The following is a 144,179-nucleotide window of genomic DNA, read 5'->3' as shown; positions in this document are numbered from 1 at the left end:
TTTTTAAATCTAGCCTACAGTCACAGACTACACACAGCAGCTCTATCTAGACTGAATCTAACCTTTGGATGAGTCCCTCGATTATATATATATAAAAAAAAGAAATCCACATTATTTCTTTATGCTTGTGTAATGGGCATTATTGTATCAATCAGTCTCTTCATCTTATACCATGAATATTTATGATAACTTAAATACTGTGTACTACTGTGGCTAATGAGGCATACTACTCAGTCTGTAATTGTTTGCAAGCAGCATTAGTTCAGCCATGCCGGTCTGTCCCTGTGCTGCCCAGTGGGCAGGGTGTAGTGTGAGTGGAGCGGCTGGATGTGCACATGCCCATGTGGGTCAGGGAGGGTGTCCCCACAGGCCTCCAGAGTGTCAGCAGCACTAGGCCCACCTGCCAGGGGCACTCAAGAGACAATCCACTGACCTTTACCACTGAGTTCCTGCTCTCACCACCAATACTGCACTGGCTCCTCTATTACATACCTGCTCACACAACAAGGTAGGTAGGCTTGTACTAGCTTTCAACCTCTGATTCATTAATGAGTAGCCCAGAGCCTTATCTTTGTTTGACAACAAAGTGGCAGGGTGAAATCAGTGCTCTTCTCAAAGCCATACGCAGAGTGGCTTCTGGCATTAGGGCACGTAAGGTTTCGCACTGAGCGTGTGTTTCAATATGGGCCATGCCACGTGAATTAAGTAGGACAGACAGACAGTCAGGAGTGGCACCACAAAGTCACTGACTCCATTACCTCTTACAGTAGATTAGTGTCAACAGGTCCATTCATCTGTTTACAGACACAGATCAAATGACTGAAACGAGAGCACTGTTCTCCTGGACATCCTCCACAGAGTAAGACACACACAGAGTTGGGGTGGATTACATGACATTACTGGTTGTAGAATGAGACTGAACAGCCCCAGGACAAAGAGAGCTCTTTCTGTTTGGTTAGCTTACATAGGATGTCAAAGGGTGCAATGACACTAAAACATACGTGAGGTGCCTGTTGATCTGTTGACAGATCGTCAGTAGGACTCGGCAGCTGTCTCACCTTGCATTAGGAGAGACAGCAGCCCCAAGTGCAAACAGCCACTCTCATCGCTGGACAGAGGAGAAAAAGTGATGACGGTAGCATTAACAAAAACAGACCAATAAAGTGTGAGGACCTTTGAGTAGTGAGGGAGCAGGGGCCTATAAATGGACAAACAGACAGGAGAAGAGCCAGTTTACAGGCCAACGCTCCTCCCTTTTCACTATTATTCTCTTGCCTTACTCCACTAATCCAAACACCTGGAGGGTAGGGAGGAGGGAGGAGGGGGAAGAGACGGCCCCACGTGACTGGGAGCTCACATGCAGCGTTACGCAACGTGTTACTGTAACACCTTGACTGGAGCCAGGGAGGTTAAGTAAAGCAGGACCTGCTCGGCACAATCTGCCAAGGGCACGGGAGGGGGCGGCGGGCCAGCTGGTGGGGTGACATCAAGTCTAAGAAGTCATGTATCAGCTGGTGTGTGCCACCATATGGGTTGTAAGAATCAAACAACTTGCTTTGTGTTCTCAAAAATAGAAGTACTGTACATTAGCTGAACTTTTTAATAATTTTGTTAGGGACATTGCTGACAGATTTTGGAACTAGGAGTAGAAATGAGTTATACAGATCACTATCATAAGTTGCATCAATCATTAACTTGTAATATTCACAAATCATATTTACACAAATGAAATACAAGACTATGAAAACATTACATTACTTAGGGGGATTCCATGGTAACAGAGTGATGGTGAGTCTCAAATTTTCACTTTAAAATGCATGTCAAACAAAAAACAGTAATTGTAAACTTTTTCTGCGTAAATTGTTAAAAGTAGTCCTTGTGCATAGAGTTGTATGGTTTGTTTAACTTTTGTATCATTGTTTTTTGTTTGGCATACATTTCAAAGTGAAAAATAATCTGTTTTAGCATGTCACATCTGCTCCTGCTACACCCCCTAGTGGACATCCGGTGTCTCCTTGACCTGCAGCCATTCCCCCAGTTATCTCCCTCTTCTCTCTCTGTGTGTGTGTGATTGTGTTGTTGGAGACAGGTGTGCTGGAGTCAGAGCAGTTCCCCAGCAGCTGCAACCCACTCCATAATCAAGACCTCTACAAATACTCAGTCCTGCCACTTCCACTCTACCAGATCGTAATCTCTGTTCAGTCAGTATACGGGTCTAGCTAGTTGTTGTTATTTAAGATCCTGTATCCTGCTGTGCCTATTACCTTGCCTGACGCTGTTTCTACTCTCACTGCAGTTTTGCCTCTCTGACTCTGGTTCCTGTCTCCTGTTCCACATCTCACCACCCTGCTACCCTGTTCTGGACTCACCACACCACCACTCCCTTGGATTCCCCTCCGGACCTGTTTACCCTGTCCCAACCCAGCTCACTCCAACCTCAGCCTCCACATCTGGTTTCCTACAACTCTTCAGAGCTTCCCTGGATCTGCACTTCATCTCTCCCTGTGTTACAATAAATATCTTGGTTCATTCATCCCTGTTTCCTGGTCTGAGTCTGCTCTTGGGTTCCCTTGTGCTGCTCTGCATAACACAGCATCACTCTGTTACTGTGGAATTGTCTGTAAGAAAGAGTACAAGGTAACTACACTGCTCAAAAAATAAAGGGAATACTTAAACAACACATACTAGATCTGAATGAAAGAAATAATCTTATTAAATACTTTTTTCTTTACATAGTTGAATGTGCTGACAACAAAATCACAAAAATAATCAATGGAAATCTAATTTATCAACCCATGGAGGTCTGGATTTGGAGTCACACTCAAAATTAAAGTGGAAAGCCACACTACAGGCTGATCCAACTTTGATGTTATGTCCTTAAAACAAGTCAAAATGAGGCTCAGTAGTGTGTGTGGCCTCCACGTGCCTGTATGACCTCCCTACAACGCCTGGGCATGCTCCTGATGAGGTGGCGGATGTTCTCCTGAGGGATCTCCTCCCAGACCTGGACTAAAGCATCCGCCAACTCCTGGACAGTCTGTGGTGCAATGTGGCGTTGGTGGATGGAGCGAGGCATGATGTCCCAGATGTGCTCAATTGGATTCAGGTCTGGGGAACGGGCGGGCCAGTCCATAGCATCAATGCCTTCCTCTTGCAGGAACTGCTGACACACTCCAGCCACATGAGGTCTAGCATTGTCTTGCATTAGGAGGAACCCAGGGCCAACCGCACCAGCATATGGTCTCACAAGGGGTCTGAGGATCTCATCTCGGTACCTAATGCCAGTCAGGCTACCTCTGGCGAGCACATGGAGGGCTGTGCGGCCCCCCAAAGAAATGCCACCCCACACCATGACTGACCTACCGCCAAACCGGTCATGCTGGAGGATGTTGCAGGCAGCAGAACGTTCTCCACGGCGTCTCCAGACTCTGTCACGTCTGTCACATGTGCTCAGTGTGAACCTGCTTTCATCTGTGAAGAGCACAGGGCGCCAGTGGCGAATTTGCCAATCTTGGTGTTCTCTGGCAAATGCCAAACCTCCTGCACGGTGTTGGGCTGTAAGCACAACCCTCACCTGTGGACGTCGGGCCCTTATACCACCCTCATGGAGTCTGTTTCTGACCGTTTGAGCAGACACATGCACATTTGTGGCCTGCTGGAGGTCATTTTGCAGGGCTCTGGCAGTGCTCCTCCTGCTCCTCCTTGCACAAAGGCGGAGGTAGCGGTCCTGCTGCTGGGTTGTTGCCCTCCTACGGCCTCCTCCACGTCTCCTGATGTACTGGCCTGTCTCCTGGTAGCGCCTCCATGCTCTGGACACTACACTGACAGACACAGCAAACCTTCTTGCCACAGCTCGCATTGATGTGCCATCCTGAATAAGCTGCACTACCTGAGCCACTTGTGTGGGTTGAAGACTCCGTCTCATGCTACCACTAGAGTGAAAGCACCGCCAGCATTCAAAAGTGACCAAAACATCAGCCAGGAAGCATAGGAACTGAGAAGTGGTCTGTGGTCTCCACCTGCAGAACCACTCCTTTATTGGGGGTGTCTTGCTTATTGCCTATAATTTCCACCTGTTGTCTATTCCATTTGCACAACAGCATGTGAAATTTATTGTTAATCAGTGTTGCTTCCTTGGTGGACAGTTTGATTTCACAGAAGTGTGATTGACTTGGAGTTACATTGTGTTGTTTAAGTGTTCCCTTTATTTTTTGGAGCAGTATATATAGGAATGACTTATGTAACATTCCTAAACAATGTTTGGCAAGAAAATACTATGGTTTAGGCTTAAGTAGGAAGTACTGCATAACTGCCGGTCCTTACTATAGGTTAATAATTACATAGGGATATTTCACTGGTTGTTACAACATAAGGCCAAGATATTGTGTGACTTCACAAGCCAATAAATAACCATAACAGATAAGGCAAAATAAGTCCTTTGAAACCATTCAACTTCACTGTCACGTCCTGACCAGTAATAGGGGTTATTTGTTATTGTAGTTTGGTCAGGACATGGCAGGGGGTGTTTGTTTTATGTGGTTCGGGCTATGTATTTAGGTAGAGGGGTGTTTGGTTTATGTGGTCCGGGGTTTGTTAGTCTATGTTCTATGTTAGTGTCTAGTCTATTGTAGTTCTTTGTTTAGTTAATTGGGGTTGGACCTTCAATTGGAGGCAGCTGGTTATCGTTGCCTCTGATTGAAGGTCCTATAATTAGGAGTTTGTTTGTCATGGGATTTTGTTGCTGTGTATAGCTTTGTGCCTTACCGGCCTGTTCTTTGTCGGCGTGTTTTTTTTTGTATACGTGTTTGTTTTGGTTTTCCTTCTTTGTCCTTAAATAAAAGAAGATGAGTATACATTTTCCCGCTGCGTTTTGGTCTAAACCCTACGACGCCTGTGACATTCACAGGTTTCCAGAGTGTGAACATTTCTATTTTTAGAAAAGACTCTGTCCTCCAGCTCCAGAGGCATGTGTTCAGTGAGGACAAGGGGGGGGTATCTGCGCTGGGTAAAGTTCACAACGGTGCACAGAAGGGCAGACAGTCAACAGTACTGGGAAACACACAACACATTTCTGGAGGGCTTTAAGCAGGAGTTAAGGCAGAGAGTATTGAGGTCCACTAAACCTGTAAACCCAGGTTCTCCAGATGATAATCTCAGTTCTTGTCAAGACACACTGCTTTTACTTGACCTTGTGGAGGTTCAGCCATGGGCAAATAAACACCAAGTAAGCAAAACTAGAGATTATTTTGTAAAAGCTTGGGAGCATATCAGGCCCATCTCTGTGGTAAGAGGATGTGTCCTCACCATTAGAGTGAAAGAGAAAAGTGAGCATGGCTTCTGAGGTTCAGGTTGACAACTAGGCTTTAACATGCTCTGTAGTAAACAGATCTGTGCTATGTAGCTGTGCTGCCGAGTTGCTATTGGATTGAGTTGAGTACACTCACTGCACTGTAGATGTATTTTAGCCTCCAAGCCCGTCCTCATACACATTCATTTCCAACGATAACTTCATATTCATCTTTCCACTAATAGGCCTCTCACCTAGCTTATTCCTCTGGAACGTAATTAATGCATCCTAATCCACACCATCATACTATCTTTTTAGTTCCGTTATATTTACTATTTCATTTAAATTGATTTAATCTTTGATATCTAAGCATTTGTACTGAAAATCTTGATGCAAAAAAAGTAAGGAATTCCAAGGGAAAGTATCTCAACCACAATGCAAACTATTAAACATTTCCTCTGTACTGTAAATACTTCTAAAGTTTGTGTGTGAGAGAGAAACAGAAACAATATGTGACAGAAAGAAGACAGAAGGGAACTTTAAAGTAATCCTGCTCTTTGTTCACTGTTTCAGCAAATATGGGTTATGAACTAATAACTTCCAGGAAAAAAAGACTGCTAATGTCCTCAAACCAACAGAGAGAAAGAAAAAGGGACATATGGGTGGGTTGCTAGGGAGAAAATAAAGAGAGAGAGAAAGAGCTAGAGAGAGAGAGTGAGTAGGAGAGAAGGCCAGCACATGAAGTCAGATTGTGTGTTGTCTGGGAGCCATCTGCTTAGCCAAGCCTTTAAGTGGAGCTGTGAACATCAGAGCATGAGTCATACTGGACGAGCCACTGCACCTCCATTCACACACACACGAGAAGTCAGAGAATGGAAAACATTAACACACCGGGCCAAATGACAGAATAATGATAGGAAACATTTCCATGTAACTCTTCAATGACAAAAACTGAGGAACAGGAACATGCTCTATACTGGATTAGAGAAGAGAAATAGCCTGATTTGAAACATTGTCATGGCAACAGCGAGACCTCCTTTAGGCCACTGGGGTAAAATTCACCACAGTGCACAGAAGGGCAAAATGTAGCAGCGGGGTTGTACAACCAGTGGCAGCAGCAAAGGCTTGAATGGCAAAAGCTGCATTGGCTAAGAATGGAACAGTGGGTGAGTTAACAGTCTGCAGTTACACCGTGGTAAAGGAGGCACAGTCCCAATGGCAGCAAAACTGCTTTGGAAATATGGATGAGAATTCCCAACACTTATGACAACTTGAGTGCCTCTCTTTCTTACCTTCTTCACACCACTGAGGTGTAAAAGTGGATGTAAAAGGTACAGGTAACTGCCAAAATAAAGGAAACACTTGAGTAAATGAAAGATAAAGTGTATTGAAAGCAGGTGGTTCCACACAGGTGTGGTTCCTGAGTTAATTAAGCAATTAACATCCCATCATGCTTAGGGTCATGTTTAAAAATGCCCAGTTGCCCATTATCATGGATGCTAAGGCTAGAAGGAGAGATCTGGGACTTTGAAAGAGGCGTGTCAAAGGAGCATAGGGGGTTTAAAGGGTGTGTGTGTGCCAATGAGGGGATTCTATTCATGCCCAAGGCATGAACCGGGTTAGCGTTAATTGCATTCAATTTGGAACCGGCGTGAGCCAGGTGCCCCGTTCTGGCCTACGGCGAAGTCGGCTCAAAACAAAAGGGACGTAGGTTAGTCAGTTGGAGTAATGAGTAGGATTATGTGTTTTTTTTGTGTGTGTGTCTCAGTCACCAGATCTCAAACTAATTGAACACTTATGGGAGATTCTGAAGCAGCACCTGAGAGAGCATTTTCCACCCCCATCAACAAAACACCAAATGATCGAATTTCTCATGGAAGAATGGTGTCGCTCCAATAGAGTTCCAGACACTTGTAGAATCTTTGTCAAGGTGCATTGAAGCTGTTCTGGCTCGTGGTGGCCCAATGCCCTATTAAGACACGTTATGTTGGTGGTGTTTCCTTTATTTTGCCAGTTATCTGTATGTACACAACAAAAGGGTGAGGTTTTATGGCATTTACATTTACTGATGTGTGTGCAGTGCCATTGACAGTTCCCCTGTGTCTTCTCAAATGTGGCTCCTCCATCAAAGCCCCCATACCTGCATCACTACAGAACTATTTATATTCTCCTCACTACTGTCAGTCTGAGCTCCATCACTGCCCCTACACCGGAGAGGCAGAGATAGAAAAGGAGAAGCTCAATGGAGAAACATCATCATCGCTGTGTTGCTAAGGTGTTGCTAACATTTACGATAGCAAATTTTCGTCTTTTGAGCTTCTAGTCATGAAATCTATGCAGCCTACTCAATCCCTTTTTATAGCTACTGTTTACAGGCCTCCTGGGCCATATACAGCGTTCCTCACTGAGTTCCCTGAATTCCTATCGGACATTGTAGTCATAGCAGATAATATTCAAATTTTTGGTGACTTTAATATTCACATGGAAAAGTCCACAGACCCACTCCAAAAGGCTTTCGGAGCCATCATTGACTCAGTGGGTTTTGTCCAACATGTCTCTGGACCTACTCACTGCCACAGTCATACTCTGGACCTAGTTTTGTCCCGTGAAATAAATGTTGTGGATCTTAATGTTTTTCCCCATAATCCTGGACTATCGGACCACCATTTTATTACGTTTGCAATCGCAACAAATAATCTGCTCAGACCCCAACCAAGGAGCATCAATAGTCGTGCTATAAATTCTCAGACAACCCAAAGATTCCTTGATGCCCTTCCATACTCCCTCTGCCTACCCAAGGACGTCAGAGGACAAAAATCAGTTAACCACCTGAGGAACTCAATTTAACCTTGCGCAATACCCTAGATCCAGTAGCACCCCTAAAAACTAAAAACATTTGTCATAAGAAACTAGCTCCCTGAAATAGAGAAAATACCCGAGCTCTGAAGCAAGCTTCCAGAAAATTGGAACGGAAATGGCACCACACCAAACTGGAAGTCTTCCGACTAGCTTGGAAAGACAGTACCGTGCAGTATCGAAGAGCCCTCACTGCTGCTCGATCATCCTATTTTTCCAACTTAATTGAGGAAAATAAGAACAATCTGAAATGTATTTTTGATACTGTCGCAAAGCTGTCGCAAAGCTGTCGCAAAGCCTTCCCCAAGAGAGGAAGGCTTTCACTTCAGCAGTAATAAATTCATTAATTTCTTTGAGGAAAAGATCATGATCATTAGAAAGCAAATTACAGACTCCTCTTTAAATCTGCGTATTCCTCCAAAGCTCCGTTGTCCTGAGTCTGCACAACTCTGCCAGGACCTAGGATCAAGGGAGACACTAAAGTGTTTTAGTACTATATCTCTTGACACAATGATGAAAATAATCATGGCCTCTAAACCTTCAAGCTGCATACTGGACCCTATTCCAATTAAACTACTGAAAGAGTTGTTCCTGTGCTTGGCCCTCCTATGTTGAACATAATAAACGGCTCTCTATCCACCAGATGTGTACCAAACTCACAAAAGTGGCAGTAATAAAGCCTCTCTTGAAAAAGCCAAATCTTGACCCAGAAAATATAAAAAACTATCGGCCTATATCGAATCTGCCATTCCTCTCAAAAATGTTTGAAAAAGCTGTTGCGCAGCTACTCACTGCCTTCCTAAAGACAAACAATGTATACGAAACGCTTCAGTCTGGTTTTAGACCCCATCATAGCACTGAGTGAAGGTGGTAAATGACCTTTTAATGGCATCAGACTGAGGCTCTGCATCTGTCCTCGTGCTCCTAGATCTTAGTGCTGCTTTTGATACCATCGATCACCACATTCTTTTGGAGAGATTGGAAACCCAAATTGGTCTACACAGACATGTTCTGGCTTGGTTTAGATCTTATCTGTTGGAAAGATATCAGTTTGTCTTTGTGAATGGGTTGTCCTCTGACAAATCAACTGTAAATGTCAGTGTTCCTCAAGGTTCCGTTTTAGGACCACAATTGTTTTCACTATATATTTTACCTCTTGGGGATGTCATTCAGAAAACATAATGTTAAATTGCACTGCTATGCGGATGACACACAGCTGTACATTTCAATGAAACATGGTGAAGCCCCGAAATTGCCCTCGCTAGAAGCCTGTGTTTCAGACATAAGGAAGTGGATGGCTGCAAACTTTCTACTTTTAAACTCGGACAAAACAGAGATGCTTGTTCTAGGTCCCAAGAAACAAAGAGATCTTCTGTTGAATCTGACAATTAATCTTGATGGTTGTACAGTCGTCTCAAATAAAACTGTGAAGGACCTCGGCGTTACTCTGGACCCTGATCTCTCTTTTGAAGAACACATCAAGACTGTTTCAAGGACAGCTTTTTTCCATCTATGTAACATTGCAAAAATCTGAAACTTTCTGCCCAAAAATGATGCAGAAATATTAATCCATGCTTTTGTTACTTCTAGGTTGGACTACTGCAATGCTCTACTTTCCGGCTACCCGGATAAAGCACTAAATAAACTTCAGTTAGTGCTAAATACGGCTGCTAGAATCCTGACTAGAACCCAAAAATTGTATCATATTACTCCAGTGCTAGCCTCCCTACACTGGCTTCCTGTTAAGGCAAGGGCTGATTTCAAGGTTTTACTGCTAACCTACAAAGCATTACATGGGCTTGCTCCTACCTATCTTTCCAATTTGGTCCTGCCGTACATACCTACACGTACACTACGGTCACAAGACGCAAGCCTCCTAATTGTCCCTAGAATTTCTAAGCAAACAGCTGGAGGCAGGGCTTTCTCCTATAGAGCTCCATTTTTATGGAATGGTCTGCCCACCCATGTGAGAGACGCAGACTCTGTCTCAACCTTTAAGTCTTTACTGAAGACTCATCTCTTCAGTGGGTACTATGATTGAGTGTAGTCTGGCCCAGGAGTGTGAAGGTGAACGGAAAGGCTCTGGAGCAAGGAACCGCCCTTGCTGTCTCTGCCTGGCCGGTTCCCCTCTCTCCACTGGGATTATTTGCCTCTAACCCTATTACAGGGTCTGAGTCACTGGCTTACTGGTGTTCTTCCATGCCGTCCCTAGGAGGGGTGCGTCACTTGAGTGGGTTGAGTCAATGATGTGGTCTTCCTGTCTGGGTTGGCACCCCCCCCTTGGGTTATGCCGTGGCGGAGATCTTTGTGGGCTATACTTGGCCTTGTCTCAGGATGGTAAGTTGGTGGTTGAAGATATCCCTCTAGTGGTGTGGGGGCTGTGCTTTGGCAAAGTGGGTGGGGGTATATCCTGCCTGTTTGGCCCTGTCAGGGGGTATCATCGGATGGGGCCACGGTGTCTCCTGACCCCTCCTGTCGCAGCCCCCAGTATTTATGCTGCAGTAGTTTATGTGTCGGGGGGCTAGGGTCAGTCTGTTATATCTGGAGTATTTCTCATGTCTTATCGGGTGTCCTGTGTGAATTTAAGTATGCTCTCTCTAATTCTCTCTTTCTTTCTCTCTCTCGGAGGACCTGAGCCCTAGGACCATGCCTCAGGACTACCTGGCATGATGACTCCTTGCTGTCCCCAGTCCACCTGGCCGTGCTGCTGCTCCAGTTTCAACTGTTCTGCCTGCGTCTATGGAACCCTGACCTGTTCACCGGACGTGCTACCTGTCCCAGACCTGTTGTTTTCAACTCTCTAGAGACAGCAGGAGCAGTAGAGATACTCTCAATGATCGGCTATGAAAAGCCAACTGACATTTACTCTTGAGGTGCTGACTTGTTGCACCCTCGACAACTACTGTGATTATTATTATTTGACCATGCTGGTCATTTATGAACAGTTGAACATCTTGGCCATGTTCTGTTATAATCTCCACCCGGCCCAGCCAGAAGAGGACTGGCCACCCCTCATAGCCTGGTTCCTCTCTAGGTTTCTTCCTAGGTTTTGGCCTTTCTAGGGAGTTTTTCCTAGCCACCGTGCTTCTACACCTGCATTGCTTGCTGTTTGGGGTTTTAGGCTGGGTTTCTGTACAACACTTTGACATCTCAGCTGATGTAAGAAGGCCTATATAAATACATTTGATTTGATGATCGGTCACCTGGTAGTGGAGAAACAAGGAATAACTTAGTTGAAAGTGTGGAAGGCTGAACATTTGGCTGGTGTGTAACTATGTACACTATATGAATAGTATGTATTAATGGATTCTAAATGTATCCATATGCAAAGCTTTATATGAGGGTTGCCAGAAGATACCGACCCTACCGTTACGTTTGTTTAGACTGAGCTGCACTGAAGTCGGAACACAATCATGGTTACATTAAGACACCGTGGCACGAGATATGGGTCGGAAAACATACCTCAATGCAGGGATAGAATATGCCAATGTACTCCAAATTTGACCTTTATCCACACTGCTCCATCGAGAAGATTAAAGTACTGCTTTAGTTTTCCCAGAAAAGCAGTAGCCACCTCAGCCATTTTGGAATAGCACTTCATGTTGAACAACAAAGGAGATGATTGGCTGACACTGCCATTCCAAAATGGCTGCGGTGGCTACTGATAGCTAGCATGAGGACGAAAAGGGCAGTTTTCCAGGAAAACTAGCAATATTTAAATATTCAATGGAACAGTGTTTTAAGGTAACCGTGATTGCGTTCCGACCTCAGTGCAGCTCAGTGTAAACAAGCGTAACGGTAGGGTCGGTATCTTCTGGCAATATATGAGGGGTGCATCTCAAAGTGGGAATGCATGCACAGGGTAGTGCATATTAGAAAAAAGGAAAACCTTTTGGGTTCCATGTAGAACCCTCTGTGGAAAGGATTCTACATGGAACCCAAAAAGGTTCTCCCTGGAACCAAAATGGGTTCTTCCAAGGGTTCTCCTATGTAGATAGCCGAAGAACCCTTTTAGGTTCTAGATAATGTATTTTTTTCTAAGAGTGTAGCCTTATGTGGGCATGCTTGCATGTGCGCATCCTTGGGTCAGTTCATGTCTGGCTATTCTCTAAAACCCCAAGCTTCCTCTTCTCAGAATAGGGAACCAGCCTCTGTTTATCGGAAGCATACAGAGCAGACACAAACACAGCTCTGGACTGGCTTTACTACAGGTTGCAAGGGCACTTGTACATCTATTTATGATGTTGAAAACAGTGACCCCAACACACACACAGACTGTCCAGTGCGGCAGATAGCCAAGCAGTTAAGAGCGTTGGGCCAGTAACTAAAAGATTGCTGGTTCAAATCCCCGAGCCGGCAAGGTGGAAAAATCTGCTCCTGGGTGATGTGAATATTTTATTTTTATAACTTTTTTTAAATTTCACCTTTATTTAACCAGGTAGGCAAGTTGAGAACAAGTTCTCATTTACAATTGCGACCTGGCCAAGATAAAGCAAAGCAGTTCGACACATACAACAACACAGAGTTACACATGGAGTAAAACAAACTTACAGTCAATAATACAGTAGAAAAATAAGTCTATATACAATGTGAGCAAATGAGGTGAGATAAGGGAGGTAAAGGCAAAAAAGGCCATGGTGGCAAAGTAAATACAATATAGCAAGTAAAACACTGGAATGGTAGATTTATAGTGGAAGAAAGTGCAAAGTAGAAATAGAAATAATGGGGTGCAAAGGAGCAAAATAAATAAATAAATACAGTAGGGGAAGAGGTAGTTGTTTGGGCTAAATTATAGATGGACTATGTACAGGTGCAGTGATCTGTGAGCTGCTCTGACAGCTGGTGCTTAAAGCTAGTGAGGGAGATAAGTGTTTCGAGTTTCAGAGATTTTTGGAGTTCGTTCCAGTCATTGGCAGCAGAGAACTGGAAGGAGAGACGGCCAAAGGAGGAATTGGCTTTGGGGGTGACCAGAGAGATATACCTGCTGGAGCGCGTGCTACAGGTGGGTTCTGCTATGGTGACCAGTGAGCTGAGATAAGGGGGGACTTTACCTAGCAGGGTCTTGTAGATGACCTGGAGCCAGTGGGTTTGGCGACGAGTATGAAGCGAGGGCCAGCCAACGAGAGCATACAGGTCGCAGTGGTGGGTAGTATATGGGGCTTTGGTGACAAAACGGATGGCACTGTGATAGACTGCATCCAGTTTATTGAGTAGGGTATTGGAGGCTATTTTGTAAATTACATCGCCGAAGTCGAGGATCGGTAGGATGGTCAGTTTTACGAATGTATGTTTGGCAGCATGAGTGAAGGATGCTTTGTGGCGAAATAGGAAGCCGATTCTAGATTTAACTTTGAATTGGAGATGTTTGATGTGAGTCTGGAAGGAGAGCTTACAGTCTAACCAGACACCTAGGTATTTGTAGTTGTCCACATATTCTAAGTCAGAACCGTCCAGAGTAGTGATGCTGGACGGGCGGGCAGGTGCGGGCAGCGATCGGTTGAAGAGCATGCATTTAGTTTTACTTGTATTTAACAGCAGTTGGAGGCCACGGAAGGAGAGTTGAGGCTGACTAGGTATCCCCCTTTCCTTTCCCAGTCTCCACACATGCCAACATTCCTCTGGTTCTATGCAGTAAACATTCTCTTCCATATAGAGAACCAGCCACACTATTCTGAGAAGAGAAAGCTTGGGGTTTTAGAGAATAGCCAGACATGCACTGACCCAGGCATGCATACATAAGCCTAACAGTTGGCTGTAAACAAGTCAATGCTATGTAAGTCACAAAGGAATTTTTTTTCAGGGGCCAAGAGAAAAGTATTGGCACACTGCCACCCTCTCTGACAACTTCATGTCATGCTTGATTCTTGAAACGTAATCATCCATGATTGTTTTGGATTGATTTTGAGTTGGGCGTGTCTAATTTGGACTACAGTTGTCTGCCTATCAAATAATCAGCCCTCTGTGGCTTCTCAAAAACCCAGATAAGGCCCATGACTTAAGTCTACAGTGCCTGATTTTGGGCACAAAAATTACTGACAATATGTTTACATTACTTATGTTATTAATTTCACACCGTTTTATAAGTCAGAACACAAAAAAAGTAGACAGTTCTAGGACACTCTGGATTCTCTGTCGAATGAATGTGTCTCTGGCTCCATCCAGTGGTCAGCTAAATCATTGCAATGCATTTTGTCAGCTATTTTCTACGTCACGTCAAAGGGGCGGACCTGAGAAAAGCTGCTCTCCTGGTCGACACGCTCACAAACTCGTGGCTGGTCATCACTCGCGTACATAGTACATCGAAGTGTATGAGCTGCATCGTGTTTCTCCTCCAGATCTGCAGTTCATTTACCCGCTGCTTCCTTCCTCTGCTCAACACCCCATAGTATAAAATAGAGCCTTGAAGCGCTGTTACACCTTAACAAATTAATCTACCCAATATCACTCTGCTGAGTTTGGGCGAGCACTAGATAACCATGGATTTTCCTTTTTTGTTTCACTCAAGAGAAATCCTTCACTAGACAGTCACCTGACAAAGTTCACCAACTACATACATACAGTATCAATGTAGTGTGTGTGCCAATGAGGGGATTATATTAATGCCCCAGGTAAACCCCAGGTGAACAGGATTAGCATTGATTGCATTCGATTTTGGAACCGGGCTGGCTCCTGGGCGTGAGCTGAATCAAATCCAATGTTATTTGTCACATGCCCCGAATACAACTGGTGTAGACTTTACCGTGAAATGCATGTGTACGAGCCCTTCCCAACTATGCTGAGTTTAAAAAAAAATAATAATAAAAAGAAAAATAGTTACACAAGAGGAATAAAATACACAATAATGGAGCTATATACAGGGAGTGAGCAGGGCACGCCTCCCTCACAGGCTTTTCCCAGTCACGTGATGGGCCATAGCCCGGTTCAACCCAGGGCACCTTAATCGAATCCTCTCATTGACATGGTGAGCACTCACACATCCTATACAACAGAGAATGAGTCTCAGCACTCAGTGGCATCCTACTGCTTCCATGTAGTATATGGTTGTAAATGCACTTTTCCATTTGAATCAACAAGCTCCGGAACATGCAATGAAGCACAACCGTGTCTATTGCCATCTACTGGCCCCATTTAGCAATGGTTTGCCTATGCATGAACAAATAGAAAGAATCAAGTCTAGATTCACCATGGCTCAAACTACATGTTCAAAGGACTAATAAACACTTTTCTATCTTGTCAAGTTGTATTGTTTTTTCTAAAATAATAGTATTTATTATCCCCTGGGGCATTCATTAATGATAGGCCACCTTCTCTCATACTAAAACTAACTGAAGTGAAGAGACAGAATTCAGCAACTCTTGGAGGACAGTGGAAGTTGATAAAGTGATTATTTATTAACAGTAAAACCAATGGGTTTATGCCCTTCGTCAGGGTTTACAGAAAGATACTGTAAATTAAGGAGGGTTTTATATATTTCATACTGGCCCCCTATGGGTTCAGTGACCAATCACAATGGGATTATAAAACAAAACATGACGTGATTGGTAAATGAGTTGCAGAAAGCTAACAAATTGTATTTCGGCATAGACTAACCAATAGATTGCGCAATAATTTTTTGTAATTGGACCAACGTGATTATAAATGAGGATGACTAATGATCTAAAGCCGGGAATTTGATACAGTGTAGCCAGGATAAAAATTAAAGAGTGAACATAATGCTCTACGACAATAGATTTATTTAAAGTTCTACAGACAAATGTTTGAACCGGTCAATACTGTAGCCTATTCCTTTTTACAGAGAAGAGTTTGCCCTTTTGTCAGTAGGGTTCAATCAGGGGCGGAAATCCCGGGGGGGACCCCCCCATCCTGGGAAGAATATGATTTGTCCCCCCCAATATATCACTGAAACATAACTATGTAATTTAAATAATATTAATAATATGCAATGAAAGCAATTGTGCTGATTATAGACACTTAATAGCGCGTTTTTAAGTTTCAAAAGATTGCGACCCCCCCGCCCTTTGCCTCACAATGGTTTGATCCACTGCCAGTTCCTTAGCTTGCTACGTAACTGCCGTGAGGTTCATCCAGTCAATCGCGCACACACACACTAGCTGAATATGCAGAGCTAGCGTGCAAATATTAACTATTAAAACCTGTTAGGGCTAGGGGGCAGTATTGACACGGCTGGATAAAAAACGTACCCGATTTAATCTGGTTACTACTCCTGCCCAGTAACTAGAATATGCATATAATTATTGGCTTTGGATAGAAAACACCCTAAAGTTTCTAAAACTGTTTGAATGGTGTCTGTGAGTATAACAGAACTCCTATGGCAGGCCAAAACCTGAGAAGATTTCAAGCAGGAAGTGGCCTGTCTGAGAAGTAGTGTTTCATCTTGGCTCTTTTTATTGAAGACTCAGGATCTGTGCAATAACGTGACACTTCCTACATCTTCCATAGGGTCTCAGAGCCCGGGAAAACGTTGAACGATATCGAGGCAGCCTCTGGCTGAAACACTTTATCGCTTTTGGCAAGTGGCCACTCAAAGTACTATGGGCTTAGGCGTGTGCCCGCTTCGACCGAATGCTTTGTTTTCGTTTGTCTGTTTATCTAAACGCAGATTCCCAGACGGAATATTATCGCTTTTTTATGAGAAAAATGGCATAAAAATTGATTTTAAACAGCGGTTGACATGCTTCGAAGTACGGTAATGGAATATTTAGAATTCTTTTGTCACGAATTGCGCCATGCTCGTCACCCTTATTTAGCCTTTAGGATAGTGTCTAGAACGCACGAACAAAACGGCGCTGTTTGGATATAACGATGGATTATTTTGGACCAAACCAACATTTGTTATTGAAGTAGAAGTCCTGGGAGTGCATTCTGACGAAGACAACAAAGGTAAGAACATTTTTCTTATAGTAAATCTGACTTTGATGAGTGCTAAACCTGCTGGGTGTCTAAATAGCTAGCCCTGTGATGCCGGGCTATCTACTGAGAATATTGCAAAATGTGCTTTCACCGAAAAGCTATTTTAAAATCGGACATATCGAGTGCATAGAGGAGTTCTGTATCTATAATTCTTAAAATAATTGTTATGCTTTTTGTGAACGTTTATCGTGAGTAATTTAGTAAATTCACCGGCAGTGTTCGGTGGGAATGCTAGTCACATGCTAGTCACATGCTAATGTAAAAAGCAGGTTTTTGATATAAATATGAACTTGATTGAACAAAACATGCATGTATTGTATAACATAATGTCCTAGGGTTGTCATCTGATGAAGATCATCAAAGGTTAGTGCTACATTTAGCTGTGGTTTGGGTTTATGTGACATTATATGCTAGCTTGAAAAATGGGTGTCTGATTATTTCTGGCTGGGTACTCTGCTGACATAATCTAATGTTTTGCTTTCGTTGTAAAGCCTTTTTGAAATCGGACAGTGTGGTTAGATTAACGAGAGTCTTATCTTTAAAATGGTGTAAAATAGTCATATTTTTAAAAAATTGAAGTAATAGCATATCTAAGGATTTGAATAACGCGCCACAGGATTCAACTGGCTGTTGAGTAGGAAGCGTCCCACCTAGCCCATAGAGGTTAAGCTAGCTAGTACCTATTCCATTTATGTGGTGTCGTCAAAGATGGAATCAGCATGCAGATGATGTAAGTTAGTGCTTCAAAGTCCCTGTGATAAGGTTAGCGATAAACTGAAGTCCAAACTGAACAGAACTACACTCTCTTCTACCATTGTCTTAAATATATTTAATGGTCTCGTTGCAAAAGCTAAATTGTCGCAAGGGAACTTTTATTTATTTATTTAATTTCAACTTTATTTAACCCGGGTAGCAAAGATTATAGCAAACACCACTGAAACTGAATTGGTGCTCGCTAGCTTTGCAAATTCAGCTATTGTTGGAAGCCAGCCAATATGAAACAAACTATTAAAGTTACAAAAGGTTGCAGCATATGTTGTGTAAATGGTGAACTCATACAGCTGTCAACTCTTGTCATTTTAATCTGTTTCACATTTGCTAGCTACCTTTTAGATCGAAGCCCATATAGAATGATTGAAGATGATAGAAGCCCATCTCCTACTGTGAATAACCTACACACGGTGTGTGTAGCCAGCCAGCCAGCCAGGTAGAAAAATGGCAGAAAAATAAAAGACGGACATCAGAGTATTTTTCAATACACCAAAACGCATAGTAAGAACCCTAGTAGCCTAATATCTCAAAGACTAGTTGATAAAATGTTCATAAGAAAGAAATGAAATTCTAATGGAAATGTTTCACAATGATGTCATTAGGCAGAGCAGGCAACAGATGGCACACAGACAGCAGAGTTGGGGACAGATATGCAGGGACAGACTGGCAGAGACAGGGAGTCTCAGGTAAGTTTGTTGAGTCTTTGTTTGGCAACATTATGAAAGGTTCTCAATTTTTTTGACTTGTAAAATAGGAACATAATTGGAAAATGCCATGGATACCCCCACTCTCAACTTAAACTGGTGACTGAACTAAGATTTGTTAAAGGCAATGGTATTGCTGTTGTGATTAGTTGTGTAGTTTTGGGTAGCGGTAGTTAGGAGTACGACAAACACCTTATTTCTTTGGTTCCTCAAGATACATTTACCATATTACAATGTAGGCTATGTGTTACAGCACTACTTTTGGTGTCCCCCTCAGGAATTGCTCTTGAGAAAATTTCATGTAATTGTCCCCTCCAAAGTGGATATCAGATTTTCGCCCCTGGGTTCAATCCAATTGCACATGTACTGTAGTCCTACATACCTCACCCATAGAGCTCAAATAAACTTCATGCTTTGATGTACTGAATTGAAGTAGGCCTGTGGAGGGGGGGATCTGAAAATAAAGTATTCCTGCTTTGTGGCATACATTTTTGTGCTGTCGATATGGTTGTCCTTGTTCGATGGGAACATGGCTCAAAGATGTACAATCTGACACATTTTTTTCAGTCTCTGAAAGACAACTCATTTGGGGCGGTGCTTCGTGCCCTGGCCCCGTCCCTTCCCAAAGGCAGGCTTATTGGGAAGGGAGGCGGACACTAACAAACATAACAATTCTTTGGGCAAAACTGAAAGAACTGACTCGACCACAATGGCTTCAAGTAATTCCTCTCATCAACTTGAATTCGAAGATGTAGCAATTTGTTTGCTACATGGTGACATTCAACCATACGTTTCAACCGGAATATAGCAAAGACGATTTGAAGCAAAGAGTTAGCTAAACAACTACAGGTAGCCATATCTATGAGTAAAAGTAGAAGAGGTTTTACAATCAGAGATCTATTGTAAAACTTCTTCTCTTTTCAGTTGTAGATATGGTTACTAAACAGCAAGCTTTAACGTTACAACCAGCCACCTAAAGCTAGGTTTTACAAGCCAACGTTAGCATGACTGGAGTTGGCTAGCTAGTTAGCCTGGCATCGGCTAACTTGTCACTATGCACCAGGCCTCCCATTTGTAACTTTTTAGCAACTGTGTAACCAGGGGCGAAAATCTGGCTTCGATCTAAAAGGTAGCTACCAAATGTGAAACAGATTAAAATGACAAGAGTTGACAGCTGTATGAGTTCACCATTTACACAACATATGCTGCAACCTTTTGTAATTTTAATAGTTTGTTTCATATTGGCTGGCTTCCAACAATAGCTGAATTTGCAAAGCTAGCGAGCACCAATTCAGTTTCAGTGGTGTTTGCTATAATCTTTGCTACCCGGGTTAAATAAAGGTGAAATAAAATAAATAAATAAAAGTTCCCTTGCGACAATTTAGCTTTTGCAACGAGACCATTAAATATATTTAAGACAATGGTAGAAGAGAGTGTAGTTCTGTTCAGTTTGGACTTCAGTTTATCGCTAACCTTATCACAGGGACTTTGAAGCACTAACTTACATCATCTGCATGCTGATTCCATCTTTGACGACGCCACATAAATGGAATAGGTACTAGCTAGCTTAATAGTTAATATTTGCGCACTAGCTCTGCATATTCAGCTAGTGTGTGTGTGCGTGATTGACTGGATTAACCTCACGGCAGTTACGTAGCAAGCTAAGGAACTGGCAGTGGATCAAACCATTGTGAGGCAAAGGGCGGGGGGGGGGTCGCAATCTTTTTAAACTTAAAAAAGCGCTATTAAGTGTCTATAATCAGCACAATTGCTTTCATTGCGTATTATTAATATTATTTAAATTACATAGTTATGTTTCAGTGATATATTGGGGGGGGACAAATCGTATTTTTTCCAGGATGGGGGGGGTCCCCCCGGGATTTCCACCCCTGTGTGTAACATCAGCAACTGTACATAGTTTTACGAGCTAGCTATGTAACATAATTGACAAGAGTTGACATTGGTTATGATTATGACCGTGGATACATTTCAAAATCATTGGCATTTATTTTAAAAAATGAAGATTTCACCTTTATTTAACCAGGTAGGCCAGTTGAGATCAAGTTCTCATTTACAACTGCGACCTAGCCAAGATAAAGCAAAGCAGTGCGAAAAACAACAACACAGAGTTACACATAAACAAACATAGTCAATAACACAATAGAAAACTATGTACAATGTGTGCGAATGTAGAAGAGCAGGGAGGTAGGCAATAAGTAGGCCATAGAGGTATAATTTAGCATTAACACTGGAGTAATAGATGTGCAGATGATGATGTGCAAGTAGAGATATTGGGGTGCAAGAGGGTAGGTAATAATATGGGGATGAGGTAGTTGGGTGTGCTATTTACAGATTGGCTGTGTACAGGTACAGTGATCGGTAAGCTGCTCTGACAGCTGATGCCTAAAGTTAGTGAGGGAGATATAGGACTCCAGCTTCTGTGATTTTTGCAATTCATTCCAGTCATTGGCACCAGAGAACTGGAAGGAAAGGCGACCAAAGGAAGTGTTGGCTTTGGGGATGACCAGTGAAATATACCTGCTGGAGCGCGTGCTACAGTGAGTTGAGATAAGGTGGGGCTTTACCAAGCAAAGACTTATAGATGACCTGGAGCCGGTGGGTTTGGCAACAAATATATAGTGAGGGCCAGCCAACGAGAGCATACAGGTTGCAGTGGTGGGTAGTATATAGGGCTTTGGTGACAAAACGGATGGCACTGTGATAGACTACATCCAATTTGCTGAGTAGAGTGTTGGAGGCTATTTTGTAAATGACATCGCCGAAGTCAAGGATTGGTAGGATAGTCAGTTTTACGAGGGTATGTTTGGCAGCATGAGTGAAGGAGGCGTTGTTGAGAAATAGGAAGCCAATTCTAGATTAATTTTGGATTGGAGATGCTTAATGTGAGTCTGGAAGGAGAGTTTACAGTCTAACCAGACACCCAGGTTTTTGTAGTTGTCCACATATTCTAAGTCAGAACCGTCCGGAGTAGTGATGCTAGTCGGGCGGGAGGGTGCAGGCAGCAATCGGTTGAAGAGCATGCACTTAGTTTTACTAGCATTTAAGAGCAGTTGGAGGCCACGGAAAGAGTGTTGTATGGCATTGAAGCTCGTTTGGAGGTTTGTTAGCACAGTGTCCAAAGAAGGGCCAGATGTATACAGAATGGTGTGGTCTGTGTAGAGGTGGATCAGAGAATCACCAGCAGCAAGAGCGACATCATTGATATACAGTTGAAGTCGGAAGTTTACGTACACCTTAGCCAAATACATTTAAACTCAGTTTTTCACAATTCCTGACATTTAATCCTAGTAAAAATGCCCCTGTTTTAGGTCAGTTAGGATCACCACTTTATTTTAAGAATGTGAAATGTCAGAATAACAGTAGAGAGAATGATTCATTTCAGCTTTTATTTCTTTCATCACATTCCCAGTGGGTCAGACGTTTACATACACTCAATTAGTATTTGGTAATGTTGCCTTTAAATTGTTTAACTTGGGTCAAACGTTTCAGGTAGCCTTCCACAAGCTTACCACAATAAGGTGGGTGAATTTTGGACCATTCCTCCTGACAGAGCTGGTGTAACTGAGTCAGGTTTGTAGGCCTCCTTGCTCGCACATGCTTTTTCCGTTCTGCCCACACATTCTCTATAGGATTGAGGTCAGGGCTTTGTGATGGCCTCTCCAATACCTTGACTTTGTTGTCCTTAATTAAGCCATTTTGCCACAACTTTGGAAGTATGCTTGGGGTCATTGTCCATTTGGAAGACCCATTTGCAACCAAGCTTTAACTTCCTGACTGATGTCTTGAGATGTTGCTTCAATATATCCACATCATTTTCCTTCTCATGATGCCATCCATTTTGTGAAGTGCACCAGTCCCTCCTGCAGCAAAGCACCCCCACAACATGATGCTGCCACCCCCGTGCTTCACGGTTGGGATGGTGTTCTTCGGCTTGCAAGCCTCCCCCTTTTTCTTTTTCCTCCAAACATAATGATGGTCATTATGGCCAAACAGTTGTATTTTTGTTTTATCAGACCAGAGGACATTTCTCCAAAAAGTATGATCTTTGTCCCTGTGTGCAGTTGCAAACCGTAGTCTGGCTTTTTTTAATGGTGGTTTTAGAGCAGTGGCTTCTTCCTTGCTGAGCGGCCTTTTAGGTTATGTCGATATAGGACTCGTTTTACTGTGGATATAGTTACTTTTGTACCTGTTTCTACCAGCATCTTCACAAGGTCCTTTGCTGTTGTTCTGGGATTGATTTGCACTTTTCGCACCAAAGTACATTCATCTCTAGGAGACAGAACGCGTCTCCTTTCTGAGCGGTATGATGGCTGCGTGGTGCCATGGTGTTTATACTTGCGTGCTATTGTTTGTACAGATGAACGTGGTACGTTCAGGCATTTGAAAATTGCCCCCAAGGATGAACCAGACTTGTGGAGGTCTACAATTGTTTTTCTGAGGTCTTGGCTGATTTCTTTTGATTTTCCCATGATGTCAAGCAAAGAGGCACTGAGTTTGAAGGTAGGCCTGAAATGCATCCACAGATACACCTCCAATTGACTCAAATGATGTCAATTAGCCTATCAGAAGCTTCTAAAGCCATGACATCATTTTCTGGAATTTTCCAAGCTGTTTAAAGGCACAGTCAACTTAGTGTATGTCAACTTCTGACCCACTGGAATTGCGATACAGTGAATTATAAGTGAAATAATCTGTCTGTAAACAATTGTTGGATAAATGACTTGCCAAAACTATAGTTTGTTAACAAGAAATTTGTGGGGTGGTTGAAACAACTTTTAATGACTCCAACCTAAGTGTATGTAAAATTCTGACTTCAACTGTAAAAGGCATTTTGCTCGTCTGGTAGGCTCGCGTCACTGGTCAGTTCGCGTCTGGGTTTCCCTGTAGCTCAGTTGGTAGAGCATGGTGTTTGCAACGCCAGGGTTGTGGGTTCGATTCCCACGGGGGGTCAGCACAGAAAAAAATGTATGAAATGTATGTATTCACTACTGTAAGTTGCTCTGGATAAGAGCGTCTGCTAAATGACTAAAATGTAAATGTAGTCTGTAATAGTTTTCAAGCCCTGCCACATCCGACGAGCGTCAGAGCCGTTGTAGTAGGATTCAATCTTAATCCTGTATTGACGCTTTGCTTGTTTGATGGTTCGTCTGAGGGCATAGCGGGATTTCTTATAAGCGTCCGGATTAGTCTCCCGCTCCTTGAAAGCAGCAGCTCTAGTCTTTAGCTCGATGCGGATGTTGCCTGTAATCCATGGCTTCTGGTTGAGATATGTACGTACAGTCACTGTGGGGACGACATCATCGATGTACTTATTGATGAAGCTGATGACTGAGGTAGTGTATTCCTCAATGCCATTGGATGTATCCCGGAACATATTCCAGTCTACGCTAGCAAAACAGTCCTGTAATGTAGCATCCGCGTCGTCTGACCACTTCCATATTGAGCGAGTCACTGGTACTTCCTGCTTTAGTTTTTGCTTGTAAGCAGGAATAAGAAGGATAGAATTATGGTCAGATTTGCCAGAAAGAGGGCGGGGGAGAGCTTTGTATGCATCTCTGTGTGTGGAGTAAAGGTGGTCTAAGATTTCTTTTCCCTGGTTGCACGTGACATGCTGGTAAAAATTTGGTGAAACTGATTTAAGTTTGCCTGCATTAAAGTCCCCGGCCACTAGGAGCGCCGCTTCTGGGTGAGCATTTTCTTCTTTGCTTATGGCCTTATAGAGTTGGTTGAGAGCGGTCTTCGTGCCAGCTTCGCTTTGTGGTGGTAAATAGATGGCTATGAATAATACAGATGAGAACTCTCTTAGTAGATAGTGTTGTCTACAGCTTATCATAAGGTACTCTACCTCAGGCGAGCAATACCTTCGAGACTTCTTTAATATTAGACATCGCTCACCAGCTGTTATTGACAAAAAGACACACACCCCTACCCCTCGTCTTACCAGAGGTAGCGTCTCTGTTCTGCCGGTGCATGGAAAATCCCGCTAGCTCTATATTGTCCGTATCTTCGTTCAGCCACGTCTCGGTGAAACATAAGATGTTACCATTTTATATGTCCCGTTGTTAGGACGGTCATTTATCAGTGATACAGTTGTAAAAGTGTATTATTATTATTATTATTATTAACTATATTTTTTCTCATTCACTTATTTTTTTTACCTGCTTTCCTGGATTCCGGAGCATAACTTTTTCGCTGTAGTCTGCAATTACATCTGCTTCCCTGTACTTGTGACTAAACACAATCTAATCAAGAAGCTTCGTTTCCCTATCACTATGAAAAACCCAGCAGCGTTGCAGTTCTTGACACACTCAAACCGGTGCGCCTGGCACCTACCCCGTTCAAAGGCACTTAAATATTTTGTCTTGCCAATTCGCCATCTGAACGGCACACATACAGGATCCATGTCTCAATTGTCTCAAGGCTTAAAAATCCTTCTTTAACCCATCTCCTCCCCTTCATCTACACTAACAGGTGACATCAATAAGGAATCATAGCTTTCACCTGGATTCACCTGGTCAGTCTATGTAATGGAAAGAGCAGGTATTCCTAATGTTTTGTACAATCAGTGTCTGTCACTCTAATATGTGTGGGAATACTTTAGAACAGATTTCCAAAATTAAAATCACTTGGACCTGATTTGCTGGTGTTTTTAGTCTTTTATGTCCAACAACTAAAACAAATAAAAGTTGATTCTTTTTTTTGTTCAGAAAACTTCCGGGGCCAAATAAAATCACCCGCAGGCCAAATTCATGCCACCAGTTTGGGAACCCTGAATTACATCATGAATATAAGTGCCAGTCTTACAGAATGGCGTGCTTTAGCCTATATATTCAGATATATGGAAACCAATAATCTTAGAATCATAAAGTGAAATACAGTATAAGAAATGTTGACATAAACACAGAAAAAGATGTTGAGAAACTTTATTTGGAGCACAGAGACAATGAAAATGGACAGCTCAGTAAAAGTGAGATGTCCTGTTGCTTGAATCATTCACCTTTTTCATGTTTGCAGGATTTTCAAATAGCACTGTACAAGCCATATATTTAACACTTCCTCTTTAGTTTACAATTACTTTTAACGCTATTCATCTCAAAGAGACAACTAAGCAACCTCTGAGAATTCAGTTTTGGCAGATTTGTAATATACATTAGATTTAAATCTGGGTTCAAATTACCCATCTGCAAGCCCTGGATGAAAGGGGTACGTCAATGCTCTGGCAGATGAAAGCAACTCGAGTTATTTACAGCACCTAAGTGTTTGAATTTCTTTTCACCTTCTTTCAGAATGTTGCATAACCAATTTGGTACAATCATAGTGGAAAGTTTTAATATATCAAACACTTATTTGCATGATAGTCCTTCTAAACATCTAAATTAAGCTACTGTAGTGTCATACACTGATTTTTAAAAAGCATTTTGGAGATGCCTATCAATCGGTGATTCATCTGGCATGGTTTAGAATGTACACTAAACATAAATATAAATACAACATGTAAAGTGTTGGTCCCATGATTTCATGAGCTATAATAAAAGATCGCAGACATTTTTCCATATGCACAAAAAGCTTATTTCCCTCAAACTTTGTGCACAAATTTGTTTACATCCCCGTTAGTGAGCATTTTCTCCTTTGCCAAGATAATCCATCCACCTGACAGGTGTGGCAAGAAGCTGATTAAACAGCTTGATCATTACACAGGTGCAGCTTGTGCTGCGGACAATAAAAGGCCAGTCTAAAATGTGCAGTTGTCACACAACACAATGCCACAGATGTTTTGAAGGAATTGGCATGCTGACAGCAGGAATGTCCACCAGAGCTGTTGCCAGAGAACTACATGTTAATTTCTCTACCATAAGCCGTCTCCAACGTTGTTTTAGAGAATTTGACAGACGTCCAACCATCCTCAGAATCACAGACCACGTGTAACCACGCCAGTCCAGGACCTACATATCCAGCTTCTTCACCTGTGGGATCAGCTGATACCAGCCACCTGGACAGCTGATGAAACCGAGGAGTATTTGTCTGTAATAAAACCCTTTTGTGGGGAAAAACTCATTCTGATTGGCTGGGCCTTGCTCCCCAGTGTGTGTGCCAGTCTCCCAAGTGGGTGGGCCTATGCCCTCCCAGGCCCACCAATAGCGGCGCCCCTGCCCAGTCATGTGAAATCCATAGATTAGGGCCTAATGAATTTATTTCATTTGACTGATTTCCTTATATGAATTGTAACTCAGTAAAATGTGTTTAAATTGTTGCGCTTATATTTTTGTTCAGTATATTTGTATATTCAATTGACAAGTGCACACAGCCTTGCCTGACGACTCAAACTGAATTCTTCCGCTGCTCTATCATTGGTAACAGACTTCAGTCAGAGTGCAATCATTGAAGTCGTTTGTGGCGACGTCAAAATGAGGGGTGTTGTTCAAAACAAGGCATTAGCGGTTGGATCATCTCTAACCCATCAGCATATCAAAGCCAATGACGAATTTTCAAAACACCGATTTACCCACATGTGTTCTGGCTCAACCCATCAGTTTCTGGGACCAATCAGACGGTCTAGAATGGATTTCCATTCTAGAAATCATCTGGGAGGTACTCAGATCCAGACTCATTGCGGAGGAGAAACTAACGTCCGTGGGCGTGGCGTTTGGCCGGAGCAAGGAGTTTGGGTAGCTAGGCAACACAGCCATGGTGGCCCACTTAATCATCAAGAGCATTATAGGAGACAAATAGAAAACAACGTAAAATGAACAGAAAAAAACAAAGTATTAACACTGAAATGCAACACAGAACCATTTACAACACACACATTATTATCACCATCATTTAAACTTTGACAGTCTGAGTCCTTAAATGTTTGTCAGTTTCCCCTCTACAGCAACTGACTGTAGTGTATGTGGAATGCTATCCAGCCAGTCAGGGCAGCCCCTCCTTTCGCACGCACAGCCCCAATCAGTATCGCCATGACGGCGGGCTGATACCCTGGGGAACATAGTGATCCGGGTGAGAACATTCCCATCCACTTCTCAGGTGGCAGTGGCAGGCCATCTCCTGTGACCTAATTCCATTTTAAGGCTCATGGGTTGTCTCTCCCTGTTGGGAAACGTCAGTCATCTGTCTCATTAAAACAAATAGATGACTGGTTTTGCTCAAGGGAGAGGAGACAATAGGAAACAACTATAAGTGTCTGTATATTGGTGTGTGACTGAGGGAGAGAGCATCACAGTCACTGCTGATGCTGATCCAATGTGACTCCTTTCCACAAAGTAAAGCACCTCAGGGAAGTCTTTGAGGAATGTTGAGTGTTCAATGGTGGAATTCATGTAGAGTTCGCTCCACCAATAAATAAAGGACATTCTGTTCAATGGGTTTCAAAATGTAGCCCCAAATCTGTTGTCTTCAGACGTATATACACAACACGTGTATTTTACATGAAGTGCCATCAGACTATCATCTTCCACCTGTTCCTCTCATGGCACCCACTTGACAACAAACCAAACAGGGGTCTGTCCATCATGGAACATTTAAACATGATTTTTGTCATAAAAGAAAGTTATTAAAAACAAAACTACAACCAGCTAAATGTCTGTACAAAATCCTTTGAACTCAGTCCTGGTTTGCAGTTACTCATCATTGCCATAGTACGCTGTCTACTTTGAATAACGTCCAAGGCTGGAAGTAGCGCACAGAGGTTTCTTTTGACCCTTTGGACACTGGTGAAGAACAAAGTCAAAGTTTGCCGACGTGCACATGGCGTAGAAGACGTTAGCTTTGTCCGGAATGAGTAACTCTGAAAAACAGAAGATGTGGGGGTTGGTATGAGAAAGGAGAATATTACATACAGTATGCCTACACTATTAAAAAGTCCCCTTCAATCATTCCAGGACAATATCTTCAGTAATATTTCTACTGTAGTTCAGTACAGTTAATGCCAAACTATAACAACTATCTTTGCTTGACCAACACTGATCTGCACAGTGATGTGGCATCTTTGAGTGGGCATATGTAGTGGGCATATGTAGTGGGCATATGTAGTGTGTAAGAGCATTGACTGTTTTAGCTCACCTCTTTCCTGGGAGATCAATTGTGTGAGGGTGAAGTCTTGACAGGTCAGGTGCTCCAGGTTGTGTTTTTCCAGGGCCCTCTGGATCACCTGGGCAGTTTTGTCCTGACTAGTCAGCTGAGAAGGACGCAAGTCAAACAAGCAGTTAATATGCTACAATGAGGAAGTGAAGGGTTTGGCTGCAAAACCTCCCTTCAACCAACCAGTGTATCTTAAATAACACAACCCCCCTGACTTTGCTGATAACTTCTTTATTGAGGAAAAATGTACTTACTACGACTGTGATATGTGGTTGTCTCACCTAGCTATCTTAAGATGAACGCAATAACTAAGTCGCTCTGGATGAGAGCGTCTGCCAAATAACTAAAATGTAACCAATACAGCAGTTCTTATCTTAGTTTTCATCATAACCAAATGTACAGAGCTAGAGTACTATACACATGATCCCTTTTACGTTTCCATAACAGGATCCCGAGATAATCCCTACCACCAGATCCCAACCCAAGCTCACCAGGATGCTCTTGTACATGTTGCCGTTGCCAGCCTCCACACTGACCCTCACTATACAGGAGTCAGCCACCTGTCTGTTGTAGAGGGGGAGGGAGGTCATGGACACAGAGCGCTTGTGATGAGAGGCCAGCAAGGGTTTAGGGTGGGCAGCCACTGGAGCAGAGAGGTCAGGCTGAGAACTGGAGGAACAACTGGAGGGAGTGGAGCCATCCGGGGAGGAGGGTAAGGCCTCTGCCACATTTTGACAGGAGCTGGACATAGACTGGGACAAGGTAGAGAGACAGAACATGCGTGACTGCCATTGGAAATAATGAATTAGTCTTCCAGTTTGTCTGTCTGAGATATTGACCTCAGCACATTTGTGGACAACTGAAGTATTGAGCCATGCTTCACCAGAGAGGCATGTGCTAAGCAAACACCACTCCTGCTTGGCTTCAAGGACCTGGTCAATTGACATTCCAGTTCTCAAGGACATCAGTTTCAATGAGATGTCAATGGGGATCCCTGTTATGAATGGGAGGTTATATAAAAAGCCACATAATGGCAATTACTTTTGAATTGCTTCATGGTGTAACTACTGGTATTAGTAAAGTATAACTAGAGGATGTTTTGTAGTACAGTGTGTTCTATTAAAACATTTGAAACAGCTTTAACCAGGGTGAGCAATGACAGAGAGAAAGAAAGAGACAGTCAGAAGCATGTCTAAAGTGGAAAGGAGAGAGCTGTACCTGCAGTCTGAGTGTGGAGGGAGGGGTGGAGAGATCCTCCATCTCAGAGCCACTGGACCCTGAAGACGACACACTGATCTGGTCTGCATGGTTTTTCCTGCTGGATCCCTCACTCACTTTCAGGAGTCTGCAAATACACACAGTTAGAACTTTGCACTAAATTAACAAATGTGGTCAACGTAAAACCTTAAATAAAACCTTAAATACTGCATTTTGTCATTGTTCTTTTACAGTTCTTGTTTATTTACAACAATGTTAAAATAGTTGTATACAGTTGATGTCGGAAGTTTACATACACTTAGGTTGTTTTTCAACCACTCCACAAATTTCTTGTTAACAAACTATAGTTTTGGCAAGTCGGTTAGGACATCTACTTTGTGCATGACACAAGTCATTTTTCCAACAATTGTTTACAGACAGATTATTTCCCTTATAATTCACTATATCACAATTCCAGTGGGTCAGAAGTTTACATATACTCAGTTGACTGTGCCTTTAAGCAGCTTGGAAAATTCCAGAAAATGATGTCATCGCTTTCGAAGCTTCTGATTGACTAAAAAAATGTCAATTAGCCTATTGGAGGTGTACCTGTGGATGTATTTCAAGGCCTACTTTCAAACTCAGTGCCTCTTTGCTTGACATCATGGGAAAAATCAAAAGAAATCAACCGAGACCTCAGAAAAACAATTGTAGACCTCCACAAGTCTGGTTCATCCTTGGGAGCAATTTCCAAACACCTGAAGGTACCACATCCATCTGTACAGACAATAGTACGCAAGTATAAACACCATGGGACCACGCAGCCATCATACCGCTCAGGAAGGAGACGCGTTCTGTCTCCTAGAGATGAACGTACTTTGATGCGAAAAGTGCAAATCAATCCCAGAACAGCAGCAAAAGACCTTGTGAAGATGCTGGAGGAAACATGTACAAAAGTATCTATATCCACAGTAAAACGAGTCCTATATCGACATAACCCGAAAAGGCCGCTCAGCAAAGAAGAAGCCACTGCTCCAAAACCAACATAAAAAAGCCAGACTACGGTTTGCAACTACACATGGGGACAAAGATCGTACTTTTGGAGAAATGTCCTCTGGTCTGATGAAACAAAAATACAACTGTTTGGCCATAATGACCATCATTATGTTTGGAGGAAAAAGGGGGATGCTTGCAAGCCGAAGAACACCATCCCAAACGTGAAGCACGGGGGTGGCAGCATCATGTTGTGGGGGTGCTTTGCTGCAGGAGGGACTGGAGTACTTCACAAAATAGATGGCCTCATGAGGAAGGAAATTTATGTGGAATTATTGAAACAACATCTCAGTCCGTAAGTTATAGCTTGGTCGCAAATGGGTCTACAAAATGGTCAATGACCCCAAGCATACTTTCAAAGTTGTGGAAAAATGGCTTAAGGACAACAAATTCAATGTATTGGAGTGGCCATCACATAGCCCTGACCTCAATCCCATAGAACATTTGTGGGCAGAACTGAAAAAGCATGTGCGAGCAATGTGGCCTACAAACCTGACTCAGTTACACCAGCTCTGTCAGGAGGAATGGGCCAAAATTCACCCAACTTATTGTGGTAAGCTTGTGAAAGGCTACCTGAAACATTTGACCCAAGTTAAACAATTTAAAGGCAACATTACCAAATACTAATTGAGTGTATGTAAACTTCTGACCCACTGGGAATGTGATGAAAGAAATAAAAGCTGAAAAAAAAAAAATTCTCTCTACTATTATTCTGACATTTCACATTCTTAAAAATAAAGTGGTGATCCTAACTGACCTAAAACAGGGAAATTGAATTCGGATTAAATGTCAGGAATTGTGAAAAACTGAGGTAAATGTATTTGGCTAAGGTGTATGTAAACCTCTGACTTCAACTGTATATTAGAGATGGGGTGAATACTATTGTCTTGATTAGAATTAACAAGATGGCAACTGCTGTTAAGAGGAGTGTTCAGTACTCACGAGGACAGTTTCTTGCTGAGCAAACGGTGGCTCCAGGCGCCTGGGGAGCAGAGGTCTATTGGAGGCTCCAGGTTTCTGGACAGTTCATAGCTGTGGCAGAACACAGAGAAAACACTTATGAGGCCTGAAGTCAGGGTGGACTTGTCTAAATGTATACAGCCTTTTGTTCCAGCCCTGCACTAACACATCTGATTCTAAAAGCCTAAACACACTGCAGCCCTGTGTCAACCCCAGCTCTAGATGCGTTTTCTATTAATTTCCTTAACAGGCAAAACCAGGGTAGGGATTATAGGAATTGTGTTTTACATGTCATTTGAGTAGTACATTTGGGTATACAGTATACAGTATATTAGAAAGAGACAATTCAGGTTCTATAAAGGGTTTATTGGCCTATAAGGGGCATCATTTTAAGACATGATTAGGCCCCATTAATCCTTACAAAGCTCACCAGCTCTTTATCTCCTCATTGATCTACCATAAAACCAGTGGGGGACAGGTTCTCACCTCTCCTGGTCAGTGAGCAGCTTCTGGCCCTGCAACCAGGCAGTGATCCTGGTGTGATGGGGCAGGTTGTACTGAGAGCAGGAGGCTTGGAGCTGCCGGATCTGAGAGAGAATCTCAAACTCCTGCAGAGAGAGAGGGAGATCATGAGCCCATGTCAGCTGTGTGGTTGTTATGTAACTTGTCCTGAACTAGTAACACCTGACAACACTTTTAACAGTCATGGGGCTCCAATAAAGGCTGAGAGATAGTCATTTAGAGCAGTAAGCAAACATCCTTAATTAAGCATAAAGGTGTGCACTTTTTGCTTCGGCATGTGAAAGTACCACTAAAATGTGGTGGTGAGTGTACCACCAATTCAATGCATGTCATGTCCTATAACAAGGGTGAAATATTTAGACACGTTTGTACTGCATCTTTTGTTTTCTTTACGTAAAATCCTATTCCCTACAGGCTTAGAGATCGAAGACAAAAACAGCAACAACTTACCCTCCTCCTCTTTTCAAAGTTTATGAGTTCCCCCTGTCAAAAATAGCACAACATGCTATTATACTTGACAATATGGAAGATTTATTATCAATATTAAACATTAAGATAGCAATCCGCTATAAGGTAAATATAGAATTAACTTAAAGTAGCTGCCATAACTGAGCCGTCTGTTTCAATGGCTGATTGCTTACCTCCACAGCATCTGGTAGAGCAGTGTCCAGCATTGTGAGGATAGTCAGGTACGTGCCCAGGTAAGGAACCACCCCACTGGAGGTGCTCTGAGGAGACGACAGTACAGAGACAGCATGTCAGCAGAGGATTCTAGTAACACAGCTTTAGAGAATGTACATATGAAGCTAGAAAAGGTCTTGGTCTATGATTACTGTCCTTTCATAGCCTAGTAATCTGTGGCCATTTGAAACATCAGTGGCTAAGGATAGGATGGCTTCCTCTTGCCACACATGACTCTCTCGGTCATTGAATAGATTTTTCCTCTAGGGGAATCACTGTAACCTCTTGTGGGTTAAGAGCTGATGGGGTTAGGGGGCTACATGTGCAGAAACTGCCCCCGCAAAATACTGAGTAGACAATATTAGGATCCTTCCTCCCCCCCCCCCCGTAACAGCTTATAATAAACTTGTTTTTTTAACTTTCAGATACACAGAATTCTGCTATCATTTCTATTTTATACCCCCCTTTTTCTTGATATTCAATTGCGATCTTGTCTCATCGCTGCAACTCCCCAATGGACTCGGGAGAGGCGAAGGTCGACTCATGCGTCCTCCGAAACATGACCCCCCCAAGCCGCGCTTCTTAACACCCGCTCAACCCGGAAGCCAGCTGCACCAATGTGTCGGAGGAAACACCGTTCAACTGACGACCAAAGTCAGCTTGCAGTTGCCCGGCCCACCACAACAAGTCGCTAGAGTGCGATGAGCCAAGTAAAGCCCCCTCCAGCCAAACTCTCCCCTAACCGGACGACGCTGGGCCAATTGTGCGGCGCCCTATGGGACTCCCAGTCATGGCCGAGTGTGACACAGCCTGGGATCAAACCCCAGGCTGTAGTGAAGCTGCAATACTGCGATGTAGTGCCTTAGACCGCTACGCCACTCGGGAGACCTCTGCTATCATTTCTGTCCATTTAATGTTGCATGGAAAGAAGAGAAAGCTAAACTCAAACTTAATGACCCCCACTATATATAGATATCTCTCATGTCTACATATCATGTCTGCAATGTCTCTTACTCAATCTCTCTCTGAAGTATTGCTTACCATCTGTCTGGCAACAGGACATCGCTTGGATATCTTGGGAGAAATGTTATCCATGGCTGTTTGGCTTCCATCCTGAAAAGGAGTCACATAGAAGCTAAATTCAGTCTGCATTTATGGCCTTCCATTGTCAACCTGTCCACTCATCTGCAATGACCTACAGCATATGCAAAGAGTCAGTCAAATATGCTCTAGGTCAAAACTTCCTTTACCAGCTTATGGGGTCAACACCACATTGGTTGTTCTTAGACACACACACACACATATCTCATTATGTAAAGAACATATTGAGCTTTTAAAATCCACGCAAACATGTGAACAAAAGCAATTTTGTGCTAAGGAATATTTTGATAAGAACATCTGTCAAAAGCACAAATACTGTGAGCCTGTTAATACAGACACAGGAAGCACGTTAAAATATTTTTCTGGAACAGTCCGGTTGAACAAGGGGTGGACCAATACAGTAAAATGAAATAAAGATGTGAGGCAAATGAAGGTGTTTCTCAAGAACTGCTGGGGAAATTATCATTAGTGTAGTGTTTGTTGACAATGCTGTTAATATCAGCTTATTTGGAAATTCTGAGCAATATGTAGAATATTACTTTAGAGCCCTCTCACTGTAACCAGACCGAATGAAGATTTGACACAAACACCCAGAGCCGACAGAAAAATAGAACACCCTCTCTTTTGCTTTGGGACAATGGCTTACTATTAACACACTGTTACGCAATTTCACTAAACATTAACTGAACAGAAAGATGGGTTTTAATAAGTTGTAAAAGTAGAATATCAAGGTGCTTGAAGATGTAAGTAAAGGTCAACTGCTCTCAAAACAAAACACTCCATATTGTAAGTATTTCAACAGTGTCATGTCGTCTGCATTATGGTTGTAGAAAGAAAGCATACATTTTTGCAGAGATGCAAGTAAAAAAAAATGAAGTTAAATCATTTTCCTTAATGTACTTGATTCATACCTCCACACTGATCTCTCTGTTGCTCAACACACAGTTCTCATCAGGGAAGGTTTCACAGAGGTTGTCAAAGATCTCCACGCTGTCCCTGAAGAACAACAAACCACTTAAATCAATCCAAAAATAACACTCAGACAAGACACCACTAGCAACTTTATTACAAAAGATATCCTTTAAGCTTCAAAGGGATTTAGAGTTGGTAAGGCATGACATGTTGACCTAAAATTATTGTTCAACTATTCTTGACTGACACAATTAAAATTGTTTATTACATAGTTATGGCATGAAGTACAAACTAAGGTTAGTTGAATAATGTAGGTCAATTACTAGTAAATAATTTCCTTATTAAGCCTTACATTCTCAGAGGATAAGGACACCCTTGTTCATATTTTTTGCCATATTCAATCAATGTAATTGGCCCTCTAGCTTCATGACTCAGCTAACCCTTGCAGTGTGACCCGACAGTCCGTACCTACACACAGCAGCCCACGTCTTCCTCAGCCTGTAGACAGCATTGGACTGAAGGGCAGACAGGATGGCCCTCAAAGAGGAGAAATTCTTCAGCTGCCGACACTCCTGTTTCAGAAAACAGTCACAAGTTAGAGACTGACTAGGGACTTACATCTGAATGCACTGAGAACCAGGTTAACGTTTAGATGTGTAAGAAGGCTGCACTTGGATTTGAAAATGTATCCCTCAAATGGTCCAAGTTACTAGATGTGTCTGACCTGTCCTACTCTGATCCACTTCTCAATGACGCAGGCCCTCTGAGCTGGGCTGGAGGCCCTGTGGACGGAAGTGGGGCTGGAGGTGGGCCGGCAGAGCAGGGAGGTGATGACTCGGTTGGTGACTGCATTAAACTGGGCAATGGTGGCGCTGACGGTAGCAGACAGGTTCTCCTTCTTGTCTCTCTGGGACCACACACAGCCCAGACACTGGTACGGAACCACCTTCCCAAACAGCCCCTGAGAGACGCACAGATAAGGAAGGTAAAATGGAAAAAGAGTGTTAGCGATCCACTCCTGAGGACACATATTAAGAGCCAGAAGTTATCTTCCATAATTGCCACTTACAGCGTCCAGTCGGGTGAGCTGTTCTGCGATGCCTGTGACTGAGAAGTCCATGATGTCACCCTGATCCAGTGGGCTGTCCCATTCTAGGCCTTCCTCCCCTGAGCCCTCATCTTCCTGATTAACCTCAGCCTGGGAAGAATGGCCACCAGTATCCATTTCTATTAAAGGGAGAGAGGAATGACAGAAGGGGATCAACAATGGTATCATAATCAAAGGCAATTCACAGAAAAGGTTAGGAAAAACAAGTGAATCCTGTACCTTCTCTCTGGAACTTCTTAAGCAGAGTTTCAGAGCGCTGGGCCAGTGAACAGAAGGAGGACAGGCTATGCAGATGGTCCATCAGCAGCCTTAGGGAGGGGTGCTGAGGAGGATCCCGGAAGTCCTCACTGTACTCCTCCAACCAAGTCTGGATCAGGGGCAACAGACGCCTGAGGAGACAACGTGATGAAACAATGTCTTCCCTGTTTCAGAGTCAAGGAAGTAAATGTGATCAAGGGAAAAGCAGCCAGCTCACCTCCTGTGACATTCACTGTTGTACGCGTCTGAAGCCCCATTGTCCCTGTGAGAACAATTAGGAAGAGTGTCAGACTCATCTAAACCGTGATTGTGACCAACAGGGCCGTGGTCCATTCTTCTTCAGACTGTTTTTCTTTGGTCTGTCTCTATGCTCCGTTGTTATCCTGACACTGACCTCACTCCAAACTCAGCGAATAATTGTTGTTGTTGTAAAACCTGTAATGGCTAACTACCTGCTGGGTGCTTATTATCATTACATCAAAGATGCTGAGATAGTCATTTTGTGAGGGAAGCAAGAAAGAAAAAACAATCTGACGAAACTAAGTGACTTTGCATACACAGCGAGAGGTGTTGTTCTCTCGACGTACCCTCTCATCTGTGTCCAACATAACATTCTGAATCCAATTTGGCTAATCTTATTTGTTACTGTGATAACTCGGAATGTGTCAAAAGAGTTGTGTTTGCAAAACGGTGGGTGAAGACAAGAAGGCAAAAGAAGAGGGAGATCGACATTTTTAGGCCATTTCACCCAAAAAGTATTTTATAGAAAATAGGTTTTAATAAGCAGTAAAACTAGAACGTCAAGGTGTTTTCAAACTATAGAGGTCAAACAACCTGCTCACCTCATTTCATACTGTATAATTTTAACAGTGAAATAGCTTCTGCATTATGGTCTGAGACAATGGTCAGGTGAAACATGACAGCAGTTATGAGTACTGTAAACTTAATGACATGGCCCACCTCTGGAAGAGCAGCTCAATGAGTGCACTGGTAGTGGTGAAGGTCTGGTAGGTGGACAGAAAGATCTGTCTGTAGTCGGGCTCCTGGCAGCAGGGGTCCAGGAGGTGGCTCACCAGCCGGTTCAGGGTGGCTGCCTTCAGCCTGCGCACCTTGCAGGTCCGGTACTGGACGAAGGCCATGCATGGCCGGGCATCGGTGGGGCTGGCTGGTATCTGGACGGGCTCCCGACGCAGGGTGATCCCATACAACGCCCCCTCCTCAAACTCCTCCCCCCACTCCTGCACTGGGTTCTGGGTGGGAAGGAAGGAAGGAAGAACTCACACGGTGAGATGGGGAGACTGGAGCTCCTTTCAATTCCTTCAAATTACCCTTGTATTGACGCATACTAGACGAGACACCTAATTTTTGTTTTTGGAAACACAGAGGTCAAAAGGTCGATCATTAGCAGGTAAAAATAGCCATAGTTGACCACTAACAAACAAGCAGAGGTGTTGACATGCAAACCACCTAAACCCCCCTGGTCCACAGTGATGAGGCGGCTATGAGGCTCACACAACAACAAACTGGACCTCACATGCAACACAGACATTTCAGCTCATGTGTATAATAGCTGTCTAGGGGCAGTAGACCACTGACAGGACAGAGCCTACAGACCATAATGACCAGCTTTAAGACCAGATTGATGTTTATGGTCCATTACAGTAAGCCTATACAGAGGCATGCCCGCCTTGTGAGCAAAATGTAGACACTTCACCTGGAAGGTCTGTGATACAGGGAGTGCTTTGGGTTTATCAGTTAATCAGCTGACTGGTGAAAAGACAAACTCATGTTTGCATCTGTACACACACACACACACACACACTATCACAGATTTGTCTCAGGATATTCACACGTTGGTTTACCAAAGCTAGATTTGGATGAGGTTTCTTCGCTTTAAAGGTTTAATTCAAATCTCTCTTAAACACTGTACTGTTTACATTAGAGAAAACACTGAGCAGAAATGGAGATATGAATTCAATACTTTGACAGCATCCCTTTTTCCCCCCATACATGTTTGCCGATGGAAGAAGTACTCAGCAAGTTACTTTTTGGACATGAATGGCAAAACATTCAGGAGAGAGGTGCCCCATTTTGCATACCCCACCATACCATCAGACATCCATGTCTTAATCATTGGAAAAGATACATGGTTAAACAGGGTTGCCAAACTAATTTATTGAATACAAATTATGATATATATATATATATATATATATATATATATTTTTTTTTACCTTTAATGTAAATGATTACCCAGCCTGTATTCAAGAGCATGTTGTGTCTCAACTGATGGCAGGCACAACAACCTCAGATAAGGTCTAAGCTACAACATGTGCCAATTTGAACAAATATATAATTTATGTTTAAGGTTAAAAATATATATAGATATTTTCCAGTGATGAAGACATGGATGTCTCATGGTATGCAAAATAGGTCAACTTTAAGCACCTTTCTCTGTTTTGGCATTCAGATCCAAAAAGTCACTGTCTGAGCACTTCTACAATGGGCAAATATGTATGGAAAGTTTTCTTCAAATCAAAAGGGGTGCTGTCAAAAAGTGACTGACTTCAAATGGATTTACCCAATTACAACATTTCATACAATAGTCTGCATATTTAGCAGGACAAGGAACTTGACTCTAATGTATTCCAAAGAACATTGGTACAGAACAACATGAAAAGGAACACAGCTTGCCTATTGAGGACAAGAGCAGTGTGGTACAAAGAGACGGCACCTGGGTCAAATAATTGAAACGACATGATCAAAGAAATCGTAAATAAATCAGCATAACCCCCTTTAAAATATGTAACCTATTAAATCTACAGTGGCAAGAAAAAGTATGTGAACACTTTGGAATTACCTGGATTACCTAAATTGGTTAACCAGACTGTTTGTCTATTGTTGTGACATAGATGAAGATCAGATCAAATTTTATCACCAATTTATGCAGAAATCCAGGTATTTCAAAAGAGTTCACATACTTTTTCTTGCCACAGTATCCCTCCACCCACTCCCCCAACTCAGTCCTACATGCAAGTCTGTCACTAGCCCCCAATCAATCTCTCTGTTCTAATACACACCCCTCATATCTATCCACCTCTTTCTGATATAATTTAGGCTTTCCCCCCTATGTCCCTGTCAGAACTAAACAGTCTGGTTTTAACATTGGCACTGATATTATCCCTGTATGCTCAAAGCAAATCAGAACATTTTAAGACATATGCCATCTGACAGACGTGCAGATGTGTATGGTGGGCAGAGCACTCAAGGCACATTATAATCATTAACCAGCTCCTAAATTACAGAGGGTTACTGAGGTACAAGGCAGGCAGACGTGCGTCACAACCTAATTATACACACCTGACAAAAGACCAGGCCAAGAAAGAGAGGCACTATTATCGGTGTCGTGAGGGGACCAATATCACACCATTGTCCTTTATGGAATACTGCATTACATTATCTGTAGGCCTACATGAGGCCAAGGCACAGAGATCGTATTTCTATGGGCAAGGATACAATACAGTAACATCTTTATCTTAGGTGCACCAAACTAAATTCAAAACAGACAAGATTTGTCCAATATTGAGACTGAACATAATGATACAAATTATATCAGGATAGCTCTCGAAAACCCTTCTTCCCCGTATGTGAACTACAATTTCGATGCTTTGTTTTAATGTTTAGAAACATAAATCATAGTTTTCAAACCGGTATACGAAACACATTCCGATATGCACCTTATCTTTCATATCAGTGAGAACATTTTTTAAATAAGTTAACTTACTGTAGTAGCTTTGCACAGATCCACAAACTGTGTGTGCCTCCAGTGAGGAACTACAATTCCTCCCCAGTTATGCTTACACACAGGTTAATGGAGAACGCTAGATAGCAATTTAGCACAGGTGGCAGCCTATGTCTTCCGTTAACAAGCGATGTAACATGGAGATATGGCCATGTAGGAACACTAACCCTTAAAGGTCGGTAGTAAATTTAATTCTCGCCGATATGAAACATGATCCTTGTTTCCAATACCATGCCGCAAGCGATGCGTTTTAACGTTTAGAACGAGTGTCTGGGATCTTAACAAAACGGCCACGACCATAAAATACTATTGTCAATCGTTGCTAAAGCAGTTAGCGTCTATTAATCTGTTAGCATTATGATATCACCATGTATTGTTGGAAACCAGCTATAGGCCTAATACTTGTTTTACCATTCAAGCAGTTTTATCTAATGAATACATAGACCATGGAGACTAAAAGAGGCACCATAGGTAGTCACAGGACAATGATGCAAATAATAGTCTCACTGAGAGATATGCATACACTAAATGCAAGGATATACTGTACATCCATGCAAGATCCATGCATTGGCAATATGTTGCAGTGTTGCTGCCTTATTCATTAGCTGCACATTAGCCCATTCATAGACGCCTTCTGGCCAGGGAAGTTTTGTTAAGAACCCAGACGTTTGCTCTAAGTTTTAACACGAAGGAAACATAAGGACAAGCAGAGGCTGGTGGGAAGAGCTATAAGGTGACAGGCTCATTGTAATGGATGGAATGGAGTAAATGGAACGGATTCAATCGTGTGGTTTCCATATGTTTGATCCAATTCAATGAACTCCATTCCACCCTTTACAATGAGCCAGTCGTCTTATTGCTCCAGCCTCCTCTGATGAGGACCGTTGTCTTCTCAGGTATCTGTTTCATATCAGCAAGAAATAATATATATATATTTTATATTACACTACTACCCACCTGTATAGGGTTCCCACACAGCCATATTTCCATGTTACAGCGCTTGTTTACAGAAAACAGCCAGAAGACAGAGTCCACTGCCTATGCTAATTAACTGCTTCTCCAAACACCTGTGTGTAAACAGAAGACTGACGCCACAAAGTATTGCCACTGAAAAATACTGTCTGCTGCGACTGTGTTAAAACCGGTTTAAACCGTGTACAGTAAGTGTATATTAAGCCTATATTTTGATGTGACATGAAAGTAGAGGGCTTTATGTTCCTAAAAATCATACCGCAATTGTGAATCGATTCACGTTTAGATGGTGTATTTGGCTGCCATAACCAATTCACCTCGAAACAGAACATCCAAGGTCCTTAGATTATACGGAGAAACGTTAGGCTCATTTAGTCCATTATTGGGCTATAGCTACACATGACTATAACGCTCTGACAAGACAGCACTGTCTGATTTATGACCAACAGGTGTAAGAAGATAAATTAGGCTATTAACCGCATATGACTCTGTTCAAACAGTGCATAACCTATGATTCAAATAGCTTACATTACATTATAGTTCTTAAAATACAGTAAAACTAATAAGATAATAACTTTATCATTTCTAAATGAAACGCATGTCGTACAACCACAAAATTCTTATGCATATCATTGGAAATTACCATTGATATCTCCCATTTTCCCATCTCGTCAGTCACCGCAGAACGTTTATGGTGTAATAACTTCCATCTTGTTCAAACTAAGTGTTGAAGCTGAAAATACACATCCACTTCGAAGGAGTTGAAGTTTACGGCTGCATGGTGATATGAATAAATATTTTACAGAAACGTCTTTCTTTAAACTACATATTTAAAAAAAATATATATCATGTTTTTTTTTTATCTGCGTACTATTCGTCACATTTTGCGGCCGCATACAAGTTACACGCTATCCGTTGTCAAGAGCTTCCCATGGCTGATTGTCAGGCAGATCAATGATCTACACTAGCTCCGCACCTAATGCCACTATCGGTCAATTCTTCAAAGCGAAGCTTGGCGTTCTTGCCTGTAACTCCCAGCTTTTATGCAGTGGGTGGCGGCTATGGGAAGAATAGGCTACTCATTTGAGTGCGGTCTTGATGAAAGGGGTGTGCTCTCTGGTCTACTCTTCTGTACTGGTTTGCATATTTCCTACAAAAAACTACATAGGGGATAATCATCTGATCAAAACTCGATCTCATTGCTTCTGCAAGTTCATCTTCTGGTGAGTTTTGGATGCTGAAAGTAAAATCTGTTGTTGGCGTGTTGGCAGCTCCACAACCTATATATTCTATGGAAAAGAAGGGTGGCAGAATGAGCACAATGATAATTAGGGGTGAGTGGGGTAAGTTGAGCCTCCCTTGTTTCTAGGAAACCATACACACAATTGATCATTTGACCAAATGTTTAGGAAGAGGTCATTTCATGGAGTCTGTGAAGGAAGAAACCACATGGAAAAAGTGGTAAGCAAGTTAGGTCCAAAAGATTTTCAGCAAGTCAAATCCATTTGTGTTAGAGGTTTCATGACGCTTGTATCTAAACCAAAGTAGATCATTTTAAGTGTTCTATACATCAGTTGGGGTCTCTATAAGCTTCAATATGAGGTCCTAAACCTAGCATGAACGTGCATCCTTGTAGCTGTGTGGGCTAATATAGTCAAAATGTTTGCGTTGGGGTAAGTTGAGCCAGTGGCCATGGGGTAAGTGAACCAATGGCAAGTTGAGCAAATGTATGTGTTTTCTTCCCAGGCGTTATGCAAGGCATTGTTGTTGGGAAATGAGGTAAGAACAGGGCCTGGCTTACGATAAAGGTGTTTTTAAAAAAGTACAACGTCTTTGTTAGGTGTTAAGCCTATGTTAAAGGATGCTTAAAATGATTAGAATACAAAAGCGATTGTGTTGAATTGTGTTTGGGAAATAGATAGATATGGTTTTAAAAAGGTAGTGTATTTCATTCAGTACATACATTTGTAGGTGGCTTAACTTACCCATACCCGGGGTAAGTTGTGCCAAGAGATAATTTTTTGGGGACAAGCTGTGTTTTCAAAACTAATGTTTACATGATTTCTGATTATTTCCAGGGATACACATCATCCTGAAATATATGTAGATAGAATTATTAGATAGAATACTATATTTCCCTTGACGGAATGACGCTGAATGTAAAAAATGGCTAAACTTACCCAACTCTCCCCTATTGCAAATAAGGACAGAACATAAAAATGTTTTATTTCTCTCCCCAAACACACCCACACTGGCCCAGAGTCTGCTTCCTCCATTGGATAGTGCTTGTCTGTTGCCCCTTTTTCATTCTTCACAGCGAGTTGACAGTCTGGAAGACTGGTGGACAGACAGAGAGCATTGATTTGGTTGATTTGATAAAGCATGTGTGGGAAACAAATCCTGATTTCAAATTTCCTGAAAGAAAGGTCTATTTTTGGTAAGTCTCAAATGAGTGAATTCAACTATCTATGGTGCATCTTCTTGAACCTGTTTTTGATTTATACTGAACAAAAATGTAAACGCAACGTGTAAAGTCTTGGTCCCATGTTTCATGAGCTGAATAAAAGATCCTAAATGTTTTCCATATGTACAAAAAGCTTATTTTTCTCAAATTTTGTGCACAAATTTGTTTACATCTCTGTTAGTGAGCATTTCTCTTTTGCCAAGATAATCCATCCACCTGACAGGTGTTGCATATCAAGAAGTTGATTAAACAGTATGATGCTTACACAGGTGAACCTTGTGCTGGTGACAATAAAAGGCCACTCTAAAATGTGCAGTTTTGTTACACAACACAATGCCACAGATGTCTCAAGTTTTGAGGGAGTGTGCAATTGGCATGCTGACTGCAGGAATGTCCACCAGAGCTGTTGCCAAAACATTTTTTAATTTCTTTACCATAAGCCTCCTCAACACTGTTTTAGAGAATTTGGCAGTACATCCAACCGACCTCACAACCGCAGACCACGTGTATGGCGTTGGGTGGGGGCGAGCGATTTGCTGATGTCAACGTTGTGAACAGAGTGCCCCATAGTGCCGGTGTGGTTATGGTATGGGAAGGTGTAAGCTACGGACAACGAACACAGTTACATTTTATCAATGGCTATTTGAATGCACAGAGATACCGTGACGAGATCCTCAGGCCCATTGTTGTGCCATTCATCCTCCGCCATCACCTCATGTTTCAGCATGATGATGCACGGCCTCATGTCACAAGGATCTGTACACAATTCCTGGAAGCTGAAAATGTCCCAGTTCTTCCATGGCCTGCAAACTCACAAGACATGTCATCCATTGAGCATGTTTGGGATGCTCTGGTTCAACGTGTACGACAGCATGTTCCAGTTCCTGCCAATATCCAGAAACTTCGCACAGCCATTAAAGAGGAGTAGGACAACATTCCACAGGCCACAATCAACTTCCTGATCAACTCTATGTGTAGGAAATGTGTCACGCTGCGTGAGGTAAATGGTGCTCACACCAGATACTGACTGGTTTTCTGATCCACACCCCTACTTTTTTTTAAGGTATCTGTGACCAACAGATGCATATCTGTATTCCCAGTCATGTGAAATCCATAGATTAGGGCCTAATGAATCTATTTCAGTTGACTGATTTCCTTATATGAACTGCAACTCAGTAAAATCTTTCAAATTGTTGCATGTTGCGTTCATATTTTTGTTCAGTAGAGTTACTGTTTGTGTAGCCAATCTGGGCCATTTGGCAAAATTATGACCTAAATTTAACAACATCTTTGTTAAAAGTCCTGTGCAGTCAAAACGTATTTTCCTGTGTTTTATATATATTTCCACACTATGAGGTTGGAATAATACTGTGATATTGTGAAAATTATGATAATGCCCTTTTAGTGTAAGAGCTGTTTGAAATGACCGCCTGAAATTTCAACCTGTTTTGGTAGAGTGGGGTTTTGGCCTATTTGGTGACGTCACTATGTGGTAAATTAGTTAATAGACCAATAAGAAAGTGCGCTCCAAACCTCTCTGCCAATAACAGCTAGTTTTCTGTTTTCCCATCCCCACTCAGACCACTCCCAGACAATCCTAGTAAAATTCTTGCTTGAGAAATAGCTTTTTGGTAAGAAGCTATTTTTGTCTTTTTTTTAAACCATTTTAATTGCAAACAATCATGGTAAGGTAGTTGTTATCCACTCATTGTGGATTTATTCCTCGTATTATTATTTTTTTCTCTCTGCATTGTTGGGAATGGCCCGTAAGTAGGCATTTCACTGTTAGTCTACATCTTTTGTTTACTAAGCATGTGACAAATACCATTTTTTTTTAAGTAGTTCTTTTGCAATTTCTTCCTCTGTCTGGGTGATATCAGTTCAGTACTTTATCAGAATGTTTTCTTTACAGTGTGCTTTTGTTATTTTGAGAAGGTTACAGAGACTACCTTGTATTGTTGTTTATCTCCCTAATACAACTTTCTTTGACCTCATCTGTGTAATTTGAACTGTATTTCCACCAGGGTAGTCCACCCGTCTTTCTGGATATGTACCCTCCTGTAGGTCTGCTAATTTGTTGTGAAATCCGTCAGAACATAGATATCCAGGAAAAGAGAACAGTTTAGTAAATCATTCTAAAACCATTTAAAAATTACAATAATGATGACTATATGCTAGATTGCACAAATATTGTTTCTCACTCAAGTTTTTTGCCCACACAGACTTCCCTTATTTACATATGAGTTATGTTTGGTTGTACTCCACCCTCTTTCAACAACATTTCTGAGTACTCTGTAGGTTTTCACACTTTCCCGGGAAAGCTCCTTCTCCGCTCAAAGGTGTGCTAACTGCATCCTGTGTTGCGTGGTGACATCTCCTCAAAGTTGTAGCAGCTCAGCCGTTGTTGGTGGTGGTGGTGGCACTTCAGGGAGTCTTGGTTCATCTGATCTCAGGATCGTTAAGAACAAATTCTTATTTACAATGACGGCTGACCCTGGCCAAACGCTAACCCGGACGACGCTGGGCCAATTGTGCGCCGCCTTATGGAACTCCCAATCACGACCAGTTGTTATACAGCCTGGAATCGAACCAGAGTCTGTAGTGATGCCTTTAGCACTGAGATGCAATGCCTTAGACCGCTGCGCCACTCGGGAGCCCAAGACAGTACATTCAGTTTAGGATGAAGGGAGTTAGTCTTTTTTCTATAGTTGTAGGAGACTATTAGAAAGAAAGAATGCTTCCACTCATTCAATATAATGTCATGTTACAATCTTATATTCAGTACATGTGTATCTTTTGGGATGTGACTGTTTACATCTCAGCCAGATAGCTCAAATAGGGAATAACAATAACACAGTAATATACTGAGTGTACAAAACATTATGAACAACTATTCTTTCCAAGACATAGACTGACCAAGTGAATCCAGGTGAAAGCTATGATCCCTTATTGATGTCACCTGTTAAATCCACTTCAGTTAGTGTAGGTGAATGGGAGGAGACAGGTTCAATTATTTTTAACCCTTGAGACAATTGAGACATGGATTGTGTATGTGTGCCATTCAGAGAGCGAATGGGAAAGACAAAATATTTAAGTGCCTTTGAACGGGGTATGGTTGTAGGTGCCAGGCGCACCGGTTTGATTGTGTCAAGAACTGCAACGCTGCTGGGTTTTTCACGCTCAACAGTTTCCCGTGTGTATCAAGAATGGAGCACCACCCAAGGGACATCCAGCCAACTTGACCCAACTGTGGGAAGCATTGGAGTCAACATGGGCCAGCATCCCTGTGGAACATTTTCAACACCTTGTAGAGTTCATGCCTCGGCTAATTGAGGCTGTTCTGAGGGCAAAAGGGGGTGCAACTCAATATTAGAAAGGTGTTCCTAATGTTTTGTGCACTCCGTGAATAACAGCAAAAACAGGTTCAGTGGACAACATTTCTTCTCTACTAAATATTCAAGTAAATCTGTTGGGTCTCTTTTACCAAGGCTGTAGTGTATGTGAAGACCAGAAGAGGCTGGTGGGAAGAGCAATGGGAGGACGGGCTCATTGTAATGGCTGGAATGGGACCAATGGAATGATACCAAACACATGGAAACAATGTGTTTGACTCCGTTCCAGCTATTCCTTTCACACACAAGACCAGACACTCATCTCAGGAGTGAACGATGAATTAGATTGACCCAACTAGTTCCTTCCATGGGCCTTTTGAAGTCTGACTTTCAGTCTGAGTCTCCCTCCATGGATAGAATTGCGATTACACTGCATAGACATGACACGTCAAATTGACACGTTTTCTTTCAATGCCCATAAGCTAAAGAGCTGGTCACCCCAGAAAGACTATGCCAACAAAGCCTACAATGTAGGGCTACTTGTGTAACGTGTGTCATGGAATGGAAAGAGAGTATTTCTCAGTGAGTTGCAATAACAGACATTTGCACAGTTGCTCACCTTTCCAGAGAACTTTCACCAAAAACCTTGTCACCCACTCAATCCATGTCTGCCAAATAGTGCTTTAAAATCATTGCCATTTGTTGGAGGGGTATTACATTCATACTGTATCTGATTAACTATTTAATATGTCACCATATATCAGCCTAAGGCTCTAAACCTGTACCTGTTTGCGTCAGGACCTTCCATGTATCTGTTATTAATGTGTCATCTACAAATTAGGTTATGAGAAATTAAAGAAATTACAACATTGTTCTTGGTAGGTATGGTTCTGTAACCGATCAAATAACTGTTCTTTCCAGAACAGGCATCTAATAGTTTGTTTTGAAATAAAATTAAGACGTTATTCCAACTGATGCACTTGCATTGTATGTTTTACTTCTGGGACAAATAAAGTGAAAACTTGAACCTTCTCCTATTAATATACAAGTGCCTCACTAAGCTGGTTGTATAAGGGTTGGGAAGTGCTTTCTAAATGTAATCTGTTACAGTTACTTAAGAACAAGTTCTTATTTTCAATGACGGCATAGGAACACTGCCTTGCTCAGGGGCAGAACAACAGATTTGTACCTTGTCAGCTCGGAGATTTGAACTTGCAACCTTTTGGTTACTAGTCCAACGTTCTAACCACTAGGCTACACTGCCGCCCCAAGCTATTACTCAAACTGATTACTTTGATTACTTACTTTTGGATGACTTTCCCTTTAAAGGTCAACTGCCCCTTAGAACCAACTTCTCTGGTTTTAAACGGCCTATGTGGCATCGATATGAGTCAGAAACAGTAATTCTAGTGTCAAAATTGACTGTAGTGTAAATAGGATAATTTTGGTCATAAAGTCAGTCTTGTTCAAAACTGAGTTTGGTAAGTGACTGTGTCAAACTCGTGCCATCATAGTGGTCTCTGACTTGTGGTCAGACTCACTCAGGTGGAACAAACTTCATCTTATGCTTTTTTTCAATGTCATTAAGAAAACAAAGGTGTCACTGCATTTTTTTCTGCCAATATCCTTTCTGAATTTAAAAGTAATCAAAGTAATTATCTAGTTATTCGAAAGTATCTGTAATCTGATTACAATATTTTTGCTGGTAAGTGATTACAGGTAGTTTTTTTTGTAACCAGATTACATGTACCTGATGTAATCAGATTATATGTAACTGATGTAATCATACAAACCTGTGTGTAAAACACTTCAGCTCTCAGATTGTTTTCAATCGTCTCTGTTCTGCTGTTGAAATTACGATTAGGGGTTGTACTATTCACAGTGATGCACGCAATGATTAAGCAGGGGTGGAGCATTGATTACATTTGCCACTCCTACATCAAATGTTATTTGCCACATACATGAAATGCTTACTTACAAGCCCTTTACCAACAATGCGGTTCAAGAATTAGAGCTAAGAAAATATTTACCAAATACAATTAAATTAAAATAAAAAGTAACACCATTTGATTAATTGTTCAGCAGTCTTATGGCTTGGGGGTAGAATCTGTTACGGAGCCTTTTGGACCTAGACTTGGCGATCCGGTACCGCTTGCCACAGTTTGACTTGGGTGATTAGAATCTGACAATTTTTTGGGGCCTTTCTCTGACACCGCCTAGTATATAGGTCCTGGATGGCAGGAAGCTTGGCCCCAGTGATGTACTGGGCCGTACTGTAGCGCCTTACGGTCAGATGCCGAGCAGTGGCCATACCAGGCGGTTATGCAACCGGTCAGGATGTTCTTGTTGGTGCAGCTGTAGACCTTTTGAGGATCTGGGGACCCATGCCAAATCTTTTCAGTCTCCTGAGGGGTAAAAGGTGTTGTCGTGCCCTCTTCACGACTGTCTTGGCTCCGTTACAATGTCTTCCTCTTAACCTTATTTGCAGTTTTAGCAGTCAGATGTTCGATGGGCATCTGACAACAGATGACGTCAATGCATTTTCTTAGAATGTAGGATGGTGTTTGTAGAGGGCTAGACATAACTTTGACGTTTAAAGTTGTTAAGTGGAATGTGGTTGAGCATTAGGTGGAGTTTACAGTAAACACATTCCTACCTGTGGAGAGAAAGTGCTGTACTGTATGGTTGGATGGGGAACCTTTTACTTACGTCATGTAACAATCCAAAACAGTACAATTAGTAAAAATAGGAATTTTAAGATAGTTCACTCGCACTAAAATCAAGAGGTTTCAGATCTCTAAAGTGGTCTAATGTAGAGATGAGTCCTTAACCCATGGTGCAGATGAAGCTCGACACGTGACACTGACAGCAAGTTGAGCGTGTCTTAGATAAATTACTGCTGAATGAGGTCAAATTTTTTTGGCATGTAAACAGTGGCATGCCTGCTGGAGTCACACTGCGTGCTGAATACCGGTCTGAACATTCCTCATGATTACACAGAAGGTGAATCGTTTCTCTTCTCCCTGTTGGCATTCTGTGGCATGACTGATATAGCCTGGTGGTTGATCACATCAGCATGGTTAGCAGTCTGATTGTTGAAAGTGAAGCTTATAATGTTTATTATGACAAGCTAAACTAAATACTACTCCTAGTTTACACATCACTAAGATCACTTCACACTGCATGCCATGAGATAAAATCTCTTAGCGTTTTGTATAAGGAAGTGCTAGTCAACAGTGGCATGTTTGCATGTAATAATCCTTCATTTATAATCCTAAATAGCATCATCAGGTACTTGACATTTCTGAAGCAGCCAGACCATGATGCCACCACATTCAGTGCATGCCAGACTGTCTCAAGGCCTGTACCTCTAATGATAATGACTTTGTAGCCCTCTAGGTCCACTGGGAGGAATTCATAATACCGTGATTCACTCAGACCTCTGCAATGCTGACGCACACCGCCACCGGGCCACCAGCATCCCTTCGCCATTGTTACCCTGTTTGATTCCAAACAAGATACACACTTAGTTGTTACATAAAAGCCATGTGATATGATAATGTGGTCCAGCCAGCCAATATAAACTGGACAAGTTGATTACGTTTTCGCTAAAGGGTTTGAGAAAAAGAATAGCATCACTTATATTACAATGGAGTTTTGTCCCTATTAAGCTGAGTTGCCTCTGGGGGAAGTGTCCTTCTCTTACGCACTAAATACCCCATTATTGTGCTGTAGGACTGGCGTGACGTACCAGAGCACCAGAGGGAAACAAAGTCTTGTGATTGTCACTTGAGACATACTCTATTGAAAAGGCTTTGTTTCCATGGTAAAAGAGCACAATGCATTTTGTTGAACTGATATGCTTTTATTGGCATTTGTGTATGTAAAGACTCAATGTGGGAATAAAGGGACTGAAAAGGGATGACCTTTTATAGTAGGTTACAAAATATTGTTACACAAAGACCTTTCATGAAAAGACTTCAATAGATGGCACAATAAATGGCCGACCTATTGGATTCAATTTTGCATTATTCAGGCATTTATGAATGCATATTTTAGACTACACGCTTAGGAAAAAAAAGGTGCTATCCAGAACCAAAAGGTTCTAGGTATAACCATGTTGGGTTCCATGTAGAACCCTTACTACAGATGGTTCTACATGGAACCAAAAAGGGTTCTCCTATGAAGACAGCAGAAGAACCCTTTTGGAACCCTTTTTTCTAGAGTGGATAGGATCAAGTTATTTCCTGAATTGAGTGAGCTGAGAAGGTGCATTGGCTCTGTCATCACCTCTAAGAAACATATTTGACCCTGGATACATCCACAGTTCAGAGTCCCATGGAGGAACCACAGACGTCCATAGGTTAAGACCTAAATAATCACAAGCCTAAGTGAGGTCACTGAACATATGCCCGAAAGCCTGATCTAGAGTCATCTCTAATATGTTACACAATGACTCAATTGTAGTGACTGTGAAAAATGTAGTCGATGGTGCTGCCAGTATACGTTTCATGTAACGTCCTGTTGGGACAATGCCAAGACAGTCAGTCATGCTGGTGTTAAGGATGATGGATGCGTCCTGGATCATAATGGTTCCTAGCCAGATGAGTAGGTGAATAAGCACCTGACGCAGAGCCAGCATTGGGACTGGGAGAGGTATGGAGATGCCTTACAACTGCGTCACCTTCTGCAGAATAAGCTATGCTGAGCTGTTCGGAAGTTTACATACATTTAGGTTGGAGTCATTAAAACTCATTTTTCAACCACTCACAAATTTCTTGTTAACAAACTATAGTTTTGGCAAGTCGGTTAGGACATCTACAGACAATCCACTGATGTATTTGGCTAAGGTGTATGTAAACTTCCAACATCAACTGTACAATTGAGGATTGTCTGTAGAACAGTTCATTCTGTTTATAGATGCTTTACTTGTCATTCAGAGAGCCGTGAGGATCCACAGCTGACCTTTAAAACAGTGACTCTATAGCTAAATAATCACATCTGCCCTGGCAGGCAGTCACACACAGGACTAAATGTACAAAACTATTTTTATTTTCAGAACTCCACAGGCACTTAAAACAGATTCACATACACAACCCATATTTTTCCCTGCTTTCAGCTTCACACCATCTTAATACATTCCTTTACCGCTCATTCCCTGGCAGTTATAAACAGAGAGCAAGCATTGATGTTTAACAGCAGGTTAAAAAGGGGATACAGTACTGTATTAATGGCTTTGGTAATGACAAAGCAGAGAAAATATTGCAACAATTAAAAAGTAGTTATACATTTTAAACTTGTTTGAAGTACTGCATGTATTAAAATAATTGCATAGGTTACATACAAAAGTGCTGCTTTATGTAAATGTATAAAATACTTAACTAAATAGATCAGTTCTGTGCTCACATTCATGTAACACACTCCAAGTAATATTCATAACAAAGCATGCTCATAACATACTGGCTTACAGCTGGTCTGATTACAGTAACATACAACTATATTCAATAAGAACCACATTTGGTTGCTGGTTTTTGAAAATTAGGTCATCAAAATATACTTAAATTAACTGATTTCATCCAAACCAAATAACAATGAAAAAAAAAAAAAAAACATCCTTGTAAGAAGCACTCTGCATGCAGCGTTAAAATTCCATTTAGGATTTATACGCCTCACTCTACCACAGAGGACGGCAGCGATTGTTTGGACTTCTGACAACAGATTGCCACATAGGTACTGGATGAGTGACAGCATGAGGTCCTTGGCCAACCCGGTCTTTAAGGCATACTCCACTATATACACATCTGTACACACCAGAGCTTTTGCCCTCCTCCACACCACATGGGAGAGCTCTACTCTGCTGGTTCAGGCTTGTTCTTCTTATTCAGGACTTTGAGGAGGCGGTCAGACATCAGGTAGGGTCTCTCCGCACTGCCATCGTTCCTCTCCAGGTCCTCCACTAAAGAATCAGGGAAAACAGACAGAAATATGAAAATTACTTCAAAAAGAAAAACTTGAACATTGTTACATTTCCAAGCAGGGGCCAGATAAGAACCAACTTGTGATGCATTAGCAAAGCTTAAAAGATTACGCCAAGTTAAACAAAAATGCTTTAAGTCATTTAACATGTCATCCTACAAAACATATAATTGGCCTGCTTTTGACAGAATTGCTAAAGCTTGCCTAGTCAAACCCAAAAGGAAGTTAGTTACCTTAGCTTGTTCCCCATCAACACAATGCAGAAAGAGAATGAGGAGGAAAGGCAAATAACAGAAAGACTGGCAGCTTTAATCACTAGCAGACATACTACCAACATGCACAATAGCGAGAAAAGAGATACTGTATTCAGTTAATGCTCATAGATCCTAGGAGTCCGTCTCCAGGGCAGTGCATCAAACAGACCTTGCTGACAGGCAAACATTTCAAGGCAATAAGGGATCTGATTGCAATTGCTTTACAGAACAAAATGGAGCCGCTTCCCTCACAAGTGGAACTAAGAAATACATTTCAGTATATACAAAACTGCATATGACTTTTATAGATCATTGAAAATATCAACATTTTAATAATGCACTGATAGTATTACTGCTTACGATGGTAGCATTGCAGAGATCTTTTGAATGCTTTAACTGTAAACAATGATATGTAGGAGGTTCAATACATCAGACCAAAAAGGATAGTTAGTCAATTAGGCACATTGTTTCCTATGGCCGACAGTGTTTCCCTTCTAGCAACAATGTCAGAACTGCAACATGTTCACTAAAACATCAGTGGAATCCCTAGCATTGTTTATCGTTTGGTCTCTTTTTTCCAAGTCAATGAAACTACTATAATTTGCCAACTCCAACCATTAAGAGCACACAGGTCGATGAGAACATCTACTTTGCACATGACAAGTAATTCTTCCAACAATTGTTTACAGACAGATTATTTCACTGTATCACAATTCCAGTGGGTCAAAAGTTTACATACAATAATTGTGCCTTTAAACAGCTTGGAAAATTCCAGAAAATTATGTCATGGCTTTAGAAGTTTCTGATAGGCTAATTGACATAATTTGAGTCAATTGGAGGTGTACCTGTGGATGTATTTCAATGCCTACCTTCAAACTCAGTGCCTCTTTGCTTGACATCATGGGAAAATCAAAAGAAAACAGCCAAGACCTCAGAAAAACAATTGTAGACCTCCACAAGTCTGGTTCATCCTTGGGAGCAATTTCCAAACGCCTAAAGGTACCACGTTATTAATCTGTACAAACAATTGTACACAAGTATTAACACCATGGGACCACACAGCCAGCATACCGCTCAGGAAGGAGACGCGTTCTGTCTCCTAGAGATGAACGTACTTTGGTGTGAAAAGTGTAAATCAATCCCAGAACAATAGCAAAGGACCTTGTGAAGATGCTGGAGGAAACAGGTACAAAAGTATCTATAACCACAGTAAAAAAATATATCCTATTTCGACATAACCTGAAAGGCCGCTCAGTAAGGAAGAAGCCACTGCTCCAAAACCAACATAAAAAAGCCAGACTATGGTTTGCAACTGCACATGGGGACAAAGATCGTACTTTTTGGAGAAATGTCCTCTGGTCTGATGAAACAAAAATGGAACTGTTTGGTCATAATGACCATTGTTATATTTGGAGGAAAAAGGGGGAAGCTTGCAAGCCGAAGAACACCATCCCAACCGTGAAGCACGGGGGTGGCAGCATCATGTTGTGGGGGTGCTTTGCTGCAGTAGGGACTGGTACACTTCACAAAGTAGATGGCATCATGAGGAAGCAACATCAAGACATCAGTCAGGAAGTTAAAGCTTGATCGCAAATGGGTCTTCCAATTGGACAATGACCCCAAGCATACTTCTAAAGTTGTGGCAAAATGGCAAAAGGACAACAAAGTCAAGATATTGGAGTGGCCATCACAAAGCCCTGACCTCAATCCTATAGAAAATGTGTGGGCAGAATGGAAAAACTGTGCGAGCAAGGAGACCTAGAAACCTGACTCAGTTACACATGCTCTGTCAGGAGGAATGTGCCAAAATTCACCCAACTTATTGTGGGAAGCTTGTGGAAGGCTACCCAAAACGTTTGACCCAAGATAAACAATTTAAAGGCAATGCTACCAGAAATCAAATTGAGTGTATGTAAACTTCTGACCCACTGGGAATGTGATGAAAGAAATAAAAGCTGAAATAAATCAATCATTCTCTTGACTATTATTCTGACATTTCACATTCTTAAAATAAAGTGGTGATCCTAACTGACCTAAGACATGGAATTTTTACTAGGATTAAATGTCAGGAATTGTGAAAAACTGAGTTTAAATGTATTTGGCTAAGGTGTATGTAAACTTCCGACTTCAACCGTATATACATACACACACATACACGTTTCTATAGGGAGAAGGAAAACACTGGTCAAGCAGTTGACTTGTCCAAATTCAGGCTTTGATGTCGATCTACCAATCATGAGTAGCATGCCCATTTCTACAAGACAGATCGAGATCTCGTCCACAGTATCTTTGCTATAACTACTCCTAAACGTCCTCGTCTTTCTCCTGCATCGGAGGCTGCTATTGTTTCAGCTGGACGTCTTGGTCGTCTGGCTGATGAGTCGAGGACTGGGTTGGCTCCTCTGTCTCCTCCACAGCCTTGTTCCCCAACAGAATGTCATGGAGCGAAGCTGACATGTAATACGGTCTTGCCAGAGAGCCATCATTTCTCTCCAGGTCTTCGCCTATGTGTGTGTGTGTGTGTGTGTGTGTTAAATGGGGTCAAGGGATGGTTGATTGGAAAACAGGATGATGAAGGTGAAGGGTGGCATTAGTAAGGGAGATGGAGGAAAACAATATGAATTGAGAAGGAAGAGAAAGAAAGTCAGTCAAAATTCCCAGCAAAAGCACCCATTCGCATTTTAAATGAATAGATCAACACCTAAACTTCCCCATTGTCTGCAACCAGCAAGTTAACACTAGTCCTAGATAGCTGGGTTAGGATCAATAACTTAGCAATAAAGCATTATGAAGAATACCAGAATATCATCATGCAATTCATAATTAGTGGCAGACCAACACCATTAGCAGTGAAAGAGGTCATGGAGAAAGGGAGAGGAGGTCACTGTTTCAGGACAACATGAACTTTAGACACATTGTGACATCTTGACTTCAAAACTTGCCATTTAGTAAAGCTGAGATGTAAAAGAGTTGCCAACACGAGGCAGCCATTTCCTGAGTATACTGTGTACACCATAATCCTTTACCTTACATTAGTCATTTAGCAGACGCTCTTATCCAGAGCGACTTACAGTAGTGAATGCATACATTTCATACATATTTTTATTTTTTTGTACTGGCCCCCCGTGGGGATCAAACCCACAACCCTGGCGTTGCACACACCATGCTGGCGTTGCAAACACCATGCTCTACCAACTGAGCCACAGGGAAGACTTTCTCACCACTGGTACCTTGTGTTTGTGGGGGAAAGACAATGCGTAATGCAAGAGGGGGATGGTTCTACTGTTACTCACAGAAGCAGAGGAAGAGTGTGTCCACACACATGGCGTACACGCTGAAGAAGCCGTGGGCAATAAGGTAGGAACCAACCACCACCGTCTGAGGAGAGAAACACACTCCAACCATTACTATACACAACACCGTAGGTTACACTCAGCTACATTTAAAGCAGAGATTATACTACATGTCTTTGTACATAACCCACCAGACCCGGAGCATGGCTATACTACTCACCAGGATGGGAACCCAGTAGTAGTGGAGGTTGGGGGCTGTGTTCTCAAAGGCCTTCACCCTCCCAGAGAAGAAGAAGAACGCAAAGATTCCTGGGAAACAGGACGGAAGAGTTATCATCCAATAGCACAACTGGTGGTCAACAGTGAAATGTAATAAAACTAAATACAATCATTAGAAAACTGGCCCTACTGTGTGTTATTGTTCATCATGTTTCCTGTAGAAACAGCGTCACTTACCCACAAGCCCCACAATGAGGAGTTTGCCCAGGAACAACAGAAAGTCTGTCACTTTGTCCAGGACGGCTACCCTGCAAGGTCAAACAGTGATACGTTGTGATGGATCATAGTCCATTTTGTAAAGTTCATTTTGTAAAGTTCATTAAGTCAACACAAACATTAAGAGACAGCACACTCCCTCACCTGATCATGTTCCTCATAAGGAGGAAGAAGGCATCTTTGGCAGAAGTGCAGAAGTTCTTGCCATATATCGCCACCTAGAGGCAGCAGGCTCAAATTCATAATCAAGCATAAACCAAACATTTTCCCACAGTTAATAACAGTCAGATGACCCAGGTGACAAAGCTTCTCTGCAATTAATTATATCCAATATGACATGCATTTAACTGGGTGACATTTGGGCATAGCAGGTGCACACAAACAGGTGGTACACGCACCATAATGTAGGCATTTCTGTTGATGAACTTGATGAATTTCTCCAGGCACCAGAAGCAGCACTTGAGACAGCACAGCAGGAACTTCGTGCACTTATTTTGGGTTCCTTTAGGAGAGAACAACACACAGTAGGGCAGAACCAATCAGAGCCAACACAAGTACTAAAAAACCCAACATTCATACACAGCTAGTGTGAAGTATGATGCGGGCATACAATGACAGCTGTGTTAATATCAACATACCGTAGTACTGCTAATACAGGATCTATGGCTCACCTTGGAGCTTGTGGTCGATGTACTCCAACAGAACCCTGATGATCTGGATGATGGAGAGGATGAGAGAGCCAAACGCCAGGGAACCTGTGTGATACCTGAGCAGGGGAGTGAGGAGATGTCACTAACCAACCTTATTAAATGTCGTCAAGATACCCAAATAGGCAACAGAGCATCACGTACATATCTGAACACCCAACTTGGTAAGGAACAGGAATGTAAACAGTCACACAGACCTGAGTGATCTGCCAAGGGATGAGAAGATAGGGAAGGCAGGCATGTCGTCAGGCTTGACCAAGGCCCAGTAGTAGGAGGCAAAGGCCCCAGCCAGGGTCATCTGACCCAGCGCTGTCACAAAGTTGGCACACCAGAAGAACAGGAAGACATTGTAGAACTGCAGGCCAATCAGGTACTTGTGGTAGACCGTCTCTCCACCGTAGAAGGCAAACAGACACTTAGAGTCTGGGCACTCCGCCTTCATACTGGAGGTGCTGAAGTTCTGGAGGAGACAGGTAGAGAAGAATCAACAGTTGACATTCTATCCATTGTATACACTTTTATCATGGAGGTGAGCCAATGGTTCAATGTCTCTCCAGTTAAGATCAGGCTGTTCGATGGTGATATACTGCATGGGCTAACGGAAAAGCAGGACTCACAGCTGGCTCGCAGATTTTCCTGGAGTGATCGCAGGCCGTATCATTGAACACCTTATAGATGGGCTGATTGGAGGTGGACAGGAACCTGGCCAGAGGCTGTCAAGGACTACAGTATGACCCAGAGAACTACAAATCCCAGCAAATACACATCAATCATTCAGAAGAGCATGTTGAGTTACTCAAGCCTATGAGTCATTTTTCTCCAAACATGAAGGATACACAGCGGTGACGGCCCAGTAGGCGATGACAATGGATAGGAGGGCAAAGGTGAACAAGGGGTAAAACAGGGCTGACATCACATACCCAATGGCCCTGTAAACAAAACATCACAATTTAGCACTAGAAAGGTCTTATCCACCATCTGTGTATTACATCCTCCTTTTAACCACAATGATCTAGCATTCAATGATCCATTTCCCATCCAATCCCATTAGAAATGGCTGTAAGTGCAGAGAGCACTCCCATTGCCTGACCTGCTGGCTTCTTTGATGAGAGCGATGGCGATGAGGATTCTATTCCTGAGGAAGATGAGCAGCAAAATGATGACGACCTCCACAATGGCCAGAATAATAACTAAGAGAACAGGAGAGAAATGGCATAAAAACAAATGGAGAATTCAGTCACGACCATTTATACAGGAATCCTAGTTGTCCTTAGTATCACTTTATGCTTGCGATAACACTGCAATGCAATATATCTAAGGGTTTATAAAGGTTACCTGGCTAACGTGATATACAGTATAACTAATGCATTGGTCCAGGTGTATACCTCCTGAGACACACTTGCTGTAAGGTTGAGAGGAGGTTAGTGGGGAGACTTACTGAAGGCCAGCCAGGTCTGTCTGATATGCAAGTACACAGAGAAGTCTGTCTGGAAGCCCAGGTCCTTTAGAGTGACATTAGAGCCTGCCTCTGACTTCAGGCTAACATACTCCATGGAGCAGTGAAAGATGCCTGTGGTGCAATACAGAGCGTGGCCACAAGAGGGAAGTACAGCATTTAGATAGAGATGAGGAAAAGGGACACAGGATATGGCTTTGTTGATTATAGAGAGTTTATATAGAGATATGAACATTAAGAAACAACTCAAAATGGACTTCTGTTGAACTGGTCTTTACCGTATCCAATGACCAGAATCACCATGACGATCATGACCCACACCATGATCCCGGCCAGGAAGCGCAGGAGGACGATGAAGAGGAGACTGATGAGCATGGCAATCACCAACCCTCTGAACCCCGACACAAAGACAGACTTGAGTGGCTACGTAACTGACTCTGTGCTGATCAAGTGCTTTGGAATTCAGTGTGAATGCATTACTGCACAATAGTGTCAAAGAGAAGATGCTGACTTACATTAGGATCCAGTACCAGGACTGTGTGTAATCCTCAAAGATCTTCATGACCACTTGTCGAGCTTCAATGACCACTGTGGCATTCCTATAGAAGAAAATACAGTGACCAATGCTGATTGTTGATGTAGCACTAGCACCCATCACAGGAAAACATCATGCAAATGCTGTTTATCTGTGGACTCACTTGACCCCTGCCACCAGATCTTTGGCATCTCTAATGTTCCCCTCCCCATCATCAAACTTAGAGTTATTTCCCACGGTGATCTCCCCTCCCTTCTTCTGGTCCAGGGCAGGGAAGCACCTGCGGGTGACTGGAGGAAGAGGAAGGGGGGTGAAGTAGAAGACACAGGACAATGAGGGAGAGCAGCTAAAATAATGTCTTTCACTTTTTTCAAATTCCGGAAATGTGGAGGATGGGCTGGCCAGATGGAGGGTTGGGGAGTTCGACTCAGAGGAACGGAAGAAGGGCAGGTAGACAGGATAGGGGAGCAAAAGAGACTAGAGCCGTACTTACAGGGTTTACTTGGCGTCAGCATGGCAGGACACAGGCCAGAACTCAGGATCTGTGTTACAGTCTAAAACACACATGAACATCCAGAACTTAGTATCTCAACCATTGGTGCGGCAACATATATTCAAAGTTTGAATTGTTCACACTAAACTGCCACTGGGAACACTATAGTTGTAGAACAAAACACGGTCACATTCTTGACATTGGAAACCAAGGAATCTTGACATTGTCATCCATGTTGATTTTGGAAAACTACTACGCCACCCATCTCAGATTCCTCTTCACATGCTACTCACCAGCCCCTCTAGACCCTCCTTGCAGAAGTTCTTATAATACTTAAAGTCCTCTTTATTGGCGTAGGCCTTCAGGAGCGTCATGAACTTATCAGGGCATTTCTCCACACACATCTGATGGCAAAAGAAATGTCACCATGAGACAAGATAATACAAGTGCATAGGCATACGTAAATTACATGGCGTTCAAGAATGTATCAACTGAAAACAAAGGTTCAGGTCACCTGTGTGGTTGGGCACTGGAACTCCAGCAGCACCATGGGACTGGCACACTTCATGATGTTGAAGTAAAACAGCAGGGGCTTCGTCCTACAATACACACACAACCAGTTGTTCAGAGAACACTAGAGCAGTGTTGGGTAAGACAGGTTTAAAGAGAGTGAATGCCCAGGGGGGAATGATGGAGACAACCAACACATGTGAGTGTTAGCGATTGTCTGTTATGCATGTATGGTGAGGGCAGAACTTACTCCAGAGGTGTGCCTGCCTGCCCACAGAACTGTCCTCTGCTGTCTGTGGGGTAGATCACCTTCCTGGGGTCTCCCTGGGACCAGGCTAGGGGAGAAGGGAACCGTCAACAACAAAGAAACAATCAAATACCAGACATCTTTAACACACAGACATGCTTTAGGTGAGCAGCACTCAGAGACATACCCAAGGGCATATCCAAGTCCTTAATATGGGGTCAGTTAAGCTTGTTTGTGCCGACAGGACACATTACTTACCCAGAATTCCCACTGCAACATAGCCCAGTATGCAAATAATGAAGAAGATGCAGCATACAATGTCAGTGCAGCCCCTAGAGTAAAGAGAGGGGGAGATATGGAAACATTATGGGACCAATAGTTTTTAGATGCGAATTATGTGCCGTCCTGACTACAGTGTAGATGAACTGGCAATCCTCTCACCTGTTATAGATGGGGCCTTTGAAGGTGGGGTCATACTTTCTTGGTTCACCTAGATGGAAAGAATGCAAGTACTGAAACATACAGTAGGAATACCATTGCAGATGGTAAATGGCTTGCAGGTAGCCATCTACATCACAGGTGGTTGGTGGCACCTTAATTGGGGAGGATGGGCTGGAGTGGAATGGTATCAAATACATCAAACATGGTTTCCATGCGTTTGATGCCATTCACTTGCTCCATTACAGCCACTATTATGAAATGTCCTCCCCTCAGCAGCCTCCTGTGATCTACATCTAGGTAGAGGTAAAGTGACCAGGCAACAGGATACATAAGACAGTAGCAGCAGCGTATGTGGGGAATGAACGTGTGTGATGTCTCTTTCAGCCGATGTTACATTTGATTGAAGGACATAAGACACACAAAATGACAGATTACCGTTTTCATCAGTATTAATTTCTTCTTAAAAAAGGTAAATGATAACATCCCCCAAATTAAACTAGGCTATAAACCAGTGCACAATATTCTCTCCCTTTCACCCAATATAATGTGTAGCCTGGATCTGAACCCTGGAGTTCCAACAGGGTGAGGAGGAGCACAGAGAGTACAGACTCTCCACATCTGCAATCAGCCCACATAAGTCAAAGTTAACTACAGTTACTGTACAAGGAGGGACTATATATGTCATGTGCAAACTACATTCACTCATTGCCAGTTCTAAATCCTCAGACGACCAAAATGAGGCATTAATGTCAACTACGTTTAGGCCTAGATGAGAAAGGGTACGATTATTACGAATCAGTCAGAAGTGCTCAAGTTGAGCCATACTGAATCTCAACTTCACAGAACATCAATAATTACAGTCTTTAGGTGGATGAACCACTGTGTCTAGGCTAGATACTATAGAGTATGATGTTCAGCATGGCGGCCATTAATAATGCAGAGCAGTGTTCAGGGTGCTATTGCAGCATGCATTATAGTGGGCCTGCCCCCAGAGAACATCAATCCACAAGCACAGAGATACAGAGTCTGGATGTTAAAGTGTTAAATGGGCATAATCAGCCTGAGATGCCCTTCAAAAGCCATGGTGGAAACAGCTTGCAGAGGGAGTGTAGGCTGGAGCAAAGTGCAGAAACATTTGCCCAAAACAATGGCTGACGCATTTATATTTTTTCAGGGCTGAAAACAAAATGTTTCCTGCCAATTTTTCAGTCCAGTCCTTATATACACACACAATGCAGCAACATTTGATAAAGGAGAGAAAACATTCTGATTTATTGTTCACTTGCATTTCTCCACACCTGTATAATCAGCAGGTTTAACCCACACCCATTCTCAGCCATGTTGTCATAATGCCAATACTAGAGGTCTAGTTTCACCCAGTGCCGCTCTTCTCTAGAGACAAAATACACCACCCTTTAAAAAGCGCCAACTGATAGAGTCGTTAAAACATTCAAGCAGTGAGAAAAGCTCTATCGCACTTCAAGAACACATTTAAGCTACAACCAAACCAACCATCATAGAAGACACAAACAGCTTTTCATAAGGTTAAAAAAGGTAAAACCACATGAGCTCTAATGAAACTTAAACCAAGTTGGAGCAATTAGAAGTTACCATGCTTTCCGTAATAGGGTTGCTCCTCAGGCATCTTTAAATTCCTTTCTGGTAGTCAGCTTATAAATGACCGGAACACTCTCCCTCTTTTTATTCTGCCCTTTTTTGCTTCACTTCCTTTTCCTGCCAACTGATGTGTTTAAGAACGTGAGAGAGACAGGTATTGTGGGAAGAAACTTGTCCAACCTGTCTGCAACAGCTCTGAGCACACCTGTTCCTCAGAGTCCACCCACTGTTTTCCCTCCCCCCAACAGCTGCCTAGCTCAAATCTCTAGTCCACCTGTTCCTTTCTCTTCCCCTTTCCCTCCACACAGAGCTCTTTTTGTCTGTGTTTCTCTCACTTTGTTCCTGGCTTTCTCTACCTCTTTCACACTCTCTCCCCAGAGTTTGGTCAGGTAGCTCACCTACAGGGAAGGGTGGGATCACAAACCAGGCAAAATGGGTGGAGACAATTCCTTGTTTTTCACTACACTGACTCTCCCCTCCCCCTCTGTGAAAGAGCTGCTGGACATCTTTGTGGATCCCAAGCAAACTACACAGGAGTGAACAAAAGCATGTGTTTGGGGGGAAAAACAAAAAAACTGTTGTGTGCACTGAAGACTGATGAGACTCGGGTGGGCTGGTTATAATAAGGTGGGCTGGTTATAATAAGGTGGGCTGGTTATAATAAGGTGGGCTGGTTATAATACTGGATAGATGAGCGCATTAATCAAGATCTCCACCCCTGAAGCTATTCTAAACACAAAGCTATATTCTGATACCTTATTTAACTTCTAGAGCTATCTTAAATGGCAATTCTGATATTTTTCCACTAATTGGCCTTTTGACAAATCAGATCAGCTCTGAAAAAGATCTGGGCCATTGTTGGTTCTAACAATAAACTCAGCCTTAAGATGCTTTTGGGAAACCGGGCCCTGATGTGAAAGATCTGATGTGGATGGTCAAAAGACCAATTTGTGGAAAAAATATCATAATTGGGCTGCCTGTGTAAACGCAGCTTTATTTACTTATTTCTAACAGTCACTTATTCTACGTTTGAATAATTCTTGTCACACCAGGGCTGCGTTCAGTATGTTTTTATGTTCTGGAACATTCATCTGAACGTTAACAGTGATGTACTGAACGGCCAGGTGAGAAGGGGGGTTGGATTGTCGGTTGGGGAACGCTGTATCATGGCCTCTGCCCTTTAAATACGTCACTCATAGCATCAAGGCACGACTCGCCACACCCACCAAACGGGAGCAAATGTACCTCAAAGTCTGTTAAAAAACGTACAAGCATCAGTACAAACCGTTTCTGCGAAGTAGCAAACGTTCAAGCAAACTGAGCGCACCTCTGCCCAATGGATTATTCACAAGGTGCATTCAATTCAAAGTTGCTCATTAGGAAGTTCATTATAGCCAAAGATTGTCTATTATATTGACAAGATAGACATGCGACTGCTCTAACAATGGAAATACATATTCTCAAAGATGGAAGGCAGGCAGGAGGAGGGACCATTCTAGCCAATGAGAGGGCAGATAAGCTTGTGAACAATAGGCCATAGAGATAGATAGGGGACTCATCTTTGTATCTGTGCCATTATATTGTCCGTGACAGCATGGCAACACAATTTTAAGGTAGTACATTTTCTTATTCTTCATTGGCTGATTGCTTCCAACTCATAGGAATCCCCACCCAGTTGACTACTTTAAAAATGGTGGAAGTCCTCAATGGCTAAATCAATCAGGGCTTGATATTCACTTTTTTAGCTAAGTAGGACAGATTTTTTAATTGTCCGAAAGCTCAAGGCACTTGTACCCCCCCCCCCCCCCTCCAAAAAAAGCCAAAAATATGACTGATAATTGTTTTGTATTATGCAAGTAACCACTTCACAAAATAACATTCATTATTAACACTGGTATTGACAATGGAAGGCTGCTGGTCTGATCCCATGTATTATACAGTGTCTCCTGCCGTTGTGGCCTTGAGCAAGGCACTTAACCCCCACAAAGTAAAATACGCACCAGAGTCAGCTTATCAAGGTCCTATTGAGCAGTGGATTTTTTGCAATGTGCTGTGTTCAAGCAAGGCTGGAGCAAAAGCCTGCACACCAAATAGCACTCCTGGAATCTCCTGGAGCATGATTGGCCACCCTGCAACATTACAATTACAACCAAATACTTTTTATTGTCTTTATAAAATAATTCCCTCATTCAATGAACCAGGGATCAAATGACTAAGGTGGATGAGGTAGCTAACTAAGATGTTTATCTATTTGTAAGGTTAAAATATTCAGTGTTCAGGGGAGATCTTGACAGCATAGGAGTTACTTGTCAATTAGCCTAGTCTAGGAATATTCTTGTAACTTTGTCAGAATTACATGGCCAGTGTTGAAATTTTGAGCGCTTGAGAGACGGTTTTACAACCGGAGTATGCAGCATTGGTTTCAGCAACTGTGCACCCGTATCAACTGCATGTCGGCCACTTGCGATTATACCGGTGCCGGTGGAAAGTTATTTTAGGACATCGGACATGACAATGACATTAATACATGCTAAAAGCTAGATAGTTAATGATTGATATGATTTATTTAAGTGTTATACACCTACCGGTGCCCAGCCCAACTAGCGAGTTAACCAGCCAAACTGCACAATATGTTTTGAGTTGGCTATCTAGTTAGTCTGTTGTATATCATTATTTACCTGCTGCGCAAATATCTCTCTCTCTCTCTCTCCTCTGGTAATGGCCCACTGGAACGCAGGTGATACACACCATGATTTTCATTCATGACTAAAATGAGCTATAACTGGGCAAATAACTCACTAACTAGCAATGAATATCAACAAATGTGCACATGCGGCTTGCTTTGATATCAAAAACGCATCTCGCGACTGCAAGATGTAAAGGCCTGTCAATGCAGGCCTACAATATTATACTCAGATGCGCTCTGCTGAGATTGGGAGGACAGTGTGCAACACATTGCATCCAGAGGACACAGATCCAATTCTGATCAGAGTAACCTAATGTTTGATATTGTGATTTTTGCGTGATTGTTTTTTACTTGTCCATTTGGACAACTTGTTTGACAATTGTTTTACTTGTCCCGGGCAAGCGGACAAGTGTTAATGTCGAGCCCTGTCCATGATGAGTCCTCTATCTATCTCTATGAGAACAGGCACAATGCAGATGTAAAGTAGTTTTTTTTCTTCCAAAGTTGCCGAAATGCCATGTGCGTCCACTTATATCAGTGCATTCGTAACAACCCAGCCATTATGAAACTTATTTTCGATCAAATAAGCCTCACGTAGCAAAATAGCAATTACATTTGGCCACATTTTATTTGGATAGAGCATCTACAGATGGACTATCAAAATAAAGTCTAATCTTACATTTTTCTTTTATCAAATCGACACTTTCATTGACCTCCATATGAAAATACCTCACTTCATGGGCTTATTTTCATGGACATATTTTGGGCTAAGTAAAACCTCTCGCTTCGCCTATTCCTCTCTGTTATATCCAGGTGTGTCCTCTCAGAGCCATTGCATGTCATATTCATAGGTGTTTTCCACCCTCTTGTGGGAACATGACTGTATTACATTGGGTGGTTTCACCCAGCCTGGCTGGATATTCACATATCCATAACCACATCCTGTTGTGCCATTTCCTCTGCTTACTCTGGGTTTGCACGCTAGCGGGATATTAGACTACTTTTTATTAAAAAACATTTAGCAGTGAGCAATGAAAAGCAATCTCAATTAGATTGCCTTTGTCTGAACCCAACGGGATGCTGTGTATGCTGATGATAAAGACAGATTATGGGGAAGTTGAGTATGTTTCATGATGAGCTGTGTTTGGAAAATGGGTATTGATGAGAAGCTTCTGTTGGAATCTCTCCATACTCTTTCCAGGCAGTGTAGTCACTTGTTTTGGCCAATGGGATAGTCTATGTCATTCTGGGAATTGCCCATTTTCCATTCATTACAAGTTAGTGAGAGAAAGCAACGGCTCCCTCTATCTTAATTTTCTGTAAAACCCTACTGGCCCATTATTACAAGCACAGTAGCAGACTGTTACAAGCTACCAGCAGAAAATAGTCTCAACATCTCGATGGGCTATGCACAGGGAGGATATTTCACCCTGCAAGAGTTGGATCTCCACTGAATACATAATATGGGTATGACATAAATTCCCACATTTCAGTGTCACATGTTCTCTACAACTTCTCTATGGCTTGAGAAAAGATATTAAAAAAGCTCCAACACATTAGGAACAAGAGCACAATGTGGTATTCTGTTGGGGAAGCATGGTGAGTGGGAGTGTGCTGTCAGGCCCTGGCAGCTTTAATCCATTAATGCATCCGTTCTGAAAGGGGGGCCTATGTCCCAGCGTCACTACATTCACTATCAGGACAAATGTTATTTGCTACATCGGTTGTTTATTAGGGTACACTACTGTGGCTAGATGTTTCCCAAGAATCTGCACAAAGAAATAGATATACCACTGTTTCTTTTGTGGACAGAGAACTCATTGTATAGTGTACTACACAAGGCAGTTTTCCTTCTGGTTTTCTTGACCTTCATGTATTTGCTTTGGAACTTTTCTATTTTTTCCTGAGTCAAGTCTCCCCTCAATATTATCCTTCCTCCCTAGCCTCTCCTCCTCTCATAGTGAAAACGACCATAAATAAGGTCAACCTTCCAATAAATGTTTTATCTGTCCACCATGCCTGTATTTATACCCATACCGATGTCTACAGTGCTCTATGTACAGAATATAGAGTACTGTTGCTCATTTATGCAATAGATTGTGACTGCCATGCTGAATGTGTGTATGCACATACCTGGAGAGAACAGAAATAATGTATTTTGTTTGGGACTGGTGAACAGCACTGCACTTAAACAGTATGTACTCATCCAATGTGCACCTGTCCTGAGTCAACTATCATACAGAGCATTCGGAAAGTATTCAGACCCCTTCACTTTTTCAACATTTTGTTACGTTACAGCCTTATTCTAAAAGTGATTAAAAAAAATGTTTCCCTCATCAATCTACACACAATACCCCATAATGACAAAGCAAAAACAGGTTTTTCAAAATTTTGGCAAAAAAACTGATATATCACATTTACATAAGTATTCAGACAGCTCTAGGAAGAGTCTTGGTGGTTCCAAACTTCTTCCATTTAAGAATGATGGAGGCCACTGTGTATGTATGACTGTTTCCCTCATAGGGAGTTTTCAACATCAAGATAAGATTGACTTGACCAACAGTGCTGACTGCAGCAGATAACATAACTGCTTCAGAGATATCGAAACTAGATATGGAGCCTTGTTGGTGGTTAGGGTAGGGAAGTGTGCCCTCTCTCCAAATATCTCTGCTAGTAAAAACAGCATCCTCTTTATGGTCTGGACTAGATGTCTGTACACTTTGGATCAGGGTTCGATTTACAGAGCTACCAGGACACCCCCATAAACGTTACAAATATCAATGTTGGTCCAGTCCACTATTTTTAGAGCATCCCAAGAGACAATATGTAATTCCATCCCTGCTATGGACTATAATCCTAAACAAAACTCTGCTGTAACATTTACATTTACATTTACAATGAATATCTCTGAATATAAGATGCTCCTGAGTCCTAACCATCTCTTCTTCAGTTTCCACTTTCTGAAGCCTGCTGGGTAAACAGGGCTATCTTCCTGAGGAGTGTGTCACCTCTACTGTCTGTCTCCCTAATTTACTCCAGTGAGAGACTCTCTCAGAGACAACAGACAGCACTGCACTTCACTGAAACAGATGCCCATTCATGTCTTGTCTTTGTTGTTTTCTCCATTGTGCTCATAGCAGAGATAGATAGGCCAGAGCCTCAGCACCAACCCATTAGGCAACATCAATTAGATTACTTGGCTATGTTTTGATAACATTGACAAAGAAACATGATTACACTCTCTAAAAGTCTGCTAAATGAACCTACAGTGAGGGGGAAAAAGTATTTGATCCCCTGCTGATTTTGTACGTTTGCCCACTGACAAAGAAATGATCAGTCTATCATTTTAATGGTAGGCTTATTTGAACAGTGAGAGACAGAATAACAACAACAAAATCCAGAAAAGCGCATGTCAAAAATGTTATAAATTGATTTGCATTTTAATGAGGGAAATAAGTATTTGACCCCCTCTCAATCAGAAAGATTTCTGGCTCCCAGTTGTCTTTTATACGAGCTGAGATTAGGAGCACACTCTTAGAACCTCTCTGGGGTATGTGGGACGCTATGTGGGATGCACACTATTCAACAGCCAGTGAAATAGCAGGGCGGCAAATTCAAAACAACAAAAAATCTCATAATTCAAATTTCTCAAACATACAACTATTATATCCCATTTTAAAAATACACTTCTCGTTAATCCAACCACATTGCCCGATTTCAAAAAGGCTTTACGGCGAAAGCATAACATTAGATTATGTTAGGACAGCGCCGAGACAAGAAAAACCACACAGACATTTTCCAAGCAAGGAGAGGTGTCACAAAAACCAGAAATACAGCTCAAATTAATCACTAACCTTTGATGATCTTCATCAGATGGCACTCATAGGACTTCATGTTACACAATACATGTATGTTTTGCTCGATAAAGTTCATATTTATATCCAAAAACCCCATTTTACATTGGCGTGTAATGTTCAGAAATGTTTTGCCTCCCAAAACTCCCGGTGAATGAGCACATGAATTTACAGAAATACTCATCATAAACGTTGATAAAATATTCAACAGTTATTCAAAGAATTATAGATACACTTCTCCTTAATGCAACTGCTGTGTCAGATTTCAAAAAAGCTTTACGGCGAAAGCAAATTTTGCAATAATCTGAGTACAGCGCTCAGATATCAAAACAAGCCATACAGATACCCGCCATTTTGGAGTCAACAGAAATGACAAAATTACATTATAAATATTCACTTACCTTTGATGATCTTCATCAGAATGCACTCCCAGGAATCCCAGTTCAACAATAAATGTTTGTTTTGTTCGATAAAGTCCATAATTTATGTCCAAATACCTCCTTTTTGTTCACACGTTTCGTCCACTACTCCAAATGCAGGAAGCGCGCGCAAAATTTCACGACAAAAAGTCAAAAAAAGTTATATTTACGTTCGTAGAAACATGTCAAACGATGTATAGCATCAATCTTTAGGATGTTTTTTATCATAAATCTTCAGTAATATTCCAACCGGACAATTCCAATGTCTTCAGAAATGAAAAGGAACACAGTTAACTCTCACGTGAGTGCGCGCCACTGAACTCATGTCATTCTCTCAGTCATCTGACTCCAGGACCTCTTATTCTCTCCTTAGTCACAGTAGAAGCATGAAACAACGTTCTAAAGACTGTTGCCATCTAGTGGAAGCCTTAGGAAGTGCAAAATGAACCTTAAGTCACTGTATACTGTATAGGCAATCACTTGAAAAACTACAAACCTCAGATTTCCACACTTCCTGGTTGGATTTTTCTCAGGTTTTGCCTGCCATATGAGTCTGTTAAATCAAATCAAATCAAATGTATTTGTCACATACACATGGTTAGCAGGTGTTAATGCAAGTGTAGCGAAACGCTTGTGCTTCTAGTTCCGACCATGCAGTAATATCTAACAAGTAATCTACCAATTCCACAACAACTACCTTGTACACACAAGTGTAAAGGAATGAATACGAATATGTACATAAAAATATATAAATGAGTGATGGCCGAACGGCGTAGGCAAGATGTAATAGATGGTATGGAGTACAGTATATACATATGAGATGAATATTGTAGGGTATGAAAACATATAAAGCAGCATTGTTTAAGGTGGCTAGTGATACATTACATCAGGATGGCATAGAGTACAGTATATACATTTGAGATGAGTAATGTAGGTTATGAAAACATTATATAAAGTGGCATTGTTTTAGAAACTTCAGAGTGTTTTCTATCCAAATCTACTAATAATATGCATATCCTACCTTCTGAGCCTGAGTAGCAGGCAGTTTACTACGGGCACGCCTTTCATCCGGACGTCAAAATATTGCCCCCTACCCTAGAGAAGTTAAAGTGTGCTCCTAATCTCAGCTTGTTACCTGTATAAAAGACACCTGTCCACAGAAGCAAGCAATCAATCAGATTCCAAACTCTCCACCATGGCCAAGACCAAAGAGCTCTCCAAGGATGTCAGGGACAAGATTGAGACCTACACAAGGCTGGAATGGGCTACAAGACCATCACCAAGCAGCTTGTTGTGAAGGTGACAACAGTTGGTGCGATTATTCGCAAATGGAAGAAACACAAAAGAACTGTCAATCTCCCTCGGCCTGGGGCTCCATGCAAGATCTCACCTCGTGGAGTTGCAATGATCATGACAACGGTGAGGAATCAGCCCAGAACTACACGGGAGGATCTTGTCAATAATCTCAAGGCAGCTGGGACCATAGTCACCAAGAAAACAATTGGTAACACACTACGCCGTGAAGGACTGAAATCCTGCAGCGCCCGCAAGGTCCCCCTGCTCAAGAAAGCACATATACATGCCCGTCTGAAGTTTTCCAATGAACATCTGAATGATTCAGAGGACAACTGGGTGAAAGTGTTGTGGTCAGATGAGACCAAAATGGAGCTCTTTGGCATCAACTCAACTCGCCGTGTTTGGAGGAGGAGGAATGCTGCCTATGACCCCAAGAACACCATCCCCACCGTCAAACATGGAGGTGGAAACATTATGCTTTGGGGGTGTTTTTCTGCTAAGGGGACAGGACAACTTCACCGCATCAAAGGGACAATGGACGGGGCCATGTACCATCAAATCTTGGGTGAGAACCTCCTTCCCTCAGCCAGGGCATTGAAAATGGGTCGTGGATGGGTATTCCAGCATGACAATGACCCAAAACACACGGCCAAGGCATCAAAGGAGTGGCTCAAGAAGAAGCACATTAAGGTCCTGGAGTGGCCTAGCCAGTCTCCAGACCTTAATCCCATAGAAAATATGTGGAGGGAGCTGAAGGTTCGAGTTGCCAAACGTCAGCCTCGAAACCTTAATGACTTGGAGAAGATCTGCAAAGAGGAGTGGGACAAAATCCCTCCTGAGATGTGTGCAAACCTGGTGGCCAACTACAAGAAACGTCTGACCTCTGTGATTGCCAACAAGGGTTTTGCCACCAAGTACTAAGTCATGTTTTGCAGAGGGGTCAAATACTTACTTCCCTCATTAAAATGCAAATCAATTTATAACATTTTTTACATCTGTTTTTCAAGATATTTTTGTTGTTATTCTGTCTCTCACTGTTCAAATAAACCTACCATTAAAATTATAGACTGATCATTTCTTTGTCAGTGGGCAAACGTAGAAAATCAGCAGGGGATCAAATACTTTTTTCCCTCACTGTAATTTCCAAAATAGTGCTCGATTTTTGTACCCCTTACTCGTGGCTCTGATTCAGCTACAAAAAATCTACAAAACAATGCAGAATTCCAAAGAGTATAGGGTTTTTCACCTTCCAAACATCCAGATGTGACAGACCAGACAGGCTGTGGGAGGGCAGCCAAGTCCAACAGTGATGACTATCAGTCAGAAAGAGGAAGGGCATACCACACAAATATATGGGGGTTCCTAATGATAACAGCGAGGGTGGTCCTATAACTCAACATCACTATTACAGGAATTGGCCTCTGCTTCTTCTCTTCTCCTCAGGCCCCATGACCCTAATAACTTTCTCTAATAACATCAAACACTCAGGCTGTCTGCTGTCTGAATGGAAACAAAACGTAACTTCTGTTGGGTTAATAAGTCACATGAGTCTGTTTGGACCAGACTGTGATCAAGCAGATTAAACAATAATAATTGGGGCGAGCAGGGAACACTTTTCTCCTTCCCTAGGGGCATGCCACTGGGCACAGATGTCAATTCAATGTCCATTCCACGTTGATTCAATGTAATTTCATTTAAATGTTGTGGAAACAACATTGATTCAACCAGAGTGTGCCCAGTGGGATGCCTGTTTATTCAATACAGTTGTTGAGAAAAGCGACAATGTGGGAAATGATAATACGATGACAGCTGTTGTAATAGAAAACAGCTGGACTGGACTTCAAATGCAAATGTTCATGAATAGCACAAAACTACACTATTGCTACACTCTTAGAAAGAAAGGTGCTATCTAGAACCTAAAAGGGTTATTTGGCTGTCCCCATACGGGAACCCTTTGAAGAATCCTTTTTGGTCCTAGGTAGAACCCTTTTGGTTCCAGCCAGAACCTATTTGAGTTCCATGTAGAACCCTTTACACAGAGTGTTCTACATGGAACCCAAAAGAGTTCTTCCTGGAATCAAAAAGGGTTCTACCTAGAAACAGAAAGGGTTCTCCTATGGGGACAGCCAAAGAACCCTTTTGGACCCCTTTTTTCTAAGAGTGTAGCTAGACCTTGCCAGAGCTTGAAATAAAGATCAGAGAGACTCTGGATCAAGTTTCAAACCACTCTCCTAAATATGTCTTATAATTACACATAATCTAAGACAGCACAGGGCTGTAGGCTGTCTGATCCTGTCAGTTCCCCTGTTATTGAGGTTTCCTGATATGTGTTGGCCTGAAATTACTCCATGATGTGAAATGGGGATGATTATGTTAGATCACAGCTTAAACCCCACTGTATTTCTGAGGCAGTCCTATTATACCATGAAAACCTCAATTACAACCATATGAATGCATCTACAACATTAGCACATGGGAGAGTTAGGGTCAAATGAATGTTGAGCAATGCTGGGGGAGATATTGAAAACAATTTCTTCATAAAAACAGATACAATCTAAAACCAAGTGAGGACTGTTCATTTCTGCACGATGGTAACCTGTGTCAAACTCCCCATAGTTATGTTTTTTATCCTTCGCCTTCTTATGTGAAACCCTGACAGATTTCCATGAAATGCAGAAAGACTTCATACGACCGCAAAACAAACGCACAAGCAACAAACCATGAAGAAGAAAAACGAAGGGCCTCTATAAGTCCTCTGACTACCAATCATTACACTATTTATAACCACACAAACACATAATACCTGATTATCACTAAATATGCTTCCTACTGGTCAGATTCCAATACATCTGCACCTCCATCATTATATTCATTTAAGAGTACTACACTGAATTTGACAGTCATTTGAGAGAGTCATTTGTGTCACAATATCGTGCTAGAGGTCATTAACCCAACAACTTTTCACAGAATGTCTTCAACTTTATTTCCTGCCAAGTCACAGCTTACTATTCCCACAATGCAGTTTGATGCTCAACTGTCTTTTCTTCCCATTAACATCTTGCTCTGGTGTTGACCTGACTGCTTGTTTGTATGAGGGTTATAACACATTCCTAAATCATGTATAGAGGGAAGAGGCAAACAGTGCTGTATACTAAATAGTAGCCTATACTGAGGTTGTAAAATGTATTGTGCCAGGAAGAGTGGGAAAAGTATTAGATAATGAAAGAGAGGGTTTTAAATAATAAATGAGTCATCATAAGACAGGCAGAGGGAGGAAAAGGCTGTGTGCAGAGGAAAGAAGAAAAACAGCTTTCATATGGCTGGAGATGGGAGACAGCTAACAAGTCAACCATTAATCTCGCCTTATCCCTCCTCCATGTTGTTCACAGGGCCCTGCAAACCCCACATAAAACCAAAACACAAACAGTGAAAATGAGAAACCCACTCTGTTAAACAAATAAAATATATTTTATTAGATTCTTCAAAGTAGCCACCCTTTGCCTTGATGACAGCTTTGCACACTCTTGGCATTCACTCAACCAGCTTCACATGTTTTTCCAACAGTCTTGAAGGAATTCCCACATATGCTGAGCACTTGTTGGCTGCTTTTCCTTCACTCTGCCATCGAACTCATCCCAAACCATCTCAATTGGGTTGATGTTGGGTGATTGAGGAGGCCAGGTCATCTTATGCAGCACTCCATCACTCTCCTTCTTGGTCAAATAGCCCTTACACACCCTGGAGGTATGTTGGGTCATTGTCCTGTTGAAAAACAAATGATAGTCCCACTAAGCCCAAACCAGATGGGATGGCGTATCGCTGCAGAATGCTGTGGTAGCCATGCTGGTTAAGTGTGCCTTGAATTCTAAATAAATCCCTGACAGTGTCACCAGCAAAGCACCCCCACACCATCACACCTCCTCCTCCATGCTTCATGGTGGGAACTACACATGCAGAGATCATTTGTTCACCTACTCTGCGTCTCACAAAAACTCTCATTTGGACTCATCAGACCAAAGGAGAGATTTCGACCCGTCTAATGTCCATTGTTTGTGTTTCTTGGCCCAAGCAAGTCTCTTCTTCTTAATGGTGTCCTTCAGTAGTGCTTTCTTTGCAGCAATTCGACCATGAAGGCCTGATTCGCACAGTCTCCTCTGAACAGTTGATGTTGAGATGTGTCTGTTACTTGAACTTATTTGGGTTGCAATTTCTGAGGCTGGTAACTCTAATGAACTTATCCTCTGCAGCAGAGATAAATCTGGGTCTTCCTTTCCTGTGGTGGTCCTCATGAGAGCCAGTTTCATCATAGCGCTTGATGGTTTTTGTGACTGCACTTGAAGAAACTTTCAAAGTTCTTGACATTTTCCAGATTGACTGAAGTAATGATGGACTGTCATTTCTCTTTGCTTATTTGAGCTGTTCTTGCCATAATATGGACTTGGTCTTTAACCAAATAGGGCTATCTTCTGTATACCACCCCTACCTTGTCACATCATAACTGATTGGCTCAAACGCATTAAGAAGGAAAGAAATTCCACAAATTCACTTTTAACAAGGCACACCTGTTAATGGAAATGGATTTCAGGTGACTACCTCATGAAGCTGGTTGCGAGAATGCCAAGAGTGTGCAAAGCTGTCATACTTTGAAGAATCTTATATTCTGATTTGTTTAACACTTCTTTGGTTACAACATGATTCCATATGTGTTATTTCATAGTTTTGATGTCTTCACTATTATTCTACAATTTAGAAAATAGTAAAAATAAAGAAAAACCCTGGAATGAGTAGGTGTGTCCAAACTTTTGACTGGTACTGTATATTTAAAGTCCAAATTACAAGCGTGGAGTCAGACTCTATCATTTTGGCAGAGGTTTGTCTACTCCAGCAGAGATTCTTGCTCTTTTTAGGCAGCATAAATGAAGTAATATATTATGAGAACATATCTTCAAGAAAAAACATTTCCCTTACATGAACAACAATTGTTTGGATCCGTTAACCTACCATCACCTTTATATTGCAGGGAATAGCAGGTTTTTCCTGACAATAGCTGAAACAATACACACAGTATCTTCTCTAAATTCAGATTCAGATCAACCATGAGGCATTTTTTAATTAACTAATCTATATTCGGATGGTGGTCATATTTCTGTCAGCACAAAACTTGTGAGTCGTTCTCTAGTGTGCCATACCAGGCTGAGGAATGTAGCAACTGGACACACAAAGGCGAGCAGGGACACTACAGCTTAACCCTAACAATAGTAAACTACATGTTTACTACTGATTAACTGAAAATGTTAAGAGAATTGAAAGAAACTTCAAAGCCCACATCCTATTTGAGAATCATATTGTATGATCATTTGAGATAGGCTACAGTATTTGCATACAAGTGTGCATTTACTGTATGGAATGTTTATCAGTAGTATCATTGTTTGGCACAGGGATGAGACCTGGGCGTGGGAGTGTGAGAGAGGCAACAACAACATAGGCTAATCAAATCTGTAGACTAGCCCAAAACAGAAGCATAGACCAAGCATAGACTATTACGCATGGAAATTATGGCTCGAATTGTGAGAGTCAATTTCCATTCGCCTATTCTCTGAAAATGAGACAGAGAAAAGTTGATTGAGTTAGGCTACGTCAATGGGGTAAATCAAATATGTAATAGTCCAATGCTGAGTTAAATTGTTACATGCATCCAGCACACACCAATACAATGTTGCATTCCACACTCCAGTCTTCTTGATACATGAAAACGAAACTATATGGGGCTGGTCGGCTAGCTATCCCAGGACAGTGAAAGCGCTGTTAAAGAGATATGGCAGCCTATATAAACTAAACAAGCTAACAACTTACCATAGTTCGGTTTCTCACCCTCCAGTTCCATCATGAATTAGTGAGTCCACTTGTAAACTAAAATTGTAAGACTACATATATCCTAATTTCCAGTCCAAATGGCAGCCTACGGATAAAGTTACTGCGCTGAAGTCCACTCCAAATCTGAATCAAACTCAAAAAATGTTGCGAGACGTTCCTTCTTGAAAAAGTTGACCAGTGAATGCCAACAAAACTTTGAATGACGGGCAAATAAACGAATCACTGGACGTGGGTGTGAGCACGATGACACTGCTATTATAACGGTAAATAAATGTGACCATATCAGATGCAGACTGTATAGCCTATCTATGTATCTTCATATGCAGAGCTCAGGAACATATTTTTATACAGTGTGTCAAGAAGAGAAGCTGCAAGATTTCCTAAAATACTAAATAATATATGTCAGAACTGGAGTGGAAGAACCGCTGTGAAAAGGGAATAGGAGGAGTACGATAGAGGTTAAACCTACTTTCTCACTAATTTGTTTTATAATTTATCAGATTAATTGAGCTACACAATACATTTGTAAGAACTGTGTTGGACGTGCAGTCAAGTTAAAATATTATTTCCAAAAGAAAAAAGAATGCTGGAATTGGTGCCTATATATCCAACTCAGATGACTGGCAAACAATTACATGTCCAATACACTGGAAGGCATCACATTGGCACCATATCAACGTGGCTATTGTTCAAAATGTGTGACTGGCCTGATATAAAAAAGTTAGATAATTCAGCATAACACCCGGTGACTATACACCATGTCAGTTTGTTTCTGTCTCAGCATGGCTGGTACCTTGAAGGTCTTACCTAAATGGACATCTCACTGCAGGATTCCTTAGGGCCTTTCAACAGCACACTGCTTCTGCCAAGTGTCACACGGGATTTAAGTGCATATTTTCAATTATTAATTTCTTTAATTCTCATTTAGTTATAGACCTTTTTCTAAATGTGGGATGGGGTAGGTGCATGTCTGGAATCAACATTTCTTTGCACACTTAATTAACAACAATCAGAAACAAACCTTCAATGAGCTTTGTAGAGTATTATAGCTCTATTATACTCTATCATATTAGTGCATGTTACATTGAGCTCATTACACAAATGCCAATGTGCTGCACTCTACTGGTAAAGTCAGGGCCCAACATCTTAGAAATATACTGCTCAAAAAAATAAAGGGAACACTAAAATAACACATCCTAGATCTGAATGAATGAAATAATCTTATTAAATACTTTTTTCTTTACATAGTTGAATGTGCTGACAACAAAATCACACAAAAATAATCAATGGAAATCCAATTTATCAACCCATGGAGGTCTGGATTTGGAGTCACACTCAAAATTAAAGTGGAAAATCACACTATTGGGGGTGTCTTGCTTTTGCCTATAATTTCCACCTGTTGTCTATTCCATTTGCACAACAACATGTGATATTTATTGTCAATCAGTGTTGCTTCCTAAGTGGACAGTTTGATTTCACAGAAGTGTGATTGACTTGGAGTTACATTGTGTTGTTTAAGTGTTCCCTTTATTTTTTTGAGCAGTGTATATGAAAATGATCCTCCTTTTCTGATCCAGAGAGAAGGGCAAAGTCATGAAAGTGGTTGCTCAAGTAATCAGACTCTAGTGACTCAATGTTTAATTGTTATCTACAGGTAAAACATTCCAAGTCATAGTCAAGTGAATGTATGCTATGATAAATTACAATCGTTTTTTATCAGTTTGACAGGTCCATATGCAGTGATGTAAAGTACTTTAAAGTACTACTTCAGTAGTATCTGTACTTTACGTCATAATTTATATTTTTTTACAACTTTTACTTTTACTTTACATTCCTAAGGAAAATAATGTACTTTTTACTCCATACATAGGGCGGCGCACAAGTGGCCCAGCGTCGTCCGGGTTTGGTCAGTGTAGGCCGTCATTGTAATTACGAATTTGTTCTTAACTGGCTTGCCTAGTTAAATAAAGGTTAAATAAAATAAATAAAAAATACATAAGTATATTTAAAACCAAACATTTTTAGACTTTTACTCAAGTTGTATTTTACTACTTGACTCTCCCTTTTACTTCCGTCATTTTCTATTAAGGTATCTTTACTTTTACTCAAGTATGACAATTGGGTACTTTTTACACCACTGTCCGTACGTTCTGAAAATAGTTCTGAACATGAATGTGGTCAATGCATGAACAGAACCCTCTCATAGCCACGCCTTGAATCTGCACGCCCCCGCTAATAAACCAATCAGAGCTTAGTCAAAAACTACGCGACTGCATGGGAGAGACACTAGAAAGCAGCCATAGGGAGTGGTGAAAAGAGAGAAAAAAACGAACAATGCTGCTGCACAAAAAAACATATATTTGAAGTTCATAGTAATTTTCTTCCCACTATCATTTACATTTGGTTCCAGACATACCATTAACATTTTCTTTTATACTAAAAGTGGATCAAGGTCCATTTCCCACACTCAAAATGGCGACTGAACCTAACCATTCCTGACCTACTTTACGCAGGCAACCGTGTTGACGTTAGTCCTCTACCTTGTCAATTTGGAAAGGACTACGGAGGCCTGGGTCACGGATCTCCAGCACTGTAAATTACAGGTCAGTCTATGTATTGAAGTTAGCCAACATATTTGAGACATTGATGAAACAGTAAGTTTGTGCTCGTGTCAAGTAAATAAACTCGATACTATGCTTTTACAGCTTGATACTAGAACAAGACTGACTTTCAAGCTAGTCTAGCTAACGTAAACCTTCTAATAGTATTAACTGATCTGCCTGCAGTAGACATTTTAACCTCAACTAACGTGGCGAGGTGTGTTAATAGCTGCCAAGTTTCAGTTGCCTGCAGATCGACATTTATCTAACTAGCTACCTTGCGTTAGCTAGCTAGCTACTGTATAAATAGTTGGGATAGCTACTAGCTAGTGCTAATGTTATCTTGTGTAACAACTTGTCTGCCAACCACCACATCTCTCTTTCAACATTCTCGAAACTAATCACGACTCATTTCTCCTCTCAAACTATCCTATGCAGCTACGTGAGTTCAATTTGCTAGTTGCTTTCTCCACCTGCTCTCTCAAATTACATGATTGTTAAGTTATAACCTATTATGTCTTTGAAATGACAACTATTTGAGTTTGTTGCATTGTTTTATGGATTATTTTCTTCTAATAGAAATCTAGCTACCCATCATGGCACTGAGAAGCGCTGTGTGCCGTCTGCTGGTCAACCCCCAGAGATGTGCCATCATTTCAGCATCAAGATCACAGGGATCAGCAGTGTCTGCACAAAAAGGTATAACATTACTCAATAATGACCTTGCCATCATGAGAACACAATGGTAGTAGTTTTACAAAGCCATTCTTACAATCATCATGCCTCTATTTGTCAGGGGAAGTACTCAATCTGTGTCCTTTCCACAGATCCAGAGAAAGCTAGTGAGAAGAAAGCTAAAGCACGTATGTCGATATCAACTCCTTTCAGATCAATCATATATATATTGCCCTTCTATTATTTTTGGGGTCTGATGAATATTCAGTTGTGCTTCTCTGCTCTATGATCCTTCTCTACTGAACCACCAGCCAAGGTTCAGTTTAACTGGCGGGATGGCCTGGAGCTGGAGGGTCAGCTGACTGAGGAAGAGATCATGATCCGAGACTCATTCCGTGATTACTGTCAGGACAAACTCATGCCCCGCATTCTGATGGCCAACAGAAACGAAGGTGGGTCTGACTTTTGAGACACACCATCACCCAAGCAGGGCCCATTGAGCTATTCATGCCAATAACCTAGGAAGGAACCCTTAATAAGTATCAGTTTTGCCATTTAAGTTGGAATGTCAATATTATGAATTTCGTCCGTTATGCAAACCATGTCAACATAACATGCTTTTGTCTTAGTGTTCCATCGAGACATTGTGTCAGAGATGGGGGAGCTGGGTATCCTGGGCCCAACCATTAAAGGTGAGTCAATACCTTTGCGATCTGGAGGGTGGCCTTGCTGATATCATGGACAGTAATGTTTTGAGAACATTCCAAGATTTGAAATACCAGGTAAATCATTTTTTCTATATTTACAACTTAGGTCAGCTATGCTGCCTATGGAGTCCCTTGGGAAACCCAAGTACCGAACCTTCCAATTATGGGATTTATAAATAATTATCTGGGCTCTCGAAAGGACTCATATCTATAATATATAAGCAACTTTTGGAAAGCTCATTCTGAGCTAGCTATTAAAACAGTTTGGTTCACAGATCTTGTTGAATCTGAACAACCCTTTAACTGGAACAGAATATGGGAAAAAATGTCATCCCGTAATCCAAACCATCAATTTATAAATTTTTAAGTTTGTTCACAGACTGTATTTAACGCCAAGGAAACGTTTTATGATAAAATTGGCCCCAACTCCATATGCTGTGGGAGTGCCCTGCAGTTAAATGCTTCTGGGGCAAAGGTACAAGTGCGATGTGCATGAATGTAAATATTCCATTTTTGATGATAGCTCCTTGAATCTCTCAATCAATCAGAGATGATTCCTGGCTCTTAGATGGTAATCACCTCACTCTCTCCCAATTCGCCAGTGGATACAGTTACTGTTAGAAGTTAGAACATTAGAATTATTGACAGCGAGAATGAATGGTGCTACTCGAGGAACATTTGAGGCTTGGACAAATATACTTGACTCTGTAAACTGGTGAGCGGGATGGGAAGGGGTGGGAAACATGGTTGGCAGTTTTTTTTTTTATCACTTAAACTCTATTTCTTACAGTTTTCTTATTTTCATTTGAGTTACCGCCTACTGGTACATGTTTTATACATGTATAATTTGAAATGGATAATGTACCTGTAAACTCACCGGGGGTTATATCATTCTCTGAAAGCTTTCAAAGAGGGATTTTGTTTTCTGTGAAATGGACTTTGGTCATTTGGATCATAAAATGTTGATGGTGATTTGTTTTTCAGAATCAACTATATGTGTGATGCCAGAAGCATTTAAATATAGATAATTGGATGTAGATTCACTTAATTTCCTTTTAATGTAGTCCTACTGTTTGTTTGGAAGTTATTGCCTATGATGTGTTCTCTCTCCCTCCACACTTTGACCAGGATATGGTTGTGCTGGGACGAGCTATGTGGCCTACGGTTTGATCGCAAGGGAAGTGGAGAGGGTGGACAGCGGCTACCGCTCTGTCATGAGTGTGCAGTCCTCCTTGGTCATGCATCCTATCTACGCGTACGGTACCGAAGAGCAGAAGGAGAAGTGGCTACCCAGGCTGGGTAAGGAGGAGGGGACATCCACATCCCTTAGGCCTCATCGTAAATGACGCACAATCCTGTTTATATCTGGGTGTATTTGTCCTGTAATGCGTCCTCTACCTCCCAGCTCGTGGAGAGATCCTGGGCTGTTTTGGGTTGACTGAGCCCAACCACGGCAGTGACCCCGGTGGCATGGAGACCCGGGCTAAGTTCAACCCCTCCAGCCGCACCTTCACTCTCACTGGCTCCAAGACCTGGTGAGTAGGACTGGGAGACTGTACTTCACTACATAGTAGTGCTAGGGGAGGAAATCAATAGTTATATGTCGCAATATTATTTTTGAAGATATGTGTATATATATATATATATATATATATTTATAATTTTTATTTTTTTTGCCAAATAGTGCTAGTTGTCTGTACCTGCACCAAAACTCTGGTATTTTTAATCTTATAGCTTGTTCTCCATCTTCTTTTTAAATAGTGAGCCAACATGTCTTCAGCACTTATTTCCCTGACTGATCAAAACTAATTTTCTCATGCTCTCTCTTGTCTCTCTGCAGCAGACATATAGTGAGCAATATGTTTGGAACATAAAATTGCAATATAATCGCAGTATTGAATCACAATACATGAGAATTGCAATACATATCGTATCGGCACCTAATTATCGTGATAATAGCGTAGCGGAGGTCCCTTGCAATTCCCAGCCCTACTACATAGTGACGGAAATAGTTCATCACCCCATGAGCATGAGGACTTCAGGACTTACTGGACAGAGATGTGTGTAGCTGGATAGCAGGCATTAGGAGAACCTTGATGTTTTGATGTGATGTACTCAGGGTTTTGAGTTTGAGCCCATGCAAAGAACCTTGGAATTGCTTCCTATAAATAGCCAATGGATCATATAACAGAACAAACACATACAGACCACAAACATTGATGAAAGCTACCTTTGTCTCAACACCTTGGAATGCATTCCTCTACTGACTGAAAAGGCTATCTATTCATGAAACATCAAGAATAGGCTACTTCCAAAAATTCTGAAGAATAGGAATATGTGCTTCCTATTATACAGAAATCTTCATTAGAGCATTTAAAAAAAAAAATGTCATGTATTTTTCAAATAATAAACCCAAGATCGAGTGGTTTAGCTCTTATCTAAATTGTAAACAACATTTCACTCTGTATACTAGTCCACAGGGTGGTGCTGTTCACAAATATATTCATGCTTGGTACATGAATATTAGGTTCCCCTGAGTTCCCCTTTACTCTGGTTTCACAGAGTGTTATGATTCTGAACTGAGAGACGTCAGCAGTGACTGAACTGGACTTTGTGGTTGTATACTTAACCATTGAGTGCATTGGCCCTCACATTGCGTAAGCTTAACACGGAATAAATACATGTTAATTGGTAACCTGGGCCTGTAGTTCATGTTTTATATATTTGATGTAACACTGTTTCCTCTGGGGAAGTGCAGCTTCAACAACTTCAACCAAATGCTTAGTTTGACATTGAGTACGTAGTTCTGCTCAATTCTACCATCACGTCTTGTGAAACTTATGCAAAACTGGCCTCATATAAGCCCTAGAAACCAGACTCACTCTGTAGCATACTGATAAAATAGCTCCTCCCTAAATTACAATGCCTTCCCTCATCTCCTTCACCTTCGTCAGGATCACCAACTCCCCTGTGGCGGACATCGCTGTGGTCTGGGCCAAGTGTGACGATGGGAAGGTGCGTGGCTTCATCCTGGAGCGCGGTATGAAGGGCTTCACCACACCCAAGATCGAGGGCAAGTTTTCCCTGAGGGCGTCAGCCACTGGCATGATCATCATGGATGAGGTGGAGGTTCCTGAGGAGAACCTGCTGCCCAAAGTCTCTGGCCTGGGAGTGAGTAGAGGCCAGGATACCACTGTCATGTACGGACTTTTATGTGGATGGCCAGACTTTCTTACAATGCTGTTTTAATCTTGTTGGTATAAATGTTTTGTCTGTTCTCTTTGGCTCTAGGGTCCCTTTGGTTGCCTGAACAATGCCCGGTATGGCATCGCCTGGGGTTCACTAGGTGCTGCAGAGTTCTGCTTCCACGCGGCTCGTCAGTACACACTAGACAGGTGAGGATTCTGTGGCTACTATTGGTATGAGATGTTGTTTTGGATGAGCAGGACCGAGCAAAAGTCTGTAGCTCTTGAATCTTATTTTGTTTTGTCAGCTTTTCTGAGTGAACTTAAGATGTTCTGCTACTCATGATATTTATCTCAGAATCCAGTTTGGAGTACCCCTGGCCAGAAACCAGCTGATGCAGAAAAAGATGGCCGACATGTTGACAGAAATCACCATTGGCCTGCAGGCCTGTCTACAGCTGGGGAGACTCATCGACGCCAAAAAGTAAGAGGGAACTGGAAATGATGTGACATAATCGTCTTGTAGTGTGACACCACTTTTTAACAAAGAACTACACACCATAGTGGAAGTACAATTTCTGGTTGTTTCAGAGGGAATAGAACCTGAGGAGGAGACTTAGCTCATATGTCTTCTTCTCTCCTACCTCAGGGCAGCCCCTGAGATGATCTCTATGCTAAAGAGGAACAGCTGTGGGAAGTCCCTGGACATCGCCCGGCAGGCCAGAGACATGCTGGGAGGAAACGGCATCTCTGACGAGTACCACATCATCCGCCATGTTATGAACCTGGAGGCCGTCAACACATACGAAGGTGAGGAGAAAGAAGGCCATAACCAGGTCTAAGAGGATATGGATGTGTCATTGCTATGGATGTGGAAGGAAAACTGTTTTATCGTGGTATATTTCCTCACCAGTAGAGGTCAGTAATATGTCATTTACAATAAATAAATAGGTCATATGGGAAAACCATTGCATTTTCCAAGATATTTTCAAGGGGAAAAAAATATATATTTGCTCAACTTCAGCATCAGCACTGTTTAACTGTTCCACATGGTTCCTTATATTGTTTTCTTTGTCTTCCAGGTACCCATGACATCCATGCCCTGATTCTGGGCAAAGCCATCACTGGACTGCAGTCTTTCACTGTTAATAACTAACTGCCTATTGCTAGTGCTCAAACAGACCACTAACAGAAACCTCAAGTCAATCTGTTCCTTAAACGAAGGACAAGTAGTTCTACACTGCTTTGATGGCTTGTCTTCTACAGTAACGCTAATGTTTCCTCTCACTTGAGTTTGTAGGATATGGGCTGGTTTTCTGGACAGAGATTAAGCTTGGTCCTGGACTAAAAAGCATGCTCAATGGAGAATTTCGATTGAAATTGCTTTTTAGAACAGGATTAGGCTTAGTTTGTGTCCGGGAAACCAGTCCTAAATCTTTATTTTATGCGAAAGACCAGGTCGGGTTTTAAAGGCAAGTCTATCATCGATCTCATGGATAATTCATGAGTGTAATTATTTCAATTTGAAAAACAAAGCTATTTTTCTACTCTGTCATAAAACCCTAGTACTTACTGGTTTGTTTGGACAATTTCTGACTACAATGTGGAAGTTAAGATGGTTTAGAATGAATCGCTTGTTTCCTCACAACATTTGTAGTAAAATGGTTGTTGGACAAACATTTTAAAATGAGGTCAAGATCCATACTTAAGTCCTGAGTTTTTAGAACTGTGATGGTACTAATGACCAGTTATTGGTAATTGAATGCCAAATAAATGATACTGCATTTAATGTTAGTTAAAAAAAAAAAAGTCAATCAGTTTAAGTTAAAGTAAATAAATTAAAACAGTTTAAATAATCATGCCATTGCTTTTTTGTAATTGAATAGTTGTATTTGTGACTTACCATTTAGGCAGATCAGAGATTTGTATTTTGGGGTAGAAGACAATGAATGCTGTTTGCACTTTATTAAGTTTGCTCTCCTCAGAACTCAACCAGATGTAAATGTTATGGATGGTTTGAATTGCACTGTTAAAGGTTAATTCAAGCTTTTCACAAATAACGCTTGCAGTACTTTCATGGTCATTGCAATTTCCTTTTGCTGGCAAAGTAATAGTGTTGTAGTAATGCTCACTATCTAATGCTAAATTAGTCTCTTGTTTATAAATGAATTGTCATCAACAGGTGGTCCATTTAATCCAGAGTGGTTGGGGGATTTTTGGATTACTCATCTTTCATTTCGTGGTAGTGTTTTGAATGTTCCTATTTTAAGTAACATAAAGTGAATCAAAAAAGATGGGGGGGGTTATTCCATGAAGTGTATTTTGCGTCCTTTTGATATAGAAATTGTGCACCACTATTGAATTTTAAAAGCCTGTTACATTAAATGAAGTGCCCTTTAATATAGACCACATGGAGAATTCAATCAATCAGATTTCTATTATGAATAAAGACTTGCTAAATTGCCTAAATTCAGTATGTTGACATGCCCCTCTGTGACGTCTGGAAGACTTTAATGCACTTAACCTCAATGTCTCAAGGTTTCACCATCATTGTGAAGCTGTAGTTATTTTGTTGCTTTGACAAGGTAATTCGCAAATATTTATTTTATGTGATTAATCATCTGTACATTTTAAGGTCAACACTTATGTGAACTGAACTCGTTTTCTCAATTTTTTCTAAACATTGAACATCTAATTGTCAAATCATAGTGTAAAAGCAGGTTCTACTCTTTTTGACCATTTTCTGGTGTTTTGTGATGGAAAACTGAGTGGGTCGAGCATAACACGTCAACCCTGTTACCCATGGATAGACAGGCTAGGAATGTTTTAATTTAATTTGTTGGGTGAAGCTTGCATTCAATTGCCACTACACACAACAAGCTTCCATTCCCCCTGTCACAAGGGAATTTATGGCAGCTTTAAGAAGTCGTCAACCCTGTTACTTTATTTGGCACTTCATATGCACTTACTATAGTAATTATTTTTATTTAACGTCTTGTGATAGAAAAACTTTTTTTAATGACATTATGACAGCATGTTAAATGTATATATATTTTTTTAACAAGTTACACTTCTCCAAAGGCACTTAATTGGTGGACTGACCCATAGGCATTAAGGTGAATGTTTTGGATTCTAAACTGGGCACAAGCGTATATTCTGGCCCATGAAATATGTTCTATAATGCTATTTGGTCATAGGTATGAACAAAAATATCCACACTAGTTATATAATAAATAATTGAATTAACAAAAGCTTCTTCCAACACCTGAGTTTACAACCACTGTTTTATGTCCTATTAGACATATACCACAGTCAAACAAACACAAGGCATTGCTTTAATTATTCTAGACCTCCCAGAAGTCGGGATGCTGTAAGGCAGTTAAAATAAATGAATGGCTGGGTAGATGTCAGTTCTCAGCTGTCTGCTGCAGGCTGTTGTTGATGGCTGATAAGGTCTGACTTGCTCCCTGTAGCTCTATACTGAGCTGACTGCTCCTCTCCAGCACCTCAGACAGCTCCTGCAGATTGGCCTCCATCCAACGGCCATGCTCCTCATAGCTGCTGTACATCTGCTCCTTCACCTGCTGGCACACCTCTCTCACCTGGGGAGGAACCCACACGCGCATATACACACTAGTCAGTCACACTCCTTCACATAAACATTAAACTAGACTTGTAATCTCAATGCATTCTTTTTTAACTCCAAAAAAATATGACCATGTACTTTTTACTCAACAGTAGGACAGTGATACCTTATTCATTAACTTGTTCTCAAAGGTGGTCATGATTTCCAGGTCCATGGCTCGGCTCTGGTTTATTCTCTCTATCAGATCCTGGGCCTTCTTCCCTATCTCCTCTATCGTTGACCTGAGAACAGTCGTAGTCTCCTCACCTGGGATCTCACTGGAAGTACTGTTGTGTACGTCACGTCTATTGGAGATGTTTGAAATGTCGATGCCGGAGTCCTCACTTCCATAAAAATAAAAAAAGTACTTTAAATACTTAACAGAACACAATGAATAATGCTTTAAACCCAGTAACTCCATACCTTTGCTGTCCATGGCTTTCGTCCAGTGTCACAAACAAAAATGTCTCATCAGGGATGTCCTGGTCTGGCCCATGTCCTTGTTCAGGGTCCTAAGGATACAGGGACAAATGTCAATCAAACATAACATTTTCTGATCCCTGGCTCCTTCACCTGCGGGATCGTCTGAGACCAGCTACCCGGACAACTGATGAAACTGTGGCTTTGCACAACCGAATAATTTATGTCAGAAACCGTCTCAGGGAAGCTCATCTGCGTGCTTGTCATTCTCACCAGGGTCTTGACCTGACTGACTAAAGTAGGTAAATGCTAACCTTCAACGGCCACTGGCACGCAGGAGAAGTATGCTATTCACGGATGAATCCCTGTATCAACTGTACCGGGCAGATGGCAGACTGTGTGTATGGCGTCGTGTGGATGAGCTGATGTCAACGTTGTGAACAGAGTGCCCCATGGTGGGGTTATTGTATGGGCAGGCATAAGCTACGGACAACGAACACAATTGCATTTTATCTATGTCAATTTGAATGCATAGAGATACTGTGATGAGATCCTGAGGTCCATTGTCGTGCCATTCATCCACAGCCATGTTTCAGCATGATAATGCACGGCCCCATGTCGCAAGGATCTGTAAACAATTCCTGGAAGCTGAAAATGTCCCAGTTTTTCCATGGTCTGCATACTCACCAGACATGTCACCCATTGAGCACGTTTGGGATGCTCTGGATCGTGTATGACAGTGTGTTCCAGTTCCTGCCAATATCCAGCAACTTTGCACAGCCATTGAAGAGGAGTGGGACAACATTCCATAGGCCACAATCAACAGCCTGATCAACACTATGCGAAGGAGATGTGTCGTGCTGCATGAGGCAAATGGTGGTCACACCAGATACTTTCTGATCCACACCCCTACCTTTTTTTTAAGGTATCTGTGACCAACGGATGCATATCTGTATTCCCAGTCATGTGAAATCCATAGATTAGGACCTAATGAATTCATTTCAATTGACTGATATGGGCCAGGGTTGTGGGTTCGATTCCCACGGGGGACCAGTGCGATTGAAAAAAAAATGTATGAAATGTATTCACTACTGTAAGTCGCTCTGGATAAGAGCGTCTGCTAAATGACTAGAATGTAATGTAAATGTAAATGTAAAATACATTGACAAAGTGTACAGTTCTCAAAAATAAGTAGCAAAGTATTCACAGGTGCAAGATATCAGTCATCCAGAGTTGAGCTGGACAGTCTCATATTTTCCTTCATTTACCTTGGGTGATGAGGGATGATGATGACCAGGTTTTGGTGTAGACTGAAAGGTAGGGGCTGGCTTTCCAAAGAAGAGCTGGGACATTTTCTACGAGCAGAATGTTGCATAGGAAAAATAAATGTAACCGGTATGGAAGTTAGCTAATTCTGTAACAACTCAACCAAACCACTTTCTCTAACCTTCTCTGACTCAACTACTTTAACGTTACATTGGGCTATGCTGGCCAGCTAGCCTAGCTAGGCATAAAGCTAACCCCTCAGTCTGATCTGATCATGACAAAACCAAATAGGTATCCAGTATCGAGTTTTGTCAAGGGTAAGTCATGTGGTGGTAACAAAATATTAGAAATATTTAGCGAAACTCCATTGGAAACAACAAAATAGTGTTGCTGGCTACTTACCCCCAAAAATTATATTATTCAGTTGCACTGTGTCATAAAAGTTTTCGTCAGAACTGTCTGGCCACCTCGAAAATTGCGCGCGAAAAACGGGTTCTGGAGGACACGTGCGGTGAACTGGTCAGTTGTTCAATTAGTGTCAACAATTTAATTTAATCAGCAAACTGGGGGGTATAACGGTACTTTTGTGAAAAAATTATCTGATTTTTCAGCACCCCTACTTCCCTCGACAATGGGCATGCATGAACGAAAGCAGGTGGCAAGTACATTCACATACACACATGAAGCATACACAATTTGAGAAATCCACGTTATGTTGCAATATGTAGATATATTGAATCAACAGAAGAAAACGTTCTCAAAGTTCAGGAGATAAATCTCTGGAGGTATTCCAGTGGCTCTAGCAGTTTAAATCCATCAGGAAATGAGGGACATGGGGTGGGCAGATAAAGGCTTGTCTCATAAAGGGAATAAACCTCTAATCTCTTCAGATTCTGCTTCTTTGCATGTCTACTGCTGCTTTGAAATGGGGAATTATGAAACAGATAAATCCCATACATGCCCAAGCCTGCTCTCTACCCAAGGAAATAGAAGTCAGTCACTGAACATGAACCAATGTAGCTCCTATTTTGGACGAAATTATTAGTTTTAACACGTAGCCTAATAATAATAATAATGTATTTATTTGATCGGGACAGTCTATATTGACACATTGAGGCCATGAGGCCATGAACTATATGCTTATTTCCAGTTAGGATTTGGCTCATGAGGATGAGTTTCAAAATCTTCTTACAATTAGTTAATCCAGTCTATGGTGGGAAAGCATTGAAGGTCAAAGGGCAGGGCTGTGCGCTGAATTATGCCCAGTGGATTGGAGAAGGACATTTCCTCTAAAATAATCTAGTGGAGATGAACAACTACATGTTTCAAAGATGATAGTAGGCTTATATTGAATATGAAAAGCTCTTCAATATTTCCTAAACAACATGGATTAACCAAACAGGCCCACTACATGTGATCGTGTGTCGATTAACTATCTCCTGGAAAGGTTGTAATTGGCATGAGGATCTTCATGCCATGCGTCCTTAGGACATTTAAGGAGACAACATTTCTTGGTAATGTAAATCCATCAACTATAGAATTAAGAGAACATTATCAACTGCATCTATCTGATACAGGTTGGCTGTTTAAGTGGAGGCGGGATAAAGTTTATCCCTTGAGTGATGAACAGTGGGCGGTCTAGAAATACTACTGTTTACTAAAACGTGAAAGTTGGTTGGGTTCATTTCAGCACCAAGGACAATGACAAAGAAGCGCGTCAAAGGAAAGCTCCAGGGCGACTGACTTATGAACATGGAAATTAATTTCTGATAAACATCCAAAAGTTTTTTCTCCAATTTAGGGACCTTTAAAAAAAAAAAGCAACGCAAAGCCAGTTTCACAAAAACAGCAGTCGTCCAAAATCGTCCAAAATCAAGGTAAGCGGCTAACGCTTGTACTGTCAAAATGGTATTGAAATCGTTTGGAAGTAATATCTCCACAAATTAAAACTATATTTGGTGGAGTTGTGTTCACCTCCAACTCCACTGAGATATTAACATATATACATGTTTCATGCTTTTCAATCCCTTTTAGGATCATTCGAACTGAGACATCAAAGAAGTTGAGACTTGAGTGTTGCACGGATACAAGACTCACCACCAATCAAGTCCTGGTCTTGGTGTTGTGTGTGTGGGGGGGGGAATTGCCTCATCGCCGGACATCAGCGCGTTTATCATCATTAGAACTATATCGCTTAGGCTACTTTTCCATAATGAATGCCCTCAATTTCACCAGTTTTAATTTCAATGATGAGGCACATGCTTCCCCACTAGTCTCCAAATTCGACGTACTAGTCGGGACGGAAGACCCGCTGTACAAGGAGTATATGCCGGCAGCCCGGGACCTCATTCCGTTGCCAAAGGCAGTGGTCTACCTGCTGATTGCAGCACTGGTAGTGGTAGGAGTCGCCTATGCTATTGTTGGACATCTGATCAAGGACCTGGCCCTTGATATAACAGGTATGAACTTAAAATGTTCGAAAATCAGTTGTAAATGTAACTAATCTGTAGTTGTTAGGCTGTTCCATCGCAATGTATACGTGTAGCAAATAACTTGTGATAAATAAGCATAACTCTAAGCTTTTCTATGCAAAATGGCAACATGACTAGCTAACACAGATGATCAGGGGCACCAGTCCTGAAGCAAATGTGCTTATCTCCAGTGTCCTCTCTGTTTACCCCTTTCATCAGAATGTCTTCTTGGCCCCACTGAGGAGGACCTAGAGAAGAACAGAAACCCGGAGTGCTTCATTGCCAGACACCCCCCCATAGTCCTGACCCACAATGCCTTCCACGTGTGGGACACAGATGATGTGGGGTTCCCCATGCCCCTGGATGAGAGCCTCCCGGGCAGCCCTTTGCTGTTTCCTGCAATCCCCTACATCCACTTCTTCCCCACCCATGGCACCGGCAACAACAAGAGCCCTGCTGCCCTGGCCATAGACAGCAGCCCCTGGCCTGGGCACTGTAACTCCCTCCCCAGCGAGATCTGAAAGGAGCCAGCACCAACTCCCTCCAGCCCTGTGGTCACCGGTTGATTCTGATTACACCAAGCACGTCACAGGACTCAACAGACCTACTTAAGGTTATTAACAAGACAACTACATGGGTTGAAATGTTAACACCACACAGCAACCAAAGCTTGACAAAGGAGAGTTTGAAGATAACTTTTGTGCTGGTGCTATACAGTATCATCCTGTACTGACGCTGAGATTTGTCTACTGCAGGGTTTCTTAATTAAACTATGGGTTGGGAACTTGGGTATGTGAAAGGTGGGTCGCGAGTTATGAGAATACATCTACAATCACACACTATTTATTCTTAATTTGGGTCATGGGAGGACGGTCAATTTCTCATTTGCGTCTCGAGCTGAAAAAGTTTAAGAACCCCTGGTCGACTGAACGGACCATGAAGGGAGAGGGGTTAATCAATGGCTATTGCCATGAGAAGATGATTTAAAGATGTACAACACATTCAAAATGATCCAGACTGATCCCATGGAAAAGGATTTGCCATGTTTCATCCCAAACCTATCACCATCAGCTGCCTACACCAGCCCCCTTTCTTAAATAACATTTAAATACTGCTTCAGTATCCATCAAAACATGAAGGGATTTGGGGGGCCTCTAAAAACTGCTATTCCTCTGTAATATAAATCTAGAGCGGCTTCATTTCAAGATCAAAGTCAAATGATCAAAGGGAAATAATGAGAACTATAGGGTAAAGGCTAAACAAGGGAACTGATTATTGCTAAATCTTAACTAAGCTACTTTAAATAAAGCTTTCAGCAAGTCTCTCAGGACTTGGTAGATCAAGTTTTGATGAACTCCTAAATGTATTAATCATTGACTTGACGAAATGTCAGATTTTCTGATCAATGCAAAGCATTGCATGCATGGTGATATATGTGGAACTGTGTGCAAAATGACTCCCAGATGTGGCTTTGTAGTTGAAATGTGAGTACGAGGGTGAACACGATCAAGGAACAGCTAATAGGTTTGTCCACAGGTTGTGCCAACTGAAGAATTTGACTTTACTGTCTGTATCTACATAACATGAAAAGGGACTACAATTATACAGTACCACATCAAAGCTGAGATGTTCAATGAAGTAGTAAATATGTGTACCAAGTTCAAACTAAATGGTATTATTGATTTGGGTATGTAGTGCAACTTCTGCAAGTTAGAAATGGCAAACATGATATGATGCAGGTGAACACACAGGATGAGATTGCACAGGATAAAAAAATATATAGATTGAAATTTGCATATAAAACTGGATACAAATACCTATGAAGCATTTTTCTATCCCAGTGCTTGTGAAGCTAGTTAGGATCGTTAGTACCTGGTAGGATAAAACTGCATCCAAAAGTATGTTCCAACTAGAATTAGAGGTTCTACAGAGAAACTTGGTTGATCTGTTCTGTCTATATATTGTTTTGTTCTGGGGAACCCTTAGCTGCACTCCCAGACTCTGGTTTAAAATGTTATTTCCAGACGTTGAAGGATTAGCTGAACAGAAAGACTTATGGAGTTCCTGCAATTGATTAAGTAAACAACCTTTAAATCCTGTCTGTCCATTATTGCAGCAGACACAGAATTTCCCAGTCTTGGCAGAGCACGCAACATCACTCTCTTTGTCACAAACTTTCAACAGCATCTATTCTGGGCCCTCAAGTCAGCTTGAATAGCATGCAAGGTTTTTTAAAGACTCCCGAATTCAGAAATTCAGTTCCATGTAAGCGTCTAAAGACAGCACAGGATGCTCAGGCAGACTTGCATGTACCACGACGTCGCTGTGCCAGGTTCATTCAGGAGAAGCAATTCCAGTGAAGTGATTACACATGGCTGAAGTACAACTTCAATATTGCTCCTCAGAAGGATACTGATTTGCATTACAACGTACAGTCTCCGTGATTCAGACTACGGAAGACTTACATAATACATAACAGTAGAGTGTAGAACATCTCATCTTCACAACAGAACATTTATTCAGAATCTTGCAGGGATCGGGGATGAACTAGGCTACCAGCAAAACACATATCCAATGTGTTGTTGCCTAAAACAAACTAACAGGAATAGACTTGACCCTTTATTTAGTACCATGGCAAATTATTTTAGGTTACACTTACAACCAAAGTGCTCTAATGTGTTAACCCAATAATCTCCTGTGCGCACACAGAGCTAATTGTCTACCCTGTGTACGATGACATGAGACTAAGAGGCGATGAAGGTGATTCGTAATCCCACCTTCACTGGAATGACACAAATAACTCCTAAATCCTCTGGGTTAAACCATCATTCAACACGCCAATCCACGTTACACACCAGCCACAACAAGATTGAGGAAAACAAGAATGTTCTTCTGACAGGTTAAAACCGGACCTGGCACAGCCAGAGTAGAATAACAAAAACTCAGCATTACCAATGGTGATTACATTAGACTGACGACGTAAATCGTGCTACTTTCAAATATCTTTATTTGACCATTTCCAATTTGTCTCATGAACTGAGTGGACACAGCACAGAGTTCACAGTACTAGCACAAGTTCCTTATGCTCTGATGTAGTGCACACATCAGCAGAGAACACAGTACTAGCACTACCCCTCAGCACATGCATAGCTGCTGGTTAGGACCAATGATGAGTTTTAACTGTTTCATAAATTAGGTTTAAAGTATAATCTGTGTATCACGTGGCTAAACAACGGCAATAATCCAGCTAGAACCACAGACAAGCTATAAGGAGAAAAGTAAGTCCTCTTTCCCTCCCTCTCAGACAGATCTGTCTCTCTGGCAGTCTCTGGCCAAGGTAGATTAAGGGTTTGTGGGATTGTTCAGTGTTCATATGGTTGCTAATGGGCAAGGGGGTCCTGATGACACGGGCCTTGGGTGGGATGTGTATGGTAATGTGAGCCTGTCCAAGAGGAAGCCTGAACAGAATCTAAGAGTCCAGTCGACACACAGGGCTGTCGTAGACCATCTGTAGGTTGACCTTGTGTCCCACCAGCTCACGGATGTTGTTGATGCCATACTTGATCATGGTGGGCCTGAAGGAGACAGAGAAGGGCAGAGGAAAGAGTGTCAGGAAGATGACATAGTACATTATAAGGAGAGGTGGAAGACAGCAAAGAGAAAGAGGGGACAAACAGGGATAGAGACAAAGGTCTGTATGGACAGAGGGGATGGAGGAGAGAGATTACACAGAGTAGATGATATGGTCCTTCCCAGCTCACTAACTATAGCCATTAGCAGTGATTGTTCTCATAGATACAAGGCCTCTGTGTCACCAGGGTTTAAGCACCCGCAGTAGACCACAAATATATCTAAATGGTCAGTTCTGACCTGCATCTGAGGAAACCATTATTCTAGGCTCATTAGGCGATATGGTGTTTTATGCTCATTGCTCAGATATAACAATCCAGAAGTAAACATGTCAACATGTGGGCCAACAGACTGGTGGTGTGTGCTGGAAGCATGACTGCACATCTGGGGACATGACCACACTACTGTCCACCTTTAACCCCTCTATGGGAAATCACACTGGGATTACAGGCATAACGTTGTATATTTTCACATTATGGAAACATTTTACTATTGAAATCCCATGTCCAATTCAAGTACACTAACAGTTGACCCTGTGCATATGGTTATGAGAGAGTTAAGGTCAGGTTAAAGGATATGGAGCTGATGTGGGTCAATTCCAGTGAGATAGCTGGCCCAAGAGTGGAGCAGTGGCGAGACGGGTAATAATGGGGGGGGGGGGCGAATAGATAGTTACATATTGCGATATTATTTTTGGATGGTATCATATCGATATCTAAGTTTATTTGTAATTGATAATAAATAAATGGTTTTGCTACTCTCGGTAGCGTTAGCTAGCACTAGTTGGCTGTACCTGCCTATAGCTTGTTCTCCATCTTCTTTTTAAATAGTGATCAAACATTTTTTCAGCACTTATTTCCCTGACTGATCAAAACTTGTTTTCTCATGCTCTCGCTTGTCTCTCTGCAGCAAACATACACTGAGTATAACAAACATTAGGAACACCTTCCTAATATTGAGTTGCCCCCCCCCTTTGCCCTCAGAACAGCCTCAATTCTACAAGGTGTCGAAAGCGTTCCACAGGGATGCTGGCCCATGTTGACTTCAATGCTTTCCACAGTTGTGTCAAGTTGGCTGGATGTCCTTTGGGTGGTGGACCATTCTTGATACACACAGAAAACTGTTGACCATGAAAAACCCAGCAGCGTTGCTGTTCTTGACACACTCAAAACTGGTGCGCCTGGCACCTATTACCATACCCCATTTAAGGCACTTAAATATTTTGTCTTGCCCATTCACACTCTGAATGGCACACATACACAATCCATGTCGCAATTGTCTCGAGGCTTAAAAATCCTTTAACCTGTCTCCTTGAAGTGGATTTAACAGGTGACAACACTAAGGGATCTGTGGCTGTATGAAATGTATGCATTCACTACTGTAAGTCGCTCTGGATAAGAGCGTCTGCTAAATGACTAAAATGTAAATGTATCATAGCTTTCACCTGGATTCACATGGTTTGTCTATGTCATGGAAAGAGCAGGTCTTTCTAATGTTTTAGACCACATATCGTATCGGCACCTAAGTATGGTGATATCGTATCTTGAGGTCCCTGGTAATTCCCGGCCCTAGAGACAGGTCAGAGAGTGTGGAAGTGGTGTAGGCCAGGCAGAAGGGGTTGTGTATTGTAGCTCCTGTATTAACAAATGTCGGTCAGTCAATTCCATTACATCACCAGGATCAGTTCTAGTTGAAGAGGATAATGTTTTTCTTTGTCATTGACTCACCTCTCCAGAGACAGCCCCCAGGCGATGACCGTCACCCCCTCAGGGAGCCCCATAGGCAGCAGCATCTCTGGCCTGAACATCCCAGAGTTCCCCACCTCCACCCACTTCTTCAGCCCTGGAGAGAGCAGGAATGGACAAATTAAGATGGATTCAGTGTGGATAGGATTGCGTCTATGGGCTTTTGGGTTTGAGTGAGACAAAAGCCCAAGGCCGAAACACACATATCACACAAACATGAGAAATGCCAGGGTTTGAGGATATTCACAAGAACTGTACCTTCGTGATAGCTGAACACTTCCATGCTCGGCTCGGTGTATGGATTGTAGGCCGGTTTAAAGCGTAATTTGGTGATTCCTGGAGAAAATTGTAAATATATTTACTTTCTCAGAAATACTACATCTGACAGAGAAACAAGCTCATGTTGTACTACAGGCATTAAGATGCATTAGAGGCCACTTCAGTACAGACAACAGAACCCACTGTTAAAAAAAGAAAAAAAAGAACGAGGTACTGGAAGCAGGGTGGGGGTCAATTCCTATATCATTTAAATTCCATTCAATTCTTGAATTCCCTCATTCATGAGAATGTATGTTGAATTCCATTCAAATTTTTTAAGTTATGGAATTGTAAAAACATTTAATCTTTGGAATTGAAATTCAATATTTTTACATTTCCTAGTTAATGGAATTAATGCATATAGTATAAAAAACATTTACTGTAGGATTTGTTTTTAATCATTTCAACCTGTATTCAGATATTTCCAGTATAGCTAGGCTGTCTGAACAGTCACAATCAGCCTGAAGAAATTTAATTTCTAATTGGAATTTGTGGAATTGTTGGGGATAATATTGAATTGGGACTTGAATTCTTGGAATTTACCTAACATTGGAATTGAGAGGAATTGAATTATCTCTGAATTCAAAGACAGACCTCGAATTTGAATTGAATTACATTTCCTGGGAGAGAATTGAATGAGTGGAATTGACCCCAACCCTGACAGGTAGAGCCCTCACCTAGTTTATTGAAAAACTGATGAAGGATGCCCATGAGGTCACCCAGGGTAAGGCCATAGTCAGCCACCACTCCCTCAATCTGGTGAAACTCTGCCAAGTGGGTGGCATCCAGAGTTTCATTACGGAATACTCTGTCGATGGAAAAGTACTTGACAGGGGTGAACTTTTCCTGGTAGAAAGAAAGGTACATTTGAAATGGTTACAGAGGAAAGTTGCCCAATTGCTGCACAGTTAAAATGTAACATCACCCTCCTGCAATTACTTTCTAATTCATTTTAGTAAATACTAAGACAGCATGAACAAATGTAGATAGTGGGTTACCTGCTGAGCGAGTTTGTACAGCATGCGAGCGCTGACTGCTGTGGTGTGAGTACGGAGGATGTTCTTCTGAGCCTCCTCAATCTTCCAGTCATACTTGTACCTGTCAAACACACACAGCGTTAAAAATAGAACATGTTGGGCCTCCCGAGTGGCGCAGTGGTCTAGCTGTGCCACTAGAGATCTTGGTTCGAGTCCAGGCAGAGTCGCAGCCGGGCCGGGCCGCGACCGAGAGACCCATGGGGCGGCACACAATTGGCCGAGCATTGTCCGGGTTAGGGGAGTGTTTGGCCGGCAGGGATGTTCTTGTCCTATCGCGCACTAGCGACTCCTGTGGCGGGCCGGGTGCTGTTTCCTCGGTGTTTCCTCCGACACATTGGTGCGGCTGGCTTCCGGGTTAAGTGGACATTGTGTCAAGAATGAGTCCGTACGGGAGTTGCAGCGATGGGACAAGACTGTAACTACCAATTGGATACCATGAAATTGGGGAGAAAAAGGTTTTTTAATTAAAAAAATAAAAATAAAACGTGTGTGTAAGTTCATGCGTATGCACGCGTGTGGAAGATTAGCTCTCACCCCTGTGATCCAAAGCCTCCCTCTGAATGGACCTTCCTCACTCTCTCCAGGTAGTCCTGGGGAAACTCATGGGCCTGAGCTGGGTCTGAGAAATATAATAATAGGAGGGGCCGCATTTACCGGTAAGTTAAATGGAAATAATACTGATGGTACATGAGGAAAACAGATGAGTTATATCTAATGGAAATCTAGAGTCTGTTTTAGCTAGGGAAACCAAATATCCCTTTCAGCGTATCATCAATAATGCACCATTTTATCTTATCTGGGCATCAAGTCCAGACACACAGAGACACCCAGTCGCTCACCAGACAGGAAGAAGGTGTCGTGTTGGTCTCTGGCAGGGTGCTGCTGGGGCTGAAACAGGGAGTCAAAGTTCCAGAAGGAGCTCTCAATGAAGTTGTTGGTGGGCATCTCAGTGAAGCTGAAGGAGAAAGGAGGAGTGAGTACACACAGGTCTTAGACCTTAGTCTTACCGTACATTAGTTATATAGGGTATACTGATGGTGTCCTGCAAGGGCAGAAAAGAGGATAGGTGACTGACCCCATCTCCAGGAAGATCTGTCTGAACTGCGTGCGGACCTTCATGAGCGGATGCAGGTGGCCACAGTCTGGGGCCACACCCATGGCCTCAAAGTTATAAGGCTTGAACTTCTTCTCCTTCCAGCTCCCACTGTCTCAGACCAGAGAAAGGTCAATTTGGAGAACATCTAATATGTTCTAGAGAACATCAAATTAATGAGTGTATATGGCCAAACACAAGCAAAGTCTGTGTGCAGATAAAATGTGGAGGTAAATATACAAATACACAAATTAACTTTTTGGGACAGCTGAATACAGTTCTGTGCCAAATCCCCTCATGAGATATTGCAGACCAGGTGCATTTTTATTCATCTGTTTTGGGGTACGAGAACTAACAAATTGTTTCAGACAATCACATGAAAACCAGGCTTGGTCAAGAGATCACCTGCATTTTGAGAGAGACTGCAGTTTCCAGGTAAAAACAAAACTAATTGGATCATGCGCGGTACCTAATGAAAACACTGCCAATTTGACTACGACATGCAGTGATATGAATAGAAATGACAGACATCACGTGAGAGAATGAACAACTTCAGGCTAATATACATTTGCCTTAGGACAGGGTCCTCAGCAGCAGCATGCAGGTTAGAGATACAGAATGAGGAATCACTCGTCCATCTTAGCAATCATAGAGCGACCATGACAAAGTTGACAGGAAAAGCAGAGCAGGACTCACCTAGCGATCATCTCTGGGGTGAGCTCTGTCTCCTGCTTGGTGATGGTGGTGCTGAAACAGCTGCCCTTTGTGATCCAATAGGACTTGACCGTCCTAAAATTAACAGAAATAAATACAATCATTCTCATTCAAACGGCATAAATGTGGTCATTTGAAAGTGTTATATCACATAAGTCACAAAGGCCACAAGAGGTCTTTTCTTGGGGAACATTGGAGATTGGGAACATGTGGTGGTGGTGGTGAGGGCCTGGGACACTATTTAGCAAATAGGAAGTAGACAATTAACAATCTGTTGCTCAGTGTATTCATATCATTGGGTGAACTAGACATCTTGACTCAGACAAGACGACAACATTGACTCATCTGATCTGTGAATATTATGTAAGTAGGATGTAACTATGATGTAAGACATCATTTATATTCTAATCCAAACCTTATTGATGTATTTAATATCATTTCTCAGCTGTTATTCAACTAAAGACTTAGGGGTCAACAAGTCAGAGAACATCATCAGCATGAGACTATGCTGAGGCTAGTTGTGACTGGGGCATCCTGAACATGCCTGGATGCCAGATGAGTGAACACTTTTGTACTGCTGAATGGCATCTAATGCCATCTACTGGTAGATATCAGTTAGGAATATACTTAACATTTCACAGATGTTTTCACAGTTGTCAAATATTATCAACCGGTCTGATTCTTACACTTCAGAGAGCAGTTTGCGTTTCTTCAGCTCATTCTTCTCCTTCTCCTCCAGTTGAGATGCCTGGCCTTTCTGTACCAGGAGCAACTTGTCCCTCACCAAGTCTTCTAAGTGCTCCACCTGGGCGCGCGCACACACACACACGCACGCGTGAAATTGATGTTTATGTGTGTCATACTTATTTTCTCCATTATAAAAGCAACACTCACACTCAATCACAAAGCACACCAAGTCAGATGTGAAGATAAACTCACAGTCTTGAAGATCCTGGCTCCGCCCTCGTGGCCCTTGTCCAGACGGATCCACTTGTTGGACATGGCCTTGCTGAAACCCACCTTCCCAAAGGCTAGTTTCTACGCAGAAATAGAGACAAAACAATCTGTAAACTCTGCCCCAATGCTCCAAGTAGAAAGCATATAAAATCACAATGTAATGATCAACTTTCATTAAATTCTTTATTTTTCAGTCAGATTTTTTTCATCCAAATAACATAACATCATGGTACATATTATTTGTCCAGGCACCCTGCAGGTCCTCTCACCATGAGCTGGCTCTGAGGCATCCCTTCCTCTGGGATGGAGCTGACGACTCGGGCCTCATGGCTGCCCTGCTCGGCTATCTCACAGCCTTCCCCAGTCAGCTCCCAGTGCTTTGCGGAGCGCTGCTCAGCTGAGATCACCTGCGCAGGAAAACAAACAAGCATGATCAGAATCCTAATGGAGCCTTGAGGCAGAGGACTACACATTGGTCATCTTCTCAAGGTCTGATTGGTGTACACATCATGAATTAGCCATCACTGCACATTATACGTTTACCGTTGATTCATTTTTAGATCCAGTGACAATAACAGCTCCCAATTTATTGACTCAGTCTAATTTCTCAATGTTGACATTTTGGTATTTCGTATTTTATTAAGATCCCCATTAGGTGTTGCAAAAGCAGCAGCTACTCTTCCTGGGGTCCACACAAAACATGAAACATAAAACAGAATGACATAATACAGATCAATATACAAGAACAGAACTACATACATTTTTTTTTAAAGGCACACGTAGCCTACATATCAATGCATACACAAACTATCTAGGTCAAATAGAGGAGAGGCGTTGTGCCGCTTTATCTGTTTTTTTAAACCAGGTTTGCTGTTTATTTGAGCAATATGAGATGGAAGGAAGTTCCATGCAATAAGGGCTCTATATAATACTGAACGGTTTCTTGAATTTGTTCTGGATTTGGGGACTGTGAAATGACCCCTGGTGGCATGTCTGGTGGGATAAGTGTGTGTGTCAGAGCTGCGTGTAAGTGGACTATGCAAACAATTTGGGATTTAACACATTAATGTTTTTATAAAAAGAAGTGATGCAGTCAATCTCTCCTCAACTCTTATCCAAGAGAGACTGGCATGCATAGTATTTATATCAGCCCTCTGATTACAATTAAGAGCAAAATGTGCCACTCTGTTCTGGGCCAACTGCAGCTTAACTAGGTCTTTCCTTGCAGCACTGGACCACACGACTGGACAATAATCAAGATTAGACAAAACTTGAGCCTGCAGAACTTGCTTTTTGGAGTGTGGTGTCAAAAAAGGAGAGCATCTCTTTATTACATCTAGACCTCTCCCCATCTTTACAACCATTGAATCTATATGTTTTGACCATGAAAGTTTACAATCTAAGGTAACGCCAAGTAATTTAGTCTCCTCAACTTGTTCAACAGCCACACCATTCATTACCAGATTCAGCTGCGGTCTAGCACTTAAAAAATGATTTGTACCAAATACAATGCTCTTAGTTTTAGAGATGTTCAGGACCAGTTCATTACTGGCCACCCACTCCAAAACAGACTGCAAATCTTTGTTAAGGGTTTCAGTGACTTCATTAACTGTGGTTGCTGATGTGTATATAGTTGAATCATCAGCATACATGGACACACATGCTTTGTTTAATGCCAGTGGCTGGTCATTGGTAAAAATAGAAAAGAGTAGCGGGCCTAGAGAGCTGCCCTGCGGTACACCACACTTTACATGTTTGACATTAGAGAAGCTTCCATTAATTACCATCCTATACAAGTAGTAGCCAGCTAGGTGTATCAGACGTTGGTAGATTGCCTTAATGACGATTCAATAAAAGCAAATATTGAAAATGTCTAACAGTTTATGTTTTTTGTCAAGTTTGCTGACAAGCAGTGCAGTTAACAGTCAGACTTATCAGTCACCACTGCATTTATTCATGGATATCACGATCCCGTTTACGTCCCTATTGCATCACTTTCCTATCCAATCGCCCATCATCATAGGATGATCAGAAAATGCTATTAGTACAAGCTTGACGCCCAAAACCGATATTTAATTTCAAAATGTATTAAAATGAGGTTAGGGTTAAGGTAATGGTCAGTTTTATGTTTTTGCTAGTCGGTTTAAGCGTCAACTGTGTCCTTAAAGTCTCCGCCGAGTGAACAAAGTGGACGGTCGCTTGACTTCCGCTTCAACACGGGCAAGTAAACTCACATCACCAAGTGCCTGTAGGCTCTTCACAGCCCCGACGATAGCTTGGTGGTCCACCCCAAGACTAGTCGCAACATCCTGACTGTCGAGACCACCGTCCACCTTTTCCACCCGCCGAAGAAGCGTTTCTACAAGACCAGTGTCAGCCATGCTTGTCACAGCGAAGCCGAAAAGAGACCGGTAGTGAGCTCAGTATTGGATATGTCGAAAGTACTGGAATACAAGAGCAAGTATTTTTGAAATACCGTAAACTCCTCAGAACAAGCGAAAATGAATACCTGAATTGACTTCTTGAAGAATTAAAAAAATCCACAACACACTTGATTTATCCCATGCATTGCATGCAATGTACTGACAGTGACTGAATTGCGACTGAGGATGAGAATGATTAACACTTCACATGAATGGATATAGTTGAATGACTGATCTGATATATCTTGGAAATATTGTGCTTGCTGTAGGTAGGTGAAGTTTAAATGGATGTAAGATCATACAGTTGGAATTCTGTTTTTCTGAATGGCTCTCAACACCAGAATTGTCCCACAAAAAAAGGGGCTATAACGTGTTTGCCTAGAACTGGAAGGAATATTTCAATAGAAATATACTGCTCAAAAAAATAAAGGGAACACTTAAACAACACATCCTAGATCTGAATGAAAGAAATAATCTTATAAAAAAAATTATTTACATAGTTGAATGTGCTGACAACAAAATCACACAAAAATAATCAATTGAAATCCAATTTATCAACCCATGGAGGTCTGGATTTGGAGTCACACTCAAAATTAAAGTGGAAAACCACACTACAGGCTGATCCAACTTTGATGCAATGTCCTTAAAACAAGTCCAAATGAGGCTCAGTAGTGTGTGTGGCCACCACGTGCCTGTATGACCTCCCTACAACGCCTGGGCATGCTCCTGATGAGGTGGCGGATGGTCTCCTGAGGATCTCCTCCCAGACCTGGACGAAAGCATCCGCCAACTCCTGGACAGTCTGTGGTGCAACGTGGCGTTGGTGGATGGAGCGAGACATGTTGTCCCAGATGTGCTCAATTGGATTCAGGTCTGGGGAACGGGCGCGCCAGTCCATAGCATCAATGCCTTCCTCTTGCAGGAACTGCTGACACACTCCAGCCACATGAGGTCTAGCATTGTCTTGCATTAGGAGGAACCCAGGGCCAACCGCACCAGCATATGGTCTCACAAGGGGTCTGAGGATCTCATCTCGGTACCTAATGGCAGTCAGGCTACCTCTGGCGAGCACATGGAGGGCTGTGCGGCCCCCCAAAGAAATGTCACCCCACACCATGACTGACCCACCGCCAAACCGGTCATGCTGGAGGATGTTGCAGGCAGCAGAACGTTCTCCACGGCGTCTCCAGACTCTGTCACGTCTGTCACGTGCTCAGTGTGAACTTGCTTTCATCTGTGAAGAGCACCGGGCGCCAGTGGCGAATTTGCCAATCTTGGTGTTCTCTGGCAAATGCTAAACGTCCTGCACGGTGTTGGGCTGTAAGCACAACCCCCACCTGTGGATGTCGGGCCCACATACCACCCTCATGGAGTCTGTTTCTGACCGTTTGAGCAGACACATGCACATTTGTGGCCTGCTGGAGGTCATTTTGCAGGGCTCTGGCAGTGCTTCTCCTGCTCCTCCTTGCACAAAGGCGGAGGTAGCGGTCCTGCTGCTGGGTTGTTGCCCTCCTACGGCCTCCTCCATGTCTCCTGATGTACTGGCCTGTCTCCTGGTAGCGCCTCCATGCTCTGGACACTATGCTGACAGACACAGCAGACCAACACCTCCACATCCGGCTTCTTCACCTGCGGGATCGTCTGAGACCAGCCACCCGGACAGCTGAAGAAACTGTGGGATCGTCTGAGACCAGCAACCCGGACAGCTGATGAAACTGTGGGATCGTCTGAAACCAGCAACCCGGCCAGCTGATGAAACTGTGGGATCGTCTGAGACCAGCAACCCGGACAGCTGATGAAACTGTGGGATCGTCTGAGACCAGCAACCTGGACAGCTGATGAAACTGTGGGTTTGCGCGACTGATAAGGTAAGCTCATCTGCGTGCTCATCATCCTCAACAGGGTCTTGACCTGACTGCAGTTTGGTGTCGCAACTGACTTCAGTGGGCAAATGCTCACCTTCGATGGCCACTGGCACGCTGGAGAAGTGTGCTCTTCACGGATGAATCCCAGTTTCAACTGTACCGGGCAGATGGCAGATAGCGTCATGTGGGCGAGCAGTTTGCTGATGTCAACATTGTGAACAGAGTGCCCCATGGTGGCGGTGGGGCTATATTATGGGCAGGCATAAGCTATGTACAATGAACACAATTGATGGCAATTTTAATGCACAGAGACATCGTGGCGAGATCCTGAGGCCGATTTTTGTGCCATTCATCCGCCCGCCATCACCTCTTTTTTATTTATTTTATTTTATTTATTTCACCTTTATTTAACCAGGTAGGCAAGTTGAGAACAAGTTCTCATTTACAATTGCGACCTGGCCAAGATAAAGCAAAGCAGTTCGACAACATACAAAAACACAGAGTTACACATGGAGTAAAACAACATACAATCAATGATGCAGTAGAAAAAAAAAGAAAAAAAAAAGATTATATACAATGTGAGCAAATGATGTGAGATAAGGGAGGTAAAGGCAAAAAAATGCCATGGTGGCAAAGTAAATAAAGTATAGCAAGAAAAACACTGGAATGGTAGATTTGTAGTTTGAAGAAAGTTCAGAGATAAAATATAAATAATATGGTGCAAAGGAGCAAAATAAATAAAATAAATAGATACAGTAGGGGAAGAGGTAGTAGTTTGGGCTAAATTATAGATGGGCTATGTACAGGTGCAGTGATCTGTGAGCTGCTCTGACAACTGGTGCTTAAAGCTAGTGAGGGAGATAAGTGTTTCCAGTTTCAGAGATTTTTGTAGTTCGTTCCAGTCATTGGCAGCAGAGAACTGGAAGGAGAGACGACCAAAGGAGGAGTTGGCTTTAGGGGTGACCAGAGAGATATACCTGCTGGAGCGCGTGCTACAGGTGGGTGCTGCTATGGTGACCAGTGAGCGGAGATAAGGGGGGACTTTACCTAGCAGGGTCTTGTAGATGACCTGGAGCCAATGTGTTTGGCGACGATTATGAAGCGAAGGCCAGCCAACGAGAGCGTACAGGTCGCAGTGGTGGGTAGTATATGGGGCTTTGGTGACAAAACGGATGGCACTGTGATAGACTGCATCCAGCTTGTTGAGTAGGGTATTGGAAGCTATTTTGTAAATGACATCGCCGAAGTCGAGGATTGGTAGGATGGTCAGTTTTACGAGGGTATGTTTGGCAGCATGAGTGAAGGATGCTTTGTTGCGAAATAGGAAGCCAATTCGAGATTTCACTTTGGATTGGAGATGATTGATGTGAGTCTGGAAGGAGAGTTTACAGTCTAACCAGACACCTAGGTATTTGTAGTTGTCCACAAATTCTAAGTTAGAACCGTCCAGAGAAGTGATGCTGGACAGGCGGGCAGGTGCAGGCAGCGATCGGTTGAAGAGCATGCATTTAGTTTTACTTGTGTTTAGGAGCAGTTGGAGACCACGGAAGGAGAGTTGAATGGCATTGAAGCTCGTCTGGAGGGTTGTTAACACAGTGTCCAAAGAAGGGCCAGAAGTGTACAGAATGGTGTCGTCTGCGTAGAGGTGGATCAGAGATTCACCAGCAGCAAGAGCGACATCATTTATGTATACAGAGAAAAGAGTTGGCCCAAGAATTGAACCCTGTGGTACCCCCATAGAGACTGCCAGAGGTCCAGACAGTAGGCCCTCCGATTTGACACACTGAACTCTGTCAGAGAAGTAGTTGGTGAACCAGGCGACGCAATCGTTTGAGAAACCAAGGCTACTGAGTCTGCCGATGAGGATGTGGTGATTAACAGAGTCAAAAGCTTTGGCCAGGTCAATGAATACGGCAGCACAGTATTGTTTCTTATCGATGGCGGTTACGATGTCGTTTAGGACCTTGAGCGTGGCTGAGGTGCACCCATGACCAACTCTGAAACCAGATTGCATAGCGGAGAGGGTGCGGTGGGATTCGAAATGGTCGGTAATCTGTTTGTTAACTTGGCTTTCGAAGACCTTAGAAAGGCAGGGTAGGATGGATATAGGTCTGTAGCAATTTGGGTCAAGAGTGTCACCTCCTTTGAAGAGGGGGATGACAGCAGCTGCTTTCCAATCTATGGGAATCTCAGACGACACGAAAGAGAGGTTGAACAGGCTAGTAATAGGGGTTGCAATAATTTCGGCAGATAATTTTAGAAAGAAAGGGTCCAGATTGTCAAGCCCAGCTGATTTGTAGGGGTCCAGATTTTGCAGCTCTTTCAGAACATCAGCTGAATGGATTTGGGAGAAGGAGAAATGGGGAGGCTTGGGCGAGTAGCTGTGGGGGGTGCAGTGCTGTTGAATGCAGTAGGGGTAGTTAGGTGGAAAGCATGGCCAGCCGTAGAAAAATGCTTGTTGAAATTCTCAATTATAGTGGGCTTATCGGTGGTGACAGAGTTTCCTATCCTCAGTGCAGTGGGCAGTTGGGAGGAGGTGTTCTTATTCTCCATGGACTTTACAATGTCCCAAAACTTTTTAGAGTTGGAGTTGCACGAAGCGAATTTCTGTTTGAAAAAGCTAGCCTTGGCGTTTCTAACTGCCTGTGTGTATTGGTTTCTAACTTCCCTAAAAAGTTGCATATCGCGGGGGCAGTTCGATGCTAATGCAGAACGCCACAGGATATTTTTGTGTTGGTTAAGGGCAGTCAGGTCTGGGGAGAACCAAGGGCTATATCTGTTCCTGGGTCTAAATTTCTTGAAAGGGGCATGCTTATTTAAGATGGAGAGGAAGGCATTTAAAAAAAATAACCAGGCATCCTCTACTGACGGGATGAGGTCAATATCCTTCCAGGATACCAGGCCAGGTCGATTAGAAAGGCTTGCTCGTTGAAATGTTTCAGGGAGCGTTTGACAGTGATGAGTGGAGGTCGTTTGACCGCTGACCCATTACGGGTGCAGGCAATGAGGCAGTGATCGCTGAGATCTTGGTTGAAAACAGCAGAGGTGTATTTAGAGGGCACGTTGGTTAGGATGATATCTATGAGGGTGCCAGTGTTTGCGGCTTTGGGGTTGTACCTGGTGGGTTCATTAATAATTTGTGTGAGATTGAGGGCATCAAGCTTGGATTGTAGGATGGCTGGGGTGTTAAGCATGTCCCAGTTTAGGTCACCTAGTAGCACGAGCTCTGAAGATAGATGGGGGGCAATCAGTTCACATATGGTGTCCAGAGCACAACTAGGGGCCGAGGGGGTCTATAGCAGGCGGCAACGGTGAGAGACTTGTTTTTGGAGAGGTGGATTTTTAAAAGTAGAAGTTCAAATTGTTTGGGTACAGACCTGGATAGCAGGACAGAACTCTGCAGGCTATCTCTGCTGTAGATTGCAACACCGCCCCCTTTGGTCGTTCTATCTTGTCTGAAAACGTTGTAGTTAGGGATGAAGATTTCAGAGTTTTTGGTGGACTTCCTCAGCCAAGATTCAGACACAGCTAGGACATCCGGGTTGGCAGAGTGTGCTAAAGCAGTGAATAAAACAAACTTAGGGAGGAGGCTTCTAATGTTAACATGCATGAAACCAAGGTTATTACGGTTACAAAAGTCATCAAAGAGAGAGCCTGGGGAGTAGGGTGGAGCCAGGCACTGCAGGGCCTGGATTCACCTCTACATCCCCAGAGGAGCAGAGAAGAATAAGTATGAGGGTACGGCTAAAAGCTATAAGAATTGGTCGTCTGTGACGTCCAGAATAGAGAGAAAAAGGAGCAGGTTACTGGGGGCGATAAAATAGCTTCAAGGTATAATGTACAGACAAAGGTATGGTGGGATGTGAGTACAGAGGAGGTAAACCTAGGCATTTAGTGATTATGAGAGAGATATTGTCTCTAGAAACATCATTGAAACCAGAAGATGTCATAGCATGTGTGGGTGGAGGAACTGAGAGGTTGGATAAGGTATAATGAGCAGGGCTAGAGGCTCTACAGTGAAATAAGCCAATAAACACTAACCAGAACAGCAATGGAGAAGGCATATTGACATTAAGGAGAGGCATGCTTAGCCGAGTGATCAAAGGGTCCAGTGAGATTCAGACAGCTAGCCGGGCCATAGGTAGCAAGCTGGTGGAAGATGGGAGGGAGGTCTGTTTTTAGCCACCTCGATGCGTTTCCGTCTGTGGGTTAGTGGGGTTCCGTGTGGAAGGGGGACCAGTCCAAGTTGGCAAAATAGTTAGTTATAGTGGCCCAAGAAAAGTGTTCCGATAGACCTATTCAGATCGCAGCCGAAAAGACAGCTAACGATTAGCGGGCCGCAGATGGGCGATCAGGTTACGTCGCGACGGAGGGGCCAGTTGGATAACTCCCTCGGGCAGATAACGTCGGTGGTCCAGTCGTGAAGACCCGATGGGGCTCCGCATCGGCAGTATGATAATGATGTTTCAGCATGATAATGCACAGCTCCATGTTGCAAGGATCTGTACATAATTTCTGGAAGCTGAAAATGTCTCAGTTCTTCCATGGCCTGCACACTCACCAGACACTTTTTCCCATTGAGCATGTTTTGGATGCTCTGGATCGATGTGTAAAACAGCATGTTCCAGTTCCCACCAATATCCAGCAATTTCACACAGCCATTCAAGAGGAGTGGGACAACATTCCACAGGCCTGATCACCTCTATGCGAAGGAGATGTGTCGTGCTGCATGAAGAAAATGGTGGTCACAGCAGATACTGAATGGTTTTCTGATCTACGCCCCTACTTTTTCTTTTGTTGGTATCTGTGACCAACAGATACATATTTTTATTCCCAATCATGTGAAATCCATAGATTCGGGCCTAATGTAATTAGTAATTAGTAATTACTAGTTTATGTAGCATGTATAATGAATAATTAAAGTACTAAACGTAAGTCCCATAAGGTTTAGTAGAGACCCATGAGGAAGAGAAATGAATGTGTGTACGTGTGTGCCTAAGAAAATACCGAGAACAATAGAGACTGTGTTTGGCTCGACCTGGCTAGATGATATGATAGGGAGTACTTCTCAAGGTTTCTCTCATTTAAAATTTACATTTACGTCATTTAGCAGACGCTCTTATCCAGAGCGACTTACAAATTGGTGCATTCACCTTATGATATCCAGTGGAACGACCACTTTACAATAGTACATCTATATCTTTTTTGGGGGGGAGGGTAGGGGGGGGGGTTACAAGGATGACTTAATCCTATCCCAGGTATTCCTTAAAGAGGTGGGGTTTCAGGTGTCTCCGGAAGGTGGTGATTGACTCCGCTGTCCTGGCGTCGTGAGGGAGCTTGTTCCACCATTGGGGAGCCAGAGCAGGGAATAGTTTTGACTGGGCTGAGCGGGAACTGTGCTTCCGCAGAGGTAGGGAGGCGAGCAGGCCAGAGGTGGATGAACGCAGTGCCCTCGCAGTGTACTCTGCGAATGTTGTAGAGCATGAACCTACAGGATCGGGTCACCGCCTTGATGTTAGCTGAGAATGACAGGGTGTTGTCCAGGGTCACGCCAAGGCTCTTAGCACTCTGGGAGGAGGACACAATGGAGTTGTCAACCGTGATGGCGAGATCATGGAACGGGCAGTCCTTCCCCGGGAGGAAGAGCAGCTCCGTCTTGCCGAGGTTCAGCTTGAGGTGGTGATCCGTCATCCACACTGATATGTCTGCCAGACATGCAGAGATGCGATTCGCCACCTGGTTATCAGAAGGGGGAAAGGAGAAGATTAATTGTGTGTCGTCTGCGTAGCAATGATAGGAGAGACCATGTGAGGATATGACAGAGCCAAGTGACTTGGTGTATAGCGAGAATAGGAGAGGGCCTAGAACTGAGACCTGGGGGACACCAGTGGTGAGAGCACGTGGTGCGGAGACGGATTCTCGCCACGCCACCTGGTAGGAGCGACCTGTCAGGTAGGACGCAATCCAAGAGTGAGCCGCGCCGGAGATGCCCAACTCGGAGAGGGTGGAGAGGAGGATCTGATGGTTCACAGTATCAAAGGCAGCAGATAGGTCTAGAAGGATGAGAGCAGAGGAGAGAGAGTTAGCTTTAGCAGTGCGGAGAGCCTCCGTGACACAGAGAAGAGCAGTCTCAGTTGAATGACCAGTCTTGAAACCTGACTGATTTGGATCAAGAAGGTAATTCTGAGAGAGATAGCAAGAGAGCTGGCCAAGGACGGCACGCTCAAGAGTTTTGGAGAGAAAAGAAAGAAGGGATACTGGTCTGTAGTTGTTGACATCGGAGGGATTGAGTGTAGTTTTTTGGAGAAGGGGTGCAACTCTCGCTCTCTTGAAGACGGAAGGGACGTAGCCAGCGGTCAAGGATGAGTTGATGAGCGAGGTGAGGTAAGGGAGAAGGTCTCCGGAAATGGTCTGGAGAAGAGAGGAGGGAATAGGGTCAAGCGGGCAGGTTGTTGGGCGGCCGGCCGTCACAAGTCGCAAGATTTCATCTGGAGAGAGAGGGGAGAAAGAGGTCAACGCATAGGGTAGGGCAATGTGAGCAGGACCAGCGGTGTCGTTTGACTTAACAAACGAGGATCGGATGTCGTCAACCTTCTTTTCAAAATGGTTGACAAAGTCATCCGCAGAGAGGGAGGAGGTGGAGGGAGGGGAGGAGGATTCAGGAGGGAGGAGAAGGTGGCAAAGAGCTTCCTAGGGTTAGAGGCAGATGCTTGGAATTTAGAGTGGTAGAAAGTGGCTTTAGCAGCAGAAACAGAGGAAGAAAATGTGGAGAGGAGGGAGTGAAAAGATGCCAGGTCCGCAGGGAGGCTTGTTTTCCTCCATTTCCGCTCGGCTGCCCGGAGCCCTGTTCTGTGAGCGCGCAACGAATCGTCAAGCCACGGAGCAGGAGGGGAGAACCGAGCCGGCCGGGAGGATAGGGGACATAGAGAGTCAAAGGATGCAGAAATGGAGGAGAGGAGGGTTGAGGAGGCAGAATCATGAGATTGGTTGGAGAAGGATTGAGCAGAGGGAAGAGATGATAGGATGGAAGAGGAGAGAGTAGCAGGAGAGAGAGCGAAGGTTGCGACGGCGCAATACCATCTGAGTAGGGGCAGAGTGAGTAGTGTTGGAGGAAAGCGAGCATCTAGTAAAGATGAGGTCAAGCGTATTGCCTGCCTTGTGAGTAGGGGGGGACGGTGAGAGGGTGAGGTCAAAAGAGGAGAGGAATGGAAAGTACTACTTGGTTGTAAACTGTGTCTTTCCTTTTTGTATCAATACACATTTTAACACTTCATCAAGTACCGGATACCTAGATTCATCCAATCTGTTTGACACTTAATGTAATTTGTAGGAGTTGATCGCAAACCAAAGAGCTGGATCATATGCTGCTGTCCCAGCATTGTAAGGGCAATGAGCTGTTGTTATCCCGGTTTCTGATGAAATTGTCAGAGCATGACACTTCATCACAATCCCCCACATGTTCACCTCATTCAGGCTACATCTGAACAGGGTTGGGGAGTAGCGGATTATATGTAATGTAAGAGATTACAGAAAACGGTAACTGTAATCCGTTACGTTACCAGCAGAAATATTAGAATCAGATTACAAATACTTTATAAAAACTAGATGATTACTTCGAGGATTACTTATAAATTCAGAAAGGATGTTGGCAAAAAAAAATCTTTGACACTTCTGTTTTCTCAATGACCTTCAAATCAAATGTAAAATTGTTCCACCTAAGCGAGTCTGACCACAAGTCAGAGAGCACTATGATGACACACCAAATGTGTTTGATGGATCACGGGAAAAGAGTAGGAATTGGCTTTTGTAGGCTACAGTCCAAGTTATGTCTTCCAATGGTGCGACTGCATCCAAAGATTATCCAATTTGAATAAACACTTGGAGGTAAGGATGACAGCAGTGGTGTAGTCTAAGGCGATACTGATATCTACATAGCTCATTGATGTGAATCACACTGCTGCTCTCTCTTATCTATTTGCGTCTTACTGATTGTGGTTGTTGTGGATGGGTGTTCACAAATCTGTGTATTTGAACCCAATAATGGTTGAATTCAAGAAGTTTAAGCTGCCTATCAATCATTGTTTTTGAAACCAGTGGACAGCCAGTGAAAAATGCGTTCTTGCAACAGCTGCATAGTGCGGATCCCAGCATATGGAATAAAAGTGGGGCTTTTATTGCTCAATCTAATTCATGCTGATAAAAATAAATCCATAGGCCTAATGGACACATGCTCAAACTCACACCCTTTTGATAGACTTATAGGGGCAGTCTGTAGTTGCTACATCAATTTTTTGACATATACATCATTGATTCTTGAAGAATATAACTAATAAATCCCTCATGAGTTTAGTTCAACTGTCACACTCCATGAGAACACAAAATATATGCTTGCTTTTCTCCAATGTTTGTAAACATTGTAAATGTGAACAAACACTGTATAGCCTCATAAAATGGTTAAACCAATTTTGGTATCATGGATGGTCAGTCCTTGTATCCATAGCGGTCTATTAATCTCAGTGGTTACATTTCTCCAGGCCCATCCCTCATCTTTTTACCAAAACGATTGTTTCATCAGTGGATTTGCCCTTTAAACAGCTGCATATTATCAGGATAAAGTGTCACCAACAAAAAGGTAAACAATAGGCCTATAGCAAATGCAGCATTTGGCATTCATTTTCACATGTAAATAGCACATTTCAGTAGTGCTCAAAGCATGCAATTCCATGAGCTCACCATTTATTTTTCAACTCAAATCAATGAGTCCAATCAACAAAATCATAGACAGAGTAAGGCTGGCTAATAAATTAGTTTTGGGGTTATGCCAGGTGAAACAATTTGGCTAATCTATATTTCCATATAAGTCCTACTCTTGAATATCAAGGGGTATAACATTTATTGGAATGACTGGAATTCTGACTTGTTTTAATGTAAGGATATAATTGTATTATATGCAGTAGAAAGTGATGGGTTAGAAGAAGCCTACATAGCCAACCCATAAAATACAATTTAACATCCATATATGGCCAGCAATGGAAATCAACATTGATTTATCCAACAATAGATATGGTTCAATTGGTAACATACATTTGTCTTCCAATGCCTTTTATGGGGAAAGTAATCTTAAAGTACTGAATGTAATCAGAATAAATTACCGAGTTTAGGTACCGGTAATCCAAAAGTTGTTACTGATTATAATTTGACAGGTAACTTGTTTTGTTGATAGCTACATTAAGGAAAAATGGACTATGACAGATGTGGTTGTCCCACCTAGCCATCTTAAGATGAATGTACTAAGTCTCTCTGGATAGGAGCATCTCCAAAAGGACAAATGTAACATTTCATTGCACAATGTTGACTACAAATGTATTTTCTGAAATCTGGAGGGCACTTAAGGTTAGTAGAGAGCATATTTCATGAAGTGAAATGCTTGGTCAACACACATAATTTGCTTTCCTCCAAAATAAAAGTCCTTTATTGATACAAACACCACTTTCTTATACACTGTTCTGAGAAAAAATAAAATCATCCCAACCATCAAATCTACTTTGACCAGAAATGTGAGACATTTCAAATGTCATTCTGGTAACTTCCAAAATTATTTGTTAAAATTAAAACTACAGAAATACATCAAGTAAAACACTGAAAAATAAATGTCTAAAATTACAAGCAAATACTTCAACAAGCAAGCAGTTCTCCAGACCCATTGTATTGTAAAATGAAAATTTAAACAAATCCTCAGCCAAAAACAACTAGTGGTCAACATAGTTAACTGTTTGTGTATGGACAGAAATAAAATCATTACTGGTGGTAAAAAAAAGAAAAGAAAGATGTGTCATTCCCTCTTTTTGGGTGGTAGTGGTAGTGATGGTGGGGGAGGGGAAATTGGTGGAGTGCATACAAAGAAAATACAAGCTTGAACACTGACCAAACTGATGAAATAGACCATTTGTTTCAGCCGTAGGGAGCTGCCAACTAATAAGTCCAGTTTACTTCTTTAAATTAAGAAGAAAAAAAAAGACATGGAAAAACCAGGACAGTCACCATCGCTTCTTTGGAGAACGCTTGTGACAGGGTTGTGGGGTGGTACTGTGGGGCTCAAATGGGGGTATGCCGAAGACGGATTCAGTCTATCTGTACTGGTAGTTCATGGTGGGGTCTCCCCTGCCGTATCCTACTGGGTTGTGGTATGGAGCTGGATTTGCACCATAGCTCTGGTTGGCTCCTGCCTGTGCGTTGTAATTTGACTGATTTCCGTAACCTACGGAAAAGAGTAAGTTGATTAGTGAAACTGTCGATAAAACAGCTTAGGTTACGGTGTACCTGTGTTCCCCTTCGCCGAGAATCCAACTTACCTTCATAACTGTAGTCTTGGCTGGCAACAGCGCTGCCCGTCACCTGGCTGGGGTAGGCAGTGCTGTAAGGATAAACCCCTGCTCCTGCCTGGTTTTGATTGAAGGTCTTATTGCCTTGCCCATAGCCCTGGCCATACTGGTTATAGGCACTCTGGCCAGGGGTGGTCTGGTAGGCCCCTTGGGCCCCTCCAACTCCTGGTGGTCCAGGGAAGGTTGACTTGGCCTCCTTTTTGACAGGGGCTTTGGGGGCTGGAGAAGGGGTGGAGTAGCCTCCATCATTCTGGTAGTATGAACCGTAGGTTCCTGTAGCTGCCACGCCTGTAGTGCTGGCCGCAGGGACTTCAGTAACAGTGCCTGCAGCTGCAGCTCCACCATTTGCTCCACTATTGTAATAATCTAAAAGAAAGAAGCATTAGATTAAGAGGTTTTGTAGAGTTCTACTGCTGTCACACCCATGCTTGTAAAGGCACTAAGATTAACACATTGCATTTTCAAGATAGTGCAGCGTTTCACTAAAATTGTAGTACCACATTGTATGGGATATCACATTTATTTTTTAAAAAACATACAAGACTTTATTTTTACTTCACAATCATAATGCAGAATGTCAAAATCAGTCTTGTGCAAGTATCAACAACGCCGTGGTTCTTTCATGCCTAAAGGTGCCTCACATGTGAGGTAAATGAGGGGCATTGTGAATATTGTTATTTTGAAGATAAGACTAGCATGTAACCATCATGCATCAATCGCTATGATTTAGCAATTCTGACATTTGAATAAAAAAAAACGGCAAATATTCAAAGCAGCCTTATGATCCCATAACAAAAGGCAAAATAAAACAAGACATGTTGACAATGAGGTGATTGATAATACATGTTCAGACAAAATGAAAAAAGACCGTTCACATAAGAAATGCAACTTTTTTTGGTAGACATTCAAGACAGATGGCCACAATGGGATCAATCTCCCCAGTCTGACCCACTCCAATGTGCATGTCATCACAGTGGGCCATTATCCATCAGCCAACCATAATGCTCTGGTCTCAATTCCACTAAGGAAAGCAGTCTATTGGAAAAGTGTGCCTGTGGCTTTTGTCATATCCAGGTGTCCAGGTACATCCCAGGGTCGGCAGAGGGTATGGAAGGTGACCAAAGGCAACAAGCACTCACTGGCCTCCCATCTCTCTAGGCGTTGGGACATGAGTCGTAGCGTGTAAGCAAAGGGACAGTTTCTTTCCGGGGGAGTGATTGGAGTTCATGTTGCGGGAACACTAAAGTTTGCTCATCTTTCTCTACATTTTGTTTGATTTAAAAGATTGGGATGATCTATGTAGCAAACTCGTGGTAGCCATAGCAGTCTGAGACAAAGTCACCTAAAGAATGAGACAGAGCAGAGAAGGAAAATTTTTATTAGATTGGTTTGTTTTTTTGCCATAAAAAGTGGCATGTGTCAATGATTTGGTCAAATTGTTTTCAAACAGCTTTTTTTGTTTGTTGGGACTTTTAGATTTCTCTGCTCCTGTCACGCTCAAGAAGGTGTTTCCTCAGAACAGGCTGCTGGTAGGAGGGGGGGGTCAAAGTGATATTGATTGAGACCTGTGGCTTAACAAAGCAGAGAAATGTAAAATCATAATCGAACCAGGAATAAGAGCACTCAGGTTCCTTCTTTGGTAGTTTGTTTAGATGACATTCAATGAATGGCACACTCTCCAAAAGAAAAAGATAGTTTGTATCTATAATCAAAGTAACTTTTCTAGGTCTTGTTGGGAACCTCCAGATCTATGCCACTAACTCTCCTCCACACTGAACTTCTGCTAATATTACAATGCGACTAGAGTGAGAACACCTCTTGTAGTGTCCTCATGATAAAAGATGGACATTAGAAGTCGACCGATTAAAAATCGGCATGGCCGATTAATGAGGGCCAATTTCAAGTTTTCATAACAACCGGTAATGGGCCTTTTTGCAAGCCGATTACATTGCAATCCACAAGGAGACTGCGTGGCAGGCTGACCACCTGTTACGCGAGTGCAGCGTCAAAAGGACCTTGTGGCTGCAATGAGCCAAGGTAAGTTGCTAGCTAGCATTAAACTTATCTTATAAAAAAAAAAACAATCTTCACATAATCACTAGTTAACTACACATGGTTTATGATATTACTAGTTTATCTAGCTTGTCCTGCGTTGCATATAATCAATGCGGTGCCTGTTAATTTATCATCAAATCACAGCCTAATTCAACTTTGCCAAACGGGTGATGATTTTAAAAAAAAAGCACATTCGTTGCACAAATATACCAAACCATAAACATCAATGACTTTCTTAAAAAATCAATACACAACTATATATTTTTTTAAACCTGCATATTTAGTTAAAATAAATGCATGTTAGCAGGCAATATACCTAGAGAAATTGTGTCACTTCTCTTGCGTTCAGTGCAAGCAGAGTATATGCAACAGTTTTGGCCGCCTGGCTCTTTGTGAACTGTGTGTTTCTTCCTAACAAAGACCGTAATTACATTGCCAGAATTTTACACAATGACATAACATTGTGCAATGTAAGAGCAATATTAGACTTAGGGTTGCCACCCGTTCGACAAAAATACAGAATGGTTCCGTATTTCACTGAAAGAATGAACGTTTTGTTTTCTAAATGATTTTTTGCTCTATCATATTAATGACCAAAGGCTCGCATTTCAGTGTGTTTATTATAATTACGTCTATGATTTGATAGAGCAGTCTGACTGAGCGGTGGTAGGCAGCAGCAGGCTCGTAAGAATTCATTCAAACAGCAGCTCTTAGCAATGCTTGAAGCACAGCGCTGTTTATGACTTCAAGCCTATCAACTCCCGAGATTAAGCTGGCATTACTAAGTGCCTATAAGAACATCCAATAGTCAAAGGTATATGAAATACAAATGGTATAGAGAGAAATATAATAATTCCTATATCCTAAAACTTCTTAACTGGGAATATTGAACCACCAGCTTTCATCTGTTCTCATGTTCCGAGCAAGGAACTTGAACGCTAGCTTTTTTACATGGCGCACATTGAACTTTTACCTTCTTCTCCAACACTGTTTTTGCATTATTTAAACCAAATTGAACATGTTTCATTATTTATTTGAGACTAAATAGATTCTTTATGTATTATATTAAGTTAAAATAAAAGAGTTCATTGTTCATTCAGTAGCTTTGTAATTATTACAAATATATCTAAAAATAGGTATCTGCTTTTTTTGATCCTCCAATAAATCGGTATTGGCGTTGGGAAAAAAAATCATAATCGGTCGACCTCTAGTGGACATATCAAATAAAAACCAGACTAGAAGTCGGAAGACGAGGATGAGGGAGAATCAATACTCACTATAGCCTCCAGAGTTTCCATTGTTCCCATATCCATAACTTCCATAGCCACCTGAGGAGTTAAGCAAACCAACCATTACATTTCTCAGCTGAAGTGAGATGTTGCCTACCATTTAATATATTGAACAGTATTTACAGCATAAAGTTAATTCAGGTACAGAACACACAATAATTGCAAATAGTACCTTCAGAAAGTACTCACACCCCATGACTTATTCCACATTTTCTTGTATTAGAGCCTGAATTCAAAATTGATTTGTTTTTCTGACCTGACAACCTACACACAATTACCCATAATGACAAAGGAAAAACATGTTCGTGGACCTGCAAAAAATATATACACACTAATTTACATAAATATTCACACCCCTGGGCCAATACATAGAATCACCTTTGGCAGCGATTACAGCTGAGTCTTTCTGGTTATGTCTAAGAGCTTTAAACACATGGATTGTACAATATTTGCACATTCTTTTTAAAATTCTTCAAGCTCTGTCAAGTTGGTCATTTGTTACATGCTGACCAGACACGTCGCAAAATATATTTAGAAATCCATGTTACTCAATTATTGCACCCACTGCTCTGCAAGTCCTGCCTCGCCCATCTCCTCATTGCTTATAACCACGTGGGTGATTGAAAGACGAAATGTTTTGCCGGTCGTCATGGTAATACTATGAAAGTGTCGATGCTAATCACCATATAAGTTCAAAGATGAAAAAGCCTGGAAGGAGGAGAGATGACTAGAAACGATTCGGTTGGCTGTTTTGTGTGTGGATTAATTGTCGGAGTACCTTGTGCATTTCAGGTAAAATAACCAATGTTTATATCACAGGACAAATTAGCTAGCAACAGCAAGCTAGCTAAATAGGACAAATTAGCTAGCAAGTGCAAGCTAACTAGCTAAACTGCCATACATGTTTAATGCTTTTCGACCTGTCCCCCAAATTAATGTAATTGGTTCAGAGTTTTTGATATTTTAATCTGCGTGTCGTGATCTCGTTTGGTGTGGGGGGCAAAATACATTTATGCACGATGGCGCACGTGCGCAGCCGGTTTGGCTTCCGTGTAAGTCATTGCTAGAGAGCCATTTTCAAATCTTGCCAAAGATTTACAAGCTGATTTAAGTCAAATCTGTAACTAGGCAACTCCGGAACATTTAATGTCTTCTTGATAAGCAACTCCTGTGTATAGCTGGCCTTGTGTGTTAGGTTATTGTTCTGCTATCGTCTCCCACTGCCTGATGGAAAGCAGACAAACAGGTTTTTCTCTAGGATTCTGTCTGTGCTTAGCTCCACTCAGTTTATTATTTATCCTGAAAAACCCAGTCCTTAAAAGACTACAAGAATATCCATAACATGATGCAGCTACCACTAGGCTTAAATATTTTCCCCAAACATAACACTCTATTCAGGACAAAAAGTGAATTGCTTTGCCACATTTTTTGCAGTAATAGTTTAGTGCCTTGTTGCAAACAGGATGCATGTTTTGGAATATTGTTTTACTCTGTACAGGGATCCTTTTCACTGTCAATTAGGTTAGTGCTGTGGAGTAACTACAATGTTGATCCATCCTCAGTTACTCCGATCACAGACATTAAACTAACTGTTTTAAAGTCACCATTGGCCTCTGAAATCCCTGAGCGGTTTCCCTCCTCTCCGGCACCTGAGTTGGGAAGGACGCCTGTATCTTTGTAGTGACTGGGTGTATTGATACACCATCCAAAGTGTAATTAGAACTTCACCATGCTCAAAGGGATTCAAATTGTTTTAAAACATATATATTTATTTATTTTTATACCCATCTAACCGATATGTGCCCTTCTTTGCGAGTCATTGGAAAACCTCCCTGGTCTTTGTGGTTTTAATCTGTGTTTGAAATTCACTGCTCAATTTAGGAACCAAACAAATAATTGCATGTGCGGGGTAGAGATGGGTAGTCATTAAAAAATTTGACATTGGGGTAATGTGTGTTGGCCAGTGACAATTTAATCAATTTTAAATTCAGGCTGTAACAAAATGTGGAGAAAGTAAAGGGGTGTGAATACTTTGAGGGCACTGTAGGTAGCACATAGCTCTGTTTTACCTTGTCCATAGCTGCCACCATTATTGAACCCTCGGCCCCTCCCCCTGCCACGCCCTCTACCTCTGCCCCTGGGAGTGGCTGCCGGGTCACCAGTCGGGTCACCCATCATGCCAAACCCATGCTGTTGGAGAAAACACGAGAGGACTAAATGGACATTTACATTTAAGTCATTTAACAGACGCTCTTATCCAGAGCGACTTACAAATTAAATGGACAGACGGGTCAGCAGCAACCATCATTACTCAGCTAATATATTTCACAAACAATAGCAAGCAAAGATATACAGTAAGGCAGAGGGAATCTTACCATTGGGAGTTTCTTCTTCTTGGCTGCCTCAGTCACAGAGCCCTCTGGGAAGAGTTTGTCCAGGGCTGCCAAGGCAGCATAGGCCTTGGCCACCTTCTTATTGGAGCCAGTCCCTTGGAACTTCTGTTCGTCTATCTCCACCTGGAACAGGGGGAAAGACAGGTCAATACATAGACAAGAACAGAATAAAGCATGAGACAGAATTTGTGTCATAGCCAAGCTCATGTTGTTATTGTCAATGTTTAAAAGGACAGGTTCACTTTATCTGAAACAATTTCAATTTGTATGTTGTTATAGAAGTGTCCAGACACTGTTTTGAGAAATGTACCTCAACAATATACTTCCTTGTTGCTCGTTCTGCAGTATGGGAGCCACAGATAAACATGAACAAAGCTCCAAAAACACCCAAATGTAATGTTAGAAACGACAAAGCTCTCAGTATAGTGATGCAGGGGTAAATACTCAAAACCAAAACAATAAAAAAAAAAATTAAAATAGACACCTCTATAAAATTTAAATAAAATCGAGATTTGGTGCAAATATAGTAAACGTCTGCATTCATTGAAGCAGCTGGATATTTACTGTTAGAGCCTAAAGGCATCAGTCTGGTTGCAGGGTGGATGGGCACTTCTTCCACGCCTGAGACACTAACCTCCATGACGAAGCGTTTGTCGTGGCTGCCTCCGGTCTCTGAGATGAGCTCATACTTGAGGCCGCGCCGCTTCTCGTTCAGCTCCATCACAGGGTTCTTCCCATGTTTGGTCAGGATTGGTCCCTGTTGACGAGCACTCTAAGACAAAGAGAGACATTTTAATTTCTCTGTAAACAAGACCAATACAAGAAACTGGAGTCAAAACCAAGCCTAGTGTCCAAAAACATTGTTTTGAGTTCTACTCAGAGGACCCATACCTCTGCACCGTCTGTGGCCTCCACACTGTCCGCCCCTGTGGCTGCGGTGTCCATTGCGATGGGAGTGATGCAGGGTTTCACCTCCTCCACCACGGCCGTTGCCACCTCAGTCTTCACTGGCTCAGCAGTCTTCAGCTCCACGCCTGTGGGGAGGCCCATGTCCTGGAGGACCTATGATTGGGCCAGGCAGAAGATTGGAAAGGAAAATATGTGAAGCGCAGCAGACAATAGTTACAATCTTCTGATTTCATGGGAACACACCAAACGCTTAGAACATGTATAACACTTACCCCGTACACCCCCATCCACCCACTCACCTTGACAGCAACGTGAAGCTTGGCAGTGCGTTTGGATGGGCCTGAGGCTTCAAAGCTCTTGCCGTCCACCTCAACAGCCATGGTGAAGACTGGTACGTGCACCGGACCAGTTTGGGAGAGGAGTTTATACTGCAGGCCAGGCTTCAGCTGGTTCAGCCTCATCAGAGCATTCATGGCCTGGGGAGGCTCTGACTTCTCATCTGGTGCTGGGGGGGAGTGAAGATGAGGATAAAAAATAAAAAAACTGCCACTAACACTGAAGAACTGTGCTGAACAGGAAGAACTTAGCAACACCTACATTTCTTTTGCAACTTCTTTTTCTTCTTGTTTGGACTTTTGTCCTCCCCTCCTTCCTCCTCCTCGATGGGCCTCTTCATTGGTGGGGCGTAGGTTGTACTGGGGGGGATTTGGACTGCAACAAAAACACAGGGACTGCTGAGCCTTTCCAAAATATGGACACTAAATTGTATGCACATGTCTGCTGCTTGGCTTACCTGTATAGTCAATTGGGGTCTCGCTCCTGGGTTTCCGGGGCATTTTGGAGGGAAGGGGGTCCATCCCTAGCACTTTGTGAAGCTGTCCGAAGGCAGACAGCCTTAAGGCATGCTGAAAACATGAACAGGTGGTGATTTTTTCCATTCACTACAGCAAACAGGGCGTACATTATTATTATTTTTTTACCCCTTTTCGTGGTATTCAATTGGTAGTTACAGTTGTCTCATTGCTGCAACTCCCGTACGAACTCGGGAGAGCCATGCGTCCTCCGAAACACCACCCAACCAAGCCGCACTGCTTCTTGACAATGCCCACTTAACCCGGAAGCCAGTCACACCAATGTGTCGGAGGAAACACCGTACACCTGGCGACCACGTCAGCGTGCATGTGCCCGGCCCGCCACAGGAGTCGCTAGAACACGATGGGACAAGGACATCCCTGCTGGCCAAACCCTGCCCTAACCCAGACGACGCTGGGCCAATTGTGTGCCGCTGGGTCTCCCGGTCGCAGCCGGCTGCGACAGAGCCTGGACTCAAACCAGGATCTCTAGTGGCACAGCTAGCAACTGCGATGGAGTGCCTTAGACCACTGCACCACTCGGGAGGCCCTGTGGATGTAGATGTGACTCACCTGGGCACTCTGTGTGAGGTCCTCCCTCTGCTGGAGGTCCAGGTGGCTAATAGCATCGGTCAGCTCCTTCTCACATGGATCACAGATTCCAGCACCATCTAAAAACAAACAGGCAAATTATGACATCTTTTGGCTTGTGATGTGGAGCAGAGGTAGGAGGACATGTCCTCTTCGCTCTTTGAGACTGCTCACCAGCCATGAGGATTCCAGAAGCTAGACACTCCAAAACTCTTCGCAGAGCCTCTCCTGCCCCCATTGGCCGGTTCCCTGTGCCAATTGCCTTCTCACACAGCAGCTCTATTGGCTAAAAGGGGTGAAGCGAAGATGTTTGAATTTTGTCCAGATGTTTGGCAAATTGGCTAAAAAGGCTGTAAATAAGAAATTGTTGCAGTTTGATGTACTAAGCCCTTTAAATAAATTCCCATCTTACACATCAAACCTGACCACTGGAATTAGAATGACATTTCTCAAACCAAATTCACATTTGAAGAACCAGCTAGCAGAAAATGCTGCTGGTGACTCACCCATCCATGCAGTGGGGCCCAAGTGGGGACGCGGGAGCACAAGTCCCTCAGGATGCGGATGACGATGACGCAGGACCTCAGCCCATTGGCCCTGGCCTGGAGACACAAGCAGGGAGGGGGGGGAGGGAGAGGGAGCCTTAGTCAAACAAGAACTCACAAAAAAAACGAAGCAGCAGCTACATCAAAAAGCCACACAGACTAACAGCTCTGCTTTGTCATTATTGTGGTACAGTATGGGAAGAGTGCAGCATGAATCTGAGATGTGTTCTGTCTGCAGATGTGGTTATTGAATTTAAATATACAACTCCATGTGTGTGAAGTAAAAAGCAGATTTGATCAGTGGTACAGTAATAGGTATGACAGAGTGGTGATTGTTGAGCAATTGTGCTTCTTGCAGCTCCGTATCAAAAATGTGTCAACTAGTGAGATTCTGTTATTAAATGATTAGGAGGGAGAAGGGGAGTCCATGTAAAGCCAAATGCTGACATGGAAAAATGTAGGACAATGACAGTATTTATAATCTGCTTAGTTTAATGAGTGGTGATACCTTACAGTAGCTCTTAAGATTATTGTATGGGGTACACCAGGGGCCTCATTTATAACCATTGCGTGAATTTAACATTAAATATTTGCGCCATTTCTGACACGAACAAAAATATTTATACAAACTTTGCGCATGTCATACATATACATTTTCCCCGTTAGAAATCAGACCTGTCATAAAATTATTTTTTTTAAAGTGTGCACGTTAACGAGCAGGATAATTCCAACAGAAAAACGCCCATATCTCACATTTTATGGTGACAATAATGCCCTTATTTGCTGTATACTAGTATTGGAATTAGGCAAAGACGGTATCTAAAAGGAAATAGCAATGGTGAACTTGATCAAATGTCTTGTGTTGGCAGAATGTTTTCTTTTGCTGTATCTGTTTCTGAAAGACAAAATTAATTGCAAATTGTGGACCTGTAAACAGATCGTTGAATGCAATAATGTTTAGCATTGACTTTTTCCCCACAAACCTAAATATGTAGCAATGCCCGCAAGTTCTCACACAATATCTACTCTTAAAAAAATGAAAACTACCGTAGGCCTACACACTTCAATGCAAAATATCAACTGTCTGTTCAGCTGTTAAATTCTCCTGTTGGATGCATAGAGTAAAAACTTGACATTATAAATAGCCCATCCAATTGGCCCAATTAAATGAGAGATGTGTCATGGTAATTTGTTGTATGGCTACTTCATATTCCTGAACTCAACCATCTTAACATGGCCAGAAAAGTTGAGGAATGTATTATGGTAATGATGTATGTATTATGCTTCTAAATGAAATATTGTCTACTGGAGAAAGTTGACATTACAGTATTCAGACGTAGGCCTAGCCTACAAACGTCAATGAAAAGGTGAACAGTCTGTTCTACTGTTAAACGGCGTTTTGGAAAGGATCACAGAGCAAAATACAGTAGTAAATAGATAAGCCATCTCAAGTAAGGTAAGTCATAATTCAACGAGCGATGGGAAGAATGGTAGCCCACACTAACTTGTTGTAGGCCTATAGACCATTTTGCAAGTAGCCCTTGAAACCACGAGTCAGAAAAGCTGAAGAATTTATTCTGCAATGATCATGTAAGTGAAATAGGATTTTATTTTAGAAATTCATAGAAAATAAAAACATTTTGCTCTTCTCACTAAATGGCAGATTTTGGCATTATTTTTAGTTAGGCCACCCGTTTGTTATGAGTAGGAGTAATATTCCCCATTAGCACAAGGCTACCACTTTCACCTTGCAATGTAATACTTCAACCACTAGAAACTGTGCTTATGCATGGTCTAAAGTTCATAAGAGGAGAGGCACATTCTCACAGAGTTCAGTTTTTTAAATGAATGCCAACTTTGGTGCACGCATGTTTTGGGGCATATTTTGTGCGGAAGCAACGTTTATAAATGAGGGCCCAGAAGACTGACCAAGTTAACGTACATTTCTAACTAAGGTGCAATATTCCTTTTTTGTGGCACACAGAAAGCTGAAACAGCCAGAGCATGGGGGTTTGGAGCCTACAAGAACAGGCTGCAGAGATGGAGCGCTTACAGTTAAGAGCGAGAGATGACAGTTCACTATGATGACTAAGAATCAACATAGTCCACAACGAGGAATCAACCTCAACACAATATGATGGTACAGAAAAGGGTTGTCGATTGATAATATTTGAGAAATATTGCACCCGAGCAAGTTAGTTCCACATCTAGATCTCTGATCAAAATTAAGCAGTGGTTTAAGACAACAGTTGCTTTGAGGGGATTGCTGAACGTCCTTTCTAAAAGCAGAATTGAACATTTTCAATGACACTGCAATCAAACCTGTTAAGTCAGCAGAGCATCTCTACAAGGTAATGACAAAGGTTTCCTTGGAAACGCTATAAAAACCACAGTAAGAAGTCTACTACAGGTGATAGATACACTTCGAAAGGACATTTAAAAATAAAAACAGAGGAAAAAAAACAACCAAAGAAAGAAACTGCGTCAAATGAAAAAAAAAAACTCAACTACTTTAAGACAAATAAAGACAAGATGCAAACCTGGAACCACTTGGCGTGGCGAAGAGACGCCAAGGCAGTAAGGCATTTCTGCCTGTCCAGAACATCCGGGGGATCGTTGACTGATAGCGTTTCTATTGGCGGGTGGAATAAGAAGACAAGGTACAGTTTGACCAAGGGGGGTTCTGTCACACGGCCAGGGGGAGTAGGCAGCTTTCCCAAACCACAGGCAGGACGGGGAAGGGGAGGGGGACCCCCCCAACCGGAGAACTAATGGTCTGAACCTCTCAGTGAAACTGCAATTACACTAAAGATGAGTAACTTCAACCCACTTCAGAAACTGCTGTTTAGTGGGTGATTTCTTAAGATCACTCCCAGTAGGCCTATATGGAGAAAAATGTGTTTGATGTAAGATTACAGTGGAAGTGAATTATCAAAAGGGAGGTTGTCTCCATTATGTTAACTCAATGTCAACTCGTATGCCTCAGCCCAGTTATGAAGTCTGAGTGCTTTGCTATAACAATGAGAGGTAGAGCCCCTCCCCTTCACCCCTATACTGGGTGTACTGCTTAGCCCCTTCCGAGACAGAGAGCGTCCAGTTGGTCAAAGGTCCAGCGTCCCTAAAAATTGACAAACTAGAAGGCTTGACAGAGAGAATCAGATGCACAAAATTATCAAAACAAGTCCACACTGCAGCAAAACTGATGGCCTTCAACAGCCAAACTGGGCTTCAATGTTGACACAGTTATAGATAAGGCTAGGTTGATGCCTGTTGGGTACATCCAACTTCCTGTTTAGAACGTCTGAGGGGGAACATGGGCCGCCATCGACTATTACCCTTTTCCATAATATACCGTGCCCTCCGTAATTGGGAAAGTGAAGCATTTTGTCTTCTTTTGGATCTATTCTCCAAAAGTTTGTATTTGAAATCCAACAATGACTATGAGGTTAAAGTGCAGACTGTCAGCTTGTGTTTGAGGGCATCTATACCGGGTTAACCGTTTAGAAATTACAGCACTTGTACAAATTCACTTGTGTACAAATGTAGTTAGAAGTTTAGCATTTGGTCACAAATTCATAGCACGCAATGACTACATAAAGCTTGTGACTCGACATTTGTTGGATGCATTTTCTGTTCGTTTTGGTTGTGTTTCAGATTATTTTGTGCCCAATAGAAATGTATGGTGAATAATGTATTGTGTCCTTTTGGAGTAATCTTTATTGTAAATAAGAATACGTTTCTAAACAATTCTACATTAATGAGGATGCTACCATGATTACGGATAATCCTGAATGAATCGTGAATAATGAGAAAGTTGGAAGCACAAATACACTCCCAAGACATGCTTACCTCTCACAATAACAGGGGAGGTTAGCATTTTTGAGGGGGTATGATATTTGTGTATCTAACTTCATCAAATAATTATTCACGATTCATTCAGGATTATCCGTAATCATGGTAGCATCCACAAGCTTGATGTAGTCATTGTGTGCTATGAACATGGGAGCAAACACTAAACTTATTACTACTTTAATACACAAGTGAATTTGTCCCAATACTTTTGCTCCCCTAAAATGGGGGGGACTATGTGCAAAAAGTGCTGTACTTTTTTTTAAACGGTTCACCGATATGGATGAAAATATCCTCAAATTAAAGCTAACAGTCTGCACTTTAACCTCCTGGTCATTGATTTTATATCCAAACGTTTGAAATAGAGCCAAAATAAAAAAAAATGCTTCACTGTGCCAATAATTACAGAGGGCACTCTAGGTATTTCTAGCATTAATTATTGAACTTCTGACTCCCTTTGGTTCGGACAAACCCCCATGGATTGGATTTACAAAGACCGCGATCACAGTTGTCCCCGGATTTTGACTGTGACTGGGAGAAGTGACATTCAGCCATGCAAAGTCAAAGAGCCCCTGGCGTTATCTGTAACCCGTGTCCTCCCTGCTGATGAACATCAGTCAATAGCCCACTGCTGGGTCTACTAACCAGAACACTTGACAACACTTTGCAACTCATTTTTGCTGCAATGCAAACCGTTCATCAGTGTTCAGTATAAAACATGCAAACAAAGTGGTGTTTGTTTTTTTGTTATTCTCAGTAAGCCTTCATATAGTTAATGTCTGGACTCCATAGGGAATAGAAAACCTTTTTCAGTCAGTAACTATCCTTACTATACTGTGTATTGGGCCATCAAAAATGTACATCAAATTACATGGAACTACGAGAGTCTAAAGAGCTATAAACATAGCATGGTTTCATTACATGACAGTTCCCACATATCCCCTAGCTCCATTGAAGGCCCAATAAACAATATCTGTCTAGACTGGCTGCCTGCCTGTTTAGTCTCCCTGCCTAAGGGGGCGCTAGTGAACCGTCTGCCCCTGTGTGGCAGCCTACCTCCGGCAGCCTGTTTCTCCACCTCCTCGCGGACCAGGGGGGACGTCATGTTGATAGTCAGGGTCAGGGGAGGCTCCTTGGTGCTCTTGATCACGATGGTGGCTTCACGGATGACCTGAGTGACCTCATACTTGTCTTCTGTGATAGTCTGCCAGGTAGAGCAGGAGGGATTGTTAATACAATAGCCATGTAGTGGCTATCCCACCAAGCAGTACCACCAAGTTAAAAATATGTTTTAAAAGAAAACTATTAGCTACCGAATTCAGTTGTGACTATTCCTCCCAAATGTATATTCTCGAAAGGTCAAATTCAACTTCACAAAGCCAACTGAATATGAAGACACAGAAAACACCAGCAGGTGAATGGACTCACCTTGAGTTGCACAGCCAGGTTGTCTGCCACGTTCTTCAGCAGGGTGATGGTGGGTTTGTCCTTACACAGAAGCACCAGCTCCAGGTCCAGGTCCCCCTTCAGCAGCAAGCCCTTGGCCACCAGGCCCACCCTCATCACCCCACGCAAGGACCGTGTGGCCTGTTCCGACGCCTTGGGCTCACTGACAGAGGAGACATGGGTACCCAGGTCAATTACTTTTGAAACTCAAAGCTGAAAGTGATGCTGCCTTCACCAACACTCCAGCCTTGATGGTGCAACAAGTATTTCTACGCAACTGACATTTTGTACACCATGCACCATTTTGAATACAATTTCCCACTCCCTTACCTTTCTTTATCGGATTCAGTTCCGTCTGGCTCAGACCTGACCACCCTCTCCCGCTCGTCCAGCCAGTCGGAGACAGCCTTGAGGGCACGCTCCGTGTGTGACACCATGTTCTGCACACCCTCCAGCTCCTCCTGTGTGGGGTACACAGCGGAGTGCTTGGCCATCACGTGGCGGTCGTCGTTCATGAAGATACGCATGGAGCGGTGGCGCAGGGGAGGAGGCTGGATGGGAAAAGAGGAGTTATTTTAAGGAATTGACTTCAGCAGGTCACAATTGTTGTCAGTAAGTGGCTTTGAAAGGAACAGTCAATGTGATGAACACCCCCCCCTGTAATTCTCAAAATACAGTAATGACTAACAAGTCATTTTGTCCGCTTTCACTGTCCTTACATAAGCATCCATGGACTACTGCTGGGTGAGAGTCATGCCCAATTAGAGGAGAGCAATCAAGTGCAAGCAGGAGCTTGTGTTCCAAATGCCCAGGGCAGTTTTGACTGGCAGCAACCTGAATTACCCTTACAATGGACATTTGATGGAACTTATTTTTTTTTTGGTCTACTTATATGCCGCGTCCTTGTTAACTTACAAATAATCTTCTCAATCAATTATGTCAAACAAATACAGTTGAATGTTTGCAGAGGCAAATTATTATAGTGGTGAGGCTAGTAAAATGTAAGCGCTCCATGTTCACTACCAAATAGAAACGGTTTACACAAAATAGCCTTCATAAAAATGAGTGTATAAGAAAAGCGGTACCATAGTTGCTTTGGAGTCTTCGATCCTGTGTATATGGCAGTGATACAAGAACAGGTCCTTCCTGAGACAGAACACCAACACTGCTGCTTGGTTCTGCTGACAACAAAAGGGACATGTTTAAAATTAGCAAAGCAATAAAAGGCCAGATTCCCCTGGAATAGCAGATGTCATTTTATTGATAATATAAAAACATGGTATTTAAGGGTAACAGAACATGGTCTGTTCAAATAAATCCCTAAGGATGCACCTTCCTAAAGTGAAGGGTGGCTTTGCATGATAAGGGAAATTCCATGCTAATGGAATTACACTGAGATACCAATTTTTCCACTTTAAAATGTATACCAAACCAACCATTGATTTCTAAGTTTAACAAACCAACAACTATGCACATTGACTGCTTTAAACAATTTACACAGTAGGAGTCTCAGCATAATTCAGATACCACGGAATTGCCCATAGGCTAAGTGTGCTGATCCAGCAGTAACATGGGTGTTCATACTGCAGCCTGTTGTAAACCTGGGTTGTGTTCAGTAGGCACGGAGCGGGGGAGGGGAATAAAATAGGACTCAATGAGCACTGTTATTGGACAAGGTTGCGCCTCTGCGTCAAAACGTTTCTCCCATTTTGAGCCTCGCTGTACAAAAACACAGCACCAAAAGTGTTGATTTAAAAATGGGCAGCTCCATCATTGTAGGCCAACAGATGAGCAGGACACCCGTCACATTCCTCCTCCCAAAAATAAAAGATGGGAGAAGTTGGACCAGGGCTGAAGCAGTACCAGGACACAACTGTAGCACAATCCTTGGAGGCACTAACAGCATCTACTTTCAAAACACTGAGTTAACCAGTTTGATTATGAATCAGTTCTGCAGGAGCAGATGGCAGATATGTTAGTGACTAAAATGTAGCTTTACCAAGGAAGATGTATACAGGGGCACTAGCCCAATTTCAGTATGACTCCGAGAGCAATAACAACCTAAAAAACATGGTTCTTCAGTTAGCCGTGAGTTTGAAATTAACATTTCAGAGCCAGTGTACAGATTGGAATGATATGGGTATCAGTTACCAGACAGACCTGCTGTACATGCACAGTCCTAAAGCCAAAATGCATTAAACACATGAGCGCACTGCAGTTAAAAATCGATGAACAGTTCATTGCAGTTGACATCAATTAGAAACTGGCAGTACCCCACAGCTTGACTCACTCAGTTCTCACAGTAAACCTGGCTGAGAAGTCATCCAAGGTACACATCCAAACTGATCATATCTATCATGTGTCAAATCCCTCCATTCAGGAAACTAGCTACACATTGTAACAGCAGCGATATGTGAACGCTTCCATACAGCCGTTACATCTTAGCTAGTGTAAAACGGCAGGAGCAATTTTTCAACTAACATTTACAAAGCGATAACTTCCCCAATTCTCAACTTACCATAGTCTTCTCCAAACCCATCGCTAGTTGCAGGAGAAACATTTGAAGGATGGAGAACAAGCCACGCCTTTTTTGGAGTTACATTTTTTTTTAAAGATCAGAATAAAAACAATATTTACAAAAAAAAAAAAAAGAGTGTTATTTGTTTTCCCATCATCCCCTGATTCAGCATATACCCTTTTCATGGCACGCTTGGTTCAAAAGCTATTGATGCAGGGTTGGTAGACATTGAAAAGCCAAATTAAAAGGACTTAAGTACTTTTTCAAGCACTAATATTTATTTTCAATGACCATCAACTTGTAATAGTTCCTATTACGCATGGGGGGAAAAAACAGCTTACTATTCATTACTACCTTACAAGTTCTACTCAGTGTTGTTTCACTACTTGTTTACTACATACATGGTGGTAAGTGAGTAGTAAAGTAACTTGAGTAGTGATGAGCAGGGTTTGACATGCCTACTGTCATAATTTACTACACAATTCCAGCTTAATGACTACTGTATTTTTATTGGGCATCTACTACTTAATAGCTACGAAAAAGTGTCTTGCTTCTGACTGGGAGCTTTAGTGTTGCTGGTCGGGGTGGCTGTGTGAGGAAAACGGCATGGACGGCAGGAGCCTGTGAACGATCGGCAACAAAGGTCTGGAGGTTGTTGCAGAGGAAAATGTCAATGTACAACTGGCGCCAGCGCAGGATGCAGCGTTGTCTTTCCCCCTTCATATGGCTCTTCAGGGCTGATTCACCCATGCTCGCAATGTCAGTCTGATGCATTTGTTGCACTTTACACAGTGTGGGTTGGTTGGGTCCAGTGATGTAAAAAAAAAAATTGTCAATTGTTGGTCTCATGTTTCATTAGCTGAAATAAAAGACAGCAAAAATTCTGCAATGCACAAAAGGCAGGATATCTAAATTTGCCTGCCATTTTGGCATTTCGTTTTTCATAAGCATATGAGCATCTTTTGTTCTCTCATTTTAATTGAAGTACTTCTCCAAGTACTAACTTGCAAAATGTTCAGATTTTGAAGGTATTCCAGTGATTTTCCAGAGTACCAAATTCAAGTACTTTTAAGGCACCTTTTGCAAACCCTGTTGAGAGCAAACCGAATAATCCAACACAAAACTAACTTTACATTGGTGCTGAACGAACCATATACCTACCGCTCAATCTAAAAAGTTGGGTAAACAGTACTGTCCTGTGGATATTTTGTCTCAAATTTCAAGCAGCTGAAGGACAAACCACTCTGACAAGCGGTAAAGTGTATATGTAATTGTACTTAACATTCTGGCTTGTCAGGAACATTTACATCCACTTTGTCACCAAAGCCCCATACATTACCCACCATTGCGACCTGTACGCTCTCAATGGTTGGCCCTCGCTTCATACTCGTCGCCAAACCCACTGGCTACAGGTTATCTACAAGTCTCTGCTAGGTAAAGCCCTGCCTTATCTCAGCTCACTGGTCACCATAGCAGCATCCACTCGTAGCACTCGCTCCAGCAGGGATATCTCACTGGTCACCCCCAAACCCAATTCCTCCTTTGGTCGTCTTTCCTTCCAGTTCTCTGCTGCCAATGAATGGAACGAACTGCAAAAGTCTCTGAAGCTGGAGACTCATATCTCCCTCACTAGCTTTAAGCACCAGCTGTCAGAGCAGCTCAAAGATCACTGCACCTGTACATCTACCTACCTAATCCCCATACTGTATTTATTTATCTTGTTCCTTTGCACCCCAGTATCCCAACTTGCACATTCATCTTCTGCACATCTACCATTCCAGTGTTTAATTGCTATATTGTAATTACTTCGCCACCACGGCCTATTTATTGCCTTAACTCCCTTATCTTACCTCATTTGCTCTCTCTGTACATATACTTTTTGTTCCCTTTTGTTCTACTGTATTATTGACTACGTTTTGTTTATTCCATGTGTAACTGTTGATGTTGTGTCGAATTGCTATGCTTTATCTTGGCCAGATCGCAGTTGCAAATCAGAACTTGATCTCAACTAGCCCACCTGGTTAAATAATGGTGAACATTTTTTTTTAATAACATTTGCTACCCAGGGCCTAGCCAGCAGATCCAACCCGCTTGCTTAGTGGCACTAGGGTCAGACAGGCTTCCTGTCTAGAGTAAGACACTGTGGAGCCGGGACAAAATATGGCTTGGGAAAACACCTAAATCCTGGGATGATAACTGGTTGTACCCCAAATTGCCACATTATCCCAACTGTTACACCAAGAAGACCAAATGACTGCTTGATTTTAAGTAAACTGATGTTTGTCCTCATGCTAGCTAGCAGTAGCCATTATGGATTGGCATGTCACTTTAACAACAAAAGAGCCAATTGGCTGACACTGATATTCCAAAAGGGCTGTTGTGGCTTATGCTTCCTAGCCGGAGGAAAGATACTTTTCCTGAAAAAAACGGCTAGTAGATAAATAATGTGACAATTCAGCATACAGAGCTATATTTTGCACGGGCTCTGTGGTGTCTTTATCTACACATGAACGATGTCTGACCCTAGTCAGTGTTGCTGTAAGCAAGTGGGTAGGATCTGCTGGCTAAGAGAATCCTTCCAGCCGCCATTTTAATTTCAAGCCTCAATTCAGTGCGCCAGTATGGAATATGCCCCCTCCACGAGTCACACCACGATTAGATTGCTAGCTATGTGGGTATAGCAAGATAGTTACATAAAAAATGCCATATGTGATCGCCATGATATTGTGATAACTAGCTAGTTAGCTAGATAACGTTTCATGAGATTAGCTTGCGTGGTAAGCCCAAGATGGTCGTGTCCTCGCATTGTAGCTAACGTTGACTAGCCATAGCTACGTATGCAAACAAACATAACTATTGACAAATTCCTGCATTTGCTTTCAATTCCTATCCACGTATCTTACTAATAGTTTTTTTCTCCATAATATAACGTTCGGTAGCTAGCATGGTGCCTTACGACGTGCTGCCTTGCTTGTGGTTCGAGCTGAGGGAGCGTTCTGAACAAAGAGGGCTACTGCTAGGCTAACGTTAGCTAGCGAGACGTAATTCGTACAACGCCAAATGAGTGCCACCGGTAATATAGTTGCTTAATTCATTTCATAGGGACGGTGGTAATCATTTCATAAATCTGAATATAATGTGCATCGTTATGGAACATCCTTCTAGACTTACCAATTCAGCAACGCTTCGCTCCAACTCTCTTCGCCGAGGAGCAGAAATGACTACCTGAACAGCAAATTCTGAAAGCTAATTGGGCGGAAGTAGCACGTGACCAAAGAAGTAGCCAATCCCGTTTCACCTTTCGATGTATAGTCTGAAATGTGAATGACTTGCTAGCTAGTTCATAAGTCAATACCGTACTGTAGGATAATCACCAGCCAATTTCCCAAAATTACATAGCTACTGTAAATCATTATTTAATTATTAACTCTATACACCATGCCCTGTTTATCCAGGATACACAAGAGTTATCATTTGATATCTGGGGATTCCATTAAAGTATGTGACCAAACACACATTTCAGACAGAAGATGTGGTATATTTAAACAATAAGGCCTGAGGAGGTGTGGTATATGGCCAATATACCACGGCTAAGGGCTGTTCTTACGCACGACGCATCGCGGAGTACCTGGACACAGCCCTTAGCCATGGTATATTGGCCATATATCACAAACCCCAGAGGTGCCTTATTGCTATTATAAACTGGTTACCAACGTAATTGGAGCAGTAAAAATAAATGTTTTGTCATACCCGTGGTATACGGTCTGATATACGACAAGGCAATGTTTATATAACCCCTTTTCAAACAGCCCTGTTATTTACCACTTTCTTGCAGGCCCCTGTATACATATCAGTGGGTAATTGGCAAATTTGGAAGGGAAAGGGGGTTTAAACCATGGGGGCATTTCAAATGAGAGAGGTGTTACCTGACCTAGAATTCCTTACAATCAAATGTCAAGCGCATTTTCTACCAAGAGAAATCACTTCGATTATAATCACAGCCGTATACATCCCCCCCAAGCAGACACATCGATGGCCCTGAATGAACTTCATTGGACTCTAGGTAAACTGGAAACCACATATCCTAAGGCTGCATTCATTGTAGCTGGGGATTTTAACAAGGCTAATCTGAAAACAAGACTCCCTAAATTTTATCAGACTCCCTAAATCCTGCACCATTGTTACTCTAACTTCCGCGACGCATACAAAGCACTCCTTTCGCCCTCCTTTCGGAAAATCTGACCACGACTCCATTTTGTTGCTCCCAGCCTATAGACAGAAACTAAAACAGGAAACGCCGTGGTCAGGTCTGTTCAACGCTGGTCCGACCAATCTAATTCCACGCTTCAAGATTGCTTCGATCACGTGGACTGGGATATGTTCCGCATAGCGTTGGACAATAACATTGATGAATAGGCTGATTCGGTGAGCGAGTTTATTAGCAAGTGCATCGGTGATGTTGTACCCACAGCAACTATTAAAACCTTCCCCAACCAGAAACCGTGGATTGATGGCAGCATTCGTGCAAAACTGAAAGCGCAAACCACTGCTTAAATCAGGGCTAGGCGACTGGAAACATGACCGAATATAAACAGTGTAGCTATTCCCTCCGCAAGGCAATCAAACAAGCTAAGCGTCAGTATAGAGACAAAGTAGAGTCACAATTCAACGGATCAGACATGAGAGGTATGTGGCAGGGTCTACAGTCAATCACGGACTACAGAAAGAAAACCAGCCCCGTCGCGGACCACGATGTCCTGCTCCCAAAACAAACTAAACAACTTCTTTGCTCGCTTTGAGGACAATACAGTGCCAACGACACGGCCCGCTACTAAAACCTGCAGGCTCTCCTTCACCGCAGCCAACATGAGTTAAGCATTTAAACGTGTTAACCCTCGCAAGGATGCCGGCCCAGACGGCATCCCTAGCCGTGTCCTCAGAGCATGCGCAGACCAGCTGGCTGGTGTGTTTACGGACATATTCAATCAATCCTTATCCCAGTCTGCTGTTCCCACATGCTTCAAGAGGGCCACCATTGTTCAAGTTCCCAAGAAAGCTACTGTAATTGAGCTAAATGACTATCGCCCCGTAGCAGTCACCTCCGTCATCATGAAGTGCTTTGAGAGACTAGTCAAGGATCATATCACCTCCACCCTACCTGACACCCTAGACCCACTCCAATTTGCTTACCGCCCCAATAGGTCCACAGACGACGCAATCACAATCACACTGCACACTGCCCTAACCCATCTGGACAAGAGGAATACCTATGTAAGAATGCTGTTCATCGACTACTGCTCAGCATTTAACACCATAGTACCATCCAAACTCGTCATTAAGCTCGAGACCCTGGGTCTCGACCCCGCCCTGTGCAACTGGGTCCGGATTTCCTGACGGGACGCCCGCAGGTGGTGAGGGTAGGAAACAACATCTCCACCCAACTGATCCTCAACACTGGGACCCCACAAGGGTGCCTTCTGAGCCCTCCATACACGCCTCCAACTCAATCATCAAGTTTGCAGATGACACTACAGTGGTAGGCTTGATTACCAGCAATGACGAGACGGCCTACAGGGAAGAGGTGAGGGCACTCGGAGTGTGGTGTCAGGAAAATAACCTCACACTCAACGTCAACAAAACAAAGAGATGATCGTGGACTTCAGGAAACAGCAGAGGGAGCACCCCCCTATCCACATCGATGGGACAGTAGTGGAGAAGGTGGAAAGTTTTAAGTTCCTCGGAGTACACATCACGGACAAACTGAAATGGTCCACCCACACAGACAGCGTGGCGAAGAAGGCGCAACAGCGCCTCTTCAACCTCAGGAGGCTGAAGAAATTCGGCTTGTCACCTGAAACACTCACAAACTTTTACAGATGCACAATCGAGAGCATCCTGTCGGGCTGTAGCACCGCCTGGTACGGCAACTACCGTAAGGCTCTCCAGAGGGTAGTGAGGTCTGCACAACGCATCACCGGGGGCAAACTTCCTGCTCTCCAGGACACCTACACCACCCGATGTCACAAGAAGGCCAAAAAGATCATCAAGGACAACAACCACCCGAGCCACTGCCTGTTTACCACACTATCATCCAGAAGGCGAGGTCAGTACAGGTTCATCAAAGCTGGGACCGAGAGACTGAAAAACAGCTTCTATCTCAAGGCCATCAGACTGTTAAACAGCCATCACTAACATTGAGTTCCTGCTGCCAACATACTGACTCAATCTCTAGCCACTTTAATAATACAAAATTGGATGTAATAAATGTATCACTAGTCACTTTAAACTATGCCACTTTATATAATGTTTACATACCCTACATTACTCATCTCATATGTATATACTGTACTCTATACCATCTACTGCATCTTGCCTATGCCGTTTGGCCATCACTCATCCATATATATTATTATGTACATATTCTTATTCATTCCTTTACACTTGTGTGTGTATAAGGTCGTTTTTGTGAAATTGTTAGATTACTTGTTAGATTTTACTGCATGGTCGGAACTAGAAGCACAAGCATTTCGCTACACTCGCATTAACATCTGCTAACCATGTGTATGTGACAAATAAAATTTGATTTGATTTGATTTAAAAGAATTGACGTGTTAATGAATTTCCATGCACAAGAGGAGCGAATCGTTCCCAGGGTCAGTGAAAATGCAAGAATCATGACAAGATTTTTAGGTGTGTTTTAATTTACCATGTTTTCAACCGCACTCCGTTAAGGTGACTTAAAGTTACCAAAAATATGAACGCAATATGCAACAATTTGAAGTATTTTACTGTGTTACAGTTCATATAAGGAAATCAGTCAATTTAAATAAATTCATTAGGCCCTAATCTATGGATTTCACATGACTGGGAAAACAGATATGCATCTGTTGGTCACAGATACCTTAAAAAAAAGGTAGTGGCGTGGATCAGAAAACCAGTCAGTATCTGGTGTGACCACCATTTGGCTCATGCATAGAGTTGATCATGCTGTTGATTGTGGCCTGTGGAATGTTGTCCCTCTCCTCTTCATTGGCTGTGAGAAGTTGCTGGATATTGGCGGGAACTGGAATATGCTGTTGTACACGTCGATCCAGAGCATCCTTGAACATGCTCAATGTGTGGTGAGTGTGAAAGCCATGGAAGAACAAGGCAATGTTCAGCTTCCAGGAATAGTGCACAGATCCTTGCGACATGGGGCTGTGCATTATCATGTTGAAACATGAGATGATGGTGGCGGACGAATGGCATGACACACTGTTTTACTGTTTACGTACTGCTTTACTAATTGCATATGTATATACTGTATTCTATTCTACCGTATTTTAGTCAATGCCACTCTGACATTGCTAGTCCTAATATTTATATATTTCTTAACTCCATTCTTTTACTTTAGATTTGTGTGTATTGTTGTGAATTGTTAGATATTACTGCACTGTTGGAGCTAGGAACACAAGCATTTCGCTACACCCGCAATAACATCTGATAAATATGTGTATGTGACCAATACAATTTGATTTGATGACAATGGACCTCAGGATCTTGTCACGGTATCTCTGTACAAACTGCCATCGATAAAATACAATTGTGTTGGTTGTCCATAGCTTATGCCCATACTATAACGCGACGCTAGCATGGAGCACTCTGTTCACAACGTTTACATTAGCAAACCGTTCGCCCACACAACGCCATACACGTGGTCTGCGGTTGTGAGGCCGGTTGGACATACTGACAAATTCTCTGAAATGAAGTTGGAGGCGGCTGGTTTATGGTAGAGAAATAAACATTACAATTTCTGGCAACTGCTCTGGTGGACATTCCTGCAGTCAGCATGCCAATTGCACGCTCCCTCAAAACTTGAGGCATCTGTGGCATTGTGTTGTGTTACAAAACTGCACGTTTTAGAGAGGCCTTTTATTGCACCTGTGTAATTTATTTATTTATTTCACCTTTATTTATTTCACCTTTATTTAACCAGGTAGGCCAGTTGAGAACAAGTTCTCATTTACAACTGCAACCTGGCCAAGATAAAGCAAAGCAGTGCGACACAAACAACAACACAGAGTTACACATGGAATAAACAAACGTACAGTCAATAACACAATAGAAAAATCCATATACAGTGTGTGCAAATGAGGTAAGATGAGGGAGGTGAGGCAATAAATAGGCCATAGTGGCAAAATCATTACAATTTAGCAATTAAACACTGGAGTGATAGATGTGCAGAAGATGAATGTGCAAGTAGAGATACTGGGGTGCAAAGGGATTTTTTTTTTTTAAATAACGATATGTGGATGAGGTAGTTGGGTGGGCTGTTTACAGATGGGCTATGTACAGGTGCAGCGATCTGTTAGCTGCTCTGACAGCTAATGCTTAAAGTTAGTGAGGGAGAAATAGAGACTGCCAGAGGTCCGGACAACAGGCCCTCCGATTTGACACACTGAACTCTATCAGAGAAGTAGTTGGTGAACCAGGCGAGGCAGTCATTTGAGAAATAAGGCTGTTGAGTCTGCCGATAAGAATGCGGTGATTGACAGAATCGAAAGCCTTGGCCAGGTCGATGAATACGGCTGCACAGTAATGTCTTTTATCGATGGCGGTTATGATATCGTTTAGGACCTTGAGTGTGGCTGAGGTGCACCCATGACAAGCTCGGAAACCAGATTCCATAGCGGAGAAGGTACGGTGGGATTCGAAATGGTCGGTGATCTGTTTGTTAACTTGGCTTTCGAAGACCTTAGAAAGGCAGGGTAAGATAGATATAGGTCTGTAATAGTTTGGGTCTAGGGTGTCTCCCCCTTTGAAGAGGGGGATGACCGCGGCAGCTTTCCAATCTTTGGGGATCTCAGATGATAAAAAAGAGACGTTGAAAGGTCTTGTGATAGGGGTTGCAACAATTGCGGCAGATCATTTTAGAAAGAGAGGGTCCAGATTGTCTAGCCCAGCTGATTTGTATGGGTCCAGATTTTTCACCTCTTTCAGAACATCAGCTATCTGAATTTGGGTGAAGGAGAAATGGGAGAGGCTTGGGCAAGTTGCTGTGGGGGGTGCAGAGCTGTTGACCGGGGTAGGGGTAGCCAGGTGGAAAGCATGGCCAGCCGTAGAAAAATGCTTATTGAAATTCTCAATTATCGTGGATTTATCGGTGGTGAGAGTGTTTCCTAGCCTCAGTGCAGTGGGCAGCTGGGAGGAGGTGCTCTTATTCTCCATGGACTTTACAGTGTCCCAGAACTTTTAGAGTTTGTGCTACGGGATGCAAATTTCTGTTAGGAAAGCAAAGGCTAGCTTTTTCAAACTGCCTGTGTATATTGGTTCCTAACTTCCCTGAAAAGTTGCATATTGCGGGGGCTATTCGATGCTAATGCAGTACGCCACAGGATGTTTTTGTGCTGGTCAAGGGTAGTCAGGTCTGGAGTGAACCAAGGGCTATATCTGTTCCTGGTTCAACATTTTTTGAATGGGGCATGCTTGTTTAAGATGGTGAGGAAAGCACTTTTAAAGAATAACCAGGCGTCCTCTACTGATGGAATGAGGTCAATATCCTTCCAGGATACCCGGGCCAGGTTGATTAGAAAGGCCTGCTCATTGAAGAGTTTTAGGCAGCGTTTGATAGTGATGAGGTTTGGTCGTTTGACCGCGGACCCATTACGGACACAGACAATGAGGCAGTGATTGCTGAGACCCTGTTTGAAGACAGCAGAGGTGTATTTAGAGGGCAGGTTGGTCAGGATGATATCTATGAGGGTGCCCGTGTTTACGGATTTGGGGTTGTACCTGGTAGGTTCCATGATCATTTGGGTGAGATGGTCCCGTGTGGCTCAGTTGGTAGAGCATGGTGTTTGCAATTCCAGGGTTGTAGGTTCGATTCCCACGGGGGACCAGTATGTATGAAATGTATGCATTCACTACTGTAAGTCGCTCTGGATAAAAGCGTCTGCTAAATGACTGAAATGTAAACGAGATTGAGGGCATCTAGCTTAGATTGTAGGACAGCTGGGGTGTTAAGCATATCCCAGTTTAGGTCACCTAATAGCACAAACTCTGAAGATAAATGGGGGGCAATTAAATCACATATGGTGTCCAGGGCACAGCTGGGGGCTGAGGGGGGTCTGTAACAAGTGGCAACAGTGAGAGACTTATTTCTGGAAAGGTGAATTTTTAAAAGTAGAAGCTCGAACTGTTTGGGCACAGACCTGGATAGCATGACAGAACTCTGCAGGCTGTCTCTGCAGTGGATTGTAACTCCACCCCCTTTGGTAGTTCTATCTTGGCGGAAAATGTTGTAGTTGGGGATGGACATTTCAGAATTTTTGGTGGCCTTCCTAAGCCAGGATTTAGACACAGCTAGGAGATCAGGGTTGGCGGAGTGTGCTAAAGCAGTGAAATAAATAAACTAAGGGAGGAGGCTTCTGATGTTAACATGTATGAAACCAAGGCTTTTACGGTTACAGAAGTCAACAAATGATAGCGCCTGGGGAATAGGAGTGGAACTGGGGGCTACAGGGCCTGGGTTAACCTCTACATCACCAGAGGAACAGAGGAGGAGTAGGATAAGGGTACGGCTAAAGGATATAAAAACTGGTCGTCTAGTGCGTTGGGGACAGAGAAGGGTATGGTAGGATATGAGTACAGTGGAGGTAAACCTATGCGTTGCGTGATGATGAGAGAGGTTTCGTCTCTGGAGGCATCAATTAACGTAGATGAGGTCTCCGCATGTGTGTGGGGTGGGACGAAAGAGCTATCTAAGGCATTTTGAGCGGGACTGAGGGCTCTACAGTGAAATAAAACAATAAAAACTAGCCAGGACAGCAGTAGACAAAGCATATTGACATTAGAGAGGCATAAAGAAAACACAGGTGTTGATCAGGAGAGCTAAGACAACAACGGGTAAATGGCGATGAATGGGCAGAGCGGGTCAGTTAGGTACATACAGGACCTGAGGTCGAGGCTGATCATGATCATGATGATGATGCTGTTTAATCAGCTTCTTGCTTTTCCAGACCTGTCAGGTGGATGTATTATCTTGGCGAAGGAGAAACACTCACTAACAGGGATGTAAACAAATTTGTGCACAAAATTTGAGAGAAATAAGCTTTTTGTGCATATTGGTACATTTCTGTGATCTTTTATTTCCGCTCATGAAACATGGGACCAACACTTTCAATGTTGCGTTAACATTTTTGTTCATTATATTTGTGTTTCTAAAATATTTACTGTTTATGTTTGAATGCAGTGGCTAAGTGTTCTTTCTTTTCTTTCATGAAGAAGCATTGTCTGTAATTGTTTTTTGTCGGTTTTGTGTAACTGTCAGCAACATATCTAATCCTGTGAAAGCACTGTTGCACTTTAGAAAGGAGCAAAGATCTAAGACTCCATTTGTGCACTTGTGTCAATGTCTTTTGTACTGTTACCTACTACCATACAAGCAAACCTAAACCTTGAGCCGTTAATAGACTGC

At 42.4% G+C, this 144,179-nt stretch overlaps 6 protein-coding genes and 1 long non-coding RNA gene across 14 annotated transcripts; 2 read left to right on the top strand and 5 right to left on the bottom strand.

The window, feature by feature from the left end:
• Window positions 1-635: 635 nt before the first annotated feature.
• On the top strand, window positions 636-2,641 carry LOC106607085 (uncharacterized). Its single transcript, XR_001329160.2, has 3 exons — window positions 636-1,535; window positions 2,090-2,201; window positions 2,297-2,641. It is a non-coding gene; the product is annotated as an uncharacterized lncRNA (long non-coding RNA).
• A 24,624-nt stretch (window positions 2,642-27,265) lies between these two features.
• LOC106607078 (ral guanine nucleotide dissociation stimulator-like 1) lies at window positions 27,266-42,243 on the bottom strand. 2 transcript variants are annotated; one of them, XM_014203668.2, is made up of 17 exons: window positions 41,860-42,243; window positions 37,403-37,692; window positions 36,660-36,704; window positions 36,404-36,573; window positions 36,146-36,303; window positions 35,801-36,037; window positions 35,545-35,648; window positions 35,076-35,160; window positions 34,105-34,176; window positions 33,024-33,110; window positions 32,833-32,865; window positions 32,347-32,468; window positions 31,843-31,932; window positions 29,869-29,995; window positions 29,142-29,402; window positions 28,633-28,747; window positions 27,266-28,357 (listed from the first exon to the last, which is right to left on the bottom strand). In XM_014203668.2, exons 1-17 carry the CDS (start codon window positions 41,881-41,883, stop codon window positions 28,218-28,220), a joined length of 2,160 nt encoding a protein of 719 aa, XP_014059143.2. In that variant the 5' UTR covers window positions 41,884-42,243; the 3' UTR covers window positions 27,266-28,217. The 2 variants fall into 2 exon arrangements, with proteins under 2 accessions (XP_014059143.2, XP_014059144.2); XM_014203669.2 differs by lacking the exon at window positions 41,860-42,243 and adding an exon at window positions 40,227-40,404.
• A 9,799-nt stretch (window positions 42,244-52,042) lies between these two features.
• Window positions 52,043-77,342, bottom strand: ctl2 (Choline transporter-like protein 2). Of its 4 annotated transcripts, none has more exons than XM_014203648.2 (22): window positions 63,031-63,403; window positions 61,420-61,468; window positions 61,237-61,310; window positions 60,982-61,066; window positions 60,736-60,820; window positions 60,515-60,625; window positions 60,222-60,282; window positions 59,892-60,018; window positions 59,709-59,792; window positions 59,472-59,584; window positions 59,176-59,307; window positions 58,828-58,927; window positions 58,574-58,666; window positions 58,355-58,439; window positions 57,935-58,197; window positions 57,702-57,796; window positions 57,429-57,532; window positions 57,175-57,248; window positions 56,992-57,062; window positions 56,756-56,844; window positions 56,536-56,620; window positions 52,043-52,968 (listed from the first exon to the last, which is right to left on the bottom strand). In XM_014203648.2, the coding sequence occupies exons 1-22, from the start codon at window positions 63,062-63,064 to the stop codon at window positions 52,862-52,864; spliced, it is 2,121 nt and encodes a 706-aa protein (XP_014059123.1). In that variant the 5' UTR covers window positions 63,065-63,403; the 3' UTR covers window positions 52,043-52,861.
• Window positions 77,343-79,519: 2,177 nt separating this feature from the next.
• LOC106607075 (glutaryl-CoA dehydrogenase, mitochondrial) lies at window positions 79,520-86,511 on the top strand. Of its 2 annotated transcripts, none has more exons than XM_014203664.2 (12): window positions 79,520-79,768; window positions 80,345-80,464; window positions 80,593-80,628; window positions 80,752-80,892; window positions 81,070-81,132; window positions 82,276-82,446; window positions 82,553-82,682; window positions 84,102-84,318; window positions 84,439-84,542; window positions 84,691-84,816; window positions 84,982-85,142; window positions 85,415-86,511. In XM_014203664.2, the coding sequence occupies exons 2-12, from the start codon at window positions 80,362-80,364 to the stop codon at window positions 85,486-85,488; spliced, it is 1,326 nt and encodes a 441-aa protein (XP_014059139.1). In that variant the 5' UTR covers window positions 79,520-79,768; window positions 80,345-80,361; the 3' UTR covers window positions 85,489-86,511. The 2 variants fall into 2 exon arrangements, with proteins under 2 accessions (XP_014059139.1, XP_014059140.1); XM_014203665.2 differs by having other exon boundaries at window positions 79,729-79,819.
• A 900-nt stretch (window positions 86,512-87,411) lies between these two features.
• LOC106607076 (synaptonemal complex central element protein 2) lies at window positions 87,412-90,328 on the bottom strand. The gene is made up of 5 exons (XM_014203667.2): window positions 90,046-90,328; window positions 89,646-89,732; window positions 88,381-88,469; window positions 88,085-88,301; window positions 87,412-87,934 (listed from the first exon to the last, which is right to left on the bottom strand). Exons 2-5 carry the CDS (start codon window positions 89,727-89,729, stop codon window positions 87,740-87,742), a joined length of 585 nt encoding a protein of 194 aa, XP_014059142.1. The 5' UTR covers window positions 89,730-89,732; window positions 90,046-90,328; the 3' UTR covers window positions 87,412-87,739.
• A 4,776-nt stretch (window positions 90,329-95,104) lies between these two features.
• syfa (Phenylalanyl-tRNA synthetase alpha chain) lies at window positions 95,105-103,996 on the bottom strand. The gene is given in 13 exon segments (NM_001140149.1): window positions 95,105-95,689; window positions 97,472-97,586; window positions 97,748-97,825; window positions 98,485-98,653; window positions 98,806-98,905; window positions 99,379-99,463; window positions 99,684-99,799; window positions 99,920-100,048; window positions 100,634-100,726; window positions 101,338-101,456; window positions 101,591-101,689; window positions 101,878-102,015; window positions 103,843-103,996. Coding segments are annotated over 13 exon segments (1,494 nt in total). The 5' UTR covers window positions 103,990-103,996; the 3' UTR covers window positions 95,105-95,583.
• Window positions 103,997-115,350: 11,354 nt separating this feature from the next.
• Window positions 115,351-135,997, bottom strand: ilf3 (interleukin enhancer binding factor 3). Of its 3 annotated transcripts, none has more exons than XM_014203650.2 (19): window positions 135,896-135,987; window positions 131,292-131,387; window positions 130,537-130,757; window positions 130,189-130,369; window positions 129,817-129,964; window positions 127,452-127,543; window positions 124,873-124,968; window positions 124,541-124,652; window positions 124,349-124,446; window positions 123,718-123,829; window positions 123,522-123,635; window positions 123,224-123,429; window positions 122,907-123,077; window positions 122,650-122,787; window positions 121,998-122,138; window positions 121,692-121,812; window positions 119,611-119,661; window positions 116,249-116,644; window positions 115,351-116,154 (listed from the first exon to the last, which is right to left on the bottom strand). In XM_014203650.2, the coding sequence occupies exons 2-19, from the start codon at window positions 131,292-131,294 to the stop codon at window positions 116,024-116,026; spliced, it is 2,532 nt and encodes an 843-aa protein (XP_014059125.1). In that variant the 5' UTR covers window positions 131,295-131,387; window positions 135,896-135,987; the 3' UTR covers window positions 115,351-116,023.
• Window positions 135,998-144,179: the final 8,182 nt, after the last annotated feature.

The sequence above is a fragment of the Salmo salar genome, chromosome ssa06, assembly GCF_905237065.1.
Source record: "Salmo salar chromosome ssa06, Ssal_v3.1, whole genome shotgun sequence".
Classification (NCBI taxonomy): domain Eukaryota; kingdom Metazoa; phylum Chordata; class Actinopteri; order Salmoniformes; family Salmonidae; genus Salmo; species Salmo salar.
The sequence above is the reverse complement of the archived record's forward strand: the minus strand, read 5'-3'. Positions and strand labels throughout refer to the sequence as shown.

Coding starts and splice junctions, on each gene's coding strand:
- LOC106607076 (XM_014203667.2), bottom strand. CDS start 89,729: ATGTCCCAGCTCTTCTTTGGAAAGCCAGCCCCTACCTTTCAGTCTACA. Junction 88,470..89,645: donor ATCATCCCTCATCACCCAAG/GTAAATGAAGGA, acceptor CTGTATCCTTAG/GACCCTGAACAAGGACATGG. Junction 87,935..88,084: donor AGAACAAGTTAATGAATAAG/GTATCACTGTCC, acceptor GTTCCTCCCCAG/GTGAGAGAGGTGTGCCAGCA.
- LOC106607075 (XM_014203664.2), top strand. CDS start 80,362: ATGGCACTGAGAAGCGCTGTGTGCCGTCTGCTGGTCAACCCCCAGAGA. Junction 81,133..82,275: donor CCTGGGCCCAACCATTAAAG/GTGAGTCAATAC, acceptor CACTTTGACCAG/GATATGGTTGTGCTGGGACG. Junction 82,683..84,101: donor CTCACTGGCTCCAAGACCTG/GTGAGTAGGACT, acceptor CACCTTCGTCAG/GATCACCAACTCCCCTGTGG.
- ilf3 (XM_014203650.2), bottom strand. Junction 129,965..130,188: donor ACCTGGCTGTGCAACTCAAG/GTGAGTCCATTC, acceptor TCTACCTGGCAG/ACTATCACAGAAGACAAGTA. Junction 123,830..124,348: donor ACCTCACACAGAGTGCCCAG/GTGAGTCACATC, acceptor TCATGTTTTCAG/CATGCCTTAAGGCTGTCTGC.
- ctl2 (XM_014203646.2), bottom strand. CDS start 77,178: ATGATGGAACTGGAGGGTGAGAAACCGAACTATG. Junction 61,067..61,236: donor TGTTGCAGTGGGAATTCTGG/GTAAGTAATGTG, acceptor CTTCTCCCCTAG/CCTGGTCCCAGGGAGACCCC. Junction 56,845..56,991: donor CCTCATTGTGGGGCTTGTGG/GTAAGTGACGCT, acceptor CCTGTTTCCCAG/GAATCTTTGCGTTCTTCTTC.
- LOC106607078 (XM_014203668.2), bottom strand. CDS start 41,883: ATGGGAAAATGGGAGATATCAATG. Junction 36,705..37,402: donor ATTGAGCTGCTCTTCCAGAG/GTGGGCCATGTC, acceptor TTGTTCTCACAG/GGACAATGGGGCTTCAGACG. Junction 34,177..35,075: donor ACAGAGAGATCAGTGTGGAG/GTATGAATCAAG, acceptor ACTCCTTTTCAG/GATGGAAGCCAAACAGCCAT.